General features: G+C 41.7%; 1 protein-coding gene, 1 long non-coding RNA gene and 4 pseudogenes across 4 annotated transcripts in view; 3 read left to right on the top strand and 3 right to left on the bottom strand.

Moving 5' to 3' along the window:
* Window positions 1-350: 350 nt before the first annotated feature.
* On the bottom strand, window positions 351-7,632 carry Atmin-ps1 (ATM interactor, pseudogene 1; annotated as a pseudogene).
* A 14,942-nt stretch (window positions 7,633-22,574) lies between these two features.
* On the top strand, window positions 22,575-23,064 carry Rsl24d1-ps2 (ribosomal L24 domain containing 1, pseudogene 2; annotated as a pseudogene).
* A 27,366-nt stretch (window positions 23,065-50,430) lies between these two features.
* LOC134484819 (UPF0461 protein C5orf24 homolog) lies at window positions 50,431-51,780 on the bottom strand (annotated as a pseudogene).
* Window positions 51,781-52,388: 608 nt separating this feature from the next.
* Gvin1 (GTPase, very large interferon inducible 1) lies at window positions 52,389-81,733 on the top strand. 3 transcript variants are annotated; one of them, XM_039101125.2, is made up of 3 exons: window positions 52,808-52,928; window positions 54,117-54,163; window positions 71,554-81,733. In XM_039101125.2, exons 2-3 carry the CDS (start codon window positions 54,153-54,155, stop codon window positions 78,878-78,880), a joined length of 7,338 nt encoding a protein of 2,445 aa, XP_038957053.1. In that variant the 5' UTR covers window positions 52,808-52,928; window positions 54,117-54,152; the 3' UTR covers window positions 78,881-81,733. The 3 variants fall into 3 exon arrangements, with proteins under 3 accessions (NP_001395702.1, XP_038957053.1, XP_038957055.1); XM_039101127.2 differs by having other exon boundaries at window positions 54,117-54,268; NM_001408773.1 differs by lacking the exon at window positions 54,117-54,163 and having other exon boundaries at window positions 52,389-52,928; window positions 71,554-79,325.
* Window positions 81,734-91,068: 9,335 nt separating this feature from the next.
* On the top strand, window positions 91,069-93,088 carry Egln1-ps2 (egl-9 family hypoxia-inducible factor 1, pseudogene 2; annotated as a pseudogene).
* Window positions 93,089-116,501: 23,413 nt separating this feature from the next.
* LOC134483767 (uncharacterized) overlaps window positions 116,502-121,896 on the bottom strand; it is a 39,922-nt gene continuing 34,527 nt past the window's right edge. Inside the window, exon 3 of the long non-coding RNA XR_010060732.1 lies at window positions 116,502-117,852. This is a non-coding gene — a long non-coding RNA (uncharacterized LOC134483767). The remainder of the gene's footprint in view (window positions 117,853-121,896) is intronic.

Below are 121,896 nucleotides of genomic sequence, written 5' to 3'. Positions count from 1 at the left end.
ATAAATAACTCACTGAAAGAAATAAAGGAAAATACGGGTAAATAGTTAGAAGCCATTAAAGAAAAACAAACAAACAAACAAACAAACAAACAAACACCCCAAACATATTCCTTAAAGAAATACAGGAAAACACAATCAAACAGCTGAAGACATTGAATAAAGCAGCACAACAACTAAAAATGGAAGTAGAAACAATAAAGAAAACACAAATGGAGGCAACACTGGAAATGGAAACCCTAGGAAAGAGGGCAGGAACTGCAGATACAAGCATCAATAACAGAATACTAGGGATAGAACAGAATCTTAGGCATGGAAGATACATTAGAAGAAATTGACACAATGGTCAAAGAAAATTCAAAACAGAAAAAAGCTCCTAAACTAAAACACCCAGGAAATCCAGGACAGAATCAAAAGACCAAAGCTAACCTCGCTGATCACGGCCCACAGCTCCCTGCTCCGAAACCCCAAGGGAGAGAGAGCTGAACACCCAGAAGTGTGGGCAATCTTAAGACTGCAGGGCAGGAGAGACTGCTACTTCTTCCCACCTTTGCCCACATCCCTGGCCCAAGAGGAAATTACATAGTGCCTCTGGACACAGGAATGCAGCAGCAGTCAAGCTGCAAGAGCCCCACGGTCCAGACTGCGCCCAGATCTGAACTGAACCAGTAAAACAGCTCCCTGCACCCAAATCCTGTGTGTGTGTCAAGTGGACAGCAAGACCATAAGAGGGGCAGATACCCCTGAGAACTCTGCTCACATTCCTGATTCAAGAGGAAAACAAAATAAAAAAATAAAATAAAAATAAAAAACAGAGAAAACAAAAACCAAAGAAGACAAAAAGAACACCTGAGACCAGAAGATCTTGCATAAACTTATCATTTATATCAAGCAAGTTTATTAAGAAGTACAGAATCATATAACTATTTCCAGGTGTGGGGAGAATAACAGAAATGAACAATTTAGATAATGTTGGCAAGGGATATCTCAGACACAACTGCCTATAGACTAACTACAGACCAGGGGAAATGGTTGGGTTCACAGAAGGTGCATCCTTAACTCCTCTGAGGAGGCAGAGGAATGGATACAGAAAATGTGGTACATCTACACAATGGAATCTACTCAGCTATCAAAAATAAGGACTTTATGAAATTCATAGGCTAATGGATGGAACTGGAAAATATCATCCTGAGTGAGGTAATCCAATCGCAGAAAAACACACATGGTATGCACTCATTGATAAGTGGCTATTAACTCAAATGCTCTAATTACTCAAGATGCACAGAAGACATGAAACTCAAGAGGGATGACGAAAATGCGGATGCTTCACTCCTTCTTTAAAAGGGGAACAAGAATACTCTTGGCAGGGAATAGGGAGGCAAAGTTTAGAACAGAGACTGAAGGAACGCCCATTCAGAGCCTGCCCCACTTGTGGCCCATACATATATAGCCACCAAACTAGATAAGATGGATGAAGCAAAGAAGTGCAGGTTGACAGGAACCGGATGTAGATCTCTCTTGAGAGACACAGCTAGAATACAGCAAATACGTAGGCGGATGCCAGAAGCAAACCACTGAACTGAGAGTGGGACACATGTTGAAGGAATCAGAGAAAGGACTGAAAGAGCTGAAGGGGCTTGAGACTCCATATGAACAACAATATCAACCAACCAGAGCTTCCAGGGACTAAGCCATTACCCAAAGACTATACATGGACTGACCATGGGCTCCAACTTCATAGGTATCAATGAGTAGCCTAGTAAGGGCATCGGTGGAAGGGGAATCCCTTGGTCCTGCAAAGGCTGGACTCCCAGTGAACAGGAATGTTGGGGGAAGGGCGATAATGGGGGAGCGATAGGGAGGGTAACACCTATATAGAAGGGGTGGGGTAGGGGTTAGGGGGATGTTGGCCTGGAAACCAGGAAAGGGAATAACATTTGAAACGTAAATAAAAAATACCCAATACAGAAAGATAGAAATCAGACCACCATGGGCTAAAGATGGTCTTCAATAAAAATAAGGGAAGAACGCCCACATATACATGGAAGTTGAACAATGCTCTACTCAATGATAACCTGGTCAAGGAAGAAATAAAGAAAGAAATTAAAGACTTCTTAGAATTTAATGAAAATGAAGGTACAACATACCCAAACTTATGGGACACAATAAAAACTGTGCTAAGAGGAAAACTCATAGCTCCGAGTGCCTGCAGAAAGAAGCAGGAGAGAGCATATGTCAGCAGCTTGACAGCACACCTAAAAGCTCTAGAACAAAAAGAAGCAAATACACCCAGGAGGAGTAGAAGGCAGGAAATAATAAAACTCAGAGCTGAAATCAACCAAGTAGAAACAAAAAGGACAATACAAAGAATCAACAGAACCAAAAGTTGGTTCTTTGAGAAAGTCAACATGATAGATAAACCCTTAGCCAGACTAACGAGAGGACCCAGAGAGTGTGTCCAAATTAACAAAATCAGAAATGAAAAAGGAGACATAACTACAGAATAAGAGGAAATTTAAAAAACATCAGATCCTACTACAAAGCTTATATTCAACAAAACTTGAAAATCTGCAGAAAATGGACAATTTCCTAGACAGATACCAGGTACCCAAGTTAAATCAGGAACAGATAAACCAGTTAAACAACCCCATGACTCTTAGAGAAATAGAAGCAGTCAATAAAGGTCTTCCAACCAAAAAGAGCCCAGGTCCACATGGGTTTAGTGCAGAATTCTATCAGACCTTCATAGAAGACCTCATACCAATACTATCCAAACTATTCCACAAAATTGAAACAGACTGAGTGCTACCGAATTCCTTCTATGAAGCCACAATTACTCTTTTTTTAAGGTGTAGAATTCTCTTTAATCACTGAATTCATGTTTACAACCTTAGGGGAGTTCAGGTAACTAAGGTTTGGTGGGAACAGTTCTTGCACATGAAGGACAACTACATGCTCCATTCTTTTTCCTGTAACTATATATAAAAACACATTGCCACAGACACAAAAACTTAAAGCCATAGATCACTGCACTTCTATTTACAAGGAACCAGGAGCACACATTCACCTCTCCCGGGGCCGGAGGGCTTAAACAGGGCTTGAGCGTTAAGGCAGCGACAATTCCAACACAACAGAAAATCTAAGTTAAGGCTTTATGTCTCTTCTGAAACTCACATTCACAGACCACTGTGACCAAAAAAACGGTTTAGCTCCTGGGTTGCACTCCTCTGCTGGGTGTGTTATTAGCCCATTACCGAGTCCTTTGCATCGGGTGAATGGGACAGGATGGCAGCAATACCAATTTATTTAATGAGTCATCACCAGCCCCCTTAGGTTTTATTTTGAAGGTTCAGCTTGTGGCAACACAAACCTATGCTACAGAAAGTACAGGGATTTCCAGGCTAGACTGAAAGGGTCCCCAGGCTGTGCTCATTCTGATTTGCCTCCGAGTTGGGGAACAGCTATGAATCCATGATCTACTTAGCACAGAGAGCCCCCAAGGCATGCTAGACCTCACTCTCCACTCAGAATGAGAGTGTTTTATCTATTGGAGAAGTTGGTCTCCAGACTTTTTCCTTTTTAAAGAATGTATCCTAACAGGCTTTGATTAGCATACTACTGATGGATCTATTCTACAGTTGCTAGTCTCAAGGTACACATCATCTGTTTGCCTGGGCGAAGAGCTTCCTTCAAGGAAAAGATGGGGGTGGATGGAAGGAAAGACTCTGAGGGCCCTCCTTCTCCTATCAAGATTTGAAGTGCAGCATATTGACAGGGAGCTGGGCAGAAAGGTCTTTTCCTCATCCCACATTTTCCTTTTTTAATCCTTAGAGGGTCTCTGAGTACATTACAGTCGGGTAGGCCCACAGTCTCCTGTGGAGCAGGAAGGATGTTTATGGGGGTGGTGATGTAAAGTGTGTATTTGCACATAACTTCCCCCAAATCTGAAACATTCGGAAACATATTTTGCTTTTGCTTGCTATGAGGTCATTGGTAGCTGCTAGCTTCTGGGTAATATTAGGATGGGGACAAGTCACAGGGGAGACCAAGGCAAAGCTAATGACTGAAAGGTTGGGATATTTACAGCTTCATCCCTACCTCCCAACGCAACTGGGAAGGGTAACACTCAAGGTTAAGTTGATCACTAATGGTTTAAGTTAACTCTCTACCCACACAACGAAGGAGTCATTAACCCTGCAAGACCGGGTCTGGAAGGTTTCTGGGAGGCTAACCACACAGACTCGGTTGGTGTTGTGCCTAGAGAAGCCATGGATGTACTCTGCCCCCTTTCTACCCAGTCTAACCCTTCACAGAAACGGTATCCCTGAGTTCTAGCAAATCAACTGAGCACAAAGAGTGGGGAGTCACAGGAACCCCAATTTATAGAGAGCTAGAAGCTCTGGGGTCAACCAGAAACTACCACCTAGCCACTGTGTGATTACAGCTGGCTGCTGTCTGTCACGTGGCAATCCCATAGATTTGGTCACAGAGATCTTTTTGATCAACACTATCAAGAGAGCAGAGGAAAGCTTTTCCATGAAGCAGGATCAGCCCAAGATAAAAAAAAAAAAAGACGATGGGTTTCCACAGTGCACATCTCCACAGGCTGGATGCCTTCCTCTTACTAAACTGTTATTTGCACTAAGTGCTTGCTGTTCTCACAATGGCCAGTCACCTTACAGAGAGAAGGATGGCACACAAAGCTGCCAGCAGTCACAGCTTGGGAGAGAAGAGACAGCAGAGACTAAAAACTGTCATAAAAGCTAAAGACAGCTATGGCTTCCCCTGGTGCTTCCAAGTCAGAGGGACGTGACAAGGCAAGGTGGTGGCATCTCAGGAGTCAGCAGCCACACAAGTGTTGTCTGAGCGTTTGAGGTGCCATTTTAGTGTGCCATTCCTCAGTTAAAGAAGTTGCAAAGCTTGCACCCTACTGCCTGGTAAGCTAGGCTTTAACTAGACAGGTCTAAGTTTAGTAGTGTAAAATAGAATGGCTACACAGGAGCAGACTCAGGCGACACTTAGAGCAACACTTTTCACTTTATAATACACTCACATTTGCACACCAATCTTGTGTTCACGAGTACAAAACACCAAGAACTGCAGAGAACCTAAAAGCTGCCCCACTGACTGCACCCCAGTCCATGCCGCTGTCCCTGTCCCCATGTTCTAAGCCCACAAGGAGTGGGGTGCCTGGTTGCACTTTCAGAAGCTGGAGACAGCATGCAGCTCTGTGCATGTCTGGGTTTCCACAGAACTGAACTGGGACTCCATCGTATTCCAGGCCAAATCAGCTAGAAGGAAGCCATCCATTGCTGTCTGAGTCTCGTTGCTGGTGAGGAACAAGTTCCCGAGGGACTCGAAGCCAGAACTCATGGTCTGTGTTTCTGTGCTGCTCAGCTGGACCTTGCTCTCCAGAGTGGGTGCATGTTGAGCTGGGGAAGCTCCTTCCATTTGGGTTTCTGTGTCAGAGGAGTCGGTGCTCATGGAGAAGCTGGAGTGTCTCAGGATGCTGCCCAGGGGCAGGTGGGGACTGCTGTCCAGGAAGAAATTCAAGTCTGTCTGGGTCTGTGTGTCAAACATCTCGAGGCCCAGGAAACCCGAACCTGCCCTGAGCCCATTGGGCTGTGTGCAGGGATCGGACAGGAAGAGGTCAGTCTGTGTCTCTATGTCCAGGGACTCCAAGACGGGCTCAGTGCTCATGGAGCTGAGTTCACTCTCCTCAGTCTGAGTCTGGATATTTGAGGCTTAGAGGAACTCTTCAATATCAAAATCAATCCTGGAGTTCTGCGCTGAACCTGATGGGAGCTGGGCGTCAGGCCCGGGGTTTGTGTCAGACAAGAGACTCCGGTTATCCAGCGTTTGGCCTGGCAGATTACTTGACAAGATGTTTTCTAGGTCACTCAGTAGATCTATGGTTTGGGTCTGGTTATCGGTCATGTTTTGTGAAGGAAGCATGCTGTTCTGGGCACTGAAGTTTAACACGGGCGCAGACTTTTCCATGACTTGGCTTAGGATCTTGGGGTCACTCTGAGGTACCAGACTGTGAGTTACTGTCTCTGCAACTAAACTGCTACTCATGATGTTGTCGCTGGGCACACCGTATGACGAATGGACGCCTTCAAAAATGTCCCCACACAGCTCAGAGTGGTCCACCGGCACTGGGTCATCTGTGCGGTTTTGTATCCTGCAGGTTTGGGTTTCTTTGGAGACCCCACTAGGCTGGAAACAGGCGTCTATAAACACATCTGTCTGGGCAGTTATGGATGAAGTGACCTTAGGGCTGGGCACCAACGTCTGGGTGTGGACACTAACAGGAAGGGACACTTGAGAATCAAAGGACAGGTCAGTCTGAGAACACGATGACACAGAGGAGTCGGGGCCAAGCCACTGAGCAGAGGGTATCAAGTTGGCTGAAGCATATGACAGATCTGTCTGCACGTTGGCTGAGGAAATGCTGTTCTTCTGACTCACACTCCCGCCCTCTTGCAAAGGACGACACAGACTTTTGCCCAAGTTCACCTGAACACCTGTATTCATTGGCTCGACAACAGGGCTGATAATTTTTGAGAGAGGTAGGCTCTCCTTCAGAGAGCAGGCCTCTGAATCCAGGCTGAGGATCAAGGTTCCTACTGAGAAGGGTACTAAGTGCACAGCACCCGCTGCAGAACTGTGATCCACACCTAACACCATGGGCTGGGCCGAGGAGTCCGCTGTAGGCATAAAGACAGGCACAGGGGAAAACTGCATGACTGGGAGTTTAACCAGAGCCACTTTGGGCTTTGGTAGAAGCAGCTTCTGGGGGCACCTGGGAGGCGTTGGGAAGCTCTGCTTTTTGGTGCGGGAGCTACAAGAGTCTTCAAGTGAGGCTGCTAGCTTCACTTCCGAACCACGTGGCTCATGCGCATCTTGGCGAGGGGCCGGTTGGTCACCCAGTGGTCCAATGGTTTTAGTGGACAGCGTTTGGCTTTCCATTTTCCTTTTTTTACTAGGCGGGTCTCTGTGCTCTGCAGGGATCTCGTGGCCAGTCCGGTAGATGTGAGACTGCAGTGCGGTTCTGCTGGCATAGGGACAGCCACATGTACACTGGAAGGTCTTGCCACAATCTTCCTCGTGTCTTCTCAGGTCCCACTCGGTGCCGTAGGTTACTGCACTTGTGCTTCTTCTCCGCATGCATTTTCATAAAGTGCTGTTTAACCAGAGAAAACTGAGAAAATGGTCTGTCAAGGCCTGGAGGGCATCTTTTGATTGGACATCAGTAGAATTTCGGTACAGTTTTCAAATCTTTTCTTATTGTTGGATTTACTATGCCATCCTGCAGTCGGTGGCACTTGACTAGGTGCATGTTGAGCGCAGGACTGTTGGGCAGGATCTTGCCGCAGCCGCGCACAGTGCACAGAATATTGGTGCGAACAGCCCGGGACAGCTCGCTCACAGACGGCTGGACCAGCTCCCAGGCCAGTGGCACCGGGGCCTTGGCTCGAGCCCTGGCCAGTCGCGGTCGACTGCCTTGCAGTCGAGACTCCGACGGCCTCCACGGGCTTGAGGCAGCGGCGGCTCCCCGCGTGCTCGCCGGCCTGTCCAGGACACCCAGGGCGAACCCGCAGACTCAGCCTCCGCCGCCTCCTTGGCCGTCATGGCTCCGGCACAGCGCCAGGCCCCTCTCCCACAATTACTCTTACACCTAAACCACACAAAGACCCCACACAGAAAGAGAACTTCAGACCAATTTCCCTTATGAATATTGACCCAAAAATACTCAATAAAATTCTGGCAAACCGGATCCAAGAGCCCATCAAAACAATCATCCACCATGATGAAGTAGGCTTCATCCCCAGCATCCAGGGATGGTTTAATATACAGAAAACCATCAACGTTATCCATTATATAAACAAAGTGAAGGAACAAAACCACATGATCATTTCATTAGACACTGAAAAAGCATTTGACAAAATTCAACACCCCTTCATGATAAAAGTCCTGGAAAGAATAGGAATTCAAGGCCCGTACCTAAACATAGTAAAAGCCATATACAGCAAACCAGTAGCTAACATTAAACTAAATGGAGAGAAACTTGAAGCAATCCCATTAAAATCAGGGATTAGACAAGGCTGCCTACTCTCTCCCTACTTATTCAATATAGTTCTTGAAGTTCTAGCCAGAGCAATCAGACAACAAAAGGAGATCAAAGGAATACAGATTGGAAAAGAAGAAGTCAAAATATCACTATTTGCAGATGATTTGATAGTATATTTAAGCGATCCCAAAACTTCCACCAGAGAACTACTAAACCTGATAAACACCTTCAGTCAAGTGGCTGGGTATAACATTAACTCAAATAAATCAGTAAACTTCCTCTACACAAAAGAGAAATAAGCCGAGAAAGAAATTAGGGAAACGATACCCTTCATAATAGTCTCAAATAATACAAAATATCTAGGTATGACTTTAACCAAGCGGATAAAAATCTGTATGATAAGAACTTCAAGCCTCTGAAGAAAGAAATTGAAGAAGACCTCAGAAGATGGAAAGATCTCCCATGCTCATGGATTTGCAGGATTAACATAGTAAAAATGGCCATTTTACCAAAAGTGATCTACAGATTCAATGCAATCCCCATCAAAATACCCATTCAGTTCTTCAGAGAGTTAGACAGAACAATTTGCAAATTCATCTGGAACAACAACAACAAAAAAAAAAAAAAAAAAAAAAAAAAAAAAAAAAAAACCCAGGATAGCTAAAACTATCCTCAACAATAAAAGGCTTTCCAGGGGAATCACTATCCCTGAACTCCAGCAGTATTACAGAGCAATAGTGATAAAAACTGCATGGTATTGGTACAGAGACAGACAGATAGACCAATGGAACAGAATTGAAGACCCAGAAATGAACCCACACACATATGGTTACTTGATCTTTGACAAAGAAGCCAAAACCGTCCAATGGAAAAAAGATAGCATTTTCAGCAAATGGTGCTGGTTCAACTGGAGGTCATCATGTAGAAGAATGCAGATCAATCCATGCTTATCACCCTGTACAAAGCTTAAGTCCAAGTGGATCAAGGACCTCCATATCAAACCAGATACACTCAAACTAATAGAAGAAAAAGTGGGGAATAATCTTGAACACATGGGCACTGGAGAAAATTTCCTGAACAAAACACCAATGGCTTATGTTCTGAGATCAAGAATCGACAAATGGGATCTCATAAAACTGCAAAGCTTCTGTAAGGCAAAGGACACTGTCGTTAGGACAAAACAGCAAACAACAGATTGGGAAAAGATCTTTACCAATCCTACAACAGACAGAGGGCTTATATCCAAAATATACAAAGAACTCAAGAAGTTAGACCACACGGAGACAAATAACCCTATTAAAAATGGGGTTCAGAGCTAAACAAAGAATTCACAGCTGAGCAATGCTGAATGGTGGAGAAACACCTAAAGAAATGTTCAACATCTTTAGTCACGAGAGAAATGCAAATCAAAACAACTCTGAGATTTCACCTCACACCACTGAGAATGGCTAAGATCAAAAAACTCAGGTGACAGCAAATGCTAGTGACAATGTGGAGAACGAGGAACACTCCTCCATTGTTGGTGGGATTGCAGACTGGTACAACCATTCTGGGAATCAGTCTGGAGATTCCTCAGAAAATTGGACATTGTACTATCTGAGGACCCAGCTATCCCTCTCTTGGGCATATACCCACAAGATGCCCCAACATATAACAAAGACACATGCTCCACTATGTTCATAACAGCCTTATTTATAATAGCCAGAATCTGGAAAGAACCCAGATGCCCTGCAACAGAGGAATGGATACAGAAAATGTGGTACATCTACACAATGGACTATTACTTAGCTATCAAAAACAATGCCTTTATGAAATTCATAGGCAAATGGATGGAACTGGAAAATATCATCCTGAGTGAGGTAACCCAATCACAGAAAAACACACATGGTACGCACTCATGGATAAGTGGCTATTAGCCAACTGCTTGAATTACCCGAGATGCACAGAACACATTTAACTCAAGAAGGATGACCAAAATGTGAATGGTTCACTCCTTCTTTAAAAGGAGAAAAAGAATATCCTTAGGAGGGAATAGGGAGGCAAAGTTTAGAACAGAGGCAGAAGGAACACCCATTCAAAGCCTGTCCAACATGTGGTCCATACATATGCAGCCACCAAACTAGATAAGATGGATGAAGAAAAGAAGTGCAGGCTCACAGGAACCGGATGTAGATTTCTCCTGAGAGACACAACCAGAATACAGAAAATACATAGGCAAATGCCAGCAGCAAACCACTGAACTGAGAACGGGACCCCTGTTGAAGGAATCAGAGAAAGGACTGAAAGAGCTTGAAGGGGCTCGAGATCTCATATAAACAATGCCAACCAACCAGAGTTTCCAGGGACTAAGACACTACCCATAGACTATACATGGACTGACCCTGGGCTCCAACCTCGTAGGTAGCAATGAATAGCCTAGTAAGGGTGCCAATGGAAGCAGAAGCCCTTGGTCCTGCCAAGACTGAACCCCCCGTGAACATGATTGTTCAGGGGAGAGTAGTAATGGGGGGAGGATGGGGAGGGTAACACGGATATAGAAGGAGAGGGGTAAGTGTTAGGGGAATGTTGACCTGGAAACTGGGAAGGGGAATAACAACCGAAATGTAAATAAGAAATACTCAAGTTAATAAGGACAAAAAAAAAGGGAAAAAACGTTCTGAAATATCAAAGTCCCCCCCCAAAAAAAACTGTCAGTACAATATATTCTTTCAAACATCCATGTATAAAACCTGTGGTACCTTTTTAGAAAAATTTCTACATTTTTATTTTAAAATTTCAACTATTCTTTCTTTTTGCCCCCTCTTTTACATGAATAAATATGCTTCAGAGCTTTTTATACTTAATTTTAAAAAAGATGCCAGCCTCTTTGAGGACTCATTAAGCTTTCACAATGGTCTGAATATAACAGAAAAAGTTACTGTGCTCTCAAGTCTTCTTACTTCAATGTTTTAAACAGTGTACAAATTTGGGGAGTAACAGCAAAAAGAAAAATTAGAAGAACCAAGACAATGTAAGAAAAAATAGCTAGCATAAAATAGGTTAATCAGCAGACATTGAGCTAACTGACACTTCCCTTTCCCTTGTGGTTAAAAATAGGCATTTCTGAGAATTGTGCTTGACTGAGAAATGAAACTATCTATGTTCAATAACAGGATGGGAGTGGCATAAAAATAGGAAGAAATTAAAAACTGAAGTTTACGGGGGGGGGGGGAGGCTGAACCTGCATTAATCTTTCTACAAGGCTGACTGATTAAAACTAAAACTATTTTTGGAGAGTTGGAATGCTGTATGTCTCTCAAATTGATTTGGACTGTTTTAGCCCCTAAACAGTCATTTGTATCCACTTCTGTATTTGACTTAATGACCTTGTAACTATTAGGTAAGTCTTTCAGAAAATGCAAGCAAACCCCTAAGTTCTACTGACTAAAAGGTTTCAAATGCCATCAGATAGGATCTAAGGCTCAAAGCAGAGATTGCCTTACTTTCATTGAGCTTGTCTCACTCATGTTTCTTTTGGCTAATGTGTTTGAAAAGGTCAGGAAAAGTTAAAACTATAGACTTAGCCACCCAAGTGGAGGAACTCATGAGGCTGTAGGATGACAAGTAGGCATAGAATGGTGCTTAAGGAACCTAAGGCAAAGGTTATAAGTGCATCTAGTCAACTGTTAGACAGACCATGCATCAAGAAATGTGGGAGATTCTAGGAAGAGGTCTGCGTAGTATGCATGCCATTCATTTAATTCAAAGAATCTGAGGCTAAGAGGATGCCTGAGAAGACCTCATAAGTGAAGCAGAGCAGTGGGGAGAAGAGCTGGTCAGAACAGTTTGAGTTCATACATTATTTTAGATAAGTGTTATTTGAGAACAGTGTTGGTGTACTCTACTTTTCTTGAGGACTGGGGTATGCAGGGATATGAAAAGAGTACTCATTGCCTCAGGTGGGAGTGAGATGTTGAGTTATCTTAGAACATTATCAAGTCTGCTATCAGATTGGAGATAGTTGGAAGCAGACCAAAATGAGGAAGGGTGTAAGATAGAATTTGAGCAAACTCTTTCTTGTGCTCTCTCAAACCTGGTAGAGAATACTAACATCCAACTGGAGAATATATCTACCAATGAGAAAGATAGCAGAGCCACTAGAAGATTGGCAGGAAATTTTTCAGTCCTGTCATAGGAGATGATCTCAGGCCTGGTAGTAAGAAAGGAATGTTATCTGAGAGCCTCTTGGGTGACAGTTTGAGAGCAGATAGTACATTGGAGGGTGATGTAGAGAACCTGTAGCAAGGAAGAGGAATAGACTGAGAGCAAGATGGGCTATCTCACATAGAACTCATCATATAATGTGCAGGTAGAAGCCTGGTCTTGATCAGAAAACAAAACATGGTAGTTACTGAAAGTATACCCTGACTGTTTGAAGATGGCTTCTTTTCTCTAGTTACTGAAACTATACCCTGAGACTTTGAAGATGACTTCTTTTCTCTAGTTGAGAACCCTATGATGAGGTTAAATAGGCTAACATGAGACAAGAAACAGGACATGCTCATTAGTAAAGGAGGACACTGACTATGGGTGTGTATTGTAAGAATATGAAGCAGAAGATAGTGCTCCAGTGTTGCTTTTGGCTATCTGCTCAGAAATGCCCCAGTGGCTTATGCAGCAAAAACAGGTTAAAAGTGTTTATAGGTTATTTGTTTTTAATTAAATGAGTCTGTTCTGAGGTGAGAGAACCTCACTTTTATCAAGTTAAGTCCTAGAGCAGAGAGTATGGTATGCATGTTCATGGTCAGTGTGTTCAGTAACCTTTTGGTTTTAGACTTATGGAATGTCAGTGAGTTCTCCCTGTTGTGAATTGGAATGCAGACTTCTATTTTTTCATTTTAGGGTAATTTTTTATTTATTATTATTTTACTGGATAGTTTAGGTATTTACATTTCAAATGTTATCCCCTTCCCCAATCCCCCCTCTCCCATCCTCCCTCCCATGCTTCTATGAGGATGCTCCCCCTCCCAACCACTCACACCTACCGCGACACCCTGGAATTCCCCTACACTGGGAAAAAGACCCTTCACAGGTGTCGCGCGCCCAACGTCTCGCCAGCAAGAATGACACGCACACACCAGGATCCTTCTGCAGCAAAGCGTTTATTGCATCTTGAAGAGGAAGAGACCTGAGCCCCAGAATGGCGCTGCTTATATACACCCTAATGTGGTGTGTCCACGCCTGATTGGTCGCTTACCCATGATCTCAATGGCACACCCCGGGGTGGGCAGAGACTTGGCGCAAACACACTCTTGCACATGCGCACACAGCTAGTTTCCTGAAAGGAAGTCAGACTGACGCAGCGGAAGCCAGCGGCATCTTGTAATGGCGAATGCTATCACGGCTTTCTACATCTCCCCCTTTTTGTTTTACTAGAATGAGGCTGGTCTAGGCCTCTGCAGTTACGTCCGTCTGCTGTGGCTCCTGTCTTAGGTCGTTCCTCTAATGTCACAGCCTTATCCGTCCTAGGGTAACCCTATCGCCACCGGGCCCCGTGTCTTAGATTGGTCTGTGCATGAGGAAAGTTGCCCGTCTCTGGATACCGCAGTGCTGTGTGACAGTAACTGCTAAACGACCTAGGGTGAACTCTACAAAAGAGGCCAGCCAGAAAATGAGTTAGTGGGGAAATCATGATCACCCTGTCGCGTGCAATGAGGAAACCTCAGCAATGTAGAAGGGCTGATCAAAGAATCATTGAGTCTCTCTCATCCCAGTGCAATGTATCCACAAATCCATGGGGTGCAAGATCAGAGAACTCAGATGCCGACTAATTCCTGAGCATAGATAACCAAATTCCAGGGGAGGCCCCTTGTTCAATGGCCACAAGTGCTTGAGTGACAACGACCTTGTCACGTTTCTGTTGAGATCTGAGTTTGCAAACCAACCATAGCATGAACACTAATCCACAGCATGGGGCTGCACCAAACAGAGCCACTCCCAATAAGTAGTGGGCACCTCATCTGGTTCTCCTCAGCTGCTACCACCAAGGACCGTAGTCAAGCCGCTCCTATAATAAAATTTAGAATTCCCAATTGTTAGCAACTACTCCAGAAAGTTCATCCACTGTGCTTGCCTAATTGGGGGAGGGTAACTCTAGACACTGCAGACACGATGGCTGCTACAATAGCAGCGAAAGTAACAAGGTCTTTCCCAGGACAGTTTAGGATCGGTCATTCTTCTCTGGAACAACCAGCAGGCAATGGAACCATGTCTGAGATCTGTACAACCAGGGCAGAGTTCCCCAGTCCACAGCAGCTTCACGCATATGGCATTCCTGTGAAGCTACAGACTGCAAAATGACAACAGCAGTTAAGGCAGAAAGAGTCGCCAGGGGAATGAGGGGGGCAAGGGTAATGGAGTCCAGTCTTCTCCAGCAAGCAGCAGTGCACAGAGGGTCTGAGCGTAGGCCACAGTGGGACGGGACACACGCAGTGGTAACACTGACTGTAGCAATGCCAAAATTTCTGTGATGACAAAAGATGAGGGGGAATCTTCTATCTTCCTCTAAGTGTACAGGAATGACTTCAGGGACCCGAACCAGGAGAGTTGAATCTTCATGCTCTCAGGATCAGCAAGTCTCACCAGCCACTCAGGCAGCTGGCATACTCTTGTAGCATCCTGTAGAAAAAACACAAAGATTCCCTCTTCCCCATATAAAATACCTGGACAGGATCATGCCAATATGTGGATCTTTCTATTTTACCTAGGCAGAAGTATGCCTAGTTGTAGGGTGCCATAAACACTCAAGGGTTCTTTGGCATCCAAATTTTAAAATTGAAATAAAAGGAGCATTATTTAGCATACAGGGATAACTCCCCCTTTTTATTTATTAAGATATAAACTGTCTAGTATCATTGTCCTCCCTCGTTAAGGGGTCTAGGCAATCCAGTTTGAGTTCTTAAATGGCCTCTAAAGGAACAGTATTTAGTGCTCTTAACCACTAAGCCATCTCTCTAGCCCCTCACAAACTTTATTTCCAATGAGGATAACAAAGACCTAAGTCCTCTGGTAAGGTGAGGTACTTAGCCAACTAACATATCCTTAGAAGTTTAAAATTAGTTTCAAATATTCTTTTCTGGAGTAGTGTAACAGCTACTCCCCAAATATTAAAGCTCATTTTGAGAGCAAAGGTTTGTAGTAAAAATTTCTATATACACTGAAAGATTTAAAGTTCTAACTTCTTACATTGAAGAAGCGACAAAATTATATAATATAAGGCTATTAGCCATTCCTTTGTAAAATTTTTAATGATATCACTTTATGGGCTCTCTAAAACTATAAGCAAGCTCACGAAATGAAAACTCACAATCGCCAGGACGTAAATAAATTGCATAAAAACAATCCTCTAAATCTATCTTGAAATGGCAGTTGGAGTAAGCAAACTGGCTGTAATGCTCTCACAAGTTCTAAAACCTCATCAGTCCTTTGTAAATCTTGTAACAGTGTCTACCTGTTTGATTTTTTTTCTCAATAATAAATAAGTTTGAGTTAGTCAATGAATCACTGGCAATCCTTAATCACAATCCTTAAATTCTCCTTGTAACACCAGAGCACAACCACAAAGTCACCTGAGTTCTGAGTAGTGACTAGGCAGCTGTCCTTGGGGCAGTGGAATTAGCATCAAAATACAGATAACTTTAGGGCAAACCACAACTTTGGAAAGCAAAACTCAACCTCTAACAACCTATTCTCTAAAATCCACTCTCCAAAACACCGAGTCTATCCTTCATGCTACAAAGTTTGATTGTCAATTCCTACATATGAACGCATGATGGTGCAGTCTCCGATACCTCAAAGAGACATTGCCCTAAATTCTTTTAGAAGCCTGGTTTCTAGAGTAAGAATTCCATAAAAATATTATCTCAATTTAGACCTGTTTCCCTAGGTTGGCTCATGCCACATGTTGTCTAGAATGACTCCATCCAAATTTCCAGCTTTATGTCAACTTTCTGTTACCAATATTATACCTTTTTAACCATATCCAATAACTTAAAAGCCAATAGTACATAACCAAGGCATGTAGAGCGTATTTATACATTTAAAACCAATCAGAAACAAAATTGAATTGGCTACACAAATCTTTAATATTTACACCAAGCACCATTTTTACTTTTCTAGCTATGATTTTAAGAGAAGCACCTTGTCACCTGCTAAGTCTAATAATAAGTCAGGGATTTTTCTAAGAGAAACAGCCATCAGCTCCTGTACCAAAGAAGCTGAGGAGCTGCTGGCACCTTTAAGATCAGCTCGTGCAGACGCTCAGACCCCGGACAGCTTCTCCAGCTGACCTAAACACCTGGCTACAGGTACAGGGCTCCAAGGGCTGATTGAAACTGCTTTTTATTCATTTGTTCCTTTTTTGAAACGAGTTAAAACCAAATCAAGGTGTAAACGACTGGCAGATAATGTTTTTACCATTTTTTCATTTGAACATGAAACATAAAACATTTAAACAACGAGAAACAAAAACCACAGACATAAACTGACAGACATGGATAGCTTCGTGCACCAAGGACAGACAATAGACAGAGGGGGAAAAACTAGATGGTGTCCCACCGAAGGGACCCAGATTCCAATAGGAGTCAGCAGAGAGGTAGGATTTCCCCTTTCCCACCACTTCCACGGTGACCATCCACTCGAGTGGAGTTGATATGGACGATGGATTGTCTCAATTCCTGGACTAGTCCATCAACATGTTGAAACCAAATTCCTGTAAGATACTGAGATATATTATGGGATTTCTGAGCAGCACGACTGACATTCACAAATGGTATGGAAGTGAAACACAGTCCTGAAATTTCCACTCACAACCCAATTACATTAACTCCATCAAGCTGTGCATGGGCGTTGAGATGTCCTGGGGGATAGGGGGTAGGAAAAATGAAACTAATGCTGAAGCTGATGTGTTCTGACTGGTCCCAGCTAAAAGTCCTTGAGACCAGGAATCCAAGTAGACACACTCTGTAAAATACAACTCTGAAGACAAAAGTTTAGAATTGAGATATCTTTTTGTTTGATTCTCCTGAATAAATGTTTCAGGCGGTCTACCTCTATCAAATCTGATCAGTATGACTCTGTGAAGTTTCCAGAGCCTAATCACACCTTTTACAAGCACAAAGACAAAATTTTTCTCCCAAAATACTGTGTTCCTTTTATCTCCTTCCTGTTTCTCTCCCAGGGCATCCTTTCCCTTATCTCTCGCTTCCTCGGATCCAAGGTCCTTAGAAGGGCCTCTTTTCTTAGGTGCACCTTTCCTTCTTAAAGCTTCTAATCTTTCACCTCGCTCTGTTTCTGACATGCTGTCTTGTAACTCCTCTAACACCCCTTGTCCTGCTATTACTATTGGGGGGCATTTCTCATCTTCTAGGCACGATTTCTGACTGTGCCTAGTGGCAGCCGCAAAATCGAAAACCAAAAGAGAAAGAATGAGCGCTGCCAAAACAATAACAAAAGCTTCCACCGCATCTTCTAATGGGGGAGAGAGATGAGAGAGATCAAGACCAAACATGCCTCTCAGAGCCTTCCTGCGTCCTGCAGTTCTGGACCCTCTCCGCGAATGGAGGCTCTCCTCGGCGCCGGCGATGGTGAGGTGTTTGTCTGGGGTTTCGGCACCAAATGTCGTGCGCCCAACGTCTCACCAGCAAGAACGACGTGCAGACACCAGGATGCTTCTGCAGCAAAGCGTTTATTGCATCTTGAAGAGGAAGAGACCCGAGCCCCAGAATGGTGCTGCTTATATACATCTTAATGTGGCGTGTCCATGCCTGATTGGTCGCTTACCCATGATCTCATTGGCATGCCCCAGGGTGGGCAGAGATTTGGCGCGAACACACTCTTGCACATGCGCACACAGCTAGTTTCCTGAAAGGAAGTCGGACTGGTGCAGCGGAAGCCAGCGCCATCTTGTAATGGCGAATGCTATCGCGGCTTTCCACACACAGGACCAAGGCTTCTCCTCCTATTGATGCCAGACAATGCCATCCTCTGATACATATGCAGCTGGAGACATGAATTCCCCCATGTGTACTCTTTGGTTGGTGGTTTAGTCCCTGGGAGCTCTAGGGGTTCTGCTTGGTTGATATTGTTGCTCTTCCTATGGGGTTGCAAACCGTTAAGTTCCTTCAGTCCTTTCTCTAACTCACAGGAGGAAATGCAGGGACAATAAGTGGAACAGAGACTGAAGGAAAGGCCATCCAGAGACCGTTTCACCTTGGGGTCCCTCCCATGTGTAACCACCAAACCCAGTCACTATTGCTAATGCTAGGAAGTGCTTGCTGACAGGAGCCTGATGTGGATGTCTCCTGAGAAGCTCTGCCAGAGCCTTACTGATACAAATTAAGATGCTTGCAGCTCATCATCAGACTGAGCACAGGAATGTAGGCTTCTAAGATGGTTTCTGTGACAATGACATAACCTTCAGCTGGATGGTGTTCTTTCTTTAGGGTCTAGGATCACTGCAGCAGAAGATAATAGAGGAGGGACCTCTTTAAACTTGAGTAATAAAAATTGGGTAAGTTGGGAAGGGCCTAGAAGAAAGTGTGAATAAGGATGTGTGAATGGTAAACCATTTTAACTAAGACCCCAATTTTTGGGGTCCAAATACAAACTTAACTCATTCGACTCAAAATGAAAAGATTGTATTTGGTTTGGGGGCAGAGAAAATATGTCCTGCTTTGTAGTTTAGCAGCTTTGATATATGTTAGATGAAGAGAGAGGTGGAGTAAGGCTATGGTAAATTCATTGTGAAGCTATCTGGTCTTTAGGAGGGGGATGCCTGATATGACAGTTAATCTTAGTTGCCTACTTGACAAAACCTGAAATCACATAAAAAGTAAGCTACTGAGCACACATGTGAGGGACTCTCTTGGTTAGATTATTTAAAGTTTGAAGGCCCACCCAAAACAAACACAAATAAAAGGAATTGAAAAGGAAAATTTGCTTTTTTAACAATTGAAATGTAAATAAGAAATACCCAAGTTAATAAAGATGAAAAAAACAATGTGTCTAGCTTAAATCAACATTATTCCTGCTTGTTCCATTCATTCTACAGCAAAAAACAAAAATTTAAGTTCATCATTGAATTGTATTTATGTTCCAAATAATATATATATATGTATATATATATATATATATATATATATATATATTACATCTATCACATGCTTTTGTTGTATGTGGAAACAGAAAAGAAAACCTGAAACACAATCATGAATTTTATAATGAGAGTGGAGATGCAGAGAAGAGGTGAAGAGAGGGCAGAGAAAAGATGGAGGGATGGTAAAGTCAAAATACATGAATGTATTGAAATCATGCATAATTCATAATAATCATTCTAATTCATAATAATCACTGGCAATTATAGATAAATATTCGTGTAGTCAAAGAGAAAATGATTTAGGCATTTCACTGTCTTTGTAGAAGTATTTTAACATTTAGTGTAATTTTGATTAAAAACATCTAATTTTTAAATTGCCAAAACTTATTTTAAATCTACCAGAGACACTACATTTCGGTGCTACTAATATTTTGAATGCAAAGATCTTTGTTTTCCACTTCCAATCCACTGCCCTTTTTTTTTAAAATATTAGGTCATAGTGACCTACTCTTTAAATGTCTCTATAACATTACCAGATGTTTTACAAAGGTCAGCTTCAAATCTGTTTACACTGCTTAGAGATACCAAAGTTTTGAATTAGCTTGTCTTATCCAAATGACACAAAAGACATCAATCTCTAGTAATATTCATGAATTTTATTTATCTTATTTGCCTTTGTTTTTTGTTGTTCATGTTGGTGCTGTTTTTAGGTTTGGTGGTGGTGGGGTGTTTTTTTCCTTGTGTGTGTGTGTGCGTGTGTGTTTGTGTGTTTGTGTGTGTGTGTGTGTGTGTGTGTGTGTGTGTGTGTGTGTGTTTGAGACAGGCTATCCTGTAGTCTTGGCTGTCCTAGAACTCACTCTGTAATCCAGGCTGCCCTCAAATCCACAGAGATCTGCCTGCCTTTATCTCTCATGTGCTAGTATTAAAAGTGTGTGCCACTATGCCTGGTTCAAAGCATTTTATGTCTTAAGATCAATTTTTCTTTGTTTAAGGTGTTCTATAGTGTTCTTGTCCAGGATTTTTAAATATTCATATTTTTTGTAAGAATTTTTTTTAGAGGAGAAGTTGAATCTGTAAAAACGTTAATATTTTTCCACTTAGGATGGAAGTGCAGTCTATCACACTGACACCAGCTATAGTCCCATTTCCCTTGCTATTAAATTAAAGTTAGGTTTGGTTATGCCTACAAGACCTATAAAATTTTGATTTCTAACTGAACTTCCCTTTAGTATTATTAATAATATAGAGGACATGTGAAAACACAATTTCTGTTAAGAGAACATTTGGAAAAATATTCTTTTTCTAGTTGATTTTATTTACTTTATTTTACTATTAAATTATTCTACTTCATTTACTCCCACAAATCTAAATCTGGGTTGGTAAAACAGATAAAGTGACTAACCTCAAAGAGAGCTATGTTGTCCTCTTGCTAGCAAAGATTAGCCTTTCCTAAGAATCAGAGTTAGCCATGTCCCTGGACTTAAGGACAAATGTGGCACAATGAGCCAGGTTAGGATATCTGTTCTTGATAATCCAATTAAAAGAGTCATATTAACAGTAAAAAGGCAGAGACCTAGATTTATTCAGTGTGACCACATTGTGAAAAGTAAAAACAAAAATAAAAACAAAAACATATAGTAGCACCCCTACTATTGTCCATCTTCAGAGACCTAAAGTCAGCTGAAGCTTGAAATAGAGGGGGGCACACCTGAGCAGTTGACGCCAAGGTATGGCCCTGCTCACCACTTACCAATAATGATTCCCCTGTAAGGTAGTTGTTAATTTCTTCCCTAGAGAAAAGGCTTCTGCTCTTGCTAGACAAGATTTAGGCTTTTTCTTCTTCTAACATGAGATCCCTGGGAAACTTCAAGTTCTTGGTAGCACGTTGTTTTCATAGTCTGATAGCCCAAATAAGGCACTCATCTGTCTCCTTAGAATATATTAATTCTTGTTATTAGAGCCTTTTATAGCTGCTCCACATGAGGTGAGAGGTATCTCCAGAAAAGAAGCTAAAATTGAAAGACAAATGACTGCTTCAAATACCCTAATCATCCCATAAAGTAATTCATAAGATACAGGTGGTGTGGGCACAGGAGAAAAATATATCATCAGTTCAATTAAATGTGATGTTCTTTGCAGGCTTTTGTTGGTTAAATACCTACCTATATCCCTAAGAATGTCCTTAGTGATCACAGAAATGCAAACCAAAATTACCCCGAGATTCCAGTTTACTCCAATTAGAACGGTTAAGATCAAAACCTCAGGTAACAGCACACATTGACGAAGATGTGGAGAAAGAGGAACTCTCCTCTACTGCTGGCAGAATTAAAACTGGTACAACCACTCTGGAAATCAATCTGGAGTTTCCTCACAAAACTAGAAATAGATCTACCCGAAGACCTAAGTATACCACTCTTGGGCATATACCCAAAAGATGCCCCACCATGCCACAGGGGCATGTGCTCCAATATATACATAGCAGCCTTATCCGTGAGAGCCAGAAGCTGGAAACAACCTAGATATCATACAATGGAAGAATGGATACAGAAAATGGGGTACATTTACACAATGGAATACTATTCAGCTGTTAAGAATGAGGACATCCTGAGCTTTTCAGGCAAACGTACAGAACTAGAAAATGTCATCCTGAGTGAGGTATCTCATCCCCAAAAGGACATGCAAGGTATGCACTCACTAATAAGTGAATATTAGCCCAAAAGGTACAGAATACAATCCACTGAACCTAAGAAGGTTTCCAATCCAAAGGGCCCAAGTGAAGATATTTCAGTCCCACTTGGGAGGGAGAAGAAAGCAACCATAGGAGGGGGAGGGAAGGAGGTCTCTGTGTGGGAGAGGGGAGGGGGAGGGGAAAAGAGTAACATAATCAGGTATTGGGGAAACAGAAGAGAAGCCCTGGGGGTCATCAGAATAAATGGAAATATGCCACCTCAGGGCAAGGGCGAGTGGGGACAATGTGAGGCTACATTTTAACATGTACCAGAGATGGAGGGACCTTAGATGAAATACATTCGTTTCTTTTGTCTTTTGGTTTTTTTTTTTTAATCATAATAATGGGACCTGACTTGCTACCTTGGCCCTGGGTGAAGACATGATATTCTAAACTATGTAAAGGATTGTAAGATCACAAACGAAAGAGTTAATCTAAATAGCTGGACAATTATTTGGCCAGGAAAGGTCTTCAAGTTTATTGTCCCACAAACTTCAAGAAATGTGAGACTCGATGTCTGGAAGGTGGGCCCTATGCAGGTGGGGCAGTCTCTGGACTCCACTCTTTGTCTCTGTATTTCCTTCCATGAGTATTTTGAAGAATAGAGTTTATTTCTCAATAATAAACTTCTTGGGGTCAACATGAGGATCAAGAAGTGTTATTTCTGCTCTGGGCCAATCTACCCAGGTCACAGCATAATGTTCGTCCGCAACGACTGCAATGTGTTCCAATTCTGCAAATCCAAGTGTCATAAAATCTTGAAGAAGAGGAACCCACACAAGGCAAGTGAACTAAAGCCTTCTGTAAAGCAGTAGGCAAAGAGCTCACAGTGAACAACTCATTTGAATTTGAAAAATGTAGAAATGAGTCCTTGAAATACCAGCAAGAGCTGTGGAATAAAACTATTGATGCAATGAAGAGAGGTGAAGAGATCAAACAGAAGCGCCAGGCTAAATTCATAAGGAACAGGTTGAAGAAAAACAAAAGGCTACAGAAGGTTCAGGACAGCAAAAAGATTATGCAGAACATCTATCTTATCTGGGCTCCTCTTGCAGACAAAGGGAAGCAGCTGGAGGAAAAAATATGGTGCATTAGTTAAAGGAACATGTGGACATGGAGGATGCTTCCTGACGGTGTTACCTTCAACCAGCCCTGTGCACACTGGAATCAAGTGGAGACATTTGGCCCCTAAGTTATTGATTGTTTCCATAAGGTACCTCAGACAAGGGCGATTCAGCATGCTTCCTCCTCAAATGTTGCAGCCTGTAAAAGCATCCCCTTGTGGGTGTTAGGTCTCAGCTCAGCATTCTGCTTAACTGTGCTATGCTCATGCAAACAGGAAAGTTTGTGTGTAGATGAAGACATGAACTGTGGGTATAATATGGCTGAGCTGCAGAACAATTGGCAAATTCATTTGGAATAACAAAAAACCCAGGATAGCTAAAACTATTCTCAACAATAAAAGGACTTCTGGGGGAATCACTATCCCCGAACTCAAGCAGTATTACAGAGCAATAGTGATAAAAACTGCATAATATTGGTACAGAGACAGACAGATAGACCAGTGAAATAGAATCGAAGACCCAGAAATGAACCCATACACCTATGGTCACTTGATTTTTGACAAAGGAACAAAAACCATCCAATGGAAAAAAGATAGCATTTTCAGCAAATGGTGCTGGTTCAACTGGAGGTCATCATGTAGAAGAATGCAGATCAATCCATGCTTATCACCATGTACAAAGGTTAAGTCCAAGTGGATCAAGGACCTGCATATCAAACCAGATACACTCAAACTAGTAGAAGAAAAAGTAGGCAAGAATCTCGAACACATGGGCACTGGAAAAAATTTCCTGAACAAAACACCAATGGCTTATGTTCTAAGATCAAGAATCGACAAATGGGACCTCAAAGAACTGTAAAGCTTCTGTAAGGCAAAGGACACTGTTGTTAAGACAAAACAGCAACCAACAGATTGGGAAGAGATCTTTACCAATCCTACAACAGATAGAGGCCTTATATCCAAAATATACAAAGAACTCAAGAAGTTAGACCGCAGGGAGACAAATAACCCTATTAAAAATGGGGTTCAGAGCTAAACAAAGAATTTACAGCTGAGGAATGCCGAATGGCTGAGAAACACCTAAAGAAATGTTCAACATCCTTAGTCATCAGGGAAATGCAAATCAAAACAACCCTGAGATTCCACCTCACACCAGTGAGAATGGCTAAGATCAAAAACTCTGGCAGCAGCAGATGCTGGCGAGTATGTGGAGAAAAAGGAACACTCCTCCATTGTTGGTGGGATTGCAGACTGGTACAGCCATTCTGGAAATCAGTCTGGAGGTTCCTCAGAAAACTGGACATTGTACTACCTGAGGACCCAGCTATACCTCTCTTGGGCATATACGCAAAAGATACTCCAACAAATAACAAAGATACATGCTCCACTATGTTCATAGCAGCCTTATTTATAATACCCAGAAGCTGGAAGGAACCCAAATGCCCTTCAACAGAGGAATAGATACAGAAAATGTGGTACATCTACACAATTGAATACTACTCAGCTATCAAAAACAACTGATTTTACAAAATTCATAGGCAAGTGGATGGAACTGGAAAATATCATCCTGAGTGAGGTAACCCAATCACAGAAAAACACACATGGTATGCACTCATTGATAAGTGGACTATTAGCCCAAATGCTCGAATTACCCTAGATGCACAGAACACATGAAACTCAAGATGGATGATCAAAATGCAAATGCTTTACTCCTTCTTTGAAAGGGGAACAAGAATACCCTTGGCAGGGAATAGGGAGGCAAAGATTAAAACAGAGGCAGAAGGAACACCCATTCAGAGCCTGCCCCACATGTGGCCCATAAATATACAGCCACCCAATTAGACAAGATGGATGAAGCAAAGAAGTGCCGGCTGACAGGAACCGGATGTAGGTCTCTACTGGGAGACACAGCTGGAATATGGCAAATACATAGGCGAATGCCAGCAGCAAACCACTGAACTGAGAACGGGACCCCTGTTGAAGGAATCAGAGAAAGGACTGAAAGAGCTTGAAGGGGCTTGAGACCCCATATGAACAACAATGCCAACCAACCAGAGTTTTCAGGGACTAAGCCATTACCCATAGACTACACATGGACTGTCCCTGGGCTCCAACTTCATAGGTAGCAATGAATAGCCTAGTAAGGGCACCAGTTGAAGGGGATGCCCTTGGTCCTGCCAAGACTGAACCCCCAGTGAATGTGATTGTTGGTGGGAGGGTGGTAATGGGGGGAGGATGGGGAGGAGAACATCCATATAGAAGGGGAGTGGGAGGGGTTAGGGGGATATTGGCCCAGAAACCGGGAAATGGAATAGCAATCAAAATGTAAATAGGAAATACCCAATTTAATAAAGATAGAGAAAAAAATATGGCTGAGCTGACTGCCTGCCAGTGTGAAATTTGACAATATGTAATATTTTCCTTGCAGTGGGGTATTCTGTTTATTAGGATTATTGAAGTAAAGGTCACATAGAAACTGACTGCTCTCATGGCTACCTGAGTCTCTTTTGTTTTGGAAGAGTATGTTTAGTAACTTCTTAGAGTTGCATTATGGTAGCATACAATACAGTTGAATTATTTTGGTCTATCTGACTTGCTTCGGCCATTCTAGTAAGCAGCTGTGATGGTGGAGGTGGGCCGGAATGATAAACTGTGCCTGAATGGCACCTTACTATTTTTACTTTGTTGAGTGCTCAGTACCAAGTTGTGACATCTGTCCTAAAAGATTCTCCTTTCCTTCCAACCCGGCAGTGATCTAGAAGCAATAGAATCTTGGTGACTTTTAAAGTTTAGTGTGTGGTTTTCTTTTCCTTTCTTTTCCTTCCTTCCTTCCTTCCTTCCTTCCTTCCTTCCTTTCTTTCCTTCCTTTTCCTCCTTTTCCTCCTCCTCCTCTCCTCCTTCTCTTCTCCTCTTCCTCCTGCTCTTCCTCCTCCTGTTTTTTTGGAGACAGGATCTCTTTGTGTAACTCTGGGTGTCCTGAAACTCACTCTGTAGACCAGAGTGCCTTGAACTCACAAAGATCCACCTGCCTTTGCTTCCCCAGTTCTGGGATTTAAGGCATGTACCATCATATCCAGCATTCTTCAATTTTTTGTAAACCTTAAAAAAACAACCAAGGGGGCCAGATAGATGTTTCAGTGGTTAAGAGCACTGACTGCTCTTCCAGAGGTCAAATCCCAGCAACTACATGGTGTAATGGAATCGTATACCCTCTGCAGGTATGTCTGATGACAGCTACAATATATTCATAAAGATCTTTAAAAAATAAAACAACAAAAAAGGGAAGAAACTCTGGCTTTTGGAAAGTATAGTTTATGGCTAAAATGCTATTATCTGTACATGAATAAAGCCCTTTCTAAAGTTAATAGAAAAAAGAAATGTCAGACACAGGAAAACATAGTAAATAGGCAACATATTTCCTTCAGTGAGATACTCACCCAGAATCTACTGCTATGCCTGTACACTTTCTGAGTTTTTAACTTAGAAAGCAACAGATTTTTTCCATCCTTCTATCTCCTTATACTATTTTTTGCAGATCCGGCATGGCTGATTAAGAGGTGGTGTGACACAGTTCCTGCCCCTGGAACATTGCCAGGCCACTGATTCCCATGATGGTTGCTGTTGCTCTGACTCTGCTCTGCTGTCTTTACTACTTTACTTTCACCCTTTCTTTCTGGGAAATCTACTTCCCCCATTACTCATCGCTAATCATGCCATAATGAATGAAACAGATGCAGTTCTCAGGAATAAGGAATGAACATGGTCATGAGACTGTGGAGGATGAGGACGAGGCCTTCTGCTTGGCCTTTAGAGCCATGGGAAAGGATCTAGACAATATAACCACAGAGGCCATAAAAACCTACATGGTTTTTTGTAGAAAAAGCTTATTGCCAGACTTGGCCTTGAACTTGGAATCATGAGGAGATACAAGTACCCTCTGGTCCAACGACTGCTGCATTAATTAGCCAGGGTGACCTTGGGAACACCAAGGATAAAGAGTTAAAGAGGCCTTAAGAAGAATGGGTAGAACTCCTGGCCATAAACCCAAAAGACGCTCCAACATATAACAAGGACACATGTTTCACTTTGTTCATAGCAGTCTTATTTATTATAGACAGAAGCTGTAAAGAACCCAGCTTCCTTCAACAGAGCAAGGGATACAGAACATGCAGCATGGACAGAGCCCATGTGGTTTCCATCTGCTCCCAGAACTAGGGCTTTCCTTCAGCCCTTGGTGGGACACAAACCTGCCTGCAGACAGCTGGTCTGCCAGGAGCACTCTCTATCCTAAGCCCTCAGCCCATAGGTGACACCTCATTCTCTCCCCTTTGACTATGCAAGGAGAGATTTGTTGGGAGAGAAGAGGGAGAGGGAGCCACATGGAGGTCTGGGACATGACCCCTTATGGTGGTCTCCATCTGAGCCCAGAGCAGGGGGTGTCCCACAGCTCTGGAATCCAAAACATGCTGAGAGAACTGGTCTGCCAAGGACGTTCTGGCTCCAATGAGCACAGGCTCACAGGCCCACAGGAGAGACAAGCTCCAGTCAGAGGCAGCAAGACCAACTAACACCAGAGATAACCAGATGGCCTGAGGCAAGTGCAAGAACCTAAGCAACAGAAACCAAGACTAGTTGGCATCATCGGAACCCGGTTCTTCCACAACAGCAAACACTGGATATCCCAACACACCAGAAGATCAAGATTTGGATTTAAAAATCATATGTCATGATGGTGATAGAGGACTTTAAGAAGGACATAAATAACTCCCTTAAAGCAATACAGGACAACCCACAGGTAAACAAGTAGAAGCCCTTAAAGAGGAAACACAAAAATCCCTTAAAGAATTACAGGGAAACTCAACCAAAAGTTAAAGGAAGTGAACAAAACTGTCCAGGATTTAAAAATGGAAAGAAACAGTAGAGGAATCACAAAGAAAGACAACTCTGGAGATAAAAAAAAAACCTAGGAAAGAGATCAGGAGTCATAGACACAAACATCATGAACAGAATACAAGAGATAGAAGAGAGAATATCAGGGGCAGAAGATACCATAGAAAACATTGAAACAGTAGTTAAAGAAAATGCAAAAAGCAAAAAGCTCCTAACCCAAAACATCCAGGAAATTCAGGACGCAATGAGAAGATCAAACCTAAGGTATAATAGGTATAGAAGAGAGCAAAGATTCTTAACTTAAAGGGACAGTACATATCTTCAAAAAATTATAGAAAATACTTCCCTAACCTAAAGAGAGAGATGCACATGAACATACAAGAAGCCTACAGAACTCCAAACAGATTGGACCAGAGGAGAAATTCCTCCCATCACATAATAGCCAAAACACCAAGCCCACAAAACAAAGAAAGAATATTAAAAGCAGTAAGGGAACCCTTGTTGGAGCACCAGTGGAAAGGGAAGCCCTTGGTCCTGCCAAGGTTAGACCCCCAGGGCAGGGGAATATGGGGGACAGTAAGGGGGATGAATGGGGGGAATACCCATATTGGGAAAGGGAGAGGATGGGGGCTTAAGGACAGGAAAGTGAATAACATTTGAAATGTAACTAAAGAAATATATCTAATAAAAAAAAAGAAAAAATGCAGTAAGGGAAAAAGTTCAAGTAACATACAAAGGGAGACCTATCAGAATTATACCAGACTTCTCACCAGAAACTATGAAAGCTAGAAGATCCTGGAAAGATGTCATACAGACCCTAAGAAAACACAAATGCCAGACCAGGCTACTATAGCCAGCAAAATTCTCAATTACTGTAAATGGAGAAACCAAGATATTCCATGACAAAACCAAATTCATACAATCCAAGAAAAATAAAATTATAGCTAAAAAAAGAAAATGTGGCACATTTACACAATGGAGTGCTACTCAGCTATTAAAAACAGTGCAGATGGATGAATCTCGAAAATATCATCCTGAGTGAGGTAACCCAATCACAAAAGAACTCCCATGGTATGCACTCACTGACAAGTCGATATTAGACTAAAAGCTCAGAATACCCAAGATACAATTCACAGACCATATGAAGATCAAGAAGAAGGAAGAGCAAAGTGTGGATGCTTCAGTCCTTCTTAGAAGGGAGAACAAAATACTCACAGGAGGAAATGTGGAGACTGTGGCAGAGACTGAAGGAAAGGTCATCCAGAGATTGTCACACATGGGGATCCATCCCATATACAGTCACCAAACCCAGTCACTATTGGGGATGCCAAGAAGTGCACGCTGACAGAAACCCGACATAGCTGTCTCCCAAGAGCTCTGCCAGAGCCTGACAAATACAGAGGCTGATACCTGCAGCCAACCATTGGACTGAAAAGGGGGTCCCCAATGGAGGAGTTAGAAAAAGGACTGAGGTAACTGAGGGGTTTGCAAACCATAGGAAGAACAATAATATTAACCAACCAGACACCCCAGAGTTCTCAGGGATTAAACCATCAACCAAAGACATGGACTCACACATGGAGTGACCCATGGCTCCAGCTGCATATGTAGCAGAGGATGGGCCTTGTCAGGCATCAATGGGAGGAGAGGCCCTTGGTCCTATGAAGGCTCGATTCCCCAGTGTAGGGGAATGCCAGAGCAGGGAGGCCAGAGGGAGTGGGTGGGTGAATGGGGGAGCCCCTTCACGAAGGCAGGGAGAAGGAGGATGGGATGGGAAACCAGGAAAAGAGATAACATTTGAAATGCAAATAAAAAATCCAATAGAAGAAGAGAAAAAGAAAAAGAGAAGTGTGGGTAGAAAAAAGGAATCTATTAAATACAACTGAATGATAGATGAGTTTATTTTATAAGAGAAAGGCTTATATATGAACTAGAAACAGTTTAGAAGGAGAGTGCATGAGGCTGTGGAATTAATAGGATGGGAAACAAAGATTTGAGAATTAAAAGATGATATATAAGCATATAAAAGTTAGTGCTTTGTTCTCCTAATTACTTGAAGAATTGGAGATGATAACGCCTGGAGAGATATTAGAGAAAGCTAACAGTTTTACTTGCACAAACTTTAAAACTTTGTAAGAAATCATTTCAACCTTAGTAGTCTGTCACTTTTCTTTTTTACGTGAAAATGGTTACTGAAGACTGCTGTCCGCTGTACCAGGAAACCACAATTGCTGTGCCCAGCTACCTATGAAGAACAGGCTGTGCAAACCTAGAGGGAGATGTGCTTTTGCTTGGTGTTTCATTTTCTGTTCTAAGGAAGCAGTGTTTGGAACTCTTTATCTGAGATTCATAGGATTTATGTAACTTTAAGGATTTTCTAAAAGTATTATTAGCAATGATCAAAGACTTGAGGCTGTAATGTTTGCAAATAAAAGACAGTTCAGGCTCTCTCAGGAGAAGGAAAAAGAATGAGAAAGGAGAAAGCAAGAGCACGAGAAAAGGGAAGGCAAACAAATGAGAAGGCAAAGAGGAGCAGAAGGAAGAGTGACGAGAGTCCTCAGGTACAGAGAACCTGAGCTTGCATCTACTACTGACGCCATTACTAAATTAGAGCTCCTCCCATGCCCGCCTTTCTCAGGACCCTCCTCATGCTGAGGCTGGACCTCAGCAATTTTTAACGTTTTTTCCATTTTTACATTCTATCCATGTGGATTCCAGGGCTCAAATTCAGGTTACAAAACCTTAGAGAGAGTGTCTGAAGCTGAGCCATCCCACTTCCCTCTCTAATTTCTTAGATAAAGTCTAATACTGTGAACCAAACAAAGGAAAGTGTATATATATAGCTCCTTCACCGTAAAGTAGCAGAAACTGAGCACTCTGATTGCAACAGCCTCCAAACCAACCTGTCATCCTACAACTGCTGTGCACATCAGTGGCTCACAAGCAGAGAATTTCTGACTGTTCGTGAAATTGAACTTGGCTTGGTCCCCTATTGTTGGTGTGGCCTAATCACATGCTCACTTGGTGACCCTGAACATATCATTTTCTGCTATTTCCCAAAACCAGGTTCTGGACATTGACTTACCCACATCTGCTTTCGGGTTCCTTATCCTACCATCACAGACTTGCATTTCTCACAGCCCATTTCTCAAACCTCTTGAACACTTTAATATAACTTCATTTTATAAACTGCATATATGAGAAGGTATTTATTATTCGTTGTGCGGTATGTGATATGAATTAATATTTAGTAATTAAAACTGAGACAAAAGAACATGCATTTGCTGCTGACAGGAACTGGATGTAGATCTCTCCTGAGAGACATACCCAGAATACAGCAAATACAGAGGTGAATGCAAACCACTGAACTGAGAACGGGACCCCAGTTGAAGGAATCAGAGAAAGGACTGAAAGAGCTTGAAGGGGCTTGAGACCCCATATGAACAACAATGCCAACCAACCAGAGCTTTCTGGGACTAAGCCACTACCCAAAGACTATACATGGAGTGACTCTGGGCTCCAACCTCATAGGTAGCAATGAATATCCTAGTAAGAGCACCAGTGGAAGGGGAAGCCCTTGGTCCTGCCCAGACTGAACCCCCAGTGAACGTGATTGTTCGTGGGAGGGCGGTATTTGGGGCAGGATGGGGAGGGGAACACCCATATTGAAGGGGAGTGGGAGGAATTAGGGGGATGTTGGCCCAGAAACTGGGCAAGGGAATAACAATTGAAGTGTAAATAAGAAATATCCACGTTAATAAAGATGGAGGGAAAAAATCATCAAAGGATGAACAAGAATGTTCAAAGGAAGTTTCCCATACCTGCCTTCCCCCAAAGTCCAATTTTATGTCTATTCTTCAGTATAGTGCATTAGCCTTTTTTCTTGGAAGTACTGAGCTACTTAGTAGTTTAGTAGCTCGCTTGTCTGAGAAGGTAACATCCTGGGGTCATCTATGAACATAAAGTGATACCCAGAACCAGAAATAGAGGTCTTGATAAAGACCTTGGCCCAGTTGTGAAAGCTTAGACATCTGCCATTGACCACTGGTAGAGGTTAAGGAAAGTATGTCACCTTCCTGGACTTCTCTCTTTTGCTCTGAGCAGTAAGAACAGAGAAACAACAAAGGCTTTCCTTCATTTTTTCATCTTTAATGATAACACTTTAAAACAGAGGTTTAGAGCAGGGTTTCAACATAGATAAAATGTGATGTGAAGGCAGAAATTGTGTTCTTTGCAGTTCTGAGTGAAGGCAGCAGGAAAATTGAAAAACACAAATCCAAGAATTGACCTATCTTTACAGTGGCATAAATTCTGGATAAAGTTATTAAATCCATAAAATATTTGAGTAAAGGTGCTTACTTCTTTCTATAAAAGGGCAAGGCAACATAGTGCCAGGGCCTCAAGTCTCAGTAAAGGTGAAGCAAAGATTGAGAAAAAGAGGCTGGGATATACACTGGACCCTTGGCAGGACCTCAGTACTGAGGCGGCCACTGGAAGCCAGTTGAACTGAAGGAGATCAAAGAGGAAACCTTACAGACTGCTGAAGTGAAAACAGAGGACAGAGAAGGCTCCTTTCCAGTGTTGGCTGAGGCTGGCAGGAGTCTTTGCATTGGCATTAGAATTTACCCTTTTTTGTGATGTTGAGACTAATCTGAGTTCCATCTCTCGTAACTTTCAAAATAAACAGTAACAAATGTGGGTGGAAAAAAAAGAAGGTGCAGTTGCCACTGTCAGATGAGCAAAATAGATGAGATTATCAGGCAAATTACAGCCATTAAAATTGAGGGAACGTGTGAATTTCTGTTATTCAATAAATTATGACACTGTGAAAAGACACAAAGGTGTTTGTCTGTTTCTGGCATGGTGTGCTCATGATAAGGGACTTGTAGCCAGAAGCAGTGGCTGCCTTCCAGAGAAAGATTTACAAGTTGTCAAGTGATATATTAAATCAGTATTTGTTATAGGAGTACAAACAATAGAATGAATTATATTAAAGGGTGGTTTACATGATACAGACTGGCTAATCCAATAATGTCTGTCTCAGATCAAGAGGCTAAGAATATGGTAAGTTGGTCAGCCCATAAAGATCAACAGACCCAATATGGTGCTAGAGACCTGGAGGCCTGCTAGCCTTTTCAGTTTATGTTAGAAGCCTGAAGATTCTGGTTCTAATATCAGCAAAGTAGTGCCAGTGACAGCAACAGAAGAGCCAAACTTCCAGCAAGAATGAAGACAGACAGCCAAAAGCGAAACTTTCCTTCTCCCATATCCTCTTCTCTGGGCTTCACTCAGAAGTTTGTTGTCCATATGTAGGGTAGTTCTTTCCAGTTCAAACATCTGATTAAGGTAGTTCCTAAGGAAAGTGCCCAGTCTTTCATGTGACCTTACAGGAAAGGCTGGAACTGAGACAATAGTAGGCATTGGACCACACCTTCTTCCTTCTATTAAAAAATTCTCTCCCCACACCCGCGGATCCCGGCCCGCAGCAGCTCTCTGCCCCCAGACCCTGTGAGAGAGAGACCCAACCGCCTGGTCAGGTGGGCACTCCTGAGGCTGCAGAGCGGAAGAGACCACCAACACTGCTCACCCCTGCCCACATCCCTGGCCCAAGAGGAAACTGTATAAGGCCTCTGGGCTCCCGTGGGGGAGGGCCCAGGAGCGGCAGGACCCCTGTGCCTGAGACACCACCAGAACCAGAAGGAAACAGAAAGGATAAACAGTTCTCTGCACCCAAATCCCGTGGGAGGGAGAGCTGAACCTTCAGAGAGGCAGACAAGCCTGGGAAACCAGAAGAGACTGCTCTCTGCACACACATCTCGGACGCCAGAGGAAAAAGCCAAAGACCATCTGGAACCCTGGTGCACTGAAGCTCCCGGAAACGGCGGCACAGGTCTTCCTGGTTGCTGCCGCTGCAGAGAGCCCGTGGGTAGCACCCCACGAGCGAACTTGAGCCTCAGGACCACAGGTAAGACCAACTTTACTGCTGCAAGAAAGCTGCCTGGTGAACTCAAGACACAGGCCCACAGGAACAGCTGAAGACCTGTAGAGAGGAAAAACCACATGCCGGAAAGCAGAACACTCTGTCCCCATAACTGACTGAAAGAGAGGAAAACAGGTCTACAGCACTCCTGACACACAGGCTTATAGGACAGTCTAGCCACTGTCAGAAATAGCAGAACAAAGTAACACTAGAGATAATCTGATGGCGAGAGGCAAGTGCAGGAACCCAAGCAACAGAAACCAAGACTATATGGCACCATCGGAGCCCAATTCTCCCATCAAAACAAACATGGAATATCCAAACACACTAGAAAAGCAAGATCTAGTTCCGAAATCATATTTGATCATGATGCTGGAGGACTTCAAGAAAGACGTGAAGAACTCCCTTAGAGAACAAGTAGAAGCCTACAGAGAGGAATCGCAAAAATGCCTGAGAGAATCGCAAAAATCCCTGAAAGAATTCCAGGAAAACATAAATAAACAAGTAGAAGCCCATAGAGAGGAGACACAAAAATCCCTGAAAGAATTCCAGGAAAACATAAATAAACAAGTAGAAGCCCATAGAGAGGAGACACAAAAATCCCTGAAAGAATTCCAGGAAAACACAATCAAACAGTTGAAGGAATTAAAAATGGAAATAGAAGCAATCAAGAAAGAACACATGGAAACAACCCTGGATATAGAAAACCAAAAGAAGAGACAAGGAGCTGTAGATACAAGCTTCACCAACAGAATACAAGTGATGGAAGAGAGAATCTCAGGAGCAGAAGATTCCATAGAAATCATTGACTCAACTGTAAAAGATAATGTAAAGCGGGAAAAAGCTACTGGTCCAAAACATACAGGAAATCCAGGACTCAATGAGAAGATCAAATCTAAGGATACTAGGTATAGAAGAGAGTGAAGACTCCCAGCTCAATGGACCAGTAAATATATTCAACAAAATCATAGAAAAAAACTTCCCTAACCTAAAAAAAGAGATACCCATAGACATACAAGAAGCCTACAGAACTCCAAATAGATTGGACCAGAAAAGAAACACCTCCCGTCACATAATTGTCAAAACACCAAACGCACAAAATAAAGAAAGAATATTAAAAGCAGTAAGGGAAAAAGGTCAAGTAACATATAAAGGGAGACCTATCAGAATCACACCAGACTTCTCGCCAGAAACTATGAAGGCCAGAAGATCCTGGACTGATGTTATACAGACCCTAAGAGAACACAAATGCCAGCCCAGGTTACTGTATCCAGCAAAACTCTCAATTAACATTGATGGAGAAACCAAGATATTCCATGACAAAACCAAATTTACACAATATTTTCCACAAATCCAGCACTACAAAGGATAATAAATGGTAAAGCCCAACATAAGGAGGCAAGCTATACCCTAGAAGAAGCAAGAAACTAATCGTCTTGGCAACAAAACAAAGAGAATGAAAGCACACAAACATAACCTCACATCCAAATATGAATATAACAGGAAGGAATAATCACTATTCCTTAATATCTCTCAATATCAATGGCCTCAACTCCCCAATAAAAAGACATAGATTAACAAACTGGATACACAACGAGGACCCTGGATTCTGCTGCCTACAGGAAACACACCTCAGAGACAAAGACAGACACTACCTCAGAGTGAAAGACTGGAAAACAACTTTCCAAGCAAATGGTCAGAAGAAGCAAGCTGGAGTAGCCATTCTAATATCAAATAAAATCAATTCCCAACTAAAAGTCATCAAAAAAGATAAGGAAGGACACTTCATATTCATCAAAGGAAAAATCCACCAAGATGAACTCTCAATCCTAAATATCTATGCCCCAAATACAAGGGCACCTACATACGTAAAAGAAACCTTACTAAAGCTCAAAGCACATATTGCACCTCACACAATAATAGTGGGAGATTTCAACACACCACTCTCATCAATGGACAGATCATGGAAACAGAAATTGAACAGTGATGTCGACAGACTAAGAGAAGTCATGAGCCAAATGGACTTAACGGATATTTATAGAACATTCTATCCTAAAGCAAAAGGATATACCTTCTTCTCAGCTCCTCATGGTACTTTCTCCAAAATTGACCATATAATTGGTCAAAAAACGGGCCTCAACAGGTACAGAAAGATAGAAATAATCCCATGCGTGCTATCGGACCACCACGGCCTAAAACTGGTCTTCAATAACAATAAGGGAAGAATGCCCACATATACGTGGAAATTGAACAATGCTCTACTCAATGATAACCTGCTCAAGGAAGAAATAAAGAAAGAAATTAAAAACTTTTTAGAAGTTAATGAAAATGAAGATACAACATACCCAAACTTATGGGACACAATGAAAGCTGTGCTAAGAGGAAAACTCATAACGCTGAGTGCCTGCAGAAAGAAACAGGAAAGAGCATATGTCAGCAGCTTGACAGCACACCTAAAAGCTCTAGAACAAAAAGAAGCAAATACACCCAGGAGGAGTAGAAGGCAGGAAATAATCAAACTCAGAGCGGAAATCAACCAAGTAGAAACAAAAAGGACCATAGAAAGAATCAACAGAACCAAAAGTTGGTTCTTTGAGAAAATCAACAAGATAGATAAACCCTTAGCCAGACTAACGAGAGGACACAGAGAGTGCGTCCAAATTAACAAAATCAGAAATGAAAAGGGAGACATAACTACAGATTCAGAGGAAATTCAAAAAATCATCAGATCTTATTATAAAAACCTATATTCAACAAAACTTGAAAATTTTCAGGAAATGGACAATTTCCTAGACAGATACCAGGTATCGAAGTTAAATCAGGAACAGATAAACCAGTTAAACAACCCCATAACTCCTAAGGAAATAGAAGCAGTCATTAAAGGTCTCCCAACCAAAAAGAGCCCAGGTCCAGACGGGTTTAGTGCAGAATTCTATCAAACCTTCATAGAAGACCTCATACCAATATTATCCAAACTATTCCACAAAATTGAAACAGATGGATCACTACCGAATTCCTTCTACGAAGCCACAATTACTCTTATACCTAATCCACACAAAGACACAACAAAGAAAGAGAACTTCAGACCAATTTCCCTTATGAATATCGATGCAAAAATACTCAATAAAATTCTGGCAAACCGAATTCAAGAGCACATCAAAACAATCATCCACCATGATCAAGTAGGCTTCATCCCAGGCATGCAGGGATGGTTTAATATACGGAAAACCATCAACGTGATCCATTATATAAACAAACTGAAAGAACAGAACCACATGATCATTTCATTAGACACTGAAAAAGCATTTGACAAAATTCAACACCCCTTCATGATAAAAGTCCTGGAAAGAATAGGAATTCAAGGCCCATACCTAAACATAGTAAAAGCCATATACAGCAAACCAGTTGCTAACATTAAACTAAATGGAGAGAAACTTGAAGCAATCCCACTAAAATCAGGGACTAGACAAGGCTGCCCACTCTCTCCCTACTTATTCAATATATTTCTTGAAGTTCTAGCCAGAGCAATCAGACAACAAAAGGAGATCAAGGGGATACAGATCGGAAAAGAAGAGGTCAAAATATCACTATTTGCAGATGACATGATAGTATATTTAAGTGATCCCAAAAGTTCCACCAGAGAACTACTAAAGCTGATAAACAACTTCAGCAAAGTGGCTGGGTATAAAATTAACTCAAATAAATCAGTTGCCTTCCTCTATACAAAAGAGAAACAAGCCGAGAAAGAAATTAGGGAAACGACACCCTTCATAATAGACCCAAATAATATAAAGTACCTCGGTGTGACTTTAACCAAGCAAGTAAAAGATCTGTACAATAAGAACTTCAAGACACTGAGGAAAGAAATTGAAGAAGACCTCAGAAGATGGAAAGATCTCCCATGCTCATGGATTGGCAGGATTAATTTAGTAAAAATGGCCATTTTACCAAAAGCAATCTACAGATTCAATGCAATCCCCATCAAAATACCAATCCAATTCTTCAAAGAGTTAGACAGAACAATTTGCAAATTCATCTGGAATAACAAAAAACCCAGGATAGCTAAAGCTATCCTCAACAATAAAAGGACTTCAGGGGGAATCACTATCCCTGAACTCAAGCAGTATTACAGAGCAATAGTGATAAAAACTGCATGGTATTGGTACAGAGACAGACAGATAGACCAATGGAATAGAATTGAAGACCCAGAAATGAACCCACACACCTATGGTCACTTGATTTTTGACAAAGGAGCCAAAACCATCCAATGGAAAAAAGATAGCATTTTCAGCAAATAGTGCTGGTTCAACTGGAGGGCAACATGTAGAAGAATGCAGATCGATCCATGCTTCACCCTGTACAAAGCTTAAGTCCAAGTGGATCAAGGACCTCCACATCAAACCAGACACACTCAAACTAATAGAAGAAAAACTAGGGAAGCATCTGGAACACATGGGCACTGGAAAAATTTTCCTGAACAAAACACCAATGGCTTATGCTCTAAGATCAAGAATCGACAAATGGGATCTCATAAAACTGCAAAGCTTCTGTAAGGCAAAGGACACTGTGGTTAGGACAAAACGGCAACCAACAGATTGGGAAAAGATCTTTACCAATCCTACAACAGATAGAGGCCTTATATCCAAAATATACAAAGAACTCAAGAAGTTAGACCGCAGGGAGACAAATAACCCTATTAAAAAATGGGGTTCAGAGCTAAACAAAGAATTCACAGCTGAGGAATGCCGAATGGCTGAGAAACACCTAAAGAAATGTTCAACATCTTTAGTCATAAGGGAAATGCAAATCAAAACAACCCTGAGATTTCACCTCACACCAGTGAGAATGGCTAAGATCAAAAACTCAGGTGACAGCAGATGCTGGCGAGGATGTGGAGAAAGAGGAACACTCCTCCATTGTTGGTGGGATTGCAGACTGGTAAAACCATTCTGGAAATCAGTCTGGAGGTTCCTCAGAAAATTGGACATTGAACTGCCTGAGGATCCAGCTATACCTCTCTTGGGCATATACCCAAAAGATGCCTCAACATATAAAAGAGACACGTGCTCCACTATGTTCATCGCAGCCTTATTTATAATAGCCAGAAATTGGAAAGAACCCAGATGCCCTTCAACAGAGGAATGGATACAGAAAATGTGGTACATCTACACAATGGAATATTACTCAGCTATCAAAAACAACGAGTTTATGAAATTCGTAGGCAAATGGTTGGAACTGGAAAATATCATCCTGAGTGAGCTAACCCAATCACAGAAAGACATACATGGTATGCACTCATTGATAAGTGGCTATTAGCCCAAATGCTTGAATTACCCTAGATCCCTAGAACAAACGAAACTCAAGACAGATGATCAAAATGTGAATGCTTCACTCCTTCTTTAAATGAGGAAAAAGAATACCCTTGGCTGGGAAGGGAGAGGCAAAGATTAAAACAGAGACTGAAGGAACACCCATTCAGAGCCTGCCCCACGGGTGACCCATACATATACAGCCACCCAATTGGACAAGATGGATGAAGCAAAGAAGTGCAGACCGACAGGAGCTGGATGTAGATCGCTCCTGAGAGACACAGCCAGAATACAGCAAATACAGAGGCGAATGCCAGGAACAAACCACTGAACTGAGAATAGGTCCCCCGTTGAAGGAATCAGAGAAAGAACTGGAAGAGCTTGAAGGGGCTCGAGACCCCAAAAGTACAACAATGTCAAGCAACCAGAGCTTCCAGGGACTAAGCCACTACCTAAAGACTATACATGGACTGACCCTGGACTCTGACCCCATAGGTAGCAATGAATATCCTAGTAAGAGCACCAGTGGAAGGGGAAGCCCTGGGTCCTGCTAAGACTGAACCCCCAGTGAACTAGACTATGGAGGGAGGGCGGCAATGGGGGGAGGGTTGGGAGGGGGACACCCATAAGGAAGGGGAGGGGGGAGGGGGATGTTTGCCCGGAAACCGGGAAAGGGATTAACACTTGAAATGTTTATAAGAAATACTCAAGTTAATAAAAAAAAAAATTCTCTCTGTCAGGACCACAAAGATAAACATTAGGGAGGATGGGAAGTCCCTGAATCTTCATGCTTCTTCCCAATGTGGCCGCATTGAATAAACCCTTTTCTGCTTTTTGCTATTAATTTGACTCTTTTAGTGGTCTTACCCAGGGCAGTTGCAAGAATGTGACTTGCTGGAGCACAGGCTGTGACTACAAGCCTGTTAACACAATTGCTGAAGCCTTCTGCAGTAGTCTTCTTTTAAGCACTGATCCTGAACATATATGGCTTCATTCCTCTTATCCACACACTACCTACTTGGCAGCTACTAAGACTTGGCAGCTAGGCTGCTTTGGGTTTTGTTTTGTTTTGTTTTCTCTAAAATTCTAATAAATCTATTTTGAATTTTCTGAGGAACCACCACTACTAGGAATATACCAAAAGATGCTCCAATATGTAACAGGGACACATGTTCCTCTATGTTCATAGCAGCCTCATTTACAATAGCCAGAAGCTGGAAACATCCCAGATGTCCTTCAACAGAGGAATGGATACAGAAAATGTGGTTGGTACATTTACATAATGAAGCACTACACAGCTATTAAAAACAATGTCTTCATGAAATTTGTAGGCAAATGGATGGAACTAGAAAATTTCACCCTGAGTAAGGTAAACCAGACATAAAAGTACACACATGGTATGCACTCACCAATACATGGATTTTAGCCCCAAAAGTCAAAATACCCATGATGCAACCAATCAACAAACCATATGGATCTTAAGAAGGAGGAAGACCAAAGTGAGACTGCTTCAGTCCTGCATAGAACAGAGAACAGAATAATCACAGGGGGCAAAGAGAGGGAAGGACTTGTGAGCGAGAGGAGGGGGAAGGAAAAATGGGAGCAGGATCAGGCATTGAAGGGACAGGAGAGAAGTACAGAAGGTCAGGAAATTGAATAGAAACATGTAGAAGTTGGGGATGGGGAACTGGGGGCAGCCACTAGAAAGTCCCAAGATCCAGGTAAGCAAGAGGCTTCCAGGACGCAATGGCCAAAATACACAACAAAAGGGAAATACAACCTGTAGAGACCACCTCCAGGAGATAGGCACAGCCCCAAGTCAGGGGATGGGGCCACCCTCCACTCAAAATTTTTTTCATTTTCTGACAAAGTTTAATATAGAATAGTGAAATCTATTTATGAAGAATAGAATCACACAGTATAAATTTAGCAATTTACCTTTTTAGGAATATGTATACATGGGGTGGGAGTAGGGGGACAAGAGTTTTCCCTGACTTAATATACTGACATCTAGGCAACTGTTTCACATGCTATTTCCATGTCTGTAATGACAAAAGACCATGTTACAAAAGATGCAGAATGCAGTCTTTACATCATGTAGAAGTAAAAATATTTTTATGTGAAGACTTCTTTCCTGTCCTCACTGTGCCTCTCCAACATGGCACTGGGAAACTGTCCACATGGAGAAAAGTAGAATCAGGTGTCCACCAGCGCATACATTTCATATCCCAGGTGCTGCTCATAGAGACAGTAAATTCAGTTTCCTTAGTGACGTCATCCACACACAACTGTAGCCATCCATCCATCCATCCACCCCCATTCCTGGGATCAGGCTCCTGATCTGAAAACTGTCATCAACATATACAATAATACACACACCCTGTCTTCTGACACACAGAACAGTGAGTAAATGTGCTGGAGAGCTGTGGGAAGGAGATGGGTATGGGAAAGGGCAAGAAGAAATGACAAGTTACAAAACCAAGAAGGAAATCTAACTGAAAGGATGCCATGTGCACTCACGAGGAAACACAACATGCACCCAAGTCATTGACATTTGGTGGTGAGATTATTCTAGACTAGACTATTTCAACTGTCTTCAGTCTTCAGGAACTAGCCGTGCATGGAATTCTAAACAGGCAGCTGCTGAACAACTTCAGAAATAGCCAAGTTGACAGACAAACACATCAATGAAGGCAAGCATATACATGTGCCAGAAGTTCCACTGTTCTGAGTAAATTATTAAGTTTTATATTCCAGGCTTCTGCAAGAAGAAACTCTTTGGAACTCTTTAGCTGTCTGAATCTTACAGCTGGTTCAGTGGTCATCCAGCATTGCTCACTGTTCCCTATGTTTTGTGTGAAGCTGGTACTGCTGAGGTTACAGTCTCCACATGCGATAAGAGCTCGTACTACTGTAGGACCAGATAGCTGTTGTGTCAGTTATCATGGGGCACCTGAGATTTGCTGCTTGCCCCCCCCCATGGAGTTCTGAAACATGGTACTTACAGTCAGTTTGCATGGACTGAGAGCAAGCCTAACTAACCAGTACGTGTGTACCCTTTTAAATTTCTGATTATTTTTAAAGATTTTAAGTCCCGTAAATCTACATTTTAACCTCAGAGGCATTTTATAATGCAAGTAAAAAGCATATTTTTTTAAGTTCAGTAAAAGCTTTTCTCTGTTCATTTGTTTGTTTGTTTTTAAAGACAGGGTCTCTCTCTACCTAGCATTGGCTGTCCTGGCACTTTGTAGAACTCATGCTCAGAGCTCTGCCTGCCTCAGCCTCCCAAATGCTGGAATCATATTCCTTGGCCAACCACTCCTGGCCCAGGGAAACCTTTCCAATCTTAAAGCTCATAATTTTTTCTTAGAACAAACTCAAAATAAATAAAATGTGCATTAACAAGAAACATTTCAGAAGATTACCCTTAAGGTAAGTGTACCTTCATGCCCAGTAATTGTCTTTTCTATTCTGTGTCTAAAGCAAGTCTCATTAGGCAGCCTTCTTTCTGGAAAAAACGGTCATCCGGGAGCCACGCTGTCATTTTTATGCTAACCTGAGCTCGTTTTACATGTTTCACACATACAAAGTTACATTTATTGGTCTTTCGGTCTTGACAGCCAGGAAACTGCTTTCTGCTTAGATCAATTTTGTAGTCGACTACTCAATTTGTGTCCTTTGGTAGATATAAACCTGAAAATGCAATTAAGTACTAATGAAGTGTAACAACAATTAATCAGAAAAACTAAAATTTTAAATAAATAAGCAAAAATAATAAATGTTTTTAAATATTTTAAATATTTAAATATGCAAAACACAAAACAGAAAGTTATAGTTACATGAAGACATTTTTTATTGGCAATTTCCATTTTACTTTTTCATTGAAAAGAATATTTCAAATTTATATACAGATGTATAAGAGTATAAGGGCATAACTGTTATACATGATAACTCATTTATTCACCACAATGTCCATAATAAAATAAATATTAATATGTTCATTTTACTTTATTTTTTTACTTGTTTTTTTTTATCTTTATTAACTTGAGTATTTCTTATTTACATTTCGATTGTTAGTACCTTTCCCAGTTTCCAGGCCAACATCCCCCTAACCCGTCCCACTCCCCTTCTATATTGGTGTACCCCTGCCCACCCTCCCCCCATACCGCCCACCCCCCAACAATCACGTTCACTGGGGGTTCAGTCTTGGCAGGACAAAGGGCTTCCCCTTCCACTGGTGATCTTACTAGGATATTCATTGCTACCTATGAGGTTGGAGCCCAGGGTAAGTCCATGTATAGTCTTTATGTAGTGGCTTAGTCCCTGGAAGCTCTAGTTGCTTGGCATTGTTGTTCATATGGGGTCTCGAGCCCCTTCAAGCTCTTCCAGTCCTTTCTCTGAGTCCTTCAACGGGGGTCCTGTTCTCAGTTCAGTGGTTTGCTGCTGGCATTCGTCTATGTATTTGCTGTATTCTGGAGTGTCTCTCATGAGAGATCTACATCCAGTTCCTGTCATCCTGCATTTCTTTGCTTCATCCATCTTGTCTAATTGGGTGGCTGTATATGTATGGGCCACATGTGGGGCAGGCTCTGAATGGGTGTTCCTTCTGCCTCTGTTCTAAACTTTGCCTCCCTATTCCCTGCCAAGGGTATTCTTGTTCCCCTTTTAAAGAAGGAGTGAAGCATTCGCATTTTGATCATCCATCTTGACTTACATGTGTTCTGTGCATCTAGGGTAATTCAAGCATTTGGGCTAATAGCCACTCATCAATGAGTGCATACCATGTGTGTTTTTCTGTGATTGGGTTAGCTCACTCAGGATGATATTTTCCAGTTCCAACCATTTGCCTACGAATTTCATAAAGTCGTTGTTTTTGATAGCTGAGTAGTATTCCATTGTGTAGATGTACCACATTTTCTGTATCCATTCCTCTGTTGAAGGGCATCTGGGTTCTTTCCAGCTTCTGGCTATTATAAATAAGGCTGCTATAAACATAGTGGAGCACGTGTCTTTGTTATATGTTGGGGCATCTTTTGGGTATATGCCCAAGAGAGGTATAGCTGGGTCCTCAGGTAGTTCAAAGTCCAATTTTCTGAGGAACCTCCAGACTGACTCCCAGAATGGTGGTTCCAGTCTGTAGTCCCATCAACAATGGAGGAGTGTTCCTCTTTCTCCACATCCTCACCAGCATCTGCTGTCACCGGAGTTTTTGATCTTAGCCATTCTCACTGGTGTGAGGTGAAATCTCAGGGTTGTTTTGATTTGCATTTCCCTTATGACTAAAGATGTTGAACATTTCTAGGTGTTTCTCAGTCATTCGGCATTCCTCAGCTGTGAGTTCTTTGTTTAGGTCTGAACACCATTTTTTTTTATAAATTTTTTTTATTTTTTTTATTAACTTGAGTATTTCTTATTTACATTTCGAATGTTATTCCCTTTCACGGTTTCCAGGCAAACATCCCCCTAATCCCTCCCCCTCCCCTTCTTTATGGGTGTTCCCCTCCCCAACCTTCCCCCATTGCCGCCCTCCCCACAACAATCACGTTCACTGGGGGTTCAGTCTTAGCAGGACCAAGGGCTTCCCCTTCCACTGGTGACCTTACTAGGATATTCATTGCTACGTATGAGGTCAGAGTCCAGGGTCAGTCCATGTATAGTCTGTAGGTAGTGGAAGCTCTGGTTGCTTGGCATTGTTGTTCATAAGGGGTCTCGAGCCCCTTCAAGCTCTTCCAGTTCTTTCTCTGATTCCTTCAATGGGGGTCCTATTCTCAGTTCAGTGGTTTGCTGCTGGCATTCGCCTCTGTATTTGCTGTATTCTGGGTGTGTCTCTCAGGAGAGATCTACATCCAGCTCCTGTCGGCCTGCACTTCTTTGCTTCATCCATCTTGTCTAATTGGGTGGCTGTATATGTATGGGCCACATATGGGGCAGGCTCTGAATGGGTGTTCCTTCTGCCTCTGTTTTAATCTTTGCCTCCCTATTCCCTGCCAAGGGTATTCTTGTTCCCCTTTTAAAGAAGGAGTGAAGCATTCACATTTTGATCATCCGTCTTGAGTTTCATTTGTTCTGTGCATCTAGGGTAATTCAAGCATTTGGGCTAATAGTCCACTTATCAATGAATGCATACCATGTGTGTTTTTCTGTGATTGGGTTAGCTCACTCAGACTGATATTTTCCAGTTCCAACCATCTGCCTATAAATTTCAAAAAGTCATTGTTTGTCATAGCTGAGTAATATTCCATTGTGTAGATGTACCATATTTTCTGTATCCATTCCTCTGTTGAAGGGCATCTGGGTTCTTTCCAGCTTCTGGCTATTATAAATAAGGCTGCGATGAACATAGAGGAGCACGTGTCTTTTTTATATGTTGGGGCATCTTTTGGGTATATGCCCAAGAGAGGTATAGCTGGGTCCTCAGGTAGTTCAATGTCCAATTTTCTGAGGAACCTCCAGACTGATTTCCAGAATGGTTGTACCAGTCTGCAATCCCACCAACAATGGAGGAGTGTTCCTCTTTCTCCACATCCTCGCCAGCATCTGTTGTCACCTGAGTTTTTGATCTTAGCCATTCTCACTGGTGTGAGGTAAAATCTCAGGGTTGTTTTGATTTGCATTTCCCTTATGACTAAAGATGTTGAACATTTCTTTAGGTGTTTCTCAGCCATTCAGCATCCCTCAGCTGTGAATTCTTTGTTTAGCTCTGAACCCCATTTTTATAGGGTTATTTGTCTCCCTGCGGTCTAACTTCTTGAGTTCTTTGTATATTTTGAATACAAGCCCTCTATCAGTTGTAGGATTGGTAAAGATCTTTTCCCAATCTGTTGGTTGCCGTTTTGCCCTAACAACAGTGTCCTTTGCCTTACAGAAGTTTTGCAGTTTTATGAGATCCCATTTGTCGATTCCTCATCTTAGAACATAAGCCATTGGTGTTTTGTTCAGGGACTTTTCTCCAGTGCCCATGTGTTCGAGATGCTTCCCCACTTTTTCTTCTATTAATTTGAGTTTATCTGGTTTGATGTGGAGGCCTTGGGCAACTTGGACTTAAGTTTTGTACAGGGTGATAAGCATTGATCGATCTGCATTCTTCTACATGCTGACCTCCAGCTGAACCAGCACCATTTGCTGAAAATGCAATCTTTTTTCCATTGGTTTTTTTTGGGGGGGGGCTCCTTTTTCAAAACTCAGTGCCCATAGGTGTGTGGGTTTATTTCTGAGTCTTCAATTCTATTCCACTGGTCTATCTGTCTGTCTCTGCACCAATACCATGCAGTTTTTATCACTATTGCTCTGTAATAGTGCTTGAGTTCAGGGATAGTGATTTCCCCAGAAGTCCATTTATTGTTGAGGATAGATTTTTTGTTACTCCAGATGAATTTGCAAATTGTTCTGTGTATCTCTCTGAGGAATTGGATTGGTATTTTGATGGGGATTGCATTGAATCTGTAGATCGCTTTTGGCAAAATGGCCATTTTTATTATGTTAATCCTGTCAATCCATGAGCATGGGAGATCTTTCCATCTTCTGAGATCTTCTTCAATTTCTTTCTTCAGAGGCCTGAAGTTCTTATCATACAGACCTTTTACTTGCTTGGTTAAAGTCACACTGAGGTGTTTTATATTGTTTGGGACTTTTATGAAGGGTATCGTTTCCCTAATTTCTTTCTCAGCTTGTTTCTCTTTTGTGCAGAGGAAGCTTACTGATTTATTTTAATTAATTTTATACCCAGCCACTTTGCTGAAGTTGTTTATCAGCTTTAGTAGTTCTCTGGTGGAACTTTTGGGATCACTTAAATATACTATCATATCATCTGCAAATAGTGATATTTTGACTTCTTCTTTTCCAATCTGTATCCCCTTGATCTCCTTTTGTTGTCTGATTGCTCTGGCTAGAACTTCAAGAACTATATTGAATAAGTAGGGAGAGAGTGAGCAGCCTTGTCTAGTCCCTGATTTTAGTGGGATTGCTTCAAGTTTCTCTCCATTTAGTTTAATGATCACCCTTAATTAATTTTTTTCTCTCAAATATAAGCCGAGCATAACTATCATGATTTTGTAATTTAAAAGAATAAAATACACCTAACACCCAGTCAAACATTTATTAGTTAAATGGGACATTTTGGCTATCTATTTTAGCTTAAGAAAGGCTTAAAATCGACCGCCCAAGCAGGTGGGCACTTCTGAGACTGCAGAGCAGGAGAGACTGCCAATACTGCCCACCCTTGCCCACATCCCTGGCCTAAGAAGAAACTGTATAGGGCCTCTGGGAACAGGAAGATAGGGGCACTCAAGCTGCAGGTCCCCTGTGGTCCAGACACTGCCCAGATCTGAAGGGACCGGGTCAACAGCTCCCTGCACTCAAATCCCGTGGGAGTGAGAGCTAAACTTTCAGAGGAGCAGACATGCCTGAGAAGCCAGAAGAGACTACACTCGGCCCACATTTCTGACTCTAGAGGAAAATATCTAACGCCATCTGGGACTCCTGTGCACAGGGACCAAGAAAAGGGAGGGGGCGGGCCTTCTGGTTGCTGCCCTCACAGAGAGCTGAAACGCAGCCCCTGAGGAATGACTTCAGGCCTGAGAACAGAGGTAAGACCAACTTTTCTGCTCCAAGTGACCTGCCTCGTGGATTCAGGACACAAGCCCACAGGAACAGCTGAAGACAACTAGACAGGAGAGACTACATGCCTGAAAGCAGAACACTCTGTTCCCATAACTGGCTGAAAGAAAACAGGAAAACAGGTCAATAGCACTCCTGACACACAGGCTTATAGGACGGTCTAGCCACTGACAGAAATAGCAGAACAAAATAACACCAGAGATAACCTGATGGCGAGAGGCAAGCACAGGAACCCAGGCAACAGAAACCAAAACTACATGGCATCATCTTAGCCCAATTCTCCCACCAAAGCAAACACTGAATATCCAAACACACCAGAAAAGCAAGATCTAGATTTAAAATCACATTTGATCATGATAATGGAGGACTTCAAGAAAGACATAAAGAAATCACTTAAAGACATGTAGGAAAACACAAATAAACAGGTGACAGAATTAAAAATGGAAATAGAAGCAATAAAGAAAGCCCAAAGGGAGACAACCCTGGATATAGAAAACCAAAGGAAGAGACAAGGAGCCATAGATACAAACATCACCAACAGAGTGCAAGAGATACAAGAGAGAATCTCAGGAAGAGAAGACTTCATAGAAATTACCCACACAACTGTTAAAGAAAATGGAAAATGGAAAAAGCTACTGGTCAAAAAATCCAGGACACAATGAGAAGATCAAACCTAAGGATAATAGGTAGAGAGTGAAGACTCCCAGCTCAAAGGACCAGTAAAATCTTCAACAAAATCATAGAAGAAAACTTCCCTAACCTAAAGAAAGAGATGCCCATAAACATACAAGAAGCCTACAGAACTCCAAATAGATTGGACCAGAAATGAAACTCCTCCCATCACATAATAGTCAAAACACCAAATACAGAAAACAAAGAAAGACTATTGAAAGCAGTAAGGGAAAAAGGTTAAGAAACATATAAAGGCAGATCTATCAGAATCACACCAGACTTCTCACCAGAGACTATGAAAGCCAGAAGATCCTGGACAGATGTCATACATTCCCTAAGAGAACACAAAAGCCAACCCAGGTTACTGTATCCAGTAAAACACTCAATTAAACTGTCCAAAGGGAGAAAAGTAGAATCAGGTGTCAACCAGTGCACACATTTCATATCCCAGGTGCTGCTCACAGAGACAATAAATTAAGTTTCCCAAGTGACATCATCCACTCACAACTGTAGCCATCCATCCATCCATTCACCCCTGTTTCTGGGATCAAGCTCCTGATATGAGCACTGTCATCAGCATAAACAATAATATACCCACTCTATCTTCTGACACACAGAACAGCACCACTGAGTAAATGTGCTGGGGAGCTGAAGGAAGGGGATGGGTGTGGGAAAGAGCGAGAAGAAATGACAAGGCACAAAACCAGGAAGGAAATCAAACTGAAAGGATGCCATGTGCACTCACGAGGAAACACGACATGCACCCAAGCCCCTGATATTTGGTAGTGAGATTATTCTAGACTAGACTATTTCAACTGTCTTCAGTCTTCAGGAACTAGCCGTGCAAGGAATTCTAAACAGGCAGCTGCTGAACAACTTCAGAAAGAGCCAAGTTGACAGACAAACACATCAATGAAGGCAAGCATATACATGTGCCAGAAGTTACACTGTTCTGAGTAAATTATTAAGTTTTATATTCTAGGCTTCTGCAAAAAAGAAACTCTTTGGAACACTTTAGCCATATGAATCTTACAGCTGGTTCAGCGGTCATCCAGCATTGCTCACTGTCCCCTATGTTTTGTACAAAGCTGGTACTGCTGAGGTTACGGTCTCCACATGTGATAATAGCTCATACTACCGTAGGAGCACATAGCTGTTGTGTCAGTTATCATGGGGCACCTGAGATTTGCTGCTTGCCTCCCCCCATGGAGTTCTGAAACAAGGTACTTACAGTCAGTTTACATGGACTGAGAGCAAGTCTAACTAACCAGTATGTGTATCCCCTTTCAAATTTCTGGTTATTTTCAAACTTTTTAAGTCCTGTAAATCAACATTTTAACCTCAACCCTAACACTAACACTAACACTAACCCTAACCCTAACCCTAATCCTAACCCTAACCCTAACCCTAACCCTAACCATTTTAAAATGCAAGTAAAAGGCAAAATCTTTTAAGTTCAGTAAAAGCTTTTCTTTATTTGTTTGTTTGTTTGCTTGCTTGTTTTTAAAGACGGGGTTACTCTACCTAGCATTGGCTGTCCTGGCACTTTGTAAAACTCACGCTCAGAGCTTTGCCTGCCTCAACCTCCCAAATGCTGAAATCATATTCCTTGGCCACCACTCCTGGCCCAAAATAAATAAAATGTGTATTAACAAGAAACATTTCAGAAGATTACCCTAAGTACATATACCTTCATGGCCAGTAATTGTTTTTTCTATTCTGTGTCTAAAGCAAGTTTCACTAGGAAGCCTTCTTTTGGAAGAAACTGTCATCCTGTAGCCATGCTGTCATTTTTATGCTAACCAGAGCTCTTTTTACAGGTTTCACTCATACCGAGTTACATTTATTGGTCTTTAGGTCTTGACATCCAGGAAACTGCTTTCTGCTTAGGCCAATTTTGCGGTCGACCACTCAATTTGTGTCCTTTGGTAGATATAAACCTGAAAATGCAATTAAGTATTAACGAAGTGTAACAACAATTACTCAGAAAAACTAAAAAGACCATTGTAAATAAATAAGTAAAAGTAATAAATGCTTTTAAATATAATACTAAGTATGTGAAACACAAAGGAGAATGATTGTAGTTACATGAAGACTTTTAAGGGTTCTTTTTTTCTTGTATATTAAACATAATGTTTGGGTTTATGATATATTCAAGGGTTTTAAGTTTGTTGTTCCTAGTGTTTAGAGCATATGGTCTTAGACAACTGAAAAACACATATCCTGTAACTATACTCTCTGCAAGGCGGACACTGAGCAGTACTTTAGGAATGATGATTACTAATGCCATGCGAATCAGTAAATGAGAAGCTGTGTTTTAAGTTCCAAAGCATCCAGACGGCTGTGTCTTATTTCAGACTTCTAAACTCACACAGCCTTCCCCTCCGATCTGTTCACTCGTTGCTGCTCCCCGCTTCAGTTACAATGCCTCACACTGTGTTATGCACAAATAAAAGTTATCGTGGGCAGCTGCTTAGCGCAGGAAGAGTCCACTTAGTACGGCCCAAAGGGAAAGCATAAATGACTGAGGTGAGTGTCCTGTCCTGTGAACCGTGTACAATACAGATACAGTGTGCTACTACTCCTGCCCAAAGTGCATCTCTCAATTGTGGCAGCTTCTGAGCTAAAACGAAAGAAAACGAAGTGCGGGGTGAGGGAGAGCAAACGGAAACAGAACTGGGGAGTCCACATGGTATGATCATGTCAAATTAAAGCAAGAAGTTTGGGGGCGATTAACAATCTGCTCTTAGCACTCAGAGGCCTGACCTCACCGCTCCTTTCCTGAACCCCGTGAACCACTCTACTGTGCATCATAGGGTAAGGAAAGGCAGCAATGCCACAGCCATAACCAAGATCTGTAAGACCTGACAGTGCTTTAATGCGACCTGGAGGCCTCCCTGGGCTGACTTTGTATCCTGCAGCTTTGGTTGTACGCAGAGGCCTGCCTGGACTGGTCTTAAATCCAGCTGTTTTGGTGATTCCCAGGGGTCTGACTGTGCTGGTCAGATATCCTGCTGACTTGGTGGTTCCCTAAGGCCGGCCTCCCTTACCAGATCGATTGAGGTTTTTCTTTTTCTTTAGTTCATCTTTTATCTCTGTGTTTCTGCCACTGGTAGGCTGCAAGTGTGCTTCGTTTAACGGGTCTTCCTCTGACAGAGCATGGGTTTGTGGCTGACTGTGTGGCTGTACTTGCTTTGCTGGGAGGAGTACAGATCAAACAGATCCACTGCTCTCATAGTGGCTTCATCACTGAGGCAGGGAGGCTTGCCTGACCTGCAGAATGCTGCATTTCCACCAGCAACCTGGTGCGGGGTGCATCATTTCCTCCGCCAATAGGAGCCAGGCCCTCAGAGCGCCCAGAGGGCGCCCATAGGCAGGAAAGCCCTGCCCATTCCCTTCAATCCCGCTGCTGTAGCACAGTCCAATCTAGAAAGAGGGCTGGCAGTGGTGAGGCCCATGCCAGAGCCAGACTCCCAAGAGCCCTCGCTGCGGGCCCAGGAAGAGGCTTCCACAGCCCGGGAATCAAAATTTTTAACCCAGAAATGTTCCTGGCCAAAAGAAAGACAGGGACAAAAAATGGAACAGAGGCTGAAGGAAAGGCCATCCAGAGATCACCCCAACTACAGACACCAAACCCAGACACCATTGCTGATTTCAAGAAGTGCTTACTGACAGGAGACTGGTATGACTGTTCCCTGAGACGTTCTACCAGCACCTGACCAATACAGATGATGATACTCAGGGCCAAACATCAGACTGAGCCCAGAGACCCCAATGGAAAAGATAGGGAAAGGACTGAAGGAACTGCAGGGGATTGCAGCCCCACAGGAAGAACAATATCAACTAACTGGACCACCCAGAGCTCCCAGGGACTAAACCACCAACCAAAGAGTACACAGGCAGGGAACCATGGCTCCAGATACATATGTAGCAGAGGATGGCCTTATCTGACATCAGTGTGAGGGGAGCCCCTTGGTCCTGTGGAAGCTTAAAGCCACAGCATAGGGGAATGCTAGAGGGATGAGGCGGCGGGAGCAGGTGAGTGTAGAGCAGCACCCTCATAGAGGCAAAGGGGAGGAGGAAGATGGGGGATGGGAAGGGGGTTTTTGTGGAGGGGTAACCAGGAAAGAGGATCTCATGTGAAGTGTAAATGAATAAAATTATTAACAAAGGATTATTCAAAAATAAATAAATAAAAATTAAAACTCTACTAAATCTTCCTCAGGCCATATTTAGCTACAAGAACTTCCACAAGGGACCCAAAAACGAAACGAAACCTCTGTGAACAGGAAGGAAAAGGGAGGTGCCTAGTTTTGACTGTGATTTCAGTCTGGACCTCATAGAGTTCTATCTGAGCCTCAGCTGATGGTCAGCAGCTGCGCAGGCTTGAGGAAGGTACATGAACCCCTCGAACTACTCTCTGGAGTAACAATCTGAAGACGGGAACTGGGCTTCAAGAAGACAAGTAAGTGAAAGGAGTGAAAAGGATAGACAGATAAGTACAATAGAACGAAAACTAGAGTAGAAAGAGTAATAATGAAAATTACGGACGTTCGTGGATTGTGACGTGCTGAAGCCACTAGGACCTAAGGCTCAGCAAAACCAGACTTTGGTCCATGCCACCTCCAAAAACTGACAACAAAACAGGAATCGAATCTTTAACCTGTGCTGTATTCAGAAAGCTAAATGCAAAAATCTATCTCCTCAGAGCCTCCTTTTTTGGCTCTTTAAATTTCTCCTTAATACTTGTGCTTTCTGTGTAGATGTGTCAGGGGCTTGTTAAACATGACTTTCCTTGAAAGCATTGAAAACGTTTCCTTCTGTGATGATCCCAATCATGTAGATGATATACTGGTTATAGTTGAATCTTTGAGATCTTGCTCCTTGGCCTCGCAGATTTGGAAGGCAGCTGATTTACTGAAGCTATAAGACTTTTAGAGATATTATAATTTTCTCTGCAGCCTTGGTAATCTGTTGACCTGAGAGCACTGGCCAAAATATTGATATTCCTTCTAGCCTTTATATACTCATTGATTTGGGCCTCTAACGATGATTATTGAACAACCAGAGCTTCAGCTACAGCAGTATTGACGAACAAATAAAATTTGGGTCTATAACATTAAGATAAAGCTTGACAAATATTTTAAAACAAACCTTTATTCCTTAAAGACAGAGTTTGATAATTAGAAAACATACACAGCTGTTTTAATAAAACATAATCCTTTACACATGTTTTGATAAACTATAATACTTTCATATTTGCTCTGTGTGTGTGTGTGTGTGTGTGTGTGTGTGTGTGTGTGTGTGTGTGTGTATTAGGAATGTAAGTACCACAGCATATGTGTGGAAATGAGTTTCTTCTAACATGTGAGTTCTGAGGATCCGGTACCTTTACTCACTGAGATAGCTCACTGACTCAATATACTATTTTCAAGTTTTAACTTTTATAAACCATTTTGTAATACACATAAACTTTCAGTTTTATCCAATCTCTTTATTTTTATTACAATGATCTTTTACCTTAAAATCTACAAATCAAATGTCCTCTCATCTAAAATTATGCTTTTAATAGTCTTACCAAAATATATTTTGTAATAACATTTTATATCTTTCATTTTATTTCATATTACTTATTGTGGGTTTTTTTTTTTAGCTGACAGAATTTGGAAAGCTCTTGCTTCTGAACAACATGCCTTTCAAGTAAATACACATGAAGCTGTATTTGAAAGAGGCAAAACAAGTTAGCCCCAGTCCTGGAGTCTGTTTTCTGTTTTCATCCTGTTTTGTCTTTCTAGTCTTAAACTGGTAAGACAAGAAACTTAGGGAGAAAGCTGTTTTGTTTTGTTTCTTGTAATGGGGAAAAACAGGATCAGGGAGCAAATAGTTTGATACATTAATGACACAACTGTTAGTTAAACTTTATCTTCAGGATATGCTACACTGTTTTGGCCACACTAAGTTTTAAAAGATGTGTATAAAATAAGCTTCCCTACATTAGGAATGCTACTGTTGGGCTGGAGAGATGGCTCAGCCGTTAAAGGCTAGGCTCACAACCAAAAATATAGGAATGCTACTGTTTTGGGGTAGGATCTTCTGTAATTCCCATTATGAAAAGGAAAAGTAATATAAAAATAATTTACAAATGTGTATGTACATATATTATCATTTTGTGTGTCTTCACAGTCTTCATGAAAACCTTACATTTATCATTTGCATGTGAAGGTTATGTTTTAAAACAGATTGAATGTTTTTAAGTAACCTAATCAAAGAATTTATATGAATATCAATATATTTAACTAACATAAAACATTTCATGGGTTTTTTGGTTTTTATTATTATTGACTGTTTTAAAAATAATTTTTAATTTATTAATTCTTATAAACATGCTTATGAATATTAAGGTTTAGGTAGTCGGTGTTTACAGTCATCACTTCATGAAAATTATTTCATAAATTAAAGAGTGTTGTTCTAAATGAACTAAGCCTTATATAAAGTAGTTTAGATGCTAACTTTTTCTTTGAAATATTTGCTGGAGATCAAATATCATATAAGGTTGTATTTCAACCATTTTAGAAATTTATAAATTATATTTTAAAATACCACTTGAGTTTATAGACATCAAGAATACCTAAGCAGTAGATGTCTCAGGTTTACCAGTAGATGAATATATGTCATCTGTGATTTTCCAGTTCTCATAATCTTTGAGTTCATCTTTTAAAGATGTAAGTATACACCACGATTTTTAAAATATATGTGAATGTGAATGTGGACATTTCCAGGGCCATATGCTGACAAAAGGCAATCTTTTCCTCTGTGACAATGTCTTTTCCTCCTTGGTCAAAGATTAATTCTATTTACATGGTCTATTTTTGGCCCTATTTTTTTTCATTGATTTCTAAAAGTCTTCATTAATGCTGTGTGTCATTGTTGGATGTATCTTTTTATGAAGTCTTTATGTGTCAATATTCTATTTTTCTCCTTTAATACTGAACTGGTTGTTCTGTTCCTTTTCTTCTTTCATATAAACTTCACTTGCCTTGTTATTCAGAAAATAGCTTGGTGGGGGTTTTGTTAAGATTGTGGTGAATCTATAATGATCAAGCTGTAGAGAGCTAGTGTGATAAGTGATCTGTAGTGACAACATAACTCGGTAGAAGATGCCTAGAATTTGTGCAATGCAGCTGAATGCCTATGAACACTTTTTCAGATAGGGCCGACATGTCAGACAGTGAATAAGAAGGACACACCTGCCCTGAATAAGGGTGACATTATTAACAGGATAAACTGCTGCATTGAAGAAGTAAGATGAAGCAAGATACAAGCTATCTTTCCTTTCCCCGTTGCTGTTGCCACCTGCTGACAGAGTCCAGATGCTTCGGTATTCAGCATGTACTCGATTTCAGCAACTCTTCAGGCCTTACACATTGGACTGAGAGTGCAAAGACACCCGTCCTGGACTTCAAACCTAGCTCTCAGCCTCTGCAGCATGTAGTGAGCACTGTACAACCCCTAATCATACCACATATAATTAGTCATTTTTATGATTTGCAGGTATGTACACTCTGTTGACTCTTCATCTAGGAATCTGTAGGGCAACTAGAATTTTTAATTGAAATGTTTGACAGCATTTTATTTACTGGATTTTTCTGCTTATACTGCTTTTCAGCAAAGTAAAAATGCATTTTTTCTTATTTTTTTCATTTATCATTCCATTCATTTACATCCTATAAGATATCCCACGTCCCAGTTACCCCTCTTCCAGCCCCCCACCCTAAATCTGCCCTCTCATTTGCCTCTATGAAAGTGTTCCCCCACCCACTCACACTCTCCCGCCCCCACCCCTGCAGCATTCCCCTATGCTGAGGTATCGAGACTGCCCCAGACCAAGGGCCTCCTATCCCACTGCTGTGAGGCAAGGCCATCCTCTGCTACATAAGCTCCATGGACGGTGGAGCATCCATGGAGCTTATCCAAGCAGTACACTCCTTGGTTGGTGGTCTAGACTCTGGGAGAACTGAGTGGTCAAGCCAGCCTATGTTGTTCTTCCAAAGAGGTGTCAATACTGTTCTGCTCCTCCAGACCTTCTGCCAGCTCTCCAGCCAGTTCCCTGAGCTGCATCTGATGGCAGGCTCCAAGCATCCACATTCACACTGGTCAGTTTCTGGCCTGATTTCCTCAGGAACCTCCACGCTAGGTTCCTGTCAGCAATCACCTCTTAACCATGACAACGGTGTTGGGTTTGGTGTCTGCAGACATGATGGATCCCCAGGTGGGACAGTCCCTGGTTGGCCCTTCCTTCAGACTCTGATCCATTTTGGTCCTGTTCGTCTTTTGGACAGGAACATTTCTGCATAAAAAAATTTGAGATGGGTGAGGGTCCCCATCTGGTCTACCAGAGGCCATGCCTATCTGCTGGCCGAGGTCTCTATAGGATCTATCTCCCCCTTCTCTGTGCATTTTGGCTAAAGTCATTCACATTGAGGTGGTGGGAGCCTCCAATTTCCCTGGTGTCTGGTACACTCAGGTGGCTATCCCCAGTTCCTCATCCCCCACACATATTTTTGTTTGATTTCCTGGCCCTCTAAACCTCTCTCACATCTATCTCCTCCAGATCCTGACACTGTCCACTCCAATTTACTCCCTCCCAGTCCTCCTTCCCTACATCTCCCACAATCATCCTGTTTCCCCCCTCAAAGCAGAACTGAAGGCTCCAGACACTGGTGTTCCTTCCTTTTATGATCCATATATTCTGTGGGTTGTATTATGGGCATTGTAGGCTTTGGGCTAATGTGCACTTATTAGTAAGTACATAAATACTATGTGTATTCTTTTGTGCCTGGGTTACCTCACTCCAAATGGTATTTTCTAGTTCCATCCATTTGCCTAAGAATTTCATGAACTCATTGTTTTTAATAGCTGTGTAGTACTCCATTGTGTAAATGTACCACAATTTCTGTATCCATTCTTCTGTTGAGGAACACCTGGGGTTATTTCCAGCTTCTGGCTATTGTAAATAAGGCTGCTATGAACATAGTGAAGCATGTGTCCTTGTTATATGTTGGAGCATCGTTTGGGTATATGCCCAGGAGTAGTATAGCTGGGTCTCAGGTAGAACAATTTCCAATTTTCTGAGAAACCACCAGACTGATTTCCAAAGTGGATTTACCAACATGCAGTCTCACCACAATGAGGGAGTGTTGCTCTTTCTTCACATCCTTTGCAACACCTGCTGTCACCTTTGTTTTGATCTTTGCCATTCTGGCTGGTTTGAGATGAAATCTCAAGTCGTTTTGACTTGCATTTTCCTAATAACTAAGGATGCTGAACATTTCTTTAACTGATTCTCAGCCACTTGAGATTCCTCTGTTAAGAATTTTCTATTTCTCTCTAGACTCCACTTTCTAATAGGGTTATTTGATTCTGTGGAGCTTACCTTCTAGAGTTCTTTGTATATATTGGATATTAGTGTTCTATCTGATGTAAATACCTTTTCTATGTAAATATGTCTTTTTGGTAAATATCTTTTCCCAATCTGTGGGTTGTCATTTTGTCCTGTTGACAGTGCCCTTAGCCTTACAGAAGCTTTGCAATTTTATGAGGTTCCATTTGTCAATTCTTTATTTTAGGACATAGGCCAATAGTATTCTGTTCAGGAAAATATTCCCTGTGCCCAAGTATTCGAGGCTTTTACCCACTTTTTCTTCCGTTAGTTTCAGTGTATCTAGTTTTATGTGGCAGTCCTTGATCCAGTTGGACTCGAGTTTCGTACAAGGAGAAAAGAACATATTGATTTGCAGTTTTCTGCATGCTGACTAACAGTTGAATCATCACCATTTGTTGGTTTCTGTCTTTTTTCCACTGGATGGTTTTAGCTTCTTTGTAAAGGATCAAGTGACCATAATAATGTGAGGTCATTTCTGGGTCTTCCATTCTAGTCACTGAGCTACTTGTCTGTCTCTGTACCAACACCATGTCATTTTTATCACGATTGCTTTACGGTACAGCTTGAGGTCTGGGATGGTGATTCCCCCAGAAGTTCTTTTATTGTTGAGAATAGTTTTGCTATCTATTAAATAAGTCTTTTTTTTTCTACTTTTCACTATTAACTTGGCTCTTTCAAGTTACAGGCAAGGATATTCTGGAAAACACTGCAACCATTCAGAAAATAATTTTAAAAACTATTTCCACTAAATTAAAATCTTCTGCATACAAAGGAAACAATAAAATAATAAAGAGAGTCTAGGTGTGGAAAATAACTCAGCATGTAAAAGCACTTGCTTGCAAGCTTCCAACTTGAGTTTGACTCCCCAAAGTCATGTGAAAATAGGACAGAGTGATCATGTTTGTGTGTCCTTAAACACCTAGCATCCCTGTGGCAAGATGGGAGGAGGAGATAGGAGAATACCCCAAAGGATCACTGGTCAACTAAGTCTCTATGCATCACAGTATGAGAGAGAGAGAGAGAGAGAGAGAGAGAGAGAGAGAATGAATCTCAAACAAGGTAGGAGGCAAGGAATGACCCTCAAGACTGACCACCGAACTCCACATGTGTATTGGAGATAAGCATTTTTATTATTGACATGTATATATGCACACGTACATAAAAGTAAATTAAAAATATTTAACAGTCTGCATAGTAGAAAGTTTTTGCCAACTATACCTCTAGCAGAGGATGAATGTCTACAACCTATAAACTCAAATAATTAAAAACGCATAAGGACAAATCATCCAAACAATAAATGTGTAAATACATTTAACAAATAGATGTTAGTAGCAATACAAATGGCCAACAAGTATGAAAAATTGTTCAAAATCTTTAATCATCCAGAAAATGAAACTTGAAGTAAGGGAGATTTCACCTCACACCAATTAAAATGGGGATAATTTTAAAAAATAATGAAGAATGTTAACAAGTTGCTGAAGTGGGGAAAAGAAACCCTTCTACACTGCTGATAGGCTGTAAACTAGTTAGCAAGTATGGAATTTGATAGAGATTTGTCAAGAAAGAAAGAAAGAAAGAAAGAAAGAGAGAGAGAGAGGGGGGGAGGGAGGGAAAGAGGGGGGGAGGGAGGGAGGAAGGAAGGAAGGAAGGAAGGAAGGAAGGAAGGAAGGAAGGAAGGGAGGGAGGGAGGAAGGAAGGAAGGAAGGAAGGGAGGAAAGAAAGGAAGGAAGGAAGGAAGGAAGGAAGGAAGGAAGGAAGGAAGGAAGGAAGGGAAGGATCCAGCTGTACCACTTCTGGGTATACATCCAAAGGATTCTAAAGACACCACAGAGACAAATTCACATCCATACTTAGTGCTGCACTTAATTACAGTTGCCAAAATACAGAACCAAACTACATTCTCATCAAGAGATGGACGGATAGAAAAATGTGGCATGTAGGCTCAATGAAAATTTTGTAAGTGTTTTGCTTACATGAATTATTATATAATATGCATATCTGGGGGCCACAGAGGCCAGCAGAGAATTTCAGATGCTCTGTAACTAGAGTTACAGACAGGTATACGCCACCAAATGGGTTTTTGGAATTATGCTAAGTGTTCTGCAGAAGCAGCAAGAGCTTTCAACCACTGAGACATCTCTCCAGCCTCAATTTTATTTTTCTTCTTATCTGAATTAAAATTCCAATAGGTAAAGGCTGAAGTGATTAAGAGCACTGGCTGATCATCCAGAAGACCTGAGTTCAGTTTTCAACACCCACACTAGATGGTTCATACTATCCTACACACTCTCCAATGTGTAGGACCCCATGCACTCTCCCAGCAACAATGGGCACCTGCAAACATAGACTCTAATAAACATAAATAAAAATAAATAATAAAAAATCTTTAATTTTTTAAAAATAATGAAAATTTATCATTTCTAAAGAAATGAGTGTAACTGTATATCAGCATATTAAATGAAATAAATCCAGATTCAGAAAGAAAAATATGTTTTCTCCCAAGTGGGTCTGTGTGTACATACATGAAAAGAGGGACTACTATGTAGATGGAGGGCAGAAACAAGAAAAGACAGATGGGAAAAGGAGGGAACTACAGAATGAAAATGGGCAAATATACTGATATATAGGATGAAGATGTCATAAACAAATGAACTATGCTGTATGCAACTAATAATAATTTTTTAAATTCTAAATAATTTCTCCTGACTTCAAATAAAAATTGGTATTTTCTAAATAGGTTATTTGAACATTCCAATGGAATATCTGTATTATTTAGAAAGACATGATAGAAATTAAACTTTTCAAAATTATCTGCATTACCTGGAAGACACAAAATAAGAAGCAATGCTAAAACTTCTTAGTATTAGCTTTATGGTAATAAATAGGTAATTATTTCAGGAGGTATAAAAAAGATTTAGTAACCTAATATTCCTTTTTTTATGTTTTTACCTCCACCTTTACTAAGTTGGGTATTTCTTATTTACATTTTGATTGTTATTCCCTTTCCCAGTTTCCAGGCAACCATCCCCATAATCCCTACCCTCCCATTCTATATGGGTGTTCCCCTCCCCATCCTCCTCCCATTACAGCCCTTCCCCCAACAATCACGTTCACTGGGGGTTCAGTCTTGATGGGACCCAGGGCTTTCCCTTCCACTGGTGCTCTTACTAGGCTATTCATTGCTACATATGAGGTTGGAGCCCAGGGTCAGTCCATGTATAGTCTTTGGGTAGTGGATTAGTCCCTGGAAGCCCTGGTTGGTTGGCATTGTTGTTCATATGGGGTCTCAAGCCCCTTCAAGCTCTTCCAGTCCTTTCTAAGATTCCTTCAACGGGGGTCCTGTTCTCAGTTCCATGGTTTAATGATGGCATTCGCCTATGTATTTGCCATATTCTGGCTGTGTCTCTCATGAGAGATCTACATCCGGTTCCTGTGAGCCTGCACTTCTTTGCTTCATCCATCTTACCTAGTTGAGTGGCTGTGCATGTATAAGCCACATGTTGGGCAGGCTCTGAATGGGCGTTCCTTCTACCTCTGTTCTAAACTTTGCCTCCCAATTCCCTGCCAAGGGTATTCTTGTTCCCCTTTTAAAGGAGTGAAGCATTCACATTTTTGTCATCTTTCTTGAGTTTCATGTGTTCTGTGCATCTAGGGTAATTCAAGCATTTGGACTAATAACCACTAATCAACGAGTGCATACCATGTTTGTATTTCTGTGATTGGGATACCTCACTCAGGATGATATTTTCCAGTTCCATCCATTTGAATATGAATTCCATAAAGTCACTGTTTTTGATAGCTGAGTAATATTCCATTGTGTAGATGTACCACATTTTCTGTATCCATTCCACTGTTGAAGGGCATCTGGGTTCTTTCCAGCTTCTGGCTATTATAAATAAGGCTGCTATGAAAATAGTGGAGCATGTGTCCTTGTTATATGTTGGGGCATCTTTTAGGTATATGCCCAAGAGAGGTATAGCTGGGTCCTCAGGTAGTTCAATGTCCAATTTTCTGAGAACCTCGAGACTGATTTCCAGAATGGTTGTACCAGTCTGCAATCCCAGTGGATTGTTCCTGGCATTCGCCTCTGTATTTGCTGTATTCTGGCTGTGTCTCTCAGGAGCGATCTACATCCGGCTCCTGTCGGTCTGCACTTCTTTGCTTCATCCATCTTGTCCAATTGGGTGGCTGTATATGTATGGGCCACCTGTGGGGCAGGCTCTGAATGGGTGTTCCTTCAGTCTCTGTTTTAATCTTTGCCTCTCCCTTCCCAGCCAAGGGTATTCTTTTTCCTCATTTAAAGAAGGAGTGAAGCATTCACATTTTGATCATCCGTCTTGAGTTTCGTTTGTTCTAGGGATCTAGGGTAATTCAAGCATTTGGGCTAATAGCCACTTATCAATGAGTGCATACCATGTATGTCTTTCTGTGATTGGGTTAGCTCACTCAGGATGATATTTTCCAGTTCCAACCATTTGCCTACGAATTTCATAAACTCGTTGTTTTTGATAGCTGAGTAATATTCCATTGTGTAGATGTACCACATTTTCTGTATCCATTCCTCTGTTGAAGGGCATCTGGGTTCTTTCCATTTTCTGGCTATTATAAATAAGGCTGCGATGAACATAGTGGAGCACGTGTCTCTTTTATATGTTGAGGCATCTTTTGGGTATATGCCCAAGAGAGGTATAGCTGGATCCTCAGGCAGTTCAATGTCCAATTTTCTGAGGAACCTCCAGACTGATTTCCAGAATGGTTTTACCAGTCTGCAATCCCACCAACAATGGAGGAGTGTTCCTCTTTCTCCACATCCTCGCCAGCATCTGCTGTCACCTGAGTTTTTGATCTTAGCCATTCTCACTGGTGTGAGGTGAAATCTCAGGGTTGTTTTGATTTGCATTTCCCTTATGACTAAAGATGTTGAACATTTCTTTAGGTGTTTCTCAGCCATTCGGCATTCCTCACTGTGAATTCTTTGTTTAGCTCTGAACCCCATTTTTTAATAGGGTTATTTGTTTCCCTGCGGTCTAACTTCTTGAGTTCTTTGTATATTTTGGATATAAGGCCTCTATCTGTTGTAGGATTGGTAAAGATCTTTTCCCAATCTGTTGGTTGCCGTTTTGTCCTAACCACAGTGTCCTTTGCCTTACAGAAGCTTTGCAGTTTTATGAGATCCCATTTGTCGATTCTTGATCTTAGAGCATAAGCCATTGGTGTTTTGTTCAGGAACTTTTCTCTGGTGCCCATGTGTTCAAGATGCTTCCCCACTTTTTCATCTATTAGTTTCAGTGTATCTGGTTTGATGTGGAGTCCTTGATCCACTTGGACTTAAGCTTTGTACAGGGTAATAAGCATGAATCGATCTGCATTCTTCTACATGCTGACCTCCAATTGAACCAGCACCATTTGCTGAAAATGCTATCTTTTTTCCATCGGATGGTTTTGGCTCCTTTGTCAAAAATCAAGTGCCCATAGGTGTGTGGGTTCATTTCTGGGTCTTCAATTCTATTCCACTTGTCTATCTGTCTGTCTCTGTACCAATACCATGCAGTTTTTTTGTTGTTGTTGCTGTTTTTTATTAACTTGCGTATTTCTTATTTACATTTCGAACGTTATTCCCTTTGCCGGTTTCCGGGCAAACATCCCCCTAGTCCCCCCCCTCCCCTTCTTTATGGGTGTTCCCCTCCCCGCCCTCCCCCCATTGCCGCCCTCCCCCCAACAATCACGTTCACTGGGGGTTCAGTCTTAGCAGGACCAAGGACTTCCCCTTCCACTGGTGCTCTTACTAGGATATTAATTGCTACCTATGAGGTCAGAGTCCAGGGTCAGTCCATGTATAGTCTTTAGTTAGTGGCTTAGTCCCTGGAAACTCTAGTTGCTAGGCATTGTTGTTCATAAGGGGTCACAAGCCCCTTCAAGCTCTTCCAGTCCTTTCTTTGATTCCCTCAACAGAGGTCCAGTTCTCAGTTCAGTGGTTTACTGCTGGCATTCGCCTCTGTATTTGCTGTATTCTGGCTGTGTCTCTCAGGAGAATTCTACATCCGGCTCCTGTCGCTCTGCACTTCTTTGCTTCATCCATCTTGTCTAATTCGGTGGCTGTATATGTATGGGCCACATGTGGGGCAGGCTCTGAATGGGTGTTCCTTCTGTCTCTGTTTTAATCTTTGCCTCTCTATTCCCTGCCAAGGATATTCTTGTTCCCCCTTTTAAAGAAGGAGTGAAGCATTCACATTTTGATCATCCATCTTGAGTTTCATGTGTTCTAGGCATCTAGGGTAATTCAAGCATTTGGGCTAATAGCCACTTATCAATGAGTGCATACCAATCTGTATCCCTTTGATCTCCTTTTGTTGTCTGATTGCTCTGGCTAGGACTTCGAGAACTATATTGAATAAGTAGGGAGAGAGTGGGCAGCCTTGTCTAGCCCCTGATTTTACTGGGATTGCTTCAAGTTTCTCTCCATTTAGTTTAATATTAGCAACTGGTTTACCGTATATGGCTTTTACTATGTTTAGGTATGTGCCTTGAATTCCTGTTCTTTCCAGGACTTTTATCATGAAGGGGTGTTGAATTTTGTCAAATTTTTCTCAGAATCTAATGAAAGGATCTTATGGTTTTTATCTTTCAGTTTGTTTATAAGTGGATGACGTTGATGGTTTTCTGTATATTAAACCATCCCTGCCTCCCTGGAATGAAGCCTACTTGATCGTGATAGATGATTGTTTTGATGTGCTTGTGCATTCGGTTTGCCATAATTTTATTGAATATCTTTGTGTGGATATTCATAAGGGAAAATGGTCTGAAGTTCTCTTTCTTTGTTGGGTCTTTGTGTGGTTTAGGTAAAAGAGTAATTGAGGCTTCATAGAAGGAATTCAGTAGCTCTCCATCTGTTTCAATTTTGTGGAATAGTTTGGATAGTATTGAGATGAGTTCTTCTAGGAAGGTCTGATAGAATTCTGCACTGAACACATCTGGACCTGGGCTCTTTTTGGTTGGGAGATTTTAATGACTGCTTCTATTTCTTTAGGAGTTATGGGGGTTGTTTTAATGTCTTAAACATTAACATTGTTCCTGATTTAACTTCGGTGCATGATAACTGTCTAGGAAATTGTCCATTTCCTCCTGATTTTCAAGTTTTGTTGAATATAGGCTTTTGTAGTAGGATCTGATGATTTTTAGAATTTCCTCTGGCTCTGTTGTTAAGTCTCCATTTTCATTTCTCATTTTGTTAATGTGGACACACTCTCTGTGTCCTCTGGTTAGTCTGGCTAAGGGTTTATCTATCTTGTTGATTTTCTCAAAGAACCAGCTTTTAGTTCTGTTGATTTTTTGTATGGTCCTTTTTGTTTCTACTTGGTTGATTTCAGCTCTGAGTTTTATTAATTCCTGCCTTCTACTACTCCTGGGTATGTTTGCTTCTTTTTGTTCTAGAGCTTTTAGGTGTGCTGTCAAGCTGCTGATATATGCTCTCTGCTGTTTCTTTCTGCAGGCACTCAGAGCTATGAGTTTCCCTCTTAGCACAGCTCTCATTGTGTCCTGTAAGTTGGGGTATGTTGTACCTTCATTTTCATCAAATTCCAAGGAGTCTTTAATATCTTTCCTTATTTCATTCTTGACCAGGTTTCATTGAGTAGATTATTGTTCAACTTCCATGTATATGTGGGCATTCTTTCCTTATTGTTATTGAAGACCAGCTTTAGCCTGTCATGGTCTGATAGGACGGATGGATTATTTCTATCTTTCTGTATCTGTTGAGGCCTGTTTTATGACTGACTATATGATCAATTTTGGAGAAAGTACCATGAGATTGTGAGAAGAATGTATATCCTTTTGTTTTACGATAGAATGTTCTATGACTATCTGTTAAATCCACTTGGTTCATGACTTCTGTTAGTCTGTATATTTCTCTGTTTAATTTCTGTTTCCATGATCTGTCCATTGATGAGAATGGGGCGTTGAAATCTACTATTATTGTGTGAGGTGCAATGTGTGCTTTGACCTTTAGTAAGGTTTCTTTTAGGTATGTAGATACCCTTGTATTTGGAGCATAGATATTTAGGATTGAGAGTTCATCTTGGTGGATTTTTCCTTGGATGAATATGAAGTGTCCTTCCTTATCTTTTTTGATGACTTTTAGTTGAAAATCGATTTTATTCGATATTAGAATGGCTACTCCAGCTTGCTTCTTCAGACCACTTGCTTGGAAAGTTGTTTTCCAGCCTTTCACTCTGAGGTAGTGTCTGTCTTTGTCTCTGAGGTGTGTTTCTTGTATGCAGAAGAATGGAGGGTCCTCATTGCGTATCTAGTTTGTTAATCTATGTCTTTTTATTGGGGAGTTGAGTCCATTGATGTTGAGAGATATTAAGGAATAGTGCTTATTGCTTCCTGCTATATTCATATTTGGATGTGAGATTATGTTTGTGTGCTTTTCTTCTCTTTGTTTTGTTGCCAAGGCAATTAGTTTCTTGCTTTTTCTAGGGTATAGCTTGCCTCCTTATGTTGGGCTTTACCCTTTATTATCCTTTGTAGGGTTGGATTTGTAGAAAGATATTGTGTAAATTTGGTTTTGTCATGGAATATCTTGGTTTCTCCATCTATGTTAATTGAGAGTTTTGCTGGATACAGTAACCTGGGCTGGCATTTGTGTTCTCTTGGGGGCTGTATGACATCTATCCAGGTTCTTCTGGCTTTCAAAATCTCTGGTGAGAAGTCTGGTGTAATTATGATAGGTCTGCCTTTATATGTTACTTGACCTTTTTCCCTTACCGCTTTTAATATTTTTTTCTTTGTTTTGTGTTTTGACTATTATGTGACAGGAAGAGTTTCTTTTCTGGTCCAATCTATTTGGAGTTCTGTAGGCTTCTTGTATGTTTATGGGCATCTCTTTCTTTAGGTTAGGGAAGTTTTCTTCTATGATTTTGTTGAAGATATTTACTGGTCCTTTGAGCTGGGAGTCTTCACTCTCTTCTACACCTATTATCCTTAGGTTTGATCTTCTCATTGAGTCCTGGATTTCCTGTATGTTTTGGGCCAGTAGCTTTTTCCATTTTACAATATCTTTGACAGTTGTGTTAATGATTTCTATGGAATCTTCTCTTCCTGAGATTCTCTCTTCTATCTCTTGCACTCTGTTGGTGATGCTTGTATCTACAGCTCCTTGTCTCTTCTTTGGTTTTCTATATCCAGGGTTGTCTCCCTTTGTGCTTTCTTTATTGCTTCTATTTCCATTCTTAATTCCTTCACCTGTTTGATTGTGTTTTCCTAGAATTCTTTCAGAGATTTTGCATTTCCTCTCTATAGGCTTCTGCTTGTTTATTTGTGTTTTCCTGCATTTCCTTAAGGGAGTTCTTTATGCCTTTCTTGAAGCCCTCCATATTAATGATCAAATGTGATTTTAAATCTAGATCTTGCTTTTCAGGTGTTGTTGGATTTTCAGTGTTTGCTTTGGTGGAAGAATTGGGCTCCGATGGTGCCATGTAGTCTTGGTTTCTGTTACTTGGGTTCCTGCACTTGCCTCTTCCATCACGTTGTCTCTAGTGTTACTTTGTTCTTCTATTTCTGACAGTGGTTAGACTGTCCTATAGCCTGTGTGTCAGGAGTGCTGTAGACTTGTTTTCCTGTTTTCTTTCAGCTAGTTATGAGAACAGAGTGTTCTGCTTTCAGGTGTATAGTCGTTCTTGTCTACTGGTCCTCAGGTGTTCCTGTGGGTGTGTGTCCTGAGTCCACCAGGCAGGTCACTTGGAGCAGAAAAGTTGGTCTTACCTCTGGTCTCAGTCCTGGAGTCCCTTCTCAGAGCTGGGTTTCAGCTCTCCATGAGGGCAGCAACCAGAGGGGCCTGCCCTGCCTTCGTTCAGGACCCTGTGCACAGGGAGCCCAGATGGCCATAGGCGTTTCCTCTAGAGTCAGAAATGTGGGCAGAGAGTAGTCTCCTCTGGCTTCCCAGGTGTGCCTGCCCCTCTGAAGGTCTAGCTCTCCCTCGAAATCTAGTATTCCTAATAGAGATGTATAAAATAAAGGAATTTAATCTGGGACTACAAATATTCAAAAGGTGACTGGATTTGTAGCTTTCTGAAAAAATAATTGTCTAGAATGCACAAGGCCCTGTATTTGAGCCACTGCTCTAATGAAAATTTTTCAGTATATAGGGAGGAATAGGATGAAAGTATAGCATTCACAACTCTCTCTCTCTCTCTCTCTCTCTCTCTCTCTCTCTCTCTCTCTCTCTCTCTCTCTCTTTCCAGTGCCCATGTGTTCGAGATGCTGCCCTAGTTTTTCTTCTATTAGTTTGAATGTATCTGGTTTGATGTGGAGGTCCTTGATCCACTTGGACTTAAGCTTTGTACTAATCCGTGAGCATGGGAGATCTTTCCAACTTCAGAGGTCTTCTTCAATTTCTTTAAGAGGCTTGAAATGCTTATAATTCAGATCTGTCACTTGCTTAGTTAAAGTCACACTGAGGTATTTTATATTATTTGGGACTATTATGAAGGGTGTCGTTTCCCTAATTTCTTTCTCGGCTTGTTTCTCTTTTGTGTAGAGGAAGGCTACAGATTTATTTGAGTTAATTTTATACCCAGCCACTTTGCTGAAGGTGTTTATCAGGTTTAGTAATTCTCTGATGGAACTTTTGGGATCACTTAAAAATACTATCATATCATCTGCAAATAGTCATATTTTGACTTCCTTTCAAACCTGTGTCCCTTTGATCTCCTTTTGTTGTTGGATTGCTCTGGCTAGAACTTCAAGAACTATATTGAATAAGTAGGGAGAGAGTGGGCAGCCTTGTCTAGACCCTGATTTTAGTGGGATTGCTTCAAGTTTCTCTCCATTTAGTTTAATGCTAGCTATTGGTTTGCTGTATATGACTTTTACTATGTTTAGGTACGTGCCTTGAATTCCTATTCTTTCCAGGACTTTTATCATGAAGGGGCGTTGAATTTTGTCAAATGCTTTTTCAGCATATAATGAAATGATCATGTGGTTTTGTTCTTTCACTTTGTTTATATAATGGATCACGTTGATGGTTTTCTGTATATTAAACCATCCCTGCATGCCAGGGATGAAGCCTACTTGATCATGGTGGATGATTGTTTTGATGTGCTCTTGGATTCGGTTTGCCAGAATTTTATTGAGTATTTTTGCGTCGATATTCATAAGGGAAATTGGTCTGAAGTTCTCTTTCTTTGTTGGATCTTTGTGTGGTTTAGATATAAGAGTAATTGTGGCTTCATAGAAGGAATTCGGTAGCACTCAGTCTGTTTCAATTTTGTGAAATAGTTTGGATAGTATTGGTATGAGGCCTTCTATGAAGGTCTGATAGAATTCTGCACTGAACCCATGTGGACCTGGGCTCTTTTTGGTTGGAAGACCTTTACTGACTGCTTCTATTTCTCTAGGAGTCATGGGGTTGTTTAAATGGTTTATCTGTTCCTGATTTAACTTCGGTACCTGGTATCTGTCTAGGAAATTGTCCATTTCCTGCAGATTTTCAAGTTTTGTTGAATATAGGCTTTTATAGTAAGATCTGATCATTTTTTGAATTTCCTCTGAATCTGTAGTTATGTCTCTCTTTTCATTTCTGATTTTGTTAATTTGGACAGACATTCTGTGTCCTCTCATTTGTCTGGCTAAGGGTTTATCTATCTTGTTGATTTACTCAAAGAGCCTACTTTTGGTTCTCTTGAGTCTTTGTATGGTCCTTTTTATTTCTACTTAGTTGATTTCAGCTCTGAGTTTGATTATTTCCTGTGTTCTACTTCTCCTGGGTGTATTTGCTTCTTTTTGTTCTAGAGCTTTTAGGTGTGCTGTCAAGCTGCTGATATATGCTCTCTGCTGTTTCTTTCTGCAGGCACTCAGCGCTATGAGTTTTCCTCTTAGCACAGCTTTCATTCTGTCCCGTAAATTTGGGCATGTTGTACCTTCATTTTCATTAAATTCTAAGAAGTCTTTAATTTCTTTCCTTATTTCATTCTTGACTAGGTTTCATTGAGTAAAGTATTGAATAGAGTATACATGGAGTATTCAACTTCCATGTATATGTGGGCATTCTTTCCTTATTGTTATTGAAGACCATCTTTACCTGTAGTGGTCTGTTCAGACACATGGAATTATTCCTATCTTTCTGCATCTGTTGAGACCTGTTTTATGACCAATTACATGGTCAATTTTGGAGAAAGTACCATGAGGTGGTGAGAAGAAAGTATACACTTTTTTTATGATAGAATGTTCTATATATATGTGTGTGTTAAGTCCATTTGGTTCATGATTTCTCTTAGTCTATGTCTCTGTTTAATTTCTGTTTCCATGATCTGTCCATTGATAAGAGTGGGCTGTTGAAATCTCCTACGATTATTGTGTGAGGTACAATGTGTGCTTTGAGCTTTAGTAAGGTTTCTTTTATGTATGCAGGTGCCCTTATATTTGGAGCATAGATATTTAGGATTGAGAGTTCATCTTGGTGGATTTTTCCTTTGATGAATATGAAGTGTCCTTCCTTATCTTTTTTGATGGCTTTTAGTTGAAAATCAATTTTATTCAATATTAGAATGGCTACTCCAGCTTGCTTCTTCAGACCATTTGCTTGGAAAGTTGTTTTCCAGCCTTTCACTCTGAAGTAGTGTCTGTCTTTGTCTCTGAGGTGTGTTTCCTGTAGGCAGCAGAATGCAGGGTCCTCATTGTGTATCCAGTTTGTTAATCTATGTCTTTTTATTGGGGAGTTGAGACTATTGATGTTGAGAGATATTAAGGAATAGTGATTATTGCTTCCTGGTATATACATATTTGGATGTGAGATTATGTTTGTCTGCTTTTCTTCTCTTTGTTTTGTTGCCAAGATGATTAGTTTCTTAATGAGCTACAATGATTTGACAGAGTCAGGCATGGTGATGCACTCTGGTGATCCCAGCATTACAAAGGTCAAAGGGAAAAAGTCATGAGTTAGAGTCCAACCTAGGCTAAATAACATGTTCTGAGACAGCAAGAGTTACATAGTAAACCGTGTCTGAAGAGGAAGGAAAAAATGACAGAGAAAAACAAATGAAAAGAGTCAGCACTGGTATCGAAAAAAATTAATGAGGAAAAAGTAATCAACTGATGATAAAAATTGTTTCTAAAAACATCAAAAATGAATACTCATGTATGTTCTCAAATACTAGGCTTCACATTCACTCCCTCAAAGGAAATGATTCTGTGCAAGAGAAAATTTAAAAATCAAGCCAAGTGTCAGGCAGTGGTGGCACACACTTTCAGGCACTCCACTCAGGAGGCAGAAGAAAGCAGTCCTCAAAGATCAGGAACAAAGTGGTATACAGAGTGAGTTCCAGAACAACGATGGTGACAACAAAGTAACCATCTCTTGAAAACAAATGACATCAGGCAAAGTGGGAACTCAACACAGAGTCCAACAAAACAGGTCTCAAACACACACACAGAAAGACAGACAGACAGACAGACAGACAGACACAGAGACAGAGAGAGATACAGAGACAGAGATAAAGACAGAGTTGTTTTAGAATACACTTGAAAAATTGCAGGGGGTAGGGGAAGACTAAGAAACTTGAAACATTAGTAATTCACTTTTCAGACCACACAGCTGGCACTTCCTAAGGTCAAGACACAGACAAAACTAATTACAATCTGTTCCTCACAGAGCCATGGCATCAGCAAAGTACATCCCTGATGAGACTCAGCTAAGAAGCAGAAGGAGGCACGATCTCCAGGAGATGCTGACAGAAGTGGGACTGTCTGTTGACTACTGGCTGCCTAAGCATCAGGAAGAGCTGGGTGTGACCTCTGCTCAGGCTTTACACTATTTAGACAAAAGAGACCTCCAGACACAACAAACATGGGAGAAAAGGGCTCTGGAGAGACTGCTTGACCTCTCACACCCAAATAGTGTTGCAGAGCTGCACGAGACACCAGAGGAGATGATAAAGACCAGGCAGAGGCAGGCAGGACAGGCACTGCACGCTCTGAAAGCCTTGCAGTCAGAAGGGAAGTGCAGAGAAGAAGAGGCAGTGAGGAGAAGAGAAGCAGAGCTGAGGCAAGCAATGGAGATCCCTGAGGAGTGTTGGCCAGTGGCTGAAGTATCCCTAAAAGACATCACTGAGATAATGGAGAAACATCTCAGTCACATGGAACAGACCTTGGCTCTCAGTCAAAACCTCTCAGATGGAGACCTGGTAAGATGGGCATCTGGAGGGCTGGCCCTGCAGGGAATTTATAAGAGCAGCCACCAAAAAAGCCTGATTCAGAAGAGAGAAGAGCTACTCAGTGTCCCTAAGCAGTTCTCACTTGTTGGCCCAGAACGTGGCATGTGGATAGAAACAAAGGAATTTTCATCTTTTCAAGAACAAGCCACATTTACACACACTATAGAGATGCTGGGTTTCAGCCCAAACTCCTTGGTTAAAGGCGAAGGTTGGGGACTTAGTCTAGAAGCTGGTATGGGTCAAAACAAACAAACAGAAACTGACGATACCCACAAATCACATTCAGAGCAATCTTATTTCTGCTCAGCCAAGTTCAGCTATGTCCCATTGGCCACCTGCCATTTTCACATCAATCATCTTCAGCTCTCCAAGGCTGCTCTCCAGGAACTAAAAAGTATTGAAGAGCTCCTGGAACAGACTACACACCCAGATGGATTCCCCTTACTGAGGCACAGGACTGAAAACTTTTTCCACAGGTTTGGCTCTCATGCTAACCAAGGTCCACTGCACCTGGGGGGAATCTACTGCTGGAAAGCCATTTCAGAAGGTTTCAAAAGTGAGCAATTGGATGATGTAAAGAAGCAAGCAGAAGAGTCTTTGAATATGTACATAAAAGGCAGCTATAGTGGCTTCGGAGTTAAAGTTGGTGCAAGTGTAAATATGTCAGACTCACATTCAAAAACAGCATCTCAGAGTACAACTCATGAGAACCTGAAAACCAAGGTGCAACTATCTGTAGCACAGACAGGTGGACCAGCAGAAGCAAATGGAATTGCCCAGTGGACAGCTGGTCTTGTAGCTAGCAATCAAACCTGGTCTGTCATTGATAGGGGACTCCAATTGGTACCTATTTGGGACATCATCCTGTCCAGTCACAGGACTGATTTTAAGGATGCCCTTCAAGTGGCTAACTGCCTAAAAGACAACTACACTGCTCTGACTGGACTCGCTGCCCAGATTCAAGAAGGAGAAGAATTTCTTACTGCTAGAGAAGAAGCTAGACTTTTCCTAGAGGATGTGAAATGCTGGGAGGTTTCTGATCCTGAAGAACAGCTTAATACATTAATACATTTTATGCAAACATTGAGTCAAAAAATAAAAAGTTATACCATTTGGATTAATACATGCCTCACAGATTGGAATCTGCAGAATTTTCTAATAAGTATTGTCAACTTCTGCAAAAATGTACCCACTAATATAATTCAGTTTATTAAATCTCAATTGTGCAGCCTTCTAGAACCTCATGTCTACAAAGTGACAAACTTTCCCGGGGCACAATACATCATAGAGTGGACCAATCAGTCAGAGTCAAAGGAAGAGGACATCAAAATCACCTCATTTTCTGAATTCATTAGGACTTTAAAGAAAACTCACACAACCCTGATGGAGGTAAATTTCAAAAGTGAGTCTCCAGAAACAGTGGAAGAAGCAAAAAGAACGGCTACATATGAGGTCACCACAGCCCTCAGCTCCTTCATGAAGTACCTCAGAGAAACAGAGCAGCCAGACATGCAGCTGCTGGTACTCACCATTGCAGCTGGTGCAGGCTATCAGTTGGTAAACAGCATTTTTCAGCATCTTCTAGGGTGTAATGAGTTAAACTTCCTCGTGGATCAAATGCAAAGTAATCAACACAAATACCAAGAGCTTAAAAATATTTGCAATTACAGAGCCCAGGCATTCCTGGTGCTCACAGCTCTAAGAACCACAGTTGAAATCACAGATATTTCTACAGATGATAAAGAACAACGTTTGACATTAATAAAACAACATATGGGAAAACTGTTGTCTGAAGAAGTTGCACATATTCTTACAAAACATGGAGCACATCATGACTGGGAAAATCTGGAGAATGATTTGAGATTACTCATTGATGGGGACTATAAAGCCACCACCCCGCCTTTAGAAATGGATGAGGTAAAAAAACAATTGCAAAGTCTCTGCCATGAAAAGAAGCAGACTTATAAACAACAAAGTAATGACAACAACACAAAGGAAATGATAGAAAATGGACCTTTCCTAGATTTACTCCAACGGCTAGGCCTAGACCATTACTACCCAAAAAGAATGAGCAGAGCTGACTTCCATCTGCTCTACAAGACCTCTGTGTACAATTCACAGCCGAGATCTGAAAAGGAACTTCCATTTTATTTCCTACAAAAGCTACTGATGTTGGATTATGGGTTGAGACATCTTGTCTTCAAAAATGATGAAAACATAAAAAAACAGATCTCCATAGGTTCCGACGATTACGAAAATGAAGATTTTGATCCATATGAAGATGTCATTAAAGACAATGATAGTCTTAGCTATCCTTCGGCCACTGAGTCCTGGCCCCATATTCACCCAATGGATATCCAGATGGCCATTTTTCATTGTGCAGATGATCTTACCAAGCAATATATTTTGTCCAAACTTTCCATTTGTCAATATGCACTTCCCCTTGTGGTGCCAAATCCCAACAATTCTCAGATTGAATTTTATCTCTGGTCTCTCAGACAAATTAGGAAGAGTTGGCAAGAATCAAGTGAATCACTACAAGACCAGAGCTACAGTCACAAGAATCAGCAGATATGTCGAGTCTCTACCCCTATCGTGTCCTTCATTAGAGTAGGAAATGGCCTCTCTGCTTCCAAATCTCAGATCATGAACTCTCTCCTCAGTAAACGTAAACATGATGTGTTTTTTCACAGACACTGTAGAGGAAGCAACAAAAACTGCCTCATGATGGAGGGAGTGGTGGAAATCTGCTGGTTCTGTCCTGCAGGCCAAGGTGAAGACATATTTGACAAGTGTCTGACCTTCACCAATCTTCATGGAGATGCCAAGGAACATTGCCAACAACTCACCTTCCTGCAAGATGTCTCTTCCCTCATTGTGATCCTCATGTCAGCTTCTGATAACAATAAAGAAAACCAAAACTTTGTCAGACACCTCTGTCAGTCACCAAGACCCTTGATCTGCTTGATTGATGACAAAGAAAAAGTCATAGCAAATAATTCTGGTAAAAGAATGAGAATTGGCATCAAGAATAGAAATGAGGCAGAATTAACAGAGGAGCTCACAAATGCCATCAAACATTTTCTAGAGCTCTCTAATACTGCTCTCAGTTTAGAGGACTGTTCACAGATAGCTAGAAAACAAGGATTCCTTATTGATGAAGACCAGAGGGACTGCAAGGAAGCCAAAGAAAAGGCACAGATTATGATGGCCCTCCTGGAGGAATGCAAGTTATCTCAGACAAAAGAAAATTTACTACCCCTACAAGGACAACTTTGGCACCTTTGGTGTAAGAAAGACAAAGAATTCTATCATCTGAGAGAAAAGGGGAATAGGAGCATTGAACAACACAAGAGTGAGATTGAGACAGACAAAAGAACAATTCGACATCAGCAATTGGAAAAAGCCTTTCCCCTCAATGATTTGATGCGCTCTGTTCTTCAACTCCTCCAAGAATATTCAGAAACCCATAACAATCTCTACTTTTTGCAGTGGCTGACTCTGTTTTTTGACAACCTGACTACAGAACACCTGGAAAAGTTGCACGAAAAGCAGAGATCTTTGTGGTTAATGGTGCAAAGAGAAAAGCAAAGAGCACAGAAGAACAGCTCCCTGACACTCTGGCAGGATCAAATAGAAACAATCTCCACTGAGATTCATGACTGTACTTTAGGAACTGAGCATCTTCTCCGAGAAGTTGGCCAGATCTATGAAGCTCTGGAAGAAACTTCTTCCTCTATAGAAAACCTTTCTGTCTGCCTCCCTCAAATTGCTGCAGATCTGATGATAGCTGGGGTTCCCATTGAGCTGATGGATGGGGATGCGTCTTATGTCCCTCTAAAGTGGGTAGCAGCTGTTTTTGACAAGATCTCAGAGAAAGTTGGAGACAAAAGGCTGTTTGTTCTCTCTGTCCTTGGCCTGCAGAGCTCAGGGAAGTCTACCCTGCTGAATGCCCTGTTTGGCCTACAGTTCACAGTCAGCGCAGGCAGGTGTACCAAGGGGGCCTACATGCAACTTCTGAAGGTGGAAGAGACATTCACAGAAGAACTTGGCTTTGACTTTGTGCTTGTTGTAGACACAGAAGGACTTCGAGCTCCAGAACTAAACAATAAATCCAAAAATTGGGACCATGAGTTGGCAACCTTTGTGATTGGCCTTGGAAACTTGACTCTGATCAATATTTTTGGGGAGAATCCATCAGAAATTCAAGACATCCTACAAATATCTGTTCAAGCATTTCTGAGAATGAAACAAGTGAAAATCTCTCCCAGTTGCCTCTTTGTTCATCAAAATGTGGGCGAAGTTACTGTAAAAGACCAAACTATGGAAGGAAGAAGGCGACTGGAGCAAAAACTGGATGAAATGACAGCATTGGCTGCTAAGTTGGAAGAGTGCTCAAACGTAACCCAATTCAGTGATGTAATTAAGTTTGATGCCAATACTCATGTCTACTATTTTGCTCACCTCTGGGATGGCAATCCTCCAATGGCTCCTCCCAATCTTCGTTATAGCTACAATGTCCAGGAACTAAGGAATGCTATTCTTTCAACTGCCCAGCAAGAATCTAGGGGAAGGATCTTGAAAATCTCCAATGTCAAATTCCGAGTTCAAGATCTGTGGAAAGCCCTAGTCACTGAGAACTTCATTTTCAGTTTCAGGAACACCCAAGAGCTCCTTGCCATGAGCAAACTGGAAACCATGTATAACCACTGGACCTGGGAGCTGAGGAGTCATGTACTGGATTTACAGAATCAGCTGAACAATCAGATTCAAAATGGGAAAATCTCGACACTCACATTCAGTTTACTAGAGGATCCACTTAGCAAGAAATATAAAACCATCAAACAAGAATTTGACAAATATTTTGAAGAAGACCCAGATAGTGAAACATTGGTTCAGTGGAAAGCAAATTTTGAGCATAAGCTACTAATCCTTAAAGATGCACTTATTTCAGACACCAGAAGGAAAGGCGATGAATTTATCAGTCTTAAGAGAAGCCAGGAAACACTAAATAATCAAAAGTCACAATATGAAAATGAATTGTTAGAGAGAAGCCGAAAGTTAGCTTTAAGTGTGAATGGTAAGGAATTAACTGATGAAGAGTTGTATGAGAAATTCAATCAACTTTGGACAAATTGGATCCACAATGTATCTTCGAATGTTCCTCATGTCACAGAGCCTAACATTGACTTGGATTCTGAAAATATCCTTCTTGAATACTTCAATAAAGATAAAAATATTGGGGAAAGACTAAAAATAAAGTCTGGAGAAAATTTTGAAATCATTTATGCCAAACATATCCAAATGAAAAAAATATATGGTGTATTACCAGAAAGCTTAGAAACCTATCATAAGGAATCTATCAATGAGATTACTAATAATATCGATTTAAAAGTTACTGAAGCACTGAAAAATATTTGGAAACAAAAGCGTGATTACAGTCAGAATTATTTTCATGAAATCTTAAGGATCATAGAAAATGAGCTGAAATCTGAACACTGTGTGAAAGACTACACATTTACCAGAGATTACAACATCGACTTATCCTTGTGCTTATTCCAAAGAGCATCCAAGGAATTCAAGGAAATACACGAGGCATTCAAGAGTGCGAATGACCCTGTGAACTATCTGGAGAGAAAGAAAGATGATTTCTTTATGAGTTTTAAGATCTCCTGCCAGGGTGCCACCTCCATCACATCCTTTGTTGACTTCCTATGGCTCAAGCTCACTCCTGCTATCTCTGTCACCATATGGGAAATAATAGGTCCTAAAGTAGCTGGAGACATGCAAGCCACCTTCCCTGAATTCAATGGAAATAGAGCTAACCTGGAGAGACATATTCTCTACTCTCTAGCAGAAGAAGAAAATTTTGATAAATACTGGCAATACCTTCATCATCCAGAAGCATTTTTCAGGAATTACATTAGAGACCACATTAGAAGATACTGTTTAGAAAAAAAAGGTAAAAAAATAAAGACTTTTTTAAAAATAAGTTTGGGCGACATCAAGACTGCCATCCTGTCTGCCATTCATGAGTCCACAGCAGTGGCTAAAGATAAAGGCAGCACTGCATCTGGCTGGCTGGATTTGTTCTGTGACCATCTAGGGAGCAACCTGGTCTTCCCAAGGAGAGACCTGGTAAGCATCGAGCACCAGGAGATAACGGACACTGAGTTTCTCAAAGAAGCCATGAGCACAGCTTTGGATCCTGCAATGAGGAAAGTAGAAGAGGACTGTTCAAGTAAGCAAATGGATGAAATCATTCCTGACATTGAGAAAATTCTCTCTGAACATCTCTGTGGCTGCTGGAAACAGTGTCCTTTTTGTAAAGCAATTTGTACAAACACCATTCCTCAACATGAAGGAGACCACAGTGTGCAATTCCACCGTCCTCAGGCTGTCAGTGGTTGGCATAAGCATAAAACAGACTACTTTGTCATTGACTGTTGTACCAGTTCAGTAGCAAGTAATCATTCATTTATTTTACACGACCTCCAGAAATTCCCATACAAGAAATACAGAGAAGCAGGAGGTGATTTTGCCATGTGGAGCATCACCCCAGACTCATCTACCCAACCATATTGGAAATGGTTTGTCTGTCACTTCAAATCAGAGCTAGAAAATAAATATGGCAAAAAATTTATAAATCTAGGCAGTATTCCAGATTTATGGACCAAAATTACAAAGCAAGACGTACTGGATGACTTGAGAAACAATACTTGCCACAAATATGACACTAGATGGGCTGCAGATTTTTCACTTTAACCAAGGGATCCCAATGGTGAATGCCATGCAGGAGGAGCTGCAGCAGTCAAGTGAGCTTCTTCAAGATTCCACTCTATTGGGCAATTCTTCTGCAGATCGATATGAAGATTAACTTCCATAAAACAATATTGTTTAAATGAATTAATAATTTTACAAAATTCCTGGTTTGATTTAAATAGTTTTAGGAAGTTAGGGTAAATGATAGAAAGTTTAAGGAAATGGTTTAAATTGTTCTACTAGATAGTATGATGAATTTAGGATAAGAGTAGAATATCCCCCCTTTCTGTAGAATACTAAGGAATGCATAGATTAGAAAAGTAGTACTGGAGAGATGGCTCAGTGGTAAAGAGCACTGACTTCTCTTTCAAATGTCCTGAGTTCAATTCCCAACAACCACATGGTGGCTCACAACCATCTTTAATGGGATCTGATGCCCTCTTCAGGTATGGATGAAGACAACTACAATGTATTTACATATAAATAAATAAATCTATGACAAAGTGACAACCAACAGATTGGGAAAAGATCTTTACCAATCCTACGACTGATATAGGGCTTATATCCAAAATATACAAAGAACTCAAGAAGTTAGACCGCAGGGAGACAAATAACCCTATTAAAAAATGGGTTTCAGAGCTAAACAAAAATTTCACAGCTGAGGAATGTCGAATGGCTGAGAAACACCTAAAGAAATGTTCAACATCTTTACTCATAAGGGAAATGCAAATCCAAACAACCCTGAGATTTCACCTCACACCAGTGAGAATGGCTAAGATCAAAAACTCAGGGGACAGCAAATGCTGGCAAGGATGTGGAGAAAGAGGAAAACTCCTCCATTGTTGTTGGGATTGCAGACTGGTACAACCATTCTGGAACTCAGTCTGGAAATTCCTCAGAAAACTGGACATTGAACTACCTGAGGACCTGCTATACCTCTCTTGGGCATATACCCAAAAGATCCCCCAACATATAACAAAGACACGTGCTCCACTATGTTCATAGCAGCCTTATTTACAATAGCCATAAGCTGGAAAGAACCCAGATGCCCTTCAACAGAGGAATGGATACAGAAAATGTGGTACATCTACACAATGGAATATTACTCAGCTACCAAAAACAATGACTTTATGAAATTCATAGGCAAATGCACTGGAAAATATCATCCTGAGTGAGGTAACCCAATCACAGAAAAACACACGTGGTATGCACTCATTGATAAGTGGCTATTAGCCCAAATGCTTGAATTACCCTAGATGCAAAGAACACATGAAACTCAAGAAGGATGACCAAAATGCGACTGCTTCACTCCTTCTTTAATGGGGAACAAGAATACCCTTGGCAGGGAATAGGGAGGCAAAGTTTAGAACAGAGGCAGAAGGAACACCCATTCAGATCCTGCCCGACATGTGGCCCATACAGTCACCCAATTAGATAAGATGGATGAAGCAAAGAAATGAAGGCCGACAGGAACCGGATATAGATCTCTCATGAGAGACACAGCCAGAATACAGCAAATACATAGGCGAATGCCAGCAGCAAACCACTGAACTGAGAATAGGACCCCCGTTGAAGGAATCTTAGAAAGGACTGGAAGAGCTTGAAGGGGCTTGAGACCCCATATGAACAACAATGCCAACCAACCAGAGCTTCCAGGGACTAAGCCACTACCCAAAGACTATAAATGGACTGACCCTTGGCTCCAACCTCATAGGTAGCAGTGAATAGCCTAGTAAGAGCACCAGTGGAAGGGGAAGCCCTTGGTCCTGCCAAGACTGAACCCCCGCAGTGAACGGGATTGTTGTGGGAGGAGGGTAATGGGGGGCAGATGGGGAGGGGAACACCCATCTAGAAGGGGAGGGGGAGGGGCTAGGGGGATGTTGGCCGGTAAACTGGGAAGGGGAATAACAATCAAAATGTAAATAAGAAATACTCAAGTTAATAAAGATGGAAAAAATAATAAACATTAAAAAATAAGAAAAGTAGTACAGTGAGCTTTTATGCACTGTAAGTACATAATTGTACTAGGAAGAGAAAAATAGTCTTGGAACAAGTTAATTGTCAAAGAAAACATTTCATCCGAGGTTGGTTCTAAGTTCTGAATTTTTTGATCTAGAGATGTGGTCACAGGTTTTGGTGTGCACCGTGAAAAGGCAGATAATGAACATAGAGTAAATAAGTCTATTATGAGTGTAGAATAGTGAATAGATGATTAGCCAGTTTTTCTGAATAAGACTTCAAAAATAAGTCGTAAGATAGATGATCTGTTTCTTGGTAAATATAAATTGTCATCTGCTAAACATGAGAGAAATAGAGAGAGAGACTTGGCTTGCTTAAACTTTGTTAATTAATGACAAAAGAATCACTGCTTTGGGTTACATTAGAGATGAAGATACATGAGAGAAAGATAGATGAGAAAGGTTTAGTTAGTTATGGGTTTCAAAAGATTACATAATCAATAATCCTGTTGTAAATACCTGTCGTGTAATGATTTAAATCTGTTTTTGAGAAACATGGCTTCTGGTGACTGTTCTTAGGGAATATGTAACTTGTGGCTAGGAAGTTATCTTTTTCTTCCATAGAGAAGTTTGTCTTAGATAGTATAAAAAGGCTAAGAGAAAAATAATGTTGTTTGGCCTTGCCTGTTGGAGCTTGCTTCATCCACCAAGTGTGTGAGCATGTACCTGCTTTACACTGTCACCAACCCCACATCCGCTCCACAGATCACTGTCACAGCTACTCTTCAACATCCTAACATCAATTTAGGTTGCATTATAAATAAAATAAGGAAAAATAAATTATTTACTAATTCAAGATTTGAAGATTTTCCAATAAAATTATTTTATTTCTCTGTGATTTGAAATCTCCTATTTTGGGCTCAAGACCCCATATGAACAACAATGCCAACCAACCAGAGCTTCCAGGGACTAAGCCACTACCCAAAGACTATACATGGACTGACCCTGAACTCCAACTGCATAGGTAGCAATGAACAGCCTAGTAAGGGCACCAGTGGAAGGGGAAGCCCTTGGTCCTGCCAAGCTGAACCCCCAGTGAACATGATTGTTGGGGGGAGGGCAGTAATGGGGGGAGGATGGGGAGGGGAACACCCATATAGAAGGGGAGGGGGAGGGGTTAGGGGGATGTTGGCCCAGAAACCAGGAAAGGGAATAACAATCGAAATGTAAATAAGAAATACTCAAGTTAATAAAAAAAAGAAAAAAGAAAAAAAGAAAGAAAATCACCACACACAAAAAAAAAGAAATCTCCTATTTTATACATATGTACTTAATATGTTAATTTTTCAGCTTTTTTTGCTTATTTACTTTAATTTTGGTTGTATTCTGTGCCTATTCTTTTGGGTAGGTACTGTTTACATGTGTTTTTTATTTTTTTATTGTAGGTTTGTTTGAAATGGAAATAAATAATAACAAAATTATGTTGGTGGGGAATCAGGGAGGTTCTGGAAGGAACTGGGAGACAGTAAAAGTCATGATCAAAATATAGCAATATAGCATGCAAAAAATGTTTTCATTAAAACAAAATGAGCATAAAACTTAAAGATAGATAAATGATAGATAGATAGATAGATAGATAGATAGATAGATAGATAGATAGATAGATAGACAGATCCCTAAAAAGTTATCATTCCTGGAATTACATTATAGTGATCAGAAAAAAAGACAGAGGAGAGATGTTTAATAAAGATTGTGAACTTGACATGATCTACAGTCACCTAGGAGACAAGCCTCCAGATACACCAGTGAAAGATATTTCTATATTTGGTTAGTCTATGCCCATGAGAGATAACAAGGATTATATTTATGGAGGTGGGAGAACTGTCCCTAATTAGGAAGCACCATTTCCTGGGTGGAAGTCCTAGACTACACAAAAAGGAGAAAGTTCCCTAAGCACAAAGCATTCACTGCTCTCCCTCTGTTCGATATACAGTGCTCAAATTCCAGCCTCAACAACTTCTCCCTACTCTGAACTCAAACTATGAGCAAAAACTATTCTTTCTTTCAGTTAACTTTGTCCAGTATTTTGTCCCAGAAATGAATAATGGGCACTTTTCTGTTCTCGGGATAAAATAACCAAAAGCTACTTGCAGGACAAAAAAGAGATGGTTTTGGCCAAGGTTCCAGAAGTCTAAGAGTCCCACAGTGGGAAAGAACAGCAACAAGAAACTGGAGCAAGAAGCTGAGAGATCACATCTCAACTGCACAAAGGAAACAGAGACGGCAAACTGTAAGCCAATGGGGCTATAAACTGTTGAGCCTGAACCAGTGTTATACTTCTCATAGCAAAGCTACATAGGTCTGAGAAGAAATAAAGTATGTCCTAAAAATATCATACCCCTACAAACAGTGTAACCAATTGGTCCCCATTGAAATATATAAGCCTACAGGCACTTCCCGTCAAAACCACAATATTCCACTCCTGACCTCCATAGGCCCATAGCCATATCAAAATGCATATTAAATTTAGTTCAATGTAAAAAAATCCCCATAATATTTAATAGTTTTATCATTGATCAAAAGTCCAAAGTCAATTCTGAGACTTGAAGAAAACTCCTAACTGTGATATAATCATAAAAGATAAATAAATGTTTTTTTAAAGAATTACATATTTTCAACAGTGGTAGAATATATTTTCCCATTTCAAAATGGGGAAGATGAGGGTATATTGAGGAAAGAGTAAAGCAAGACAAAAACCCAGCAGGGAAAATATCAAATCCTGTAGCTCTGTGTCTAGAGTATAAGGTGTAGGTATATTTAGTCTCAAAGGACTTCCATGTCTCCAGCCCTCCAGCTTTGATGCCAGCAATATACAGTTCTCACTTATTCTCTTCCCACTCTCTATATGTGACTCCCCTTGGCAAATATCTTATGCCTCAGATATCTTCAACATATTGGGAATATATAGTATATATTTTCTGAAGATGATTCACATCAATTTTTATAGTGACTCCAACAGTTTGACTCCCACCAACAATAAAAGTGTCCCCCATTCCCTGAATCCTCATTAGCATTTGTTGTTATTTGTATTTTGACTTTGGCCACTCTGACTGTCTTACAAAGAAATCCAAAGTAGATTTACTTTATATTTCCATGATATTAATATTAATGATATTAAACTTTTTTAAACTATATCTTGGTCATTTATATTTCTTCTTCTAAGAACTCTGCTTAGCTCCACACTGCATTCTGCAATGGGCTTCTTTACTTGGTGCTTAGTGTTTTAAAGCTTTATATATTCTAGAAAGTAACCCTCTGTCAGATGCAAACTTGATGAAAACTTTTCCCTTCTTTCTTTTTACCAACATCATGGTGTTCTTTGCAATGCAAAAGTTTTTGTTCCCAAGAGGTTCCATTTGTCAATTGTGATCTTAATGTCTGTGATACCACAGCCCTTTTTCAAGATGCCCTTTTGATGGCCATATGTTGAAGTGCATATTCTACTTTCTCTTCTGTTGAAATCATATTATCAGTTTGTACTGATTAAATAGTTTCACTTGACAAAATCTAGGTTCATATGAGAAACTCAGGAAGAAATTTCAATATGAGAATTGCCCTGTTCATATTGAACTGTAGGTATCTGTCTATGGGGCATATTCTTAAATAATGATTGGTAAAGGATGGCCCACCCACTATTGTCATTGTCACTCCAGGAATAGTGAACCTAGATCATATTAGAAAACAACTTACCCATCAATGTAATCAACTATATAAATAAACTCATAATAAGAACCACATGATCATTTCATTAGATGCTGAGAAAGCATATGACAAAATTCCACACCCCTTCATGATAAAAGTTCTGGGAAGATCAGGAATTCAAGGCCCGTATCTAAACACAGTAAAAGCAATATACAGCAAACCAGTGGCTAACATCAAACTAAATGGAGAGAAACTTGAAGCAATCCCACTAAAATGAGGGACTAGACAAGGCTGCCCACTCTCTCCCTACTTATTCAGTATAGAACTCAACGTCCTAGCCAAAGGAATCAGACAACAAAAGGAGGTCAAAGGGATACAAATTGGAAGGGAAGAAATCAAAATATCACTATTTGCAGATGATATGATAGTATACTTAAGTGACCCCAAAAGTTCCACCAGAGAACTACTTAACCCAATAAACACCTTTAGCAAAGTGTCAGGGTATAAAATTAACTCAAACAAACCAGTAGCCTTCTTCTACTCAAAGGATAAACAGGTTGACAAAGAAATTAGGGAAATGACACCCTTCACAATGGCCCCAAATAATATAGAATATCTTTGTGTGACTTTAACCAAGCAAGTGAAAGAACTGTATGATAGGAACTTCAAGTCTCTGAAGAAAGAAATTGAGGAAGGTAACAGAAGATGGAAAGATCTCCCAAGCTCATGGATTGGCAGGATTAATATAGTAAACATGGACATTTTGCCAAAAGCAATCTACAGATTCGATGCAATTCCCATCAAAATTCCTACTCAATTCTTTATACAGATAGAAAAAGCAATTTGCAATCTCATTTGGAATAACAAAAAACCCAGGATAGCTAAAACTATCTGCAACAATAAAAGGACTTCTGGGGGAATCACCATCCCTGACTTCAAGCAGTAGTACAGAACAATAGTCATAAAAACTGTATGGTATTAGTACAGAGACAGGCACATAGATCATTGTGGAACAGAATTAAAGACCCAGAAATCAACCCACACACCTATGGTCACTTGATCTTTGACAAAGGAGCCAAAACCATCCAATGGAAAAAAGATAGCATTTTCAGCAAATGTGACTGATGCACCTGGAGGTCAGCATGTAGAAGAATGCAAATTGATCCATTCTTATCACCATGTACAAAGCTTAAGTCTAAGTGGATCAAGGACCCACATCAAACCAGATATGCTCAAACTAATAGAAGAAAAAGTTCAGAAGAGTCTCGAACACATGGGGACTGGGGAAATTTTCCTGAACTAAACACCAATTGCTTATGCTCTAAGATCAAGAATCGACAAATGGAACCTCATAAAACTGCAAAGTTTCTGTAAGGCAAAAGACACTGTCATTAGGACAAAACGGAAACCAACAGATTGGGTAAAGATTTTTACCAATCCTACATCTGATAGACGGTTAATATCCAAAATATACAAAGAATTCAAGAAATTAGACTCCAGACAGCCAAATAACCCTATTAAAAATGGGGTACAGAAAAAAACAAAACATTCTCAGCTGAGTAATATCAAATGGCCAAAAAGCACCTAAAGAAATGTTCAACATCCTTAGTCATCAGGGAAATACAAATCAAAACAACCCTGAGATTTCACCTCACACCAGTCACACTGGCTAAGATAAAAAACTCAGATGACAGCAGATGTTGGCGAAGATGTGAAAAAAGAGGAACACTCCTCCATTGTTGGTGGGATTGCAAACTGGTACAACCACTCTGGAAATCAGTCTGGAGGCTCCTCAGAAAATTGGACATTCCACTACCTGAGGACTCAGCTCTACCTCTCTTGGGCATATACCCAAAAGATGCTCCAACATACAACAAAGACACATGCTCCACTATGTTCATAGCAGCCTTATTTGTAATAGCCAGAAGCTGGAAAGAACCCAGATGCCCTTCAACAGAGGAATGGATTCAAAATATGTGGTACATCTACACAATGTAGTACTACTCAGCTATCAAAAACAATGACTTCATCAAATTCATAGGCAAATGGAATAAACTAGAAAATATCATCCTGAGTGAGGTAACTCAATCACAGAAAAACACACATGGTATGCACTCATTGATAAGTGGCTATTAGCCCAAAAGCTTGAATTACCCAAGACTCAATCCACAGACCACAAGAAGCTCAAGAAGAAGGATGACCAAAATGCAGATGCTCCCACTTCTTCTTAAAAGGGGGGAAATATCCATAGGAGGAGATATGAAAGCAAAGTTTAGAGCAGTGACTCAAGGAATGGCCATTCAGAGCCTGCCCCTCATGGGGCCCATACATATACAGCCACCAAACTAGATAAGATGGATGAAGCAAAGAAGTGCAGGCCGACAGGAACCAGATGTAAATCTCTCCTGAGAGACACAGCCAGAATAAAGCAAATACATAGGCAAATGCCAGCAGCAAACCACTGATCTGAGAATGGGACCCCCTTTCTCTGAGAAGGAATCAGAGAAAGGATTGGAAGAGCATGAAGGGGCTCGAGACCCTATATGAAGAACAATGCCAACCAACCCGAGCTTCCAGGGACTAAGCCACTACCCAAAGATTATACATGGACTGACCCTGAGCTCTAACCTCATAGGTAGCAATGAATAGCCTAGTAAGTGTACCAGTGGAAGGGGAAGCCCTTGGTCCTGCCAAGACTGAACCCCCAGTGAACGTGATTGTTGGGGGGAGGGTGGTAATGGGGGGAGGATGGGGAGGGGAAGCCCATATGGAAGGGGAGGGGGAAGGGTTAGGGGGATGTTAGCCCGGAAACCAGGAAGGGGAATAACAATCAAAATGTAAATAAGAAATATTCAAGTTAATAAAGATTAAAAAAAATAAGATAATATAAAGTCTAAAAACATATATATATATATATATATATATATATATATATATATATATATATATATGCTGAAAGGGACCGGATATAGATCTCTCCTGAAAGAAACATCCAGAGCATGTCCAATACAGAGGTCAATGCTAGCAGCAAAGACTAGTAGCAAAGCTAGTAGTTGAGAACAGTACCCCTTTGTGGGAAATTAGAAGTATTGAAAGAGTTGACAAACCTTGCAACCCCATAAAAACAACAATGCCAACCAACCAGAGCTTCCAGGGACTAAACCACTACCGAAAGACTATACATGGACTGACCCAGGGATCCAACTGCATATGTAGCAGAGAATAGCCTTGTTGGGCCACCAGTGGAAGGGGAAGAAGCCCTTGGTCCTACCAAGATTGGAACCCCAGTGCAGGAGAATATGGGAGGGGGGCAGTGATGGGAAAGTATAGGGGGAAATACCCATATGTAGAAGGTGGAGGGAACAGAATGAGGGCTTATGGACAGGAAACTGGGAAGGGGAATAACATTTAAAATGTAATTAAATAAATATATCTAATAAAAGTTTTTAAAAGAAACTAATGATTTATAAATATACATGTACAGAACTACCTAACTTACTTTTTTCTCTCTTTTACTTATGCCTCAGTTAAATCCCTACTATGAGGCAGGGGTTTGGGTAGGGTTGGAATAAAAAAGCAATAGAGGACAAAGTTTCTGGATGTTATCCCAAGCAAAGGACTTCAAAATAAAACTCATGTGTGATCCTCTTCTGCCATCTTGTGGTCATTTCTTTTCCTCACCTTCCTATATCCTAAGATCCACATGTTTAAAGTATTGCTTGAGGACTTGAAGGGACCTGATCAACAGCTCCCTGCACCCAAATCCCGGGGGAGGGAGAGCTAAACATTCAGAGGGGCAGACATGCCTGGGAAGCCAGAAGAGACTACACTCTGCCCATATTTCTGACTCCAGAGGAAAACACCTAATGCCATCTGGGACCCCGGTGCATGGGGGCCCCAGGAAAAGGCAGCGCAGGCCCTCCTGTTTGCCGACCTCACAGAGAGCTCAAAAGCAGCCCCCCACGAGCAACTTGAGCCATGGGAGCACAGGTAAGGCCAACTTTTCTGCTCCAAGCCACCTCCCTGGTGGACCCAGGACACACAGAGGCAATATTGCTCTGGAACCAGACACTTCTGGTTTTTAGCTGGAGCCAGAACCTCACTCATCCCAGCCCACAGCTCCCTGCTCCCAAACACCCCGGGAGAAAGAGCTCACCGTCCGGACAGGTAGGCACTCCAGAGACTGCAGAGCAGGAGAGACCACCAATACTGACTACCCCTGCCCACATCCCTGGCCCAAGACGAAATTATAGGGCCTCTGAGAACCAGAAGATAGGGGCACTCAAGCAGCAGGTCCCCCTGCAGTTCAGGCACCCCCTGTACCTGTAGGGACCCAATCAAGAGCTCCCTGTACCCAAATCCTGTGAGAGGGAGAGCTAAACCTTCAGAGGGGCAGACACACCTGGGAAGCCAGAGGAGACTACTCTCTGGCCACATTTCTAACTCTAGAGGAAAACGCCTAACGCCATCTGGGCCCCCTGTGCACAGGGTCCTGAACAAAGGCTGGGCAGGCCCTTCTGGTTGCTACCCTCATGGAGAGCTGAAACCCAGCTCTGAAAAGCGAATCCAGACCTGAGACCAGGGGTAAAACCAACTTTTCTGCTCCAAGTGACCTGCCTGGTGGACTCAGGACACAGGACCACAGGAACAGCTGAAGACTAGTAGACAGGAAAGACTACATGCCTGAAAGCAGAACACTCTGCTCCCATAACTGGCTGAAAGAAAACAGGAAAACAGGGCTACAGCACTCGACACACAGGCCTATAGGACGATCTAACCACTGTCAGAAATAGCAGAACAAGGTAACACCAGAGACAACCTGATGGCGAGAGGCAAACGCAGGAACCCAAGCAACAGAAACCAAGACTACATGGCATCATCAGAGCCCAATTCTCCCACCAAAGCAAACACTGACTATCCAAACACACCAGAAAAGCAAGATCTACATTTGAAATCACATTTGATCATGATGATGGAGAACTTAAGAAAGATGTAAAGAACTCCCTTAGAGAAACACAGGAAAACATAAATAAACAAGTAGAAGCCTACAGAGAGGCATCACAAAAATCCCTGAAAGAACTCCAGGAAAACAAAATCAAACAGGTGAAGGAATTAAAAATGGAAATAGAAGCAATAAAGAAAGCACAAAGGGAGACAATCCTGGATTTAAAAAAAAAAAAAGGGAAGAGACAAGGAGCCAGAGATACAAGATACAAGCATCACCAACAGAATACAAGAGACAGAAGAGAGAATCTCAGGAGCAGAAGATTCCATAGAAATCATCAACACAACTATCAAAGAAAATGTGAAATGGAAAGTTACTGGTCCAAAACATACAGGAAATCCAGGACTCAATGAGAAGATCAAACCTAAGGATAATAGGTAAAGAAGGGAGCGAAGACTCCCAGCTCAAAGGACGAGTAAATATCTTCCACAAAATCATAGAAGAAAACTTCTCTAACCTAAAGAAAGAAATGTCCATAAACATACAAGAAGCCTACAGAACTCCAAATAGATTGGATCAGAAAAGAAACTTCTCCCATCACATAATAGTCAAAACACCAAATGCACAAAACAAAGAATATTAAAAGCAGTAAGGGAAAAAGGTCAAGTAACATATAAAGGCAGACCTATCCAAATCACACCAGACTTCTCACCAGAGACTACAAAAGCCAGAATATCCTGGATAGATGTCATACAGACCCTAAGAGAACACAAATGTCAGCCTAGGTTACTGTATCCAGCAAAACTCTCAATTAACATAGATGGAGAAACCAAGATATTCCATGACAAAACCAAATTTACACAATATCTTTCTACAAATCCAACCCTACAAAGGATAATAAAGGGTAAAGCCCAACATAAGGAGGCAAGCTATACCCTAGAAAAAGCAAGAAACTAATTGCCTTGGCAACAAAACAAAGAGAAGAAAAGCACACAAACATAATCTCACATCCAAATATGAATATAGCAGGAAGCAATAAGCACTATTCCTTAATATCTCTCAACATCAATGGACTCAACTCCCCAATAAAAAGACATAGATTAACAAACTAGATACGCAATGAGGACCCTCCATTCTTCTGCATACAAGAAACACACCTCAGAGACAAAGACAGACACTACCTCAGAGTGAAAGGCTGGAAAACAACTTTCCAAGCAAGTGGTCTGAAGAAGCAAGCTGGAGTAGCCATTCTAATATCAAATAAAATCGATTTTCAACTAAAAGTCATCAAAAAAGATAAGGAAGGATACTTCATATTCATCCAAGGAAAACTCCACCAAGATGAACTCTCAATCCTAAATATCTATGCTCCAAATACAAGGGCACCTACATACATAAAAGAAACCTTACTGGCCCGCCCAGGGCCCCATGCGCTGCGCAGGCCATGCTCTCTCCCTGGCGATGGGGCGCTAGGCGCCCCGGGGCGAGGCAGGCGAGGCCAGGGCGCAGGCGGTCTCCCGCAGCTGGCGGCTGCCCCGGGCAGGTGCCCTAACGGCCCCGCCGCCGCCCGCTCCCAGCCAGCGGCCCGCCCTGCCGCGGCCATGGCCAGTGACAGCGGCGGGCCGTCGTGCTGAGCGCCAGCGAGCGCGACCGGCATTACTGCGAGCTGTGCGGGAAGATGGAGAACCTGCAGTGCTGCGGCCGCTGCTGAAGCTCCTTCTACTGCTGCAAGGAGCAACAGCGCCAGGACTGGAAGAAGCACAAGCTGGTGTGCCAGGGCGGCGAGGCCCCGGCGCGCAGCCCGGGCCAGCGCAGCCCCCTGTCGCGTCCCCGCCTGGTGGGGGCCCCAGAGCCGGGCGTGCCGGCGGGGCGGCCCGGCGAGGGGACAACAGCACGGGGGCCTTGCGCGTACCGGGCCTGGAGGACGCGGCGCAGGCCGGGAGCGGCCCCCGGCCGGCAGAGCCCAGCTCCGAGGATCCTCAGCCTAGCAGGTCTCTGGGCCCTGAGCGCGCCAGCCTGTGCCCAGCGGGCGGCGGCCCAGGGGAGGCGCTGAGTCCCAGCAGAGGGCTGCGGCCCAACAGGCAGACCAAGCCGCTGCCCGCGCTGAAGCTGGCGCTGGGCATGGACATCGTGTACATCGTGCTGTGCATGGACAAGCACGGCAGGGAGACCGGGCAGCAGATTGGCGACGAGGTGAGCGCCCTGCAGGACACTGGCAAGTTCACGGCCGGGCAGCTGGTCAGCCAGAAGAGTGACTCTTCCAAGGACATGGGGGGCGGGGGGGGGGAGACCAGATCACCTGGATCGAGGGCAAAGAGCCAGGCTGCGAGACCATCCGCCTCCTCATGAGCAGCATGGACGACCTGATCCGCCACTGCAGCGGGAAGCTGGGCAACTACAGGATAAATGGCCGAACGAAAGCCATGGTCGCCTGTTACCCAGGCAACAGGACAGGCTATGTCCATCACGTCGATAACCCAAATGGAGACGGAAGATGCGTGACATGTATATATTATCTAAATAAAGACTGGGACGCCAAGGTGAGCGGAGGTATTCTTCGAATTTTCCCAGAAGGCAAAGCCCAGTTTGCTGACATTGAACCCAAGTTTGATAGATTGCTGTTTTTCTGGTCTGACCGGCGTAACCCTCATGAAGTACAGCCTGCATATGCCACAAGGTACACAATAACCGTTTGGTATTTCGATGCAGATGAGCGAGCAAGAGCTAAAGTAAAATATCTCACAGGTGAGAAAGGTGTGAGGGTTGAACTCAAGCCCAATTCAGTCAGCAAAGATGTCTAGCAGGGCCTTGGATCCAGCAGTACCCGCGTCACCTACAGCCTCTCAGTTGCCTTCTGTGGACCCGTGGACATGTGGCCAGGATGAACAGAGACACCTGCCTGGCATTTCAAATAGCTGGGAGCCAGGCGACTTCACCAGGTGTCATCCAACAGAGGGCTCCATCTGCCGGGACTGTACTGTGGGGTCAGCTCCAGCTCTGTGACTGCTCTTGGCCGCTGACTGAAGAGGAGATGCTGTCGGAGGAGAATAGCTTTTCCATCTGGACACAAAACAAGGGCCCTTTGTAGGATTTTCTTCAGTCTTCTATTTTGCCAGACCTGTCACCTAACTGAGTTCATTTCATCTCTTTTTTATATCAAGTTTTGTGGAGAGCCGCAATAACATTCGCCACCACAAGATGGCGCTGGCTTCCACTGCGTCCCACGTGGAAAGCCGGGATAGCATTCGCCATTACAAGATCGTGCTGGCTTCCGCCGCACCAGCCCGACTTCCTTTCAGGAAGTTAACTGTGCGCATGTGCAAGAGTGTGTTCGTGCCAGGTCTTTGCCCACTCCGGGGCGTGCCTATGAGATCATGGGTAAGTGACCAATCAGGTGTGGATGCGCCGTGCTAGGGTGTATATAAGCCGCGCCATGCTGGCGCCCCGCGTCCCCTCTTTAAGATACAATAAACACTTTGCTGCAGAAGGATTCGTGTGTCTGCGCATGCATTCTTGCTGGCGAGACGATAGCGCGGAACATATGGTGCTGAAACCCGGAAGAAACGCCACACCATCGCCAGGCGCCAAAGAGGCCCTCCGTCCGCGGAGAGGATCCAGAACTGCAGTGTCTAGGGTAAGCTCTGAGAGATATGTTTGGTCTTGACCTCTTTCACTTCTCTCCCCCACTAAAAGATGCGGCGGAGGCTTTTGTTATCGTTTTAGCAGCCTTCATTCTTTCTCTTTTGGTTTTTGATTTTGCGGCTGCTGCTAGGCACCATCAGAGGTCGTGCCTAGAAGATGGCAAATGCCGCCCAACTGTGATAGCAGGACAGAGAGTGCTAGGGGAATTACAAGACAACATGTCAGAAACAGAGCGGGATAAAAGATTAAAAAGCTCAAAGAAAAAAGGTACAAGTAAGAAAACAGACCCTCCCAAAGACTTTAGATCTGAGGGAGCGAGAGATTGGGGAAAGAACGCCCCGGGAGAGAAACAGAGAAAAGAGAAGAAAGCTCTGAAAAGGAAAAGCCTTTATCTGGTAAAGGAGTTAGAGACTTTAGAGCTTGATAGTTCAGAAACAGACGAGCTTAGCTCTTCTGAAGAAGAGGATCTAGAAGATGAGGCAGCTCGCTATGAAGAAGAAAGATGTGGGCCTACGTGGAGAGCCACTGTGAGGAAACCGAAAGTTATGGATCCTTTGTGGGCAAGGCTGGTAATTTTGTTTAAACTTCACAGAGTCATACTGATCAGATTTGATAGAGGTAGACTGCCTGAAAAACTTATTCAGGAGAATCAAACAAAAAGATTCACTTCCATACCATTTGTGAATGTCAGTTGTGCTGCTCAGATATCCCGTAATATATCTCAGTATCTTACAGGAATTTGGTTTCAACACGTTGATGGACTAGTCCAGGAATTGAGACAATCCATCATCCATATCAACTCCACTCGAGTGGATGGTCACCGTGGAAGTGGTGGGAAAGGGGAAATCCTACCTCTCTGCTGACTCCTATTGGAACCTGGATTCCTTTGCTGGGACACCATCTAGTTTTTCCCCTTTGTCTATTGTCTGTCCTTGGTGCACCAAGCTGTCCATGTCTGTCAGTTTATGTCTGTGGTTTTTGTTTCTCATTGTTTAAATGTTTTATGTTTCATGTTCAAAAGAGAAAATGGTAAAAACTTTATCTGCTGGTCATTCACATCTTGATTTGGTTTTAACTCGTTTCAAAAAAAGGAACAAATGAATAAAAAACTGTTTCAATCAGTCCTTAGAGCCCTATACCTGTAGCCAGGTGTCTAGGTCAGCTGGAGAAGCTGCCCAGGGGTGAGCATCAGCATGAGCTGATTATTAGACTCAACAGGTGACAAGGTGCTTCTCTTAAAATCATAGCTAGAAAAGTAAAAATGGTGTTTGGTCTAAATATTAAAGATATGTGTAGCCACTTCAATTTTGTTTCTGATTGGTTTTAAATGTATAAATGTGCTCTATATGCCTTGGTTATGGACTATTGGCTTTTAAGTTATCGGATATGGTTAAAAAGGTATAATATTGGTAACAGAAAGTTGACATAAAACTGGTAATTTGGATAAAGTCATTCTAGACAACATGTGGCATGAGCCAACGTAGTGAAACAGGTCTAAATTGAGACAATATTTTTATGGAACTCTTAGAAACCAGGCTTCTAAAAGAATTTAGGACAATGTCTCTTTGTTGAGGTACTGGCAGTCAAACTTTGTAGCATAAAAGATAGACTTGGGGTGTTTTGGAGACTAGATTTTGGAGACTAGATCGTTCGTTGGAGGTTGAGTTTTGCTTTCCAAAGTTGTGGTTTGCCCTGAAGTTATCTGTATTTTAATGCTAATTCCACTGCCCCAAGGACAGCTGCCTAGTCACTACTCAGAACTCAGGTGACTTCCCAAAGTTGTGGTTGTGCTCTGGTGTTACAAGGAGAATTTAAGGATTGTGATTAAGGATTGCCAATGTTACATTGACTAACTCAAACTTATTTGTAATTAAGAAAAAAATCAAACAGGTAGAGATTGTTATACAATTTACGAAGGATTGATGAGGTTTTAGAACTTGTGAGAGCATTACAGCTTGTTTGCTTACTTCAACCGCCATTTCAAGATAGATTTAGAGGATTACTAATAGCCTTGTATTATGTAATTTTGTTGCTTCTTCAATGTAAGAAGTTAGAACTTTGAATCTTTCAGTGTATATGGAAATTTTTACTACAAACCTTTGATCTCAAAATGAGCTTCAATATTTGGGGAGTAGTACACTACTCCAAAAAAGAATATTTGAAACTAATTTTAAGCTTCTAAGGATATGTTAATTGGCTAAGTACCTCACCTTACTAGAGGACTTAGGTCCCTGTTTGTTATCCTCATTGGAGATAAAGCTTCAGTTGTGTTAATACAGAATTGTAGGCTAGAGTCATGGAAGTATTTTAAAAAGAAACCTGGTAAAACATATCTTATTCCAAACAACAGTTAAATTGGTTATTACAAAATGCTGATATTTGGCCTATTACATATACAAATTTTTCAGGCAAAATTGATAATTTTACTCTTTGCATGCTTTTGTATTTACTGTAAATTTGTACATACAACCCATAGAAAATGCGCTTAGTGTATTTATAGGTGGTTCATCTAATGAAAAGGCTACATATATGATTGGATCACTTGTTTATTCTCTTGAGTTTCTGCTGCTTCAGCACAGATTATTAAATTCCGTGCTTTAGCCACTGTTTTAAAAATCAAGCTTTCAGAACTGGAAGAGCTTGAAGGGGCTCGAGACCCCATATGTACAACAATGCCAAGCAACCAGAGCTTCCAGGGACTAAGCCACTACCTAAAGACTATACATGGACTGACCCTGGATTCTGACCACATAGGTAGCAATGAACACCTTAGTAAGAGCACCAGTGGAAGGGGAAGCCCTGGGTCCTGCTAAGACTGAACCCCCAGTGAACTAGACTGTTGGGGGGAGACGGCAATGGGGGGAGGGTTGGGAGGGGAATACCCATAAGGAAGGGGAGGGGGAGGGGGAGGGGGATTTTTGCCCGGAAACCGGGAAAGGGAATAACACTCGAAATGTATATAAGAAATACTCAAGTTAATAAAAAAAAATCAAGCTTTCAATTCATATACTGATAGTCAATGTGTGGCTTGTGGTTTACAATTGATTTCAATTACTTAATGCTTTACTAGAAACAAGTTTTCTACATGAAATCAGTGAGTGATAATTTCAGTGTAAATTGTCTGACAACTCACTGTCCTTTCAGTGCTCTGGCTCAGACAACTAAACAAAACCATAGACCCAGCTCTTTGAAAATGGTAATGGAGTTGATATGAAAAGAGGAAGACTCCATTTGCTTACTTTCAATTCCCAGCCTCACCCTGCTAGCTCAGGAATTTCTAGTACAACTGAATCTGGACAATATTTACAAGATTTGACATTTCTAATTAATGCTTATGTTTAGGTAAATAAAGTTTGTGAGGTGCTAGAGAGATGGCTTAGTGGTTAAGAGCACTAAGTACTGTTCCTTAATAGACCATTTAAGAACTCAAACTGGATTGCCTGGACCCCTTAGCAAGGGAGGACAATGATACCAGGCAGATTATAGGCCTTACATAGAAACAATTAGTCAAAAAATCTCATTCTTTTTTTTTTTTTTTGGTTCTTTTTTTCGGAGCTGGGGACCGAACCCAGGGCCTTGCGCTTCCTAGGTAAGCGCTCTACCACTGAGCTAAATCCCCAGCCCCAAAAAATCTCATTCTTTATATCACCAAAACAATAATGCTAGAAACAATAATTTGGTATACAAGTCAATTTATAAATACAAGTGCTCAGTGTCCTCAATTGTCTTAATAAATAATATTTTAACAATTTTAATAAATAAAAAGGGAGAGTTATCCCTGTATGCTAAATAATGCTCCTTTTATTTCAATTTTAAAATTTGGATGCCAAGGAACTCTGAGTGTTTATGGCACCCTACAACTAGGCATACTTCTGCCTAGGTGAAATAGAAAGATTCACGTATTGGCATGATCCTGTTCAGATATTTTATATGGGGAAGAGGGAATGTTTGTGTTTTTTCTACAGGATGCTACAGGAGTATGCCAGCTGCCAGAGGTGGTTGCTGAGACTTGCTGATCCTGGTTACATGAAGATTCAGCTCTCGTGGTTCGGGTCCCTGGAGTCATTCCTCTGCCCTGAGAGGAAGATGGAAGATTCCCCTTCATCTTTTGTCATCACAGAGATTTTGGCGTTGCTGCAGTCAGTGTTACCACTGCGTGTGTCCCGTCCCACTGTGGCCTACGCTCAGACCCTCTGTGCACTGCTGCTTGCTGGAGAAGACTGGACTCCGTTACCCTTGCCCCCCTCATTCCCCTGGTGACTTTTGCTGCCTTAACTGGTGTTGTCATTTTGCAGTCTGTAGCTTCACAGGAATGCCATCTGCGTGAAGCTGCTGTGGACTGGGGAACTCTGCCCTGGTTGTGCAGATCTCAGACATGGTTCCCTTGCCTGCTGTTTGTTCCAGAGATCCTAAACTGTCCTGGGAAAGACCTTGTTATTTTTGCTGCTATTGTAGCAGCCATTTACTGCTGCAGCCATTGTGTCTACAGTGTCTAGAGTTACCCTCCCCCAATCTATTGTTAGGCAAACACAGTGGGTAAACTTTCTGGAGTAGTTGCTAACAATTGGGAATTCTAAATTTTATTATAGGAGCGGCTTGATTACGGCCCTTGGTGGTAACAGCTGAGGAGAACCAGATGAGGTGCCCACTACTTATCGGGAGTGGCTCTGTTTGGTGCAGCCCTATGCTGTGGATTAGTGTTCATGCTATGGTTGGTTTGCAAACTCAGATCTCAACAGAAACGTGACAAGGTCGTTGTCACTCAAGCACTTGTGGCCATTGAACAAGGGGCCTCCCCTGGAATTTGGTTATCTATGCTCAGGAATTAGTTGGTATCTGAGTTCTCTGCTCTTGCACCCCATGGATCTGTGGATCCATTACACTGGGATGAGAGAGACTCAATGATTCTTTGATCAGCCCTTCTACATCGCTGAGGTTTCCTCATTGCACGCGATAGGGTGATCATGATTTCCCCACTAACTCATTTTCTGGATGGCCTCTTTTGTAGAGTTTGCCCTAGGTCATTTAGCAGTTACTGTCACACAGCACTGCGGTATCCAGAGACGGGCAACTTTCCTCATGCACAGACCAATCTAAGACACGGGGCCCGGTGGCGATAGGGTTACCCTACGACGGATAAGGCTGTGACATAGAGGAACAACCTAAGACAGGAGCCACAGCAGATGGACATAACTGCAGGGACCTAGACCAGCCTCATACTAGTAAAACAATAAGGGGGAGATATGGAGAGCCGCAATAACATTTGCCACCACAAGATAGCGCTGGCTTCCACTGCGCCCACGTGGAAAGCCGAGATAGCATTCGCCATTACAAGATGGTGCTGGCTTCCGCCGCGCCAGCCCGACTTCCTTTCAGGAAGTTAACTGTGCGCATGTGCAAGAGTGTGTTTGTGCCAGGTCTTTGCCCACTCCAGGGAGTGCCTATGAGATCATGGGTAAGCAACCAATCAGGTGTGGATGCGCCGCGCTAGGGTGTATATAAGCCACGCCATGCTGGCGCCCCGCGTCCCCTCTTTAAGATACAATAAACGCTTTGCTGCAGAAGGATTTGTGTGTATGCGCGTGCGTTCTTGCTGGCGAGATGATAGCGCGGGACAAAGTTTGAATTCGGGGAATTTTTGTATTAGGTACAATTTATCAAAACTGAATTAAGAAAAAAATTTACAGTATTATTCTCAAAATAACATCTATCTTTGTAAACCTCTTCATGCTATTAAATTTTGCCCTAAAGGCCTCCTACAATGATTGTCGCCAGTGCATGATGATTCCGTTTCTTCTGCCTGAAAGTAAAGGAAGGACCCCGAGTCCTGGCTCAAGTGCGCGAAGTTTTTCTTGGCCTGTCTCTCAGTGATTCGAACTCGGAAAGGTTGCTGCCCTCACGCTTCAACCTAACAGTGGACGGTCACCACCTAACACATAGTTCCGAGAGGAAACATGCCACAGGAAAAGGCTCTGTCTCTTTGGTTAATTTTTTTTAAAGCTAAGTGACGGGCACTAAATGAGCTTCTCCTCCTCAGCTTCGGGTTCCCAAGACAAAGGGCTTTCTTCTGTGTCAGGTCTAGCCTGTAGCTGGCCTTGTCTCACGGCTGCAGGTTTCCCTGTGGCTTCTCCTTAGTTTGACTGTACTTTCCAGACCCTTCCAGGTCAGGACCTTGTCCTTGCAGCAAGGCACCTGGTGGCCCCAGGCACATGGCTGTGTGCATGTGATCCTCGGCTCCCTGGACGGCCATGAGGCATTCTCATAACCAGTAATGAAAGCCGCGTGTGCCAGCTTAGAGAGCAAAAGGTGTAAAGGCACATTTTCTGTTTCATGGGTTTTTCTCTTTGTAGGGGACAGAGAGACAACCACACAAGGCAGCCAGACTGCTGTCACCTCTACAGTCCCCTTAGCCAGAGCTTGCACAGATCATAGGTATAACCCGTGTCCCCTTAGATGTTATGTCTCCAACCCCGGTCTTTGCCAAGACGTGCTTATAAAGAACTATTTCTGTGTGTCTCCCTTCATACCAAACTTAGCACCCACACAGTTCATATCCAGTTAGAAACCTTTTCTATGGGAAGCTGAGAACTTCTTAAGAGACTGCCATTGTTCATGTAAAACATGAACACAGCCAAGTAAAGCTGAGAGTGGACGGGGCTTACTCAGCACTGTGCTCCCATGAGGGGCTCATGGCAGGCAGCCCACTTCTGACCCACATCCGCTGACCAGCAAGTGCCTCTGAAGCCGGACCAGCTCAAGGTTTAGCCGCCTGGCTCCGAAAGCACCGTGTTTCACATTTGGGAGGAACTGTTTGACCTTGAAGCACAAGTTCTGATTGACTAGAGCAGCAGACCCTGGAGTCCTTTGTATCTCAGACTTTTACTGATGTACCAGGTCCCAGGTTCTGCTACAAGGGGTGGGGTGGGGTGCGCATGCCAAGCAAAATTTAAATTCTATATCTTTAAGCAACACCCCACGAGCAAACTTGAGCCTCGGGACCACAGGCAAGACCAAATTTTCTGCTCCAAGTGACCTGCCTGGTGAACTCAGGGCACAGGCCCACAGGAACAGCTGAAGACCTGTAGATAGGAAAAACTGCACGCCCGAAAGCAGAACACTCTGTTACCATAACTAGCTGAAAGAAAACAGGAAAACAGGTCTACAGCATTCCTGACAAACAGGACAGTCTAGCCACTGTCAGAAATAGCAGAATAAAGTAACCCTAGAGATATCTGATGGCAAGAGGCAAGCACAGGAACCCAAGCAACAGAAACCAAGACTACATGGCATCATCGGAGCCCAATTCTCCCACCAAAGCAAACATGGAATATCAAAACACAACAGAAAAGCAAGATCTAGTTTCAAAATCATATTTGATCATTATGCTGGAGGACTTCAAGAAAGACGTGAAGAACTCCCTTAGAGAAACACAGGAAAACATAAATAAACAAGTAGAAGCCTAAAGAGAGGAATCACAATAATCCCTGAAAGAATTCCAGGAAAACACAATCAAACAGTTGAAGGAATTAAAAATGAAAATAGAAGCAATAAAGAAAGGACACAGGGAAACAACCCTGGATATAGAAAACCAAAGGAAAACACAAGGAACGAATACAAAAGATAGAAGAGAGAATCTCAGGAAGAGAAGATTCCATAGAAGTCATCGACTCAACTGTCAAAGATAATGTAAAGCGGAAAAAGCTACTGGTCCAAAACATACAGGAAGTCCAGGACTCAATGAGAAGATCAAACCTAAGGATAATAGGTATAGAAGAGAGTGAAGACTCCCAGCTCAAAGGACCAGTAAATATCTTCAACAAAATCATAGAAGAAAACTTCCCTACCCTAAAGAAAGAGATACCCATAAGCATACAAGAAGCCTACAGAACTCCAAATAGATTGGACCAGAAAAGAAACTCCTCCCGTCACATAATAGTCAAAACACCAAACGCACAAAATAAAGAAAGAATATTAAAAGCCGTAAGGGAAAAAGGTCAAGTAACATATAAAGGCAGACCTATCAGAATCATACCAGACTTTTCACGGGAGACTATGAAAGCCAGAAGATCCTGGACAGATGTCATACACACCCTAAGAGAACACAAATGTCAGCCCAGATTACTGTATCCTGCAAAACTCTCAATTAACACAAATGGAGAAACCAAGATATTCCATGACAAAATCAAATTTACACAATATCTTTCTACAAATCGAGCGCTACAAAGGATAATAAATGGTAAAGCCCAACATAAGGAGGCAAGCTATACCCTAGAAGAAGCAAAAAACTAATCGTCTTGGCAACAAAACAAAGAGAAGAAAAGCACACAAACATAACCTCAAATCCAAATATGAATATAACAGGAAGCCATAATCACTATTCCTTAATATCTCTCAACATCAATGGTCTCAACTCCCCAATAAAAAGACATAGATTAACAAACTGGATATGCAACAAGGACCCTGCATTCTGCTGCCTACAGGAAACACACCTCAGAGACAAAGACAGACACTACCTCAGAGTGAAAGGCTGGAAAACAACTTTCCAAGCAAATGGTCAGAAAAAGCAAGCTGGAGTAGCCATTCTAATATCAAATAAAATCAATTTTCAACTAAAAGCCATCAAAAAAGATAAGGAAGGACACTTCATATTCATCAAAGGAAAAATCCACCAAGATGAACTCTCAATCCTAAATATCTATGCCACAAATACAAGGGCACCTACGTAAGTAAAAGAAACCTTACTAAAGCTCAAAACACACATTGGACCTCACACAATAACAGTAGGAGATTTCAACACCCCACTCTCATCAATGGACAGATCATGGAAACAGAAATTAAACAGCGACGTAGACAGACTAAGAGAAGTCATGAGCAAAATGGACTTAACAGATATTTATAGAACATTCTATCCTAAAGCAAAAGGATATACCTTCTTCTCAGCTCCTCATGGTACTTTCTCCAAAATTGACCATATAATTGGTCAACAAACGGGCCTCAACAGGTACAGAAAGAGAGAAATAATCCCATGAGTGCTATCAGGCCAGCACGGCCTAAACCTGGTCTTCAATAACAATAAGGGAAGAACACCCACATATACGTGGAAGTTGAACAATACTCTACTGAACGATAACCTGGTCAAAAAAGAAATAAAGAAAGAAATTAAAGACTTTTTAGAATTTAATGAAAATGAAGGTACAACATACCCAAACTTATGGGACACAATGAAAGCTGTGCTAAGAGGAAAACTCATAGCTCTGAGTGCCTGCAGAAAGAAACAGGAGAGAGCACATGTCAGCAGCTTGACAGCACACCTAAAAGCTCTAGAACAAAAAGAAGCAAATACATCCAGAGGAAGTAGAACACAGGAAATAATCAAACTCAGAGCTGAAATCAGCCAAGTAGAAACAAAAAGGACCATAGAAAGAATCAACAGAACCAAAAGTTGGTTCTTTGAGAAAATCAACAAGATAGATAAACCCTTAGCCAGACTAACCAGAGGACACAGAGAGTGTGTCCAAATTAACAAAATAAGAAATGAAAAGGGAGACATAACTACAGATTCAGAGGAAATTCAAAAAATCATCAGATCTTACTATAAAAACCTATATTCAACAAAACTTGAAAATCTGCAGGAAATGGACAATTTCCTAGACAGATACCAGGTACCGAAGTTAAATCAGGAACAGATAAACCAGTTAAACAACCCCATAACTCCTAAGGAAATAGAAGCAGTCATTAAAGGTCTCCCAACCAAAAAGAGCCCAGGTCCAGACAGGCTTAGTGCAGAATTCTATCAGACCTTCATAGAAGACCTCATACCAATATTTTCCAAACTATTCCACAAAATTGAAACAGATGGAGTACTACCGAATTCCTTCTATGAAGCCACAATTACTCTTATACCTAAACCCAAAGACCTAACAAAGAAAGAGAACTTCAGACCAATTTCCCTTATGAATATCGACGCAAAAATACTCAATAAAATTCTGGCAAAACGAATCCAGGAGCACATCAAAACAATCATCCACCATGATCAAGTAGGCTTCATCCCTGGCATGCAGGGATGGTTTAATATATGGAAAACCATCAACGTGATCCATTATATAAACAAACTGAAAGAACTGAACCACATGATCATTTCATTAGATGCTGAGAAAACATTTGACAAAATTCAACACCCCTTCATGATAAAAGTCCTGGAAAGAATAGGAATTCAAGGCCCATACCTAAACATAGTAAAAGCCATATACAGCAAACCAGTTGCTAACATTAAACTAAATGGAGAGAAACTTGAAGCAATCCCACTACAATCAGGGACTAGACAAGGCTGCCCACTCTCTCCCTACTTATTCAGTATAGTTCTTGAAGTTCTAGCCAGAGCAATCAGACAACAAAAGGAGGTCAAGGGGATACAGTTCAGAAAAGAAGAAGTCAAAATATCACTATTTGCAGATGATATGATAGTATATTTAAGTGATCACAAAAGTTCCACCAGAGAACTAATAAAGCTGATAAACAACTTCAACAAAGTGGCTGGGTATAAAATTAACTCAAATAAATCCTTCCTCTACACAAAAGAGAAACAAGCCGAGAAAGAAATTAGGGAAACGACACCCTTCATAATAGACCCAAATAATATAAAATACCTCGGTGTGGCTTTAACCAAGCAAGTAAAAGATCTGTACAATAAGAACTTCAAGACTCTGAAGAAAGAAATTGAAGAAGACCTCAGAAGATGGAAAGATCTCCCATACTCATGGATTGGCAGGACTACTATAGTAAAAAATGGCCATTTTACCAAAAGCGATATACAGATTCAATGCAATCCCCATCAAAATACCAATCCATTTCTTCAAAGAGTGAGACAGAACAATTTGCAAATTCATCTGGAATAACAAAAAACCCAGGATAGCTAAAGCTATCCTCAACAATGAAAGGACTTTAGGGGGAATCACTATCCCTTAACTCAAGCAGTATTACAGAGCAATAGTGATAAAAACTGCATGGTATTAGTACAGAGACAGACAGATAGACCAATGGAACAGAATTGAAGACCCAGAAATGAACCCACAAATATGGGCACTTGATTATTGACAAAGGAACCAAAACCATCCGATGGAAAAAAGATAGCATTTTCAGCAAATGGTGCTGGTTCAATTGGAGGTCAGCATGTAGAAGAATGCAGATCGATCCATGCTTATCACCATGTAAAAAGCTTAAGTCCAAGTGGATCAAGGACCTCCACATCAAACCAGATACACTCAAACTAATAGAAGAAAATCTAGGGCAGCATCTCGAACACATAGGCACTGGAAAAAATTTCCTGAACAAAACACCAATGGCTTATGCTCTAAGATCAAGAATCGACAAATGGGATCTCATAAAACTGCAAAGCTTCTGTAAGGCAAAGGACACTGTGGTTAGGACAAAACGGCAACCAACAGATTGGGAAAAGATCTTTACCAATCCTACAACAGATAGAGGCCTTATATCCAAAATATACAAAGAACTCAAGAAGTTAGAACACAGGGAGACAAATAACCCTATTAAAAAATGGGGTTCAGAGCTAAACAAAGAATTCACAGCTGAGGAATGCCGAATGGCTGAGAAACACCTAAAGAAATGTTCAACATCTTTAGTCATAAGGGAAATGCAAATCAAAACAACCCTGAGATTTCACCTCACACCAGTGAGAATGGCTAAGATCAAAAACTCAGGTGACAGCAGATGCTGGGGAGGATGTGGAGAAAGAGGAACTCTCCTCCATTGTTGGTGGGATTGCAGACTGGTAAAACCATTCTGGAAATCAGTCTGGAGGTTCCTCAGAAAATTGGACATTGAACTACCTGAGGATCCAGCTATACCTCTTGGGCATATACCCAAAAGATCCCCCAACATATCAAAAAGACACATGCTCCACTATGTTCATAGCAGCCTTATTTATAATAGCCAGAAGCTGGAAAGAACCCAGATACCCTTCAACAGAGGAATGGATACAGAAAATGTGGTACATCTACACAATGGAATATTACTCAGCTATCAAAAACAATGACTTTATGAAATTCATAGGCAAATGGATGGAACTGGAAAATACCATCATGAGTGAGGTAACCCAATCACCAAAAAAAAAAAAAAAAAAAAAAAAAAAAAAAAAAAAAAAAAAAAAAAAAAAAAAACCACACACACATGGTATGCACTCATTGATAAGTGGCTATTAGCCCAAATGTTTGAATTACCCTAGATGCCTAGAACACATGAAACTCAAGATGGATGATCAAAATGTGAATGCTTCACTCCTTCTTTAATGGGGAACAAGAATACTTTTGGCAGGGAATAGAGAGGAAAAGATTAAAACAGAGACTGAAGGAACACCCATTCAGAGCCTGCCCCACATGTGGCCCATACATATACAGCCATCCAATTAGACAAGATGGATGAAGCAAAGAAGTGTAGACAGATAGGAGCCAGATGTAGATGTCTCCTGAGAGACACAGCCAGAATACAGCAAATACAGAGGCGAATGCCAGCAGCAAACCACTGAACTGAGAACAGGACCCAGTTGAAGGAATCAGAGAAAGAACTGGAAAGCTTGAAGGGGCTTGAGACCCCATATGAACAACAATGCCAAGCAACCAGAGCTTCCAGGGACTAAGCCACTACCTAAAGACTATACATGGACTGACCCTGGACTCTGACCTCATAGGTAGCAATGAATATCCTAGTAAGAGCACCAGTGGAAGGGGTAGCCCTGGGTCCTGCTAAGACTGAACCCCCAGTGAACTAGATTGTTGGGGGGAGGGCGGCAATGGGGGAGGATGGGGAGGGGAACACCCATAAAGAAGGGGAGGGGTAGGGAATAGGGGGATGTTTGCCCGGAAACCGGGAAAGGGAATAACACTCGAAATGTATATAAGAAATACTCAAGTTAATAAAAAAAAACTGGTGCCCTTGGGAGGATCTTGTTATTAAAAAAGAAAAAAAGAAATTGAAGGTCCTAATAGTTTAGATCTAAAGGTTATAAAATATTCAGGAGATGTTGATGAAGTCTGTAGAGATGTTAGTATAAGGTCTTGATTAGGAAAACTGGAGAGTAGGAGTTTCTCATTGAATTAGCATATATTTGGGAGAAATGAAATTCTGAGTGACTTAACTTACTTCTGGAGTCTGAAGAAAGAAACAAAATGGGGAGGAGAAGAGAGATATGCGGGGCGGAGGGAAGGAGAGAGTGAAAAGAGGACAGAGACCAGGGAAGGAAGGATGATAAAGGAACAGAAAAAAAAAGGGTAAACGAGCACAGGGAAGAGGAGCAGAGGAGAGAAGGGGGTAAACATCAGGGGTATTAAAGGGAAGATGACATTACTACTAATAATAAGCCCGTGCAGTGGCACATGCCTTTAATCCCAACACTCAAGAGGCAGAAGCAGGTGTATCTCTGTGAAGTCAAAGCTGGGTCTACATAGTGATTTCCAGGTCAGACAGACATACATAGTAATATTCAATTTAAAGACTCTGACCTCATAGGTAGCAATGAATATCCTAGTAAGAGCACCAGTGGAAGGGGAAGCCCTGGGTCCTGCTAAGACTGAACCCCCAGTGAACTAGATTTTTGGGGGAGGGCGGCAATGGGGGGAGGATGGGGAGGGGAACACCTATAAAGAAGGGGAGGGGGAGGGGGATGTTTGCCCGGAAACCGGGAAAGGGAATAACACTCGAAATGTATATAAGAAATACTCAAGTTAATAAAAATAAAAAACAAAAAAACAATAGAGTTGGAAAGAAGTTTTTTTTAAAAAAAAAAGCAATCATAAGCAAATGATGAAAAATTAACCAGGTCAAGAAGCAGAATAAGTTCATTTTTTGTCACATAGGATTTAACATTTAAGTTTATTCAGTTAGAAGAAATGCCAATGGAATCTAGATATATAATTTCCCTGTTTTTGATGGGACTAATTAACAAAGGTCACAGTTTTTTCAATAAAATGCAACTTTGTGTTTTGAAAATATTAATAAAAGTATTGACCCTTGTATGAGTTATAGAAATAGAAGAATTTATGGAATAGAATACAATTGAAGACACTAGGAAAGAGAGAGACACAATAGGCAAATAGCTAGGAATATGGAAATGTTGTGGATATTGATAAACATGGCACACCATCTTGTACAGTACCTCCATTTCAATTACACAACTTCTCCCTGAGATAACAAAAGGCTTCACACAGCTTTCCTTCCAAGTGAAATTTGCTACACTGATCAAGCCTAACTTCTCCAGGTGACACTCAAGTCCTCTTTCTTTGGAGGAACCCCGATTTCCTATACCACTGGTATACCACTCCTATACCACTGGTCTGGGGATTGGGGCACTCCCTTCTGGCCATTCTTCACCTCCACACAGCCAGGCACCTGAAGGGCTGCAAGCCTTCACCAGACACTGTTTCTCCCATGGAAAAACCTACTGTGCCTCCATATGCACCTCCTCCAGGCCAGAGTTCTAGATCATGAAAAATGCAGAATTCTCAGCCTACCAAATGGTTAAGTTTATGTTCATCCACTGGCTTTTTTACTGACTTTAATCTATCCCTTAGAGCCCATCCTACATGCTATCCCCTTGAGTTACTTTTTTTCTTTTTCAAACCTAAACTATGTTCTATCCCAGGACTTTAAGACAGCTTCAACAGTCAGCAAGAATCCCTTCAGCTATACGAATTCCCAGTCTTCTTCTCACCTCCAATAGAGAAAAGTCCCAATCGGCCCACATCCCTTACCCTTCAGCTCTGAGCCACAGGTGGAGAAATGAAGTGTGCCACGAGGAGCAAGTCAGTTAGCAGCACTCTTTATGGCCTCTGCATTGGCTCCTGCCTCCAAGTCCCTGCCTTGTTTTGAGTTCCTGCCTTGATGCAGAATAGTGATGTGGAAAAATAACCAAAATAAAGCCTTTCCTACCCAAGTTGCTTTTGTTTTAGTGGTTCATCTCAGCAATAGAATGCCTGACTAAAACAACCCATAAGAAAGAACACCCACTCTTCCACAGGAACCTGATCCTGCTCAGAGTGCCTATCATGCTACTGTCTTGCATTGACATTAATCACTTCTAATAAATCTATTCAAAAAGGAAGGAAGGAAGGAAGGGAGGGAGGGGGAGGGAGGCAAGACAGACACAAACAGAAGAACAGAAGAACAGGAAGAAAGAAAGAAACAAAGAAAGGAAAGAGTCCTTGAGCTGGGCAAGGTGGTGCATGCCTTTAATCCCTGCATTCAGAAGGCAGAAGCATGCATGTCTCTGTGACTTCGAGGCAGCCAGTGCTATGGAAAGAAACCCCAGCATAAATTTTAAAATTTCAAATAAGACGGTCCATCACAGTGTCCCCTTGAAGTCCAAACCTGAAACCTTTCAGGTATAAGTTGACATTATTCAAGGCTAATTTTAAAAACTTAAAGAAAAATTTTTGCACAGAGGCCTCATTAATCTAATCTAATATTAGATTAATGTTCAATTTTTGTATTGATGCTGTATGTCAACTAAATTATTTCAAAGAATTATTTACCAACTGATCAGAAAATAGAAGTGCAATCGCTTCTCGGCCTTTTGGCTAAGATCAAGTGCAGAAAATAGAAGTGTTCATTGTATTTTCTAAGATTTATCAGCTCTATGTTGCCCCACCTTCTTTTGGCAAAACTATCTGAAAAGAAAGCACTGCAAGACACCCGCGGATCCCGGCCTGCAGCAGCTCTCTGCTCCCAGACCCTGTGGGAAAGAGACCTCACCGCCTGGTCAGGTGGGCACTCCTGAGACTGCAGAGCGGAAGAGACCACCAACACTGCTCACCCCTGCCCACATCCCTGGCCCAAGAGGAAACTGTATAAGGCCTCTGGGCTCCCGTGGGGGAGGGCCCAGGAGCAGCAGGACACCTGCCTGAGACACCGCCGGAACCTGAAGGAAACAGACCGGATAAACAGTTCTCTGCCCCCAAATCCCGTGGGAGGGAGAGCTAAACCCTCAGAGAGGTAGACACGCCTGGGAAACCAGAAGAGACTGCACTCTGCATACACATCTCGGACGCCAGAGGAGGACACCAGAGGCCATCTGGAACCCTGGTGCACTGAGGCTCCCGGAAGGGACAGCGCGGGTATTCCTGGTTGCTGCCGCCACAGAGAGCCCGTGGGCAGCGCCCCGCGAGCGAACTTGAGCCTCGGGACCACAGGTAAGACCAGCTTGTCTGCGGCAAGAAAGCTGCCTGGTGAAATCGGGACACAGAGGCGGAATTCCTCTAGGACCGGGCATGTCCTGTGTTTACCGGAAATCCCACACCCGCGGATCCCGGCCCGCAGCTGCTCTCTGCTCCCAGACCCTGTGGAAAAGAGACCTCACCACCTGGTCAGGTGGGCACTCCTAAGGCTGCAGAGCGGAAGAGACCACCAACACTGCCCACCCCTGCCCACATCCCTGGCCCAAGAGGAAACTGTATAAGGCCTCTGGGCTCCCGTGGGGGAGGGCCCAGGAGCGGCAGGACCCCTGCCTGAGACACCTCCGGAACCTGAAGGAAACAGACCGGATAAACAGTTCTCTGCACCCAAATCCCGTGGGAGGGAGAGCTAAACCTTCAGAGAGGCAGACAAGCCTGGGAAACCAGAAGAGACTGCTCCCTGCACACACATCTCGGACGCCAGAGGAAAAAGCCAAAGACCATCTGGAACCCTGGTGCACTGAAGCTCCCGGAAGGGGCGGCACAGGTCTTCCTGGTTGCTGCTGCTGCAGAGAGCCCCTGGGCAGCATCCCACGAGCGAACCTGAGCCTCGGGACCACAGATAAGACCAAATTTTCTGCTGCAAGAAAGCTGCCTGGTGAACTCAAGACACAGGCCCACAGGAACAGCTGAAGGCCTAGAGAGAGGAAAAACTACACGCCCGAAAGCAGAACACTCTGTCCCCAGAACTGACTGAAAGAGAGGAAAACAGGTCTACAGCACTCCTGACACACAGGCTTATAGGACAGTCTAGCCACTGTCAGAAATAGCAGAACAAAGTAACACTAGAGAAAATCTGATGGCGAGAGGCAAGCGCAGGAACCCAAGCAACAGAAACCAAGACTACATGCCATCATCGGAGCCCAATTCTCCCACCAAAACAAACATGGAATATCCAAACACACCAGAAAAGCAAGATCTAGTTTCAAAATCATATTTGATCATGATGCTGGAGGACTTCAAGAAAGTCCTTAGGGAAACACAGGAAAACATTAATAAACAAGTAGAAGCCTACAGAGAGGAATCGCAAAAATCCCTGAAAGAATTCCAGGAAAACACAATCAAACAGTTGAAGGAATTAAAAATGGAAATAGAAGCAATCAAGAAAGAACACATGGAAACAACCCTGGATATAGAAAACCAAAAGAAGAGACAAGGAGCTGTAGATACAAGCTTCACCAACAGAATACAAGAGATGGAAGAGAGAATCTCAGGAGCAGAAGATTCCATAGAAATTATTGACTCAACTGTCAAAGATAATGTAAAGCGGAAAAAGCTACTGGTCCAAAACATACAGGAAATCCAGGACTCAATGAGAAGATCAAACCTAAGGATAATAGGTATAGAAGAGAGTGAAGACTCCCAGCTCAAAGGACCAGTAAAGATCTTCAACAAACTCATAGAAGAAAACTTCCCTAACCTAAAAAAAAGAGATACCCATAGACATACAAGAAGCCTACAGAACTCCAAATAGATTGGACCAGAAAAGAAACACCTCCCGTCACATAATTGTCAAAACACCAAACGCACAAAATAAAGAAAGAATATTAAAAGCAGTAAGGGAAAAAGGTCAAGTAACATATAAAGGGAGACCTATCGGAATCACACCAGACTTCTCGCCAGACACTATGAAGGCCAGAAGATCCTGGACTGATGTTATACAGACCCTAAGAGAACACAAATGCCAGCCCAGGTTACTGTATCCAGCAAAACTCTCAATTAACATTGATGGAGAAACCAAGATATTCCATGACAAAACCAAATTTACACAATATCTTTCTACAAATCCAGCACTACAAAGGATAATAAATGGTAAAGCCCAACATAAGGAGGCAAGCTATACCCTAGAAGAAGCAAGAAACTAATCGTCTTGGCAACAAAACAAAGAGAATGAAAGCACACAAACATAACCTCACATCCAAATAGGAATATAACGGGAAGCAATAATCACTATTCCTTAATATCTCTCAACATCAATGGCCTCAACTCCCCAATAAAAAGACATAGATTAACAAACTGGATACGCAACGAGGACCCTGCATTCTGCTGCCTACAGGAAACACACCTCAGAGACAAAGACAGACATTACCTCAGAGTGAAAGGCTGGAAAACAATTTTCCAAGCAAATGGTCAGAAGAAGCAAGCTGGAGTAGCCATTCTAATATCAAATAAAATCAATTTTCAATTAAAAGTCATCAAAAAAGATAAGGAAGGACACTTCATATTCATCAAAGGAAAAATCAACCAAGATGAACTCTCAATCCTAAATATCTATGCCCCAAATACAAGGGCACCTACATACGTAAAAGAAACCTTACTAAAGCTCAAAACACACATTGCACCTCACACAATAATAGTGGGAGATTTCAACACCCCACTCTCATCAATGGACAGATCAGGGAAACAGAAATTAAACAGAGATGTAGACAGACTAAGAGAAGTCATGAGCCAAATGGACTTAACGGATATTTATAGAACATTCTATCCTAAAGCAAAAGGATATAACATCTTCTCAGCTCCTCATGGTACTTTCTCCAAAATTGACCATATAATTGGTCAAAAAACGGGCCTCAACAGGTACAGAAAGATAGAAATAATCCAATGCGTGCTATCGGACCACCACGGCCTAAAACTGGTCTTCAATAACAATAAGGGAAGAATGCCCACATATACGTGGAAATTGAACAATGCTCTACTCAATGATAACCTGGTCAAGGAAGAAATAAAGAAAGAAATTAAAAACTTTTTAGAATTTAATGAAAATGAAGATACAACATACTCAAACTTATGGGACACAATGAAAGCTGTGCTAAGAGGAAAACTCATAGCGCTGAGTGCCTGCAGAAAGAAACAGGAAAGAGCATATGTCAGCAGCTTGACAGCATACCTAAAAGCTCTAGAACAAAAAGAAGCAAATACACCCAGGAGGAGTAGAAGGCAGGAAATAATCAAACTCAGAGCGGAAATCAACCAAGTAGAAACAAAAAGGACCATAGAAAGAATCAACAGAACCAAAAGTTGGTTCTTTGAGGAAACTAACAAGATAGATAAACCCTTAGCCAGACTAACGAGATGACACAGAGAGTGCATCCAAATTAACAAAATCAGAAATGAAAAGAGAGACATAACTACAGATTCGGAGGAAATTCAAAAAATCATCAGATCTTACTATAAAAACCTATATTCAACAAAATTTGAAAATCTTCAGGAAATGGACAATTTCCTAGACAGATACCAGGTATCGAAGTTAAATCAGGAACAGATAAACCAGTTAAACAACCCCATAACTCCTAAGGAAATAGAAGCAGTCATTAAAGGTCTCCCAACCAAAAAGAGCCCAGGTCCAGACGGGTTTAGTGCAGAATTCTACCAAACCTTCATAGAAGACCTCATACCAATATTATCCAAACTATTCCACAAAATTGAAACAGATGGAGCCCTACCAAATTCCTTCTACGAAGCCACAATTACTCTTATACCTAAACCACACAAAGACACAGCAAAGAAAGAGAACTTCAGACCAATTTCCCTTATGAATATCGACGCAAAAATACTCAATAAAATTCTGGCAAATCGAATCCAAGAGCACATCAAAACAATCATCCACCATGACCAGGTAGGCTTCATCCCAGGCATGCAGGGATGGTTTAATATACGGAAAACCATCAACGTGATCCATTATATAAACAAACTGAAAGAACAGAACCACATGATCATTTCATTAGATGCTGAGAAAGCATTTGACAAAATTCAACACCCCTTCATGATAAAAGTCCTGGAAAGAATAGGAATTCAAGGCCCATACCTAAACATAGTAAAAGCCATATACAGCAAACCAGTTGCTAACATTAAACTAAATGGAGAGAAACTTGAAGCAATCCCACTACAATCAGGGACTAGACAAGGCTGCCCACTCTCTCCCTACTTATTCAATATAGTTCTTGAAGTTCTAGCCAGAGCAATCAGACAACAAAAGGAGGTCAAGGGGATACAGATCGGAAAAGAAGAGGTCAAAATATCACTATTTGCAGATGATATGATAGTATATTTAAGTGATCCCAAAAGTTCCACCAGAGAACTACTAAAGCTGATAAACAACTTCAGCAAAGTGGCTGGGTATAAAATTAACTCAAATAAATCAGTTGCCTTCCTCTATACAAAAGAGAAACAAGCCGAGAAAGAAATTAGGGAAACGACACCCTTCATAATAGGCCCAAATAATATAAAGTACCTCGGTGTGACTTTAACCAAGCAAGTAAAAGATCTGTACAATAAGAACTTCAAGACACTGAAGAAGGAAATTGAAGAAGACCTCAGAAGATGGAAAGATCTCCCATGCTCATGGATTGGCAGGATTAATATAGTAAAAATGGCCATTTTACCAAAAGCGATCTACAGATTCAATGCAATCCCCATCAAAATACCAATCCAATTCTTCAAAGAGTTAGACAGAACAATTTGCAAATTCATCTGGAATAACAAAAAACCCAGGATAGCTAAAGCTATCCTCAACAATAAAAGGACTTCAGGGGGAATCACTATCCCTGAACTCAAGCAGTATTACAGAGCAATAGTGATAAAAACTGCATGGTATTGGTACAGAGACAGACAGATAGACCAATGGAATAGAATTGAAGACCCAGAAATGAACCCACATACCTATGGTCACTTGATCTTTGACAAAGGAGCCAAAACCATCCAATGGAAAAAAGATAGCATTTTCAGCAAATGGTGCTGGTTCAACTGGAGGGCAACATGTAGAAGAATACAGATCGATCCATGCTTATCACCCTGTACAAAGCTTAAGTCCAAGTGGATCAAGGACCTCCACATCAAACCAGACACACTCAAACTAATAGAAGAAAAACTAGGGAAGCATCTGGAACACATGGGCACTGGAAAAAATTTCCTGAGCAAAACACCAATGGCTTACGCTCTAAGATCAAGAATCGACAAATGGGATCTCATAAAACTGCAAAGCTTCTGTAAGGCAAAGGACACTGTGGTTAGGACAAAACGGCAACCAACAGATTGGGAAAAGATCTTTACCAATCCTACAACAGATAGAGGCCTTAAATCCAAAATATACAAAGAACTCAAGAAGTTAGACCGCAGGGAAACAAATAACCCTATTAAAAAATGGGGTTCAGAGCTAAACAAAGAATTCACAGCTGAGGAATGCCGAATGGCTGAGAAACACCTAAAGAAATGTTCAACATCTTTAGTCATAAGGGAAATGCAAATCAAAACAACCCTGAGATTTCACCTCACACCAGTGAGAATGGCTAAGATCAAAAACTCAGGTGACAGCAGATGCTGGCGAGGATGCGGAAAAAGAGGAACACTCCTCCATTGTTGGTGGGATTGCAGACTGGTACAACCATTCTGGAAATCAGTCTGGAGGTTCCTCAGAAAATTGGACATTGAACTGCCTGAGGATCCAGCTATACCTCTCTTGGGCATATACCCAAAAGATGCCTCAACATATAAAAGAGACACGTGCTCCACTATGTTCATCGCAGCCTTATTTATAATAGCCAGAAACTGGAACGAACCCAGATGCCCTTCAACAGAGGAATGGATACAGAAAATGTGGTACATCTACACAATGGAATATTACTCAGCTATCAAAAACAACGGCTGTATGAAATTCGTAGGCAAATGGTTGGAACTGGAAAACATCATCCTGAGTGAGCTAACCCAATCACAGAAAGACATACATGGTATGCACTCATTGATAAGTGGCTATTAGCCCAAATGCTTGAATTACCCTAGATGCCTAGAACAAATGAAACTCAAGACGGATGATCAAAACGTGAATGCTTCACTCCTTCTTTAAAAGGGGAACAAGAATACCCTTGGCAGGGAAGAGAGAGGCAAAGATTAAAACAGAGACTGAAGGAACACCCATTCAGAGCCTGCCCCACATGTGGCCCATACATATACAGCCACCCAATTAGACAAGATGAATGAAGCAAAGAAGTGCAGACCGACAGGAGCCGGATGTAGATCGCTCCTGAGAGACACAGCCAGAATACAGCAAATACAGAGGCGAATACCAGCAGCATACCACTGAACTGAGAATAGAACCCCCGTTGAAGGAATCAGAGAAAGAACTGGAAGAGTGTGAAGGGGCTCGAGACCCCATATGTACAACAATGCCAAGCAACCAGAGCTTCCAGGGACTAAGCCACTAACTAAAGACTATACATGGACTGACCCTGGACTCTGACCTCATAGGTAGCAATGAATATCCTAGTAAGAGCACCAGTGGAAGGGGAAGCCCTGGGTCCTGCTAAGACCGAACCCCCAGTGAACTAGACTGGTGCGGGGAGGGCGGCAATGGGGGGAGGGTTGGGAGGGGAACACCCATAAGGAAGGGGAGGGGGGAGGGGGATGTTTTCCCGGAAACCGGGAAAGGGAATAACACTCGAAATGTATATAAGAAATACTCAAGTTAATAAAAAAAAAAAAAAGCACTGCAAATGGTCAGCATCGGTGAATTAAACTCTAAACTTAGGACCATTCACGTAAAGTTAAGCAGAAGCGAAAAGCTCACACTCAGAAGGAAGACACACCTTGACTTTTGGGCACAGCACACAAAGCACTGGACAGCTAGTATTCAGATGGAGACAGAGCACTTTCTACTCTAACTGCCTCTTAAAATTCTTATCTAACTCAAACTTCAAACCGCTGAAGCAAATTAAATAGCTCTATATGCCTTCTGGATAATATTTAGCCTGGAGATCATAATCACATATTCCCTCACATCATACACAACAACATTCAGAAGATGTCTGGTCTGTTTTAGATAGTCAGAAAAATAAATTCGATTTCTGATTTAAATTTTTCTCCCTAATTGTTAAATATTAAAGTCCTTCCTTATCAAAGCACCAGTCTTCTAACACTAAAGAAGGGTCAAAGAATGCTATAATAAAAAGCTTTAGTGCAGGCACGGTATTTGTAGATAATCAAAGCTGCACCACCTTTTTAATTTTATATTTTATTTGTTTTACTGTTAATTTTTAATGATCTTTGATCCACCATAATTATTATATAACAATACAGATATTCTTGGATATTTTATGTATTTACATTTCAAACACTATCCCCTCTCTCCCCTCTCCCATACCCTCTCCTGCTCCCCCTGGTTCTATGAGGATGCTCTCACTCCCACCCACACACTCCCACCTGAACACCCTGGCACTCGCCTACATCAGGGAAATAGCCTTCACAAGACCAAGGGCTTTTCCTCCTATTGATTCTGGACAAGGCCATCCTCTGCTACATATGTGGTTGGAGCCATGGATCCCTCCATGTATACTCATTGGTTGGTGGTTTAGTCCCTGGGAGCTCTGGTGGGGTCTCATTGGTTGATATTGTTGTTCTTCCTATGGTGTTGCAAACCCCTTCAGTGCCTTCAGTTCTTTCTCTAACTCCCCCTTTGGGGTCTCTGTGCTTAGTCTGATGATTAGCTGCAAGCATCCTCATCTGAATCAGTAAGGCTCTGGCAGAGCCTCTCAGAAGACATCCATATCAGGCTCCTGTCAGCAAGCACTTCTTGGCATCAGCAATAGTAACTGGTTTGGTGGCTGCTTATGGGATGGATCCCCAGGTGGGGCAGTCTCTGGATGACCTTTTCTTCAGTCCCTGCTTTACTCTTTATCCCTGTATTTCCTCCCGTGAATATTTTGTTCTCCCTTCTAAGAAGGAATGAAGCATCCACATTGTGGTCTTTCTTCTTCTTGAGCTTTATATGATCTGTGAATTTTTTCATAGGTATTCCAAGCTTTTGGGCTAATATCCACTTGTCAGTGAGTGCATACCATGTGTGTTCTTTTGTGACTGGGTTACATCACTCAGAATATTTTCTAGTTCCATCCATTTGCCTAAGAATATCATGTAGTCAATGTTTTTAATAGCTGAGTAGCACTCCATTGTGTAAAGACAATACAATTTTTAATTAATTTATTTATTTTTACATTCCAGATTGCCATATCCCATACCTCATCCCGCCCCCGGTCTCCACAAGGATGTCCCCACCCTATCCACTCCATTACATCTCTAAAGTTCCTGGAGTCTCCAGTCTCTTGAGGGTTAGGTGCATCTTCTCTGACTGAACCCAGACCGGGGAGTTCTCTGCCTGGTTGGTGATCCAGTGTCAGAGATCTCAGGGGTCCAGGTCAATTGAGACTGCTGGTCCTCCTACAGGGTTGGCCTCCTCAGCTTCCTCCAGCTTTTCCTAATTCAACCAGAGGGGTCAGCATCTTCTGTTCATTGGTTGAATACAGATATCTGCATCTGACTCTTTCCGCTGCTTGTTGGGTCTTTTTGGAGGGCAGTCATGGTAGGTCCCTTTTTATGAATGCCCCATAGCCTCAGTAATGGTGTCAGGTCTTGAGACCTCCTCTTGAGCTGGATCCAACTTTGGGCCTGTCACTGGACCTTCTTTTTCTCAGGCTCTTCTCCATTTCTATCCCTGCATTTCTTTTAGACAGAAAGAATTATGGGTCAGAGCTTTGACTGTGAGATAGTAGCCCCATCCCTCACTTGATGCCCTATTTTTCTGCTGAAGGTGGGTTCAATAAGTTCCCTCTCCCCACTGTAGGGACTCTCTTCTATGGTGTCCCCCTTTGAGCCCTGAGGATCTCTTACTTGCCAGGTCTTTGGTACATTATAGAGCGTCCTCCCAACCTCCTTCCTCCCAAGGTCACCTGTTTCCATTCTTTCTGCTGGCCCTCGGGGCTTCAGTCCTTTACCCCTACCCAATACCAAATCATGTTCTCCTCTCCCCACATTCCTATCCCCTTTCCCTCCCCTGTCCCTCTCTTCCTCCTCCCTTGTGGTTGCTTTCTTCTCCCTCCCAAGTGGGACTGAGGTGTCCTCACTAGGGCCCCTCAGCTTGTTGACATTTTTGAGTTCTCAGATCATATAAACCTTTCGTATTTACAATAAAACTTGTTTTAAAATCTAAAATGCTTCTAGGCCAATGAGGCACATTCTCTAGTTGATGCACAAAAGCATCGAAAAATTAAAAGAAATGAAGATTGCTCTTTCAAAAGTTCATTGGAAATAAAAAGGGGGTAACAAATATGTAAAACATTTAGCAATCTAGGAAGAAAATCTTGTTTTGTTTAACAGAAAAATAATTGAGATCCAAGCACCCTTTAATAAATTAGTTTTGTACCCAGCACATTTAAATAGAAGCTCTAAGCTCTATTTATGTATGTTTGTACAATGTACAAAGATGTTAAAATTAAATTGTAAAAGCTCTAATTTACTGATCTAAACAGAAACAAATATATACACAAATGAAGCTTTAGAAAACTAAGAACTACGAATCCAATACAGCTCGCCTCCCCCATTGATGTGTTCAGACATGATGTCCAGAGTGACAATATCATAAGGGAGTGGAGCTGTAAGGGCAGGGCCTACTGTAAGGTCCTAATGTCACTAGGATTAAAAGGTGTTTTTTCATGTCACCTTAGTAACTCCAGTAAGAAGACTGCTCTACAAGGAGTAAGATTGGTCCCATTAGATCAGATATGACAACCATGGCAGACATAACAGGATACAACCCCCACCAGAACTGAGCTGATACAAAAGCATGAATAAACCTCTCCCCTTTATAAAGGTATCTCTGACAGATACAGTAAATACTGAAACAAAATTACAAAACCCAAATGTTTTCAAGTTTACAAGACTTGCTTAATCTTTAGAAAAATAAGAATATTGGTGATTCGATTAAAGAAGAAATGCAAGAGCTTTCACTATTAAATGCAAGACAAATACATGACTTTCCATGCTGTGATTACTGCTAAAATACAAAGTTTATCAACCAGAAAAATAATTTTTTTATTAACTTGAGTATTTCTTATATACATTTCGAGTGTTATTCCCTTTCCCGGTTTCCGGGAAAACATCCCCCTCCCCCCTCCCCTTCCTTATGGGTGTTCCCCTCCCAACCCTCCCCCCATTGCCGCCCTCCCCCCATAGTCTACTTCACTGGGGGTTCAGTCTTAGCAGGACCCAGGGCTTCCCCTTCCACTGGTGCTCTGACTAGGATATTCATTGCTACCTATGGGGTCAGAGTCCAGGGTCAGGCCATGTATAGTATTTAGGTAGTGGCTTAGTCCCTGGAAGTTCTGGTTGCTTGACATTGTTGTACTTTTGGGGTCTCGAGCCCCTTCAAGCTCTTCCAGTTCTTTCTCTGATTCCTTCAATGGGGGACCTATTCTCACTTCAGTGGTTTGCTGCTGGCATTCGCCTCTGTATTTGCTGTATTCTGGCTGTGTCTCTCAGGAGCGATCTACATCCGGCTCCTGTCGGTCTGCACTTCTTTGCTTCATTCATCTTGTCTAATTGGGTGGCTGTATATGTGTGGGCCACATGTGGGGCAGGCTCTGAATGGGTGTTCCTTCAGTCTCTGTTTTAATCTTTGCCTCTCCCTTCCCACCCAAGGGTATTCTTTTTCCTCATTTAAAGAAGGAGTGAAGCATTCACATTTTGATCATCTGTCTTGAGTTTTGTTTGTTCTAGGGATCTAGGGTAATTCAAGCATTTGGGCTAATAGCCACTTATCAATGAGTGCATACCATGTATGTCTTTCTGTGATTGGGTTAGCTCACTCAGGATGATATTTTCCAGTTCCAACCATTTGCCTACGAATTTCATAAACTCGTTGTTTTTGATAGCTGAGTAATATTCCATTGTGTAGATGTACCACATTTTCTGTATCCATTCCTCTGTTGAAGGGCATCTGGGTTCTTTCCAGTTTCTGGCTATTATAAATAAGGCTGCGATGAACATAGTGGAGCACGTGTCTTTTTTATATGTTGGGGCATCTTTTGGGTATATGTCCAAGAGAGGTATAGCTGGATCCTCAGGCAGTTCAATGTCCAATTTTCTGAGGAACCTCCAGACTGATTTCCAGAATGGTTGTACCAGTCTGCAATCCCACCAACAATGGAGGAGTGTTCCTCTTTCTCCACATCCTCACCAGCATCTGCTGTCACCTGAGTTTTTGATCTTAGCCATTCTCACTGGTGTGAGGTGAAATCTCAGGGTTGTTTTGATTTGCATTTCCCTTATGACTAAAGATGTTGAACATTTCTTTAGGTGTTTCTCAGCCATTCGGCATTCCTCAGCTGTGAATTCTTTGTTTAGCTCTGAACCCCATTTTTTAATAGGGTTATTTGTTTCCCTGCGGTCTAACTTCTTGAGTTCTTTGTATATTTTGGATATAAGGCCTCTATCTGTTGTAGGATTGGTAAAGATCTTTTCCCAATCTGTTGGTTGCCGTTTTGTCCTAACCACAGTGTCCTTTGCCTTACAGAAGCTTTGCAGTTTTATGAGGTCCCATTTGTCGATTCTTGATCTTAGAGCATAAGCCATTGGTGTTTTGTTCAGGAAATTTTTTCCAGTGCCCATGTGTTCCAGATGCTTCCCTAGTTTTTCTTCTATTAGTTTGAGTGTGTCTGGTTTGATGTGGAGGTCCTTCATCCACTTGGACTTAAGCTTTGTACAGGGTGATAAGCATGGATCGATCTGTATTCTTCTACATGTTGCCCTCCAGTTGAACCAGCACCATTTGCTGAAAATGCTATCTTTTTTCCATTGGATGGTTTTGGCTCCTTTGTCAAAAATCAAGTGACCATAGGTGTGTGGGTTCATTTCTGGGTCTTCAATTCTATTCCATTGGTCTATCTGTCTGTCTCTATACCAATACCATGCAGTTTTTATCACTATTGCTCTGTAATACTGCTTGAGTTCAGGGATAGTGATTCCTCCTGAAGTCCTTTTATTGTTGAGGATAGCTTTAGCTATCCTGGGTTTTTTGTTATTCCAGATGAATTTGCAAATTGTTCTGTCTAACTCTTTGAAGAATTGGATTGGTATTTTGATGGGGATTGCATTGAATCTGTAGATTGCTTTTGGTAAAATGGCCATTTTTACTATATTAATCCTGCCAATCCATGAGCATGGGAGATCTTTCCATCTTCTGAGGTCTTCTTCAATTTCTTTCCTCAGTGTCTTGAAGTTCTTATTGTACAGATTTTTACTTGCTCGGTTAAAGTCACACCGAGGTACTTTATACTATTTGGGTCTATTATGAAGGGTGTCGTTTCCCTAATTTCTTTCTCGGCTTGTTTCTCTTTTGTATAGAGGAAGGCTACTGATTTATTTGAGTTAATTTTATACCCAGCCAATTTGCTGAAGTTGTTTATCACCTTTAGTAGTTCTCTGGTGGAACTTTTGGGATCACTTAAATATACTATCATGTCATCTGCAAATAGTGATATTTTGACCTCTTCTTTTCCGATCTGTATCCCCTTGATCTCCTTTTGTTGTCTGATTGCTCTGGCTAGAACTTCAAGAACTATATTGAATAAGTAGGGAGAGAGTGGGCAGCCTTGTCTAGTCCCTGATTTTAGTGGGATTGCTTCAAGTTTCTCTCCATTTAGTTTAATGTTAGCAACTGGTTTGCTGTATATGGCTTTTACTATGTTCAGGTATGGGCCTTGAATTCCT

The sequence above is a fragment of the Rattus norvegicus genome, chromosome 1 (assembly GCF_036323735.1).
Source record: "Rattus norvegicus strain BN/NHsdMcwi chromosome 1, GRCr8, whole genome shotgun sequence".
In the NCBI taxonomy this organism is placed as follows: domain Eukaryota; kingdom Metazoa; phylum Chordata; class Mammalia; order Rodentia; family Muridae; genus Rattus; species Rattus norvegicus.
Note: the sequence above shows the minus strand (reverse complement) of the source record. Positions and strands in the feature narration are given on the sequence as shown.